Below are 144,179 nucleotides of genomic sequence, written 5' to 3'. Positions count from 1 at the left end.
TATTTTTCAATTATATTCTGATTATGTTTAGGCTAGCAGAGAAGGCCTTGCTTGCCCTGACGGAATGTCTCACCACTGGAATTTAGGTTGCGTGAACTGATCTCATTGTTTTTCGCTCGATTTACGAAAATCCTGCTAAAAATGTCCATACTTTTAAATGTAGATTTGTCTTGAATGTCGCTTATGATGTATTTATTTGAGTGTTGTTATATTATTCACAGGTCGCCCTTGTAAAAGAGGTCTCAATCTCAATGGGTTTCTTACCTGGTTAAATAAAGGTTAATAAAATAATAATAATAATATTCTTACAGGCGGAGAATAGTAAGCCCTGTGCCACCATGAGTACTACGTGTACATCATTTCACGACATTTTACTGTCTTGATGTGTTCTTAGTTGACTTCTGATCTGTGGATGTTTGATGCATCACTTTGTGACTTCACACACTCTAAACTGAAGATGACCCATCAACATCAAAGTCTTAATCGGACCATAAAATCAGGAAGACATTTCATCACTAGACAAACTCACATCTGACACAAACACTGGTGTATTTGTGGACAGCACAGTGATTCATCTACAGTAGTGTGTCTCTTTTATGAGCAGCCGCGTGAGGGTCATCCCGGGATAACGCCAGATGTCAAAAAAGTCCTTTATATATTTTATTAATTTTGATAACGGATTTACTGTAATGTTATATTATGTAATAATTTGGGAGGAATTTGCACATCTTTCAAAGAATACACCACCTCTGTTATCAACAGAAGATAAGTCTTGTTAAATTGAACGATGCTTAGAGGCAGAGCATTGTGAATTAACTCATAGACATAAATGTGTTTCCAATGCCAGGATTGCACCACTTGAGGCTATTGGCAGTGTCCTCAAAGTCTGGGGGGAATTCACTTGACAATAATGGACATGGTGTTACATAATAGAACATCGAGTTGCGTTTCAGGCCACATGCTGCTCGTGTACTGCATGGCCCTGGGCTGGACATGACCAATGGACTATTTCAAATAAGCACAGATACATGCTTAATATCATAAAAATAGTTACATTTATCTGACTAATTGAAGAATATTTCAAGTTTCTTCTTTTCTGCAGTGTTCTTCCACGCAGCGGCTGTGTTTCACCTATCTTCATTTTGTTATTGTTTATGGATTTACGTGATTGCTTTGGCTCTACATTAATGGACAAAGAAGGAAAATGTTGGTATTTTGTTGTTTCTGGCCCCGATCCTCACTTTTTAGACATGAAAGGTTTTTGTAGCTGAGGAGCTGGTCTGAAAAACTTGAATTGATATTTCTCTGAGCTGACTCACCCTGCCACCTCAACAACCGGACCTCTAGACATGGAAACTGGCTCTGGGGACATGGAAGGTCAGTTCACTGGTGTGGGTTTACTCATGGCCCCACAGCCACATGTTGGCCTCAGCTTCAGGAGGGACAGTGTGGTTTTGGTTCCGATCGTGGAACACTGGACCAGCTCTTCACTCTCCATCAGGTGCCCGAAGCTTTGTGGGGTTTTGCTTCACCGGTTCACATGTGTTTTGTGGATCTGGACAAGACTTTTGACCATGTCCCTCGTAGTGTCATAGCAGGAGCTTCAGACATGTATGACTTAGCACATTTCCTGCAGTAAGTCACCAGCTGTTCCCAGTGCATGTTGGACTCTGCCAGGGATGCCCTTTGTCACCGGCACTGTTCAATTTCCAGACACAGTCGGGGGCCGAGGGGTGTCCGGTTTAGGGACAACAGGATCTCACGAGTGTGAAGCAGCTGGGATGAAAATCAACACCTCTAGTCTATGGGTCTTGACTGAAAAAAGGTGGCTTGCCCCCTCCAGGTGAGTGGGGTGTCCTTGCCCCAAATGGAGGAGTTCAAGTATCTCGGTGTCTTGTTCACGAGTGAGGGAAGAAGAGTGTGAGATTGACAGGCGGATGGGTGCAGCATCTGAAGTGATGCGGTCGTTGTATCAGACTGTGAAAAGAGTGAAAAGGCAAAGCCCTCGTTTCACTTGTCAATCTACGATCCTTCCATAGATGTATTAAAATAACTAGATATGGCACGCTCCCTCTGCCTGCGATCCAAATTGAGTAGTGGCCGCGCTGACCGAAAGGAAAGGATTACGGATTCAAGTGGTCGAAATTTGTTTTCTATGCATTGTGGCTGGGCGCTCCCTCGGAGATGAGGAGCTGAGGAGCTCAGTCACATGAGAGGAGCCGCTGCTCCAGAGCTGAGGTGGCTCGAGCATCCATTCCGGATGCCTCCTGGATGCCTCCCTGGGGACGTGATACAGACATGTTCCACTGGGAAGAGGCCCCAGGAAAGACCCCGGTCAGCTGAGTGACAAACAAGATCATTCTTTCCTTACTTTGTCCCTTAAAGACATCTGTTATACAAAATTGACTTTTGGAAAATGCTAATGCGACATTGAGTAATTTTTGAGATGCCAAAGTGCATGTTCAAATGCAGCCCATAACAATACTACAAATGCACCAGTAGAGGCAATTTATAGGTAATAAGAACTTTCTTTCTGTTTTGTTTTTTTGCCATATCACCCACATTTCGCTGTTTGACGCGTTACGTCGATGTGTAAGGAAATACTCCAGAAGAATACAAAGTCTGAAGGGAAAATCGCTTTATTTGTCATCATACACACAAGTTGTACAATAACATTGTTTTGACTAACATCAGACAGAATGCTGCAGTAACCGTGGGCGACACCATGTTTTTAGTGGTTTAATGACAAAGAGAGAACGTGCAAACTCCACAATAAATTTGATTCAGGAAATTCTGCCTGGAATGCTCTTTACCTTTTCTATATGTTTCTATAGATGATGTATCTACGTATCGTTTGTATGAGTTCAATGTTTTTTACTAAATACTTTTTTTTTTTACAAAGTAGTGCTGATACGAAATGCCTGTAAAGTAAACAATCATTATATATTTTAATTTACCAACTCAAATGTCTTGGCTCCATTTGCGTTAATTAGTTCTGACTAGTTTAAATAAATCAGATGCGTGTTTAGAGTGGCAGATGGGGTCAAACTGCTGGTCACATGATGTTTACGTGGTTGTCGTGATGATGGGTTAATCCAAACAGGATGTAGAGATGAGCGCTGATCACGCACAGATTACAGATTTCAGAGGTTTCATTTCAGACTGATGCACTTAGGTAACAGTGGGTTTTTTTTCTCATGGGCTGCAAAGTTTTCTTCATATGGTCTCGCACTCTATGTTCTCAATGTTTGCTGCTCCATAGGCTCCAGTCGAGCGGTAGAAAATGAATGATGGTAAATAATGGACATCATCCAAGTCATGCCTGAATCTGCATTTGTATGAAAAAAGAAACTTGGTAAATCAATTCTAATCATAATGCCTCGCAAAACCGAGCTAATCATGCTCACATATTCAAATGGGCAAGGTGGGTGAAGTGTCTCGGTCTAAGCCGGGTTTGAACGACAGACCCTTGAGTTGGTTGATGACTGCTCTAACCTCTAGACACAAAAATGAAAATGTTGACACCGTACATAAATGTAGGCCTAATGTGCACCCTTTTCTATTTAAATATGTCACACGAAAGAGGACAGTTTGACTCTCAGGCCAGACTGGGCCTCTCAGTGTGGAGTTTGTGTCTGGGTTTCCTCCGCGTGGTCCGGTTTCCCTTTTCAACCCAAAACATGCATTATAGGTAAAAACTGTAGTTCTGACCGAGATAATTGCCATTAAAACAAACCTGTGCAATACAACAAACACATAAAATGACGGCTGGTTTAGCTGTTCTGAACATCTCACTAAATGTTTCTACTGCTTTCAAACAACAACATGCCAGCTGCTGTAGGTAAGAAAAGCCAACTAGCTTTAAAGATGAAAATGGGATTTATTTAAGATCTGATGTTGGGTCCCTGGACACTGCAGCAACCACTGCTCCTGACATCAGTGACTCTGAAGTGGCATTGAAGCGTGCAGAGGAAAAGTTCCCTCCCGGAGACGATAAAGGCTAATCAAATCTAATCAATTGGCTCAATCGTCTCTGTGATGTGATTGACAGGTGAGAAAACAAGCAAACAGAATTGGGATGAGGCCTATGACCTCGCCCACACATCCAAGTGGAAAGAAAATTGCTGCTTTGCCCCATTCCAGGGTAAAAAGTCACAGTCTGGTACACACAGACTGAATCCGGCCAGTGGAGAGATTATTGTGATGTGTCAATGCTTAATTCCCTGCTTCGTCATTCGGGATGCCCCTCCGTCACTGTCCCGAGTGAACACATCCGCTCAGGCTTATGCTGCAGTGGGACGGGGCGAGAGGAGAGGCGGAGGAACAGGATGGGAGCGGATTATCAGATCTTTTTATCGGATAAAAACACCAGACGCATCAAGAGAGTGGTTTACACAGCATAAGAGAAGCTGTTTTACGTGTGTGTCTGTGCGTCTCCCATAGAGGACTTGTGGACAGGTCAACACGAAGAGACATACGTATAAAGATTCAGGATTTGTACTAAGAAAATTAGAATACATTTTTGCAAAACATTGACTATTGACATACAACCATAATTTGGCTCATGAAAGATTGATATGTGCAGCAATTTGAATGAAGTTCTGCACTTTATAAATGTGGAATGGCTCTCGCTGAAAGTAATTGGTGTGTACTTCCCATTGGTGGGATTCTATGAAGCGAGACTGAGCTAAAGCCAGGCTTATTCGGGCCATCCAGGCTCATCAAATCCACAGCTGCATTCATAAACAGATATATACGCTCTATGGTATAGTTGCCATAGTAAAAAGCACCAGGTATAAGTCTGGTCAGGAGCAGGTTAACGGTCAATATTCATTTAGCGTCGTCTCCAAGAACAAAAGGAACATTCACCAGGTTTAGCCCTTGCTCTTTAATTAGATTAAGAAATTCCACCTTCCCAATGAATGAAGGAAACACATAAAGTAGAAATGTATTACCGTCATCCTTTCATGTTAAATCATTTTTGCCCATAAAATCCTGGCTATCGGCGAGATTATCACGGCAGATTCAAAAGAAAAATGTCTACCGTTGTTTTCTTCAGGGCAGTTATTTCATATTAAACACAGAGCGGCTCTATTACATAATAAGTTGTGTTTTGGGGAATGTGCTTTGTGGTTGTCTGGGTTTGAATCGGCTGATGTTAAAGCTGTTTTTATCACTGACCTTTCCAGTGGGGAATATGTTCCTGCGGAAAAGAGTTGTAGCTCAAACCTCTCTTTGTTGAGACGGGGAATTCCACCTCGCCGCAATCACTGATCTGAGCTGGTGATGTGATTATGAGCAATTACAGCTGTAAGAAGTGTAGAAATTGAGTTTAAATAGTTATGACAGGCAGTTTAGAGCCCGAAACACTTCTTTAGTCATGATAAATTGACAGGTTTATATATTGTTTAATGTGTTAAGTTGTGTTTTTCTTCCTATATTTGGCTATAGTGGACAATGTGGGTGAGTATAAGTTACATTTACAATATACTAATATACTGGGGGGAATCAAACAATAAAATGCACTCTGAATTCAGCCTTTTCCAGTTTTTATTTCAAGATGTATAGATTTCAAGATGTAAGTTTATGTTGACAAAAACATTAAAACAATTAGTCTTGGCCTTGAAATTATTTTTCCCAGAATCCTTTGCTTCACCAGCCTAAACCATGGATCTTGGCCTAAACTCTTGATTTGTTTGCTCTGCTGTTTGTCCTGATGTGAACAAGTCAGCCTTCGACCTCTGACAAAACAAACAGAAGCTAATCAGAAAGCTGCAGGATTTTATGCAATACCGCCTATTTAAAGACCGTTGTTACTATTTAAAATATGGTTTACTGTAATAGTCTGTTACACGCTAAAATATTTACAAAATAAAAATAGTTCCTCCCAGAATTTCTTTGGAGGAGAATGAGAGCTGGAGGAGGGTCAAGGATCTGAAAAGTATAGGACCAAAGCACAGAGCAGCCGGTCCAAGTGTCATATGTACAAATAAAGAGGAAAAGATAATTGTTATATTAACGTGACAAAGATATATATTTCTGAAATCTTTGAAATGTACATTTTTCACTATACAGTACATTTCAAAGTTTGTGTTAAGTGTCTGGTGCCCTCTGCTGGACCGTGAAGTATGAATATTTTGTCAGGTTTAGTACTATTCCTGAACCGACACCTTAACGTGGTGGAGGGGTTTGAGTGCCCGAATGATCCCGGGAGCTATGTTGTCGGGGGCTTCATGCCCCTGGTAGGGTCTCCCAAGGCAAACAGGTCCTAGGTGACGGGTCAGACAAAGATCGGTTCAGAAGCCCCCTATGATGACAACACGAACAAGGCAGTTTACGTCGCCCGGATCGGCGTCACCGGGGCCCCATCCTGGAGCCAGGCCTGGGATGGGTGCTCCATGGCGAGCGCCTGGTGGCCGGGTCTTACCCCACGGGGCCCGGCCGGGCACAGCCCGAAAGAGCGACGTGGGGCCGCCCTCCCGTGGGCCCACCACCCGCAGGAGGATCCATAAGGGGCCGGTGCAGAGAGATCTGGGCGGCAGTCGACGGCAGGGGCCTCGGCGACCAGATCTCCAGACACAGAGACTAACTCTGGGGACATGGAATGTCACCTCGCTGGGGGGGAAAGAGCCTGAGCTTGTGCGGGAGGTTGAGCGATACCGACCAGATATAGTCGGCCTCACCTTCACGCACAGTTTGGGCTCTGGAACCCATCTCCTCGAGAGGGGTTGGACGCTCCACTTCTCTGGTGTGCCCGCGGGGAGAGGCGGCGGGCTGGTGTGGGCTTGCTGATAGCCCCTCAGCTCAGCCGCAACGTGTTGGAGTTTACCCCGGTGAACGAGAGGGTCGCGTCCCTCCGCCTTCGGGTGGGGGACAGGTCTCTCACTGTTGTGGCGGCCTACGGGCCGAACAGCAGTGCAGAGTACCCGGCCTTCTTGGAGTCCTTGGGAGGGGTACTGGACAGTGCACCGACCGGGGACTCCGTTGTTCTACTGGGGGACTTCAACGCCCACGTGGGCAATGACAGTGACACCTGGAGAGGGGTGATCGGGAAGAACGGCTTCAACGATCTGAACCCGAGCGGTGTTCAGTTATTGGACTTCTGTGCTAGCCACGGATTGTCCATAACGAACACCATGTTCAAGCACAAGGGTGTTCATCAGTGCACATGGCACCAGGACACCCTAGGCCGGAGGTCAATGATCGACTTTGTTGTCGTGTCATCTGACCTCCGGCCGCGTGTCTTGGACACTCGGGTGAAGAGAGGGGCAGAGTTGTCAACCAATCACCACCTGGTGGTGAGTTGGATCCGCTGGCGGAGGAGGAAGCCGGACAGACTTGGCAGACCCAAGCGCATTGTGAAGGTCTGTTGGGAACGTCTAGTGGAGCCCTCTGTCAGTAGGGTATTCAACTCGCACCTCCGGGAGAGCTTCTCCCATGTCCCGGGGGAGGCTGGGGACATTGAGTCCGAGTGGACCATGTTCTCCGCCTCCATTGTTGATGCGGCTGCTCGGAGCTGTGGTCGCAAGGTCTCCGGTGCCTGTCGTGGCGGCAACCCGCGAACCCGGTGGTGGACACCGGAAGTAAGGGATGCCGTCAGACTGAAGAAGGAGGCCTATCAGGCCACTCTGGCTTGTAGGTCTCCGGAGGTCATCGACGGGTATCGGCAGGCCAAGCGAGCCGCGGCTCGTGCTGTCGCAGAGGCAAAAACCCGGGCCTGGGAGGAGTTCGGGGAGGCCATGGAGGAGGACTATCGGTCGGCACCAAAGAAATTCTGGCAAACCGTCCGGCGCCTCAGGAGGGGGAAGCAGTGTCTCACCAACACCGTTTACGGTGCGGGTGGAGGCCTGCTGACCTCGACTGGGGATGTCGTCGGACGGTGGAAGGAATACTTTGAGGATCTCCTTAATCCCTCAGTCACGTCTTCCGAAGAGGAAGTAGAGACCGGGGACTCGGAGGCTGGCTCATCCATCACCCAAGCTGAAGTCACTGAGGTTGTTCGCAAACTCCTCGGTGGCAGGGCTCCGGGGGTGGATGAGATCCGCCCTGAGTACCTAAAGTATCTGGATGTTGTAGGACTGTGTTGGTTGACACGTCTCTGCAACATCGCGTGGCGTTCGGGGACCGTGCCTCTGGACTGGCAGACCGGGGTGGTGGTCCCTCTGTTCAAGAAGGGGGACCGGAGGGTGTGTTCCAACTACAGAGGGATCACACTCCTCAGCCTCCCGGGTAAGGTCTATTCCAAGGTACTGGAGAGGAGAATCCGACCGATAGTCGAACCTCGGATTCAGGAGGAGCAGAGTGGTTTTCGTCCCGGTCGTGGAACACTGGACCAGCTCTATACCCTCCATCGGGTGCTCGAGGGTTCATGTGAGTTTGCCCAACCGGTCCACATGTGCTTTGTGGATCTGGAGAAGGCTTTCGACCGTGTCCCTCGGGGTGTCCTTTGGGGGGTGCTCCGGGAGTACGGGGTCCGGGGCCCTTTGCTCAGGGCTGTCCGGTCCCTGTATGACCGGAGCAGGAGCTGTGTTCGCATTGCCGGCAGTAAGTCAGACCTGTTCCCAGTGCATGTTGGACTCCGCCAGGGCTGCCCTTTGTCACCGGTTCTGTTCATAATTTTTATGGACAGAATTTCTAGGCGCAGTCGGGGGTCGGAGGGTGTCCGGTTTGGGGACCACAGGATCTCATCTCTGCTGTTTGCAGACGATGTTGTCCTGATGGCTCCATCAAACCCGGACCTGCAACATGCACTGGGACGGTTTGCAGCCGAGTGTGAAGCGGCTAGGATGAGAATCAGCACCTCCAAATCCGAGGCCATGGTTCTCGACCGGAAAAAGGTGGCTTGCCCTCTCCAGGTGGGTGGGGTGTCCTTGCCCCAAGTGGAGGAGTTCAAGTATCTCGGGGTCTTGTTCACGAGTGAGGGAAGGATGGAGCGTGAGATCGACAGGCGGATCGGTGCAGCGGCTGCAGTGATGCAGTCGCTGCATCGGACTGTTGTGGTGAAGAGGGAGCTGAGCCGAAAGGCAAAGCTCTCGATTTACCGGTCGGTCTACGTTCCTACCCTCACCTATGGTCATGAGCTTTGGGTAGTGACCGAAAGAACAAGATCGCGGATACAAGCGGTCGAAATGAGTTTCCTCCGCCGTGTGGCTGGGCGCTCCCTTAGAGATAGGGTGAGGAGCTCGGCCACACGGGGGGAGCTCGGAGTAGAGCCGCTGCTCCTCCACGTCGAGAGGAGCCAGCTGAGGTGGCTCGGGCATCTGTTCCGGATGCCTCCTGGGCGCCTCCCTCGGGAGGTGTTTCAGGCATGTCCCACCGGGAAGAGGCCCCGGGGAAGACCCAGGACACGCTGGAGAGACTATGTCTCTCGGCTGGCCTGGGAACGCCTCGGGATCCCCCCGGAGGAGTTAGAGGAAGTGACTGGGGAGGAGGAAGTCTGGGAGTCCCTGCTCAGACTGCTGCCCCCGCGACCCGGCCCCGGATAAAGCGGCAGAAGATGGATGGATGGATGGAGTACTATTATTTTATTTGCAGGGATAGAACCTGTGGTAAATATTCATCACAGTTTTGTCAAGTGGCCGTTTGTGATTAAAAAATAAATACAAGTTGAAAATTACAGGAAGTAGTGATACAGAGACAATTTACACGCAACTGGCACATTTTTCTCACAATCTAAACAATAATTTAACAAAAGAAAAAAATATTGTTCGCCAAATCATGACTATTGTGTAATATATATGTGGATTTTGGTGCATTACAAAATGGTTGCAGGTGACATGGATTTACCTGTCACATCTGCTGCTCATGTCCAACCAAGTCACATTATAAACAGTTTTAAAATCATGAATGGAATAATGCTCACTATGTTTTAGTAAATGGGGTTAGAATATTTGCCCACCTCTAGACTCCCATCTGCACTTTAAAGATTGACTTTAAAACAATTCCTATTCACTTCCTTGGTTTCATTTTTTGCATACACAAGTATTTTCTCTGTTAAAAAACGCTTATTTCCTGCAGGGCCGGCCCAGCCTATAAGCGAACTAAGCAGCCGCGTAGGGCCCCGAGGCGTTAAGAGGGCCCCCTAATCTGGCAACCCGTCTTATGCGAAGTGCAAGCGCAGCGTGCGCCACTAGTGTAGTAGCGCTGCTGGCGCGGCAGCGCACACAGCGGTAACATATAACACACAAACCGCATTTATTTGTAATGACAATCTGGCAACCAAGACACCAAACCTGCGCTGATTGGTCAACTTCATTGTGCGCGAGGAGAACGAGAGCTAAACATAAACACAACACAACGTGGTCCCTGCGTGGCCCTCATGTCCAGAGGAATATATCTCCTGGTGCAGAAAAACAAAAGAAGAAACTTCTTGACGATGTAAAGAAACTGCAAACTCAACAACACTCTCCAGGTATTGAACTTCTCTTACAAAGAGACTGTTAATGCTGCTGTTTGAAACAACACGATTCTGGCACGTTAGTTCGCTCAGGCTGGAGGCGACGAGAGCTCTGCACCGCGCACAATGTGTCTGAATGAAAGATAATAAGCTTAACATTTACACCAGCCCGGTAGTGTTAGCTGCAGGTGAGGCCGGTGAGGGGCGTCTGTGCCCCGGGTCACTAAGAGGCGGAGATCCGGTCCGGACGAGCGCCGTCTCGTCCAGAACCTCTGATGTGAGACTTTGGAGTGAACAGTGTGCGGCCCCTGTCCCGGGCCCCTGTCCCGGGCCCCTGTCCCGGGCCCCTGTCCCGGGCCCCTGTCCCGGGCCCCTGTGCAGCCTCAGTCAGAGATGAGCGGGTTTGAGTTTGCGTCCCTCTCTCTCACATCACCATGTGTGAGATCAATCGTGACTCGTGATGTCTGTTTTACTTTGACTTCTTAACGTGCAATAAGAGGAACGTAAAGGTGCAGGAGTCCAGTGTGATGTTCTGATCAGAACAAACATTTATATTGTAATTAACTTTTGATAGAGCAATAAAACTTTTCAATTTATTTAAAAAGCATCATTAGACTATTTGTTATAAATTATAATAAATTGATAGTGAAAAATAACCAGACATATTATGATTACGTCTATTATAGAATAATACTATATATTTTTATACAAAAGTGGCAAAGCTGCAGAAACGCTGTCTCTTCACTATAGCTAGGTTTGGACCTTCACTTCCCGTTCTGTTCATTCTCTGGGAATAACATGTTTGCACTGTTTTATCAGTGTTAATTGTTAATCAAGCAATGCTTATGCCATTTGTTTAATTTAATATAACTTGTTTTGTCACTTTGGCAAGAAGGAACAGTTGGGAGCTGTAAAAGATAAATTAGTAAGGATAACTAATACTTTTACATTTTCAGTTAAAATGAATCAATTTGATCATAATTATTTTTCATAGCCAATATTGTATTGAGTAATTAAGTACACTAATGTATTAATAACTGGCTTTAGTCATTTTCTCCTGGCACAGTTTCATCACATCATAATTTTATAGCATTACAACCTCAACATTTTACTCTTACTTTATCTGGCTGGACCACATTAAAATGCAGCAGAAGACCCAAAAAAGGTCTGAAAATTTCTGGGGGAGGGCCCCCAGACCCCCCCCTGTTCATTCATTTAAACTAATGTGCTAATGTGGCTGTAGACCCTTAACGCCCCCAAATACACCCAAAAACATATCTGGGACGTGTGTTATTTGTACAGGGAGTAGAGGTGATGTCAGCGGAATACCAAGTTGCATTGTGGGATTTAAGTTATCAATATTTGAGCTTGTGAGGTGTTGAGAATAAACTAACTGGATGCCCTGGAGTTTTGGTGCGCTGTTTGCGTTGAAAAAAGTTCCCATATGTGAATTGTTTACTGACAATGGCAATAAAACTGATTCTGATGACGTGGTGAGGGGCCCCCAAAATTTTTTTCGCTTAGGGCCCCCTGAAGGCTTGGGCCGGCCCTGATTTCCTGAAATTGTCCCGAAACGTTCTGTTCAACAGTCTCATCCTGGCAATGCAATGTTACAAAATCTCCACTAGAGGGCGACAATGATGCTGCGCCTGTTCCTCCAGTGCATTTACAAACACTACCATTGTAATAAGTGAAAACCTTTTCAGTTGAAACAATGTTCAGCTTTGTAAAATAAATAAATAAATATAAATATAGTATTTGTTCCTGTTGACTTGACATATTTTTAAGTTTTTCAAGATTTTAAAGTTTTACATCTCAGGTGTTGAACGAATAGTAACACACTATTGATGCAGTTAAAACAAAATTATTGTAACTTGAGTTGTTTTTTTACGACGGAGTATAAGGGCCAACCCCCCAAAAAAAATGTGGGGCACTACAAGAATAAAGTCATTAATTAATGACTTTTTTCTCGTTAATTAACGAGAAAAATCTCATTAATTAATGACTTTATTCTTGTTGAATAACGAGAAAAATCTCATAATTTAAAGAGAATAAAGGCAGATACGCGGTTCACTTTCAGCACCATGTTACATGCTCCCCCCTCAGTGTTGCATAATGGTACAGTCCAGTAACAGCGCTGTGTTTTGTATGTTTAAATCTCTGAAGCTGATCTGCTCTGAGTCCAATCCATCTGTGGAGTCTTCATTACACAAACACACCACCGCCAGGACGCAAATGGCGCTTGGTTAAAAGTGAATACAAATGCCCACAATAGGTGTCGATCTTTATAATGCGGGTCTTTTAGACATCACAAACAATCATTTCCCCGGTGCAGTGTCACATGTCAGGTCCTGGACCTGTAACATGACGTACTCCGGATGTTGTATGGATGATGTATGGATGTTGTATGGATGATGTATGGATGATGTATGGATGTTGTATGGATGATGTATGGATGATGTATGGATGATGTATGGATGTTGTATGGATGATGTATGGATGATGTATGGATGATGTATGGATGTTGTATGGATGATGTATGGATGTTGTATGGATGATGTATGGATGATGTATGGATGATGTATGGATGTTGTATGGATGATGTATGGATGATGTATGGATGATGTATGGATGTTGTATGAATGTTGTATGGATGATGTATGGATGATGTATGGATGTTGTATGGATGATGTATGGATGTTGTATGACTTATGTATGGATGTTGTATGTATGATGTATGGATGTTGTATGGATGATGTATGGATGATGTATGGATGTTGTATGGATGATGTATGAATGATGTATGGATGTTGTATGGATGTTGTATGGATGATGTATGGATGATGTATGGATGATGTATGGATGATGTATGGATGTTGTATGGATGATGTATGGATGATGTATGGATGTTGTATGGATGATGTATGGATGTTGTATGGATGTTGTATGGATGTTGTATGGATGATGTATGGATGATGTATGGATGATGTATGGATGATGTATGGATGTTGTATGGATGATGTATGGATGGTGTATGGATGTTGTATGGATGATGTATGGATGTTGTATGGATGTTGTATGGATGATGTATGGATGTTGTATGGATGATGTATGGATGATGTATGGATGATGTATGGATGTTGTATGGATGATGTATGGATGTTGTATGGATGATGTATGGATGATGTATGGATGTTGTATGGATGATGTATGGATGATGTATGGATGTTGTATGGATGATGTATGGATGTTGTATGGATGATGTATGGATGATGTATGGATGATGTATGGATGATGTATGGATGATGCGTGTGCGTAAAACAAATCGCTTTTAGGCTGTGCCAAACACGATCCGAGCGTCAGGAGCTGAGAGGAAGCTCAGACAGATGTTTGTGTTCTGTGTGTTTTACTGAGTTTGTCCAAGGGATCACAAAAGGTTAGAATCCGGGCATAAAACTTAAGTGCACACAATGAGCGCGTGAGAAGAGTGACTGTGCTCAAAGTGCCCATGTAGAGAAACAACACTATAGAGGAGCAGAACATGTGTGAATATAACAGCGAGGCTGCTCCTCCTGTCTCCGGGCGGCTGTGGCGCGGAGCACGGCTGCTGTTTGAGCCCTTGATGCACTACAGTCTGTGAATGATGCGTAACAGGAAAGGTGCTGCTAAACTGCAGTGTCTTGTCTAGTAATTAACACACGTAAGACATCGTTTTAAAGGCCAGGAAACACTTAAACATCTATTTCAGGCTTTTATGTCGTTCTAAACTGTCAACTCATCCAAGCCCGTTCTTGTGCGTCCTGACCGTGGTGCTGAAAGTGAACTGCTCACGTCACTTTGAAACGGCGCCTAAACTACCACTTTTTCCCCAGACACCTCCTCTAACTCCTCCGGGGGGATCCCGAGGCGTTCCCAGCCAGCCGAGAGACATAGTCTCTCCAGCGTGTCCTGGGTCTTCCCCGGGGCCTCTTCCCGGTGGGACGTGCCTGGAACACCTCCCGAGGGAGGCGCCCAGGAGATGCCCGAGCCACCTCAGCTGGCTCCTCTCGACGTGGAGGAGCAGCGGCTCTACTCCGAGCTCCCCCCGCGGAGGAAACTCATTTCAACCGCTTGTATCCGCGATCTTGTTCTTTCGGTCACTACCCAAAGCTCATGACCATAGGTGAGGGCAGGAACGTAGACCGATCGGTAAATCGAGAGCTTTGCCTTTCGGCTCAGCTCCCTCTTCACCACAACGGTCCGATGCAGCGACTGCATCACTGCAGCCTCTGCATCGATCCGCCTGTCGATCTCACGCTCCATCCTTCCCTCACTCGTGAACAAGACCCCGAGATACTTGAACTCCTCCACTTGGGGCAAGGACTCCCCACCCACCTGAAGAGGGCAAGCCACCTTTTTCCGGTCGAGAACCATGGCCTCGGATTTGGAGGTGCTGATTCTCATCCCAGCCGCTTCACACTCGGCTGCAAACCGTCCCAGTGCATGTTGCAGGTCCGGGTTTGATGGAGCCATCAGGACAACATCGTCTGCAAACAGCAGAGTTGGAATCCTGTGGTCCCCAAACCGGACACCCTCCGACCCCTGACTGCGCCTAGAAATTCTGTCCATAAAAATTATGAACAGAACCGGTGACAAAGGGCAGCCCTGGCGGAGTCCAACATGCACTGGGAACAGGTCTGACTTACTGCCGGCAATGCGAACACAGCTCCTGCTCCGGTCATACAGGGACCGGACAGCCCTGAGCAAAGGGCCCCGGACCCCGTACTCCCGGAGCACCCCCCAAAGGACACCCCAAGGGACACGGTCGAAAGCCTTCTCCAGATCCACAAAGCACATGTGGACTGGTTGGGCAAACTCCCATGAACCCTCGAGCGGGACGACCGGGACGAAAACCACTCTGCTCCTCCTGAATCCGAGGTTCGACTATCGGTCGGATTCTCCTCTCCAGTACCTTGGAATAGACCTTACCCGGGAGGCTGAGGAGTGTGATCTCTCTGTAGTTGGAACACACCCTCTGGTCCCCCTTCTTGAACAGAGGGACCACCACCCCGGTCTGCCAGTCCAGAGGCACAGTCCCCGACCGTCACGCGATGTTGCAGAGACGTGTCAATCAAGACAGTCCTACAACATCCAGATACTTTAGGTACTCAGGGCGGATCTCATCCACCCCCGGAGCCCTGCCACCGAGGAGTTTGCGAACAACCTCAGTGACTTCAGCTTGGGTGATGGATGAGCCAGCCTCTGAGTCCCCGGTCTCTACTTCCTCTTCGGAAGACGCAACTGAGGGATTAAGGTGATCCTCAAAGTATTCCTTCCACCGTCCGACGACATCCCCAGTCGAGGTCAGCAGGCCTCCACCCGCACCGTAAACGGTGTTGGTGAGGCACTGCTTCCCTCTCCTGAGGCGCCGGACGGTTTGCCAGAATTTCTTTGGTGCAGACCGATAGTCCTCCTCCATGGCCTCCCCGAACTCCTCCCAGGCCCGGGTTTTTGCCTCTGCGACAGCACGAGCCGCGGCTCGCTTGGCCTGCTGATACCTGTCGATGACCTCTGGAGACCCACAAGGCAGAGTGGCCTGATAGGCCTCCTTCTTCAGTCTGACGGCATCCCTTACTTCCGGTGTCCACCACCGGGTTCGGGGATTGCCGCCAAGACAGGCACCGGAGACCTTGCGACCACAGCTCCGAGCAGCCGCATCAACAATGGAGGCGGAGAACATGGTCCACTCGGACTCAATGTCCCCAGCCTCCCCCGGGACATGGGAGAAGCTCTCCCGGAGGTAAGAGTTGAATACCCTACTGACAGAGGGCTCCACAAGACGTTCCCAACAGACCCTCACAATGCGCTTGGGTCTGCCAAGTCTGTCCGGCTTCCTCCTCCGCCAGCGGATCCAACTCACCACCAGGTGGTGATCGGTTGACAACTCTGCCCCTCTCTTCACCCGAGTGTCCAAGACACGCGGCCGGAGGTCAGATGACACGACAACAAAGTCGATCATTGACCTCCGGCCTAGGGTGTCCTGGCGCCATGTGCACTGATGGACACCCTTGTGCTTGAACATGGTGTTCGTTATGGACAATCCGTGGCTAGCACAGAAGTCCAATAACTGAACACCGCTCGGGTTCAGATCGGGGAAGCCGTTCTTCCCGATCACCCCTCCCCAGGTGTCACTGTCATTGCCCACGTGGGCGTTGAAGTCCCCCAGTAGAACAACGGCGTCCCCAGTCGGTGCGCTGGTATTTTGAGTTTCTTCTCGGAATTCAGTATTGAAAATAACAAAAATCAGATATATTTTGTTTCAATGTTCAAGTAGTTAATATAATTATTTCAAAAACAAATTTAGATTCAGATTTTTAGTCAACATACAGGAAAAGCAAAAACACACAGAGCCAGAAATGAAAAAAAGAGTTGTTTGATTTTCCGAAAGCGCCCCAATGCTCCATTGTCTCTATTATAGTGGTGTTTAGACCACTATAATAACTATAATAACTGTGCTGCAGTGTGGGGGGGTTTGGCCGGGGGGTTTGATCAGGAATGGTTCACTCAGGAGGATGAACTTGGACTGGTCCTCACACAGTTAAACGTCCACACACATTTCAGTGTGTTCAGACACATAATGTTAAGATACATATTTTACAGTTTTTTACGATTAAATAAACACAATTTTGACTAATTTATCAAAACCACATTTTTTTACCATATGAAACACACTCGTTGCACATGACTTAAAGGTGGTATGGACGATTTTTTTTTCAGCAATCTTTTTATCATATTTCCTCGTGGCGTGGATAAATCATTTGTCCTGCCACCAGGGCCGGCCCAGCCTATAAGCGAACTAAGCAGCTGCGTAGGGCCCCGAGGCGTTAATAGGGCCCCCAATCTGGCAACCCGTCTTGTGAGAAGTGCAAGCGCAGCGTGCGCCACTAGTGTAGTAGCGCTGCAGGCACGACAGCGCACACAGCGGTAACATATAAACACCAAACCTGCGCTGATTGGTCAACTTCATTGTGCGCGAGGAGCTCGAGAGCAAAACATAAACACAACAGAACGTGGTCCCTGCGTGGCCCTCATGTCCAGAGGAATATATCCCCCCGATGCCGAAAAACGAAAGAAGAAACTTCTTGACGATGTAAAGAAACTGCAAACTCAACAACACTTTCCAGGTATTGAACTTCTCTTACAAAGAGACGGTTAATGCTGCTGTTTGAAACAACATGATTCTGTCACGTTAGTTCGCTCAGGCTGGAGGCGACGAGAGCTCTGCCCCGCGCACAATGTGTCTGAATGAAAGATAATAAGCTTAACATTGACACCAGCCCGGTAGTGTTAGCTGCAGGTGAGGCCGGTGAGGGGCGTCTGTGCCCCAGGTCACTAAGAGGCGGAGATCCGGTCCGGACGAGCGCCGTCTCGTCCAGAACCTCTGACGTGAACAGTGTGCGGCCCCTGTCCCGGGCCCCTGTCCCGGGCCCCTGTGCAGCCTCAGTCAGAGATGAGCGGGTTTGAGTTTGCGTCCCTCTCTCTCACATCACCATGTGTGAGATCAATCGTGACTCGTGATGTCTGTTTTACTTTGACTTCTTAACGTGCAATAAGAGGAACGTAAAGGTGCAGGAGTCCAGTGTGATGTTCTGATCAGAACAAACATTTATATTGTAATTCACTTTTAATAGAGCAATAAAACATTTCAATTTTTTTAAAAAGCATCATTAGACTATTTGTTATAAATTATAATAAATTGATAGTGAAAAATAACCAGACATATTATGATTACGTCTGTTATAGAATAATACTATATATTTTTATATAAATGTGGCAAAGTTGCAGAAACACAGTCGCTTCACAATAGCTGGGTTTGGACCTTCACTTCTCGTTCTGTTCATTCTCTGGGAATAATATGTTTGCACTGTTTTATCAGTGTTAATTGTTAATCAAGCAATGCTTATGCCATTTGTTTAATTTAATATAACTTGTTTTGTCACTTTGGCAAGAAGGAACAGTTGGGAGCTGTAAAAGATAAATTAGTAAAGTAACTATTACTTTTACATTTTCAGTTAAAATGAATCAATTTGACCATAATTATTTTTCATAGCCAATATTGAATACTACTACTGAATATACTAATGTATTAATAACTGGCTTTAGTCATTTTCTCCTGGCACAGTTTCATCACATCATCATTTTATAGCATTACAACCTCAACATTTTACTCGTACTTTAGCGGCTGGACCACATTAAAATGCACCAGAAGACCCAAAAAAGTCTGAAAATCCCCCCCCCTGTTCATTAATTTAAACTGCTAATGTGGCTGTCGACCCTTAACGCCCACAAATACACCCAAAAACATATCTGGGACGTGTGTTATTTGTACAGGGAGTAGAGGTGATGTCAGCGGAATACCAAGTTGCATTGTGGGATTTAAGTTAGTTTATTCTCAACACCTCACAAGCTCAAATATTGCTAACTGGCAAACGGATGCCCTGGAGTTTTGGTGCGCTTTGTTTGCGTTGAAGAAAGTTCCCATATGTGAATTGTTTACTGACAATGGCAATAAAACTGATTCTGATGACGTGGTGAGGGGCCCCCAAAAATGTTTTCGCTTAGGGCCCCCTGAAGGCTTGGGCCGGCCCTGCCTGCCACGTATCACTCATAAAACGCACCTACCGCTCACCTGCAGCCGTGTGCGGTTCCTCCTCACGTTTCCGCGTGCCTAAGCGCATGGATCTATCATAATATAGTTCCCTCAGTGTACAGGGCCAAATGAAGACAGATAAAGACAGTTCGAGCTGACGCAGAAGTGGACAGAAATCTACGGGAGACGAGAGATGCGATGCGCTCCGTTGCGCTAATAAACAAACGCACGTGTGTGTTGTATCAGTCCACACGGGGGAGTGGCATGCACACTTCCGCCTGCGTTCTCAAATCGCCGAAAAATCGTCCATACCGCCTTTAACTATGTTTGCACCAGTTACACACCAGTTACACAATGTTGTTGAAAACCTTAAACACTTTTGGCTAATTCTGCTTCTAAGTGCATAGAGTCCAGGGCCGGCCCAGCCTATAAGCGAACTAAGCAGCCGCGTAGGGCCCCGAGGCGTTAATAGGGCCCCCAATCTGGCAACCCGTTTTATGCAAAGTGCAAGTGCAGCGTGCGCCACTAGTGTAGTAGCGCTGCTGGCGCAGCAGCGCACACAGCGGTAACATATAACACACAAACCGCATTTATTTGTAATGACAATCTGGCAACCGAGACACCAAACCTGCGCTGATTGGTCGCGAGCAGAACGAGAGCAAAACATAAACACAACAGAACGTGGTCCTCATGTCCAGAGGAATATATCCCCCCGATGCCGAAAAACGAAAGAAGAAACTTCTTGACGATGTAAAGAAACTGCAAACTCAACAACACTCTCCAGGTATTGAACTTCTCTTACAAAGAGACTGTTAATGCTGCTGTTTGAAACAACACGATTATGTCACGTTAGTTCGCTCAGGCTGGAGGAGACGAGAGCTCTGCCCCGCGCACAATGTGTCTGAATGAAAGATAATAAGCTTAACATTGACACCAGCCCGGGAGTGTTGGCTGCAGGTGAGGCCGGTGAGGGGCGTCTATGGCCCAGGTCACTAAGAGGCGGAGATCCGGTCTGGACGAGCGCCGTCTCGTCCAGAACCTCTGATGTGAGACTTTGGAGTGAACAGTGTGCGGCCCCTGTCCCGGGCCCCTGTCCCGGGCCCCTGTGCAGCCTCAGTCAGAGATGAGCGGTTTGAGTTTGCGTTCCTCTCTCTCACATCACCATGTGTGAGATCAAGCGTGACTCGTGATGTCTGTTTTACTTCTTAAAGTGCAATAAGAGGAACGTAAAGGTTTATGCGTGTAAGGTCCATCAGCCAATCACATCGCAGCATTGTTTCATGCAGGAGTGTGTGATGTTCTGATCAGAACAAACATTTATATTGTAATTCACTTTTAATAGAGCAATAAAACATTTCAATTTATTTAAAAAAGCATCATTAGACTATTTGTTATAAATTATAATAAACTGATAGTGAAAAATAACCAGACATATTATAATTACGTCTGTTAAAGAATAATACTATATATTTTTATATAAATGTGGCAAAGTTGCAGAAACACAGTCGCTTCACAATAGCTGGGTTTGGACCTTCACTTCTCGTTCTGTTCATTCTCTGGGAATAACATGTTTGCACTGTTTTATCAGTGTTAATTGTTAATCAAGCAATGCTTATGCCATTTGTTTAATTTAATATAACTCGTTTTGTCACTTTGGCAAGAAGGAACAGTTGGGAGCTGTAAAAGATAAATTAGTAAGGATAACTATTACTTTTACATTTTCAGTTAAAATGAATCAATTTGATCATAATTATTTTCATAGCCAATATTGTATTGAGTAATTAAGTACACTAATGTATTAATAACTGGCTTTAGTCATTTTCTCCTGGCACAGTTTCATCACATCATCATTTTATAGCATTACAACCTCAACATTTTACTCTTATTTTAGCCGGCTGGACCACATTAAAATGCAACAGAATACACGAAAAAGGTCTGAAAATCTCTGGGGGAGAGCCCCCAGACCCCCCTGTTCATTAATTTAAACTGCTAATGTGCTAATGTGGCTGTCGACCCTTAACGCCCACAAATACGCCCAAAAACATATCTGGGATGTGTGTTATTTGTACAGGGAGTAGAGGTGATGTCAGCGGAATACCAAGTTGCATTGTGGGATTTAAGTTAGCAATATTTGAGCTTGTGAGGTGCTGAGAATAAACTAACTGGCAAACAGATGCCCTGGAGTTTTGGTGCTTTGTTTGCGTTGAAGAAAGTTCCCATATGTGAATTGTTTACTGACAATGGCAATAAAACTGATTCTGATGACGTGGTGAGGGGCCCCCAAATTTTTTTTCGCTTAGGGCCCCCTGAAGGCCTGGGCCGGCCCTGATAGAGTCGTATGGGTGAAGTACACAGTGAATTTGCAAAACATGGCTCGGATTTGCGCAACTGTAAACACAATGTCTGTTCACACTTTGTGCACAACGATACACACAGTGAACACTACACACACTTGTATGTGTTACTGTAGACACCACACAGGACACAAGACTAATGCTCTTGACAGTGTCATTTATTTTTGTCCATATACTCAAGCCAACATGACGAAAAGAAAACATTTCCCCCCCCCCCCCCCCCCCCCCAAACTCCTCCCCCTCTTTCTCCTGCTTGAAGTCTTCCTCTACCTCCACCTCGACCTCTGGCACGGCCTCTGCCTCCTTCTCCTCCTCCTCCTCTTCCTCCTTCTCCTCCTCCTCTTCCTCCTTCTCCTCCTCCTCTTCCTCCTTCTCATCCTCACTCTTCCTCTTCCGTCCATTTTGGTTCAGTTTGGTGAACTCACCTGCTTCATTTTTATAGTGCTTAAACCTGATTGCTGTGTCTATAATTAAGATAAGATAAGATAATCCTTTATTGTCCCACATGGGGAAATTTCATTGGTGCAACGCAGGTAGATACAGAGGTAGATCCAGAAGAAAAGAACAGATCACTTATAGGAAGTTTGAAAAACTTATAGGAAGTTTGAAAAACACACCTGGTGAAAAACGATCTTGTGTTTGGTCACCTAATGATGGTGTTCAATGGATTGGCACATGGGTGTGGTCATTTGACAGTCAAATGCTTTAGAATTGCAAAGAAGTGACATCTTGATATACTTCTGTGTCTAAATACATACAAGTGTGTTCAGTGTTGTAAATCACTGTGTGTATTGTTTTGCACAAAGTATGAACTGACTTATTGTGTTTACAGTGGTGCAGATCTGAGGCCGAGTTTTGCTCCTTGAGTGTAAGGTTTTGATAATTGGGCAAAACTTTAGATTTTAGTGTTTATTCAATTGTAAAAAACTGTAAACAAACGCTAGAGTATGAAGGGCACTTATGCTCTTTTTTCTACCAACTCGGCTCTTCTCTACTCTACTAAAAGCACAAACACGGAATGCGACGATACATTGTTCTTGCTATGGTTTCTTATTATAGTTTTTCATGGTAAAATTTTGCCACAACTCGGGCATTTTTGACCCCCTGAACATTGATGAATGTCACACATGGGGACATAGGTCACACATGGGGACATAGGTCACACATGGGGACATAGGTCACACATGGGGACATAGGTCACACATGGGGACAAAGACGCGATCGGCTCGGCCCGAACTCCAATAAAATGGAGGTTGTGAGAACGCCCGTTGCAACAGTGGTGACTAGTTCAAAAAAGAAAAAACATGAAACGCTTAATCTTCTGCCTAGGCACATGAGACTTGGGAGAGTTTTGACGAGTAAAACGCACCTGGCAGCATCACTCTATGATAAACAGGAAGTCAGCCATGTCGAATCAAAGTGGCAACGCCACGTGGTTGCGCGGCAGGCGAGAGCCATCATCGCCGCTGCCACGGCTTTAATTAGGCCCGAGCGCCACAAGCTGGCGAGAGGCCTATTAATCTCGTAAGGCCGTGCGAAGCACGGCTGCAAAAGTGCGCACGTAGTGCGCACGAAATCGAGCGCGAAGCGCTCGCCCACTTCCAAACACTCACTAACGCACTCCTTCACTCACGCACGCCCCGTGCATACTAATTAGTAGTAGGAAAATGGAACATTACCGTTGTAAACGGGCGAAGCCCGTGCAAAAGTGCGCACTAAACGAGCACTTTACATTGGCGGTCGTCATCCCCATATAAAGCACTCATTTGCGCTAAGTAGCTCACGAATACGTTCCCCATCTCTTGCATGTTCCGTGCATATAAGCATGTAATGCAAAAATTGAACATTATCACTGTATAGAGGGCTGTTATGACCCCGAAGGGAGGTTTAACATATTTAAACGGACACGGAGACGAAGTCAAGTTTCAACATGTTTATTAGGTTTTTCACCAAAATAAATGCTAACTCCCGAACCCCCGTGCCCTAAAAATCACCCCAAAGTTATAAAAAGAAAGATGGACCTGGTGGGCCAGCCAAACAGAAATAAAATAGGAGCGACACCGGGCCAACCCCGGATAGGGCCGTCGAAGCCGGTGCCGACACCTCTAACTAGAGCACAAAAATAAGGACACACCAAACCCCCTATCTAGCCCCAAACGAAAGCGAAAATGGGACTACCGGTCCCACCAGGCCAAACAAAACAGACTAGTGCTATAGCTAGTGAGAGCCAGCTGGGAGCAGGCGAGCCGAGTGCGTCTACTAGCGGGACCGTAGCGGGATGGGCGGAGCCGAGCTGAGAGAGAGATGAGCCCATCCGGTCTCCATTTAAAGGCTCCAGGGCGCGCACCCGCGGCTGGGAGCCAATCTAATGAAAAAACTAAACAGATCATTAGACAAAAACTGAACAGACAAAATATTATTATAACAAATAGGGAGGAAAAGTGCCCAAACCTAACAAGGGCCAAAAACACAAAGTGGGCGGAGCCCACTCAAAATTAACGAAAGTACCCGTCAGTGACCAGGGACCCACACCATGAGGTAGGAAAGCGCGAGCGCTTTCCAAAAATGTATAGTTTATGATATTTGAAAAATGGGAAACATTGTTTTCGCATCGGAATATTTAGGCCCGAGCCCCAGCAGGGCGGAGGGCCTATTGCTCCCGCAACGCTGCCGAAGGCAGCGTTGAAACTGTCTGACCAAACATGCGGGCGCAGCCCGCATGTTTGGTGCCCCGTCGCCCCTGGCAAGTACAGTGAACTAGCCCATGCCGAAGGCATGGATCATGCATACTTACTCCTGCTATGACAGAAATAGTCAACAAGCGCTGCATTCCTCCAAAAACCCTCCTGGCATCGTCCTGAACGCGAGAATCCATGCCGCAGGCATGGGCCATGCTTGTATCTGCTCAAATCAATGGAAGTCTATGGGGAGTGGGCGGGGCATCCCGACGGAATGGGGAGTGACGAGCGCGTAAGCGCTCGTAATGATGATTCCACCCCATGGCGGCATGGGGAAGGCTTAGAGCTTTCAAACATATACGTCATAAGGCGCTGGTACAGCTGGCAGCCCGGTGTAAACGCTCTCTCTTCTTTCTCACACTTATTGTGCTTTATCTCCTATATTTTGTAAATATAGTTAGTATATTTTTTCTATTTTACTGTACGATAGGGACACGCGCTGGAATAGTTTTTTAATTCAACTGTTTTTGACTTTTTTCGGCTGGATTTGAGCGTTTTTCGTTGCGTTCGTTGTGTTGTTGTGACGTGAGCTAGCTCCGAGCGAGCCCACCAGCCCCCCCGCGCCCTCCGGCCGCGCTAAAGTACGGCGTGTCGTCGGTACACGTTTATATACACGTTTATATGAAAGAGGAACTTCACGAACGATCGGGACACGCACTGGAATCGCTTTGAATTAACTTGTTTTGACTTTATTCGGCTGGATTGAGTGTTTTCGTCGTGTCGTTGCGATGTGCCTTGGCTCTGAGTCCCCCGGCTCCGGCCCCGCCCCCCGGCTCCGGCCCCGCCCCCCGGCTCCGGCCCCGCCCCCCGTACCGCGTTTCCACAAAGGAGGAACTCATGAAACTGCGGAGAACAGTCGTCTTACCCGGAGATCGTCACGTTATCCCGTCGCAATACTGACCTAACCTAATACCGATGTGCAATTCTGTCATATGTGCAATTACTGTGAAATTCATGTGCAATTACTGTGAAATTCATGTGCAGTCTATGTGCTGTCGTGACACATATTCATGTGCAATTACTGTTGTGATCACATGCAATGGTATTTATTTATTTGTCTATGGGAGTTTTTATTTATTTATAGGAGATCTTCTACTGAAAGTGTTTTTCAGACTTCCTATAAGTGATCTGTTCTTCTGTATCTACCTCTGTATCTACCTGCGTTGCACCAATGAAATTTCCCCATGTGGGACAATAAAGGAATATCTTATCTTATCTTATCTTATCTTAACGATGTATAATTTGTTGTTATAGTGGAAACGGCTATATTGTTTTTGCTATAAATATTATTAGGCCCGAGCGCCACAAGCTGGCGAGAGGCCTATTAATCTCGTAAGGCCGTGCGAAGCACGGCTGCGAAAGTGCGCACGTAGTGCGCACGAAATCGAGCGCGAAGCGCTCGCCCACTTCCAAACACTCACTAACGCACTCCTTCACTCATGCACGCCCCGTGCATACTAATTAGTAGTAGGAAAATGGAACATTACCGTTGTAAACGGGCGAAGCCCGTGCAAAAGTGCGCACTAAACGAGCACTTTACATTGAGATGACGACCGCGAAGCGGTCGTCATCCCCATATAAAGCACTCAATTCAGAATCGGTGAAAAATTTTATTTTTTCTGGGCCATTTTTTTTTTCGTTAAAAAATGGCGCGACAGCGCCACCGACAAAAGTCAAAATACATTGCGCCTACGGGAGACGCCCCGAGGTCAACTTTGGCGTAAAGCTACGAAATTCGGGACACGCATTCCTCTCGTGAGGATAAACAAAAAAAAACATTGTGGCCACGCCCCCAAACTTACCCTATGGCCGCCATCTTCCTTTGAAAATGAAAACAAGCTGAGTACCTCACGAATACGTTCCCCATCTCTTGCATGTTCCGTGCATATAAGCATGTAATGCAAAAAATGAACATTATTACTGTATAGAGGGCCAAAAACACAAAGTGGGCGGAGCCCACTCAAAATTAACGAAAGTACCCGTCAGTGACCAGGGACCCACACCATGAGGTAGGAAAGCGCGAGCGCTTTCCGAAAATGTATAGTTTATGATATTTGGAAAATGGGAAACATTGTTTTCGCATCGGAATATTATTCTTTCTTTCTTTCTTCTTCTTCTCGGGACCAACACCCTATTTTTCACCCAGTGAACATTGACGAAAAGTCACAAAAATTTGCACACCTCTAAAAATCGTGCCTCTCTACATTCTGGCTATTTCCCTTTTCTAAAATAAAAAAAATTGGCCCGTCAGCGCCCCCAAATGTACCAAAAATGCATTGATGGGAAATGACCCAAAAAAAATCTGATCGTAGAATCATGAAATTTGGCGCAGAGGTAGATGGTGACAAGAGAAGTAAAAAATATTCTTACGGCAACGCCGTCCGCCCAACCAAATGTCGGCCATATTGCTTCAAAAATGGCTAAACATGACTTCGGAGTTTTTCCAAACGTCGTACTTTTACGAACTCCTCCCAGGGCGTTGGCCCTAAAAAGCTGAAATTTGGTGAAAATGCTACTGAGGAGTGGGACATAAAAAGTTATCCAAATTACATTGATACCTGTCACGGTCTCTGTGCGGCAAAGCCGCAAACTGTAGCAAGAATTTCAGAAATCTCCCAAATTTAACATTTCTGCCGTTTGCGCAGATAAAGTCCGAATTGCGTCAAATTAGAATCAGTTGTTAAACTCTTTGCCCTAAACCTACTTGAAGTGAAATAAATTAATTTGGAGCCACAGCGCCCCCTACAGATTTTATATGGAAGTTAAATATTTAGTTTTGCGAAATTATATGAAATTTGACACACAACTCAATTTTGGCATCCCCATCAGAAAAGTCAATGAGACCCATGTCATAATTGTTATGGCGTTGCCGTAATGATGACCGAAACCTTCCATGTTATTCCAATGGGGAAATCGCCAGAACATGTTTACACTTTAGACTTTCACAAACTCCTCTTAGGGCGTTAGACATATTAACCTGAAATTTGGTGAGACTCATCTTCAGGGGTGGACCATCAAAAGTTATCCACATTTTTATTCAAAGAGTCACGGTGTCTGTGCGGCAAAGCCGCACATTTTGCCAAGAATTCAAAATAAAATAGCTTTTTGATGGTAAAACAAAGGGGAGAAGATGTGACAGCGTCACAGATTCAGCAGTAGGCGTAATAAAAGGACAATTGGGGCGCGTTAGCGCCCCCTCCTCTTGCGGCGTGGCGGCGGCGTAGCGAGGGCCGATCATTGCCGCTTGCGGCTATATTTATTATTAGGCCCGAGCCCCAGCAGGGGGAGGGCCTATTGCTCCCGCAACGCTGCCGAAGGCAGCGTTGCAACTGTCTGACCAAACATGCGGGCGCAGCCCGCGTGTTTGGTACCCCGTCGCCCCTGGCAAGTACAGTGAACTAGCCCATGCCGAAGGCATGGATCATGCATACTTACTCCTGCTATGACAGAAATAGTCAACAATTAGTGAATGGGCGTAGCCCATTCACTAATTGTAGACAACAGCAGCTCGAAGCGCTGCATTCCTCCAAAAACCCTCCTGGCATCGTCCCGTATGCGAGAATCCATGCCGCAGGCATGGGCCATGCTTGTATCTGCTCAAATCAATGGAAGTCTATGGGGAGTGGGCGGGGCATCCCGACGGAATAGGGAGTGACGAGCGCGTAAGCGCTCGTAATGATAATTCCACCCCATGGCGGCATCGGGAAGGCTTAGAGCTTTCAAACGATGTATCATTTGTTGTTATAGTAAAAACGGCTATATTGTTTTTGCTAAAAATATTATTATTATTATTTTTCTTGTTCTTCTTCAGCGCTTTGATCTCTAATTTGACCCCCTGAACATGCTCAAAAACTCACCAAACTTTGCCCAAAATTCAGAATCGGTGAAAAATTTTATTTTTTCTGGGCCATTTTTTTTTTCGTTAAAAAATGGCGCGACAGCGCCACCGACAAAAGTCAAAATACATTGCGCCTACGGGAGACGCCCCGAGGTCAACTTTGGCGTAAAGCTACGAAATTCGGGACACGCATTCCTCTCGTGAGGATAAACAAAAAAAAACATTGTGGCCACGCCCCCAAACTTACCCTATGGCCGCCATCTTCCTTTGAAAATGAAAACAAGCTGAGTTAGCCATTTTGTTTACGTCAAACTTTGACGAACTCCTCCTAGGGCGTTTTGCCCACCGACTTCAAAATCGGCGTACGTCCTCTGGACAAGTGGGGCATCTAAAGTTATTCAATTTTTTGAGATACCTTTTACGGTCTGTGTGCGGCGCAGCCGCAAAGTTGGACAACTTATTTTGGAATATTGCAGGTCTAAAAATTGCTCCCATTTGATCAAAACCAGTCCGATTAGGACCAAATTTGAATCAGTTGTTAAACTTTCTAGTTTGGACCAGTTTAGGCTGACAAAATTGAAATGGCAGTGATAGCGCCCCCTACAGAGTGACCTTTAAATTAACATTGAAGGTCAAAAATTAGTTTTACCAAAATTGTCTAAACTTTACCCAAAATTCTATTTTGCCGTCCCGATCACAAAAGCCAATCACAAAAATGCCTAAATTTTTACGCCGTAGTCGTAGCGATGACAGAAACCTCCCATGTTATCCCTATGGGAAAACCACAAAATCTCTCAAATTACCACATTTTTATGTTTTACACTTTAACGAAGTCCTCCTAGTGCGTTTTGCCCACCAACCTCAAAATCGGTGTACGTCCTCTAGACAAGTGGGGCATCTAAAGTTATCCAAATTTTAAGGATAGCTTTTAAGGTCTCTGTGCGACGGAGCCTCAAACGTTTCCCAGAATTCTGACTATTTGGCCTTCAGAGTGGCCTATAAACAATAGAGTTTTTCCAAATGACATGATATTTTGCACAAAATTCTAATTTGCCATCCTGATCATAAAAGTATGAGAGCCAAAGTCATATTTTGTACGGCGTAACCGTAGCGTTGACAGAAACATCCCATGTTATCCTTATGGGAAAATCGTAGAATCGCTCAAATCACCACATTTTTACGCTTCACACTTTAATGAACTCCTCCTAGGGCGATTGTCCGATCAAGTTCATATTTGGAGAATATCATCTACACAAGCGGGGCATCAAAACTTACCCATATTTTGATTCTAAGTGCTACGGTCTCTGTGTGGCGGACCCGCAAATATATGTCAGAAATGGGAAAACAGCGAAATCTCTAAAATCACCACATTTTTACGCTTCACACTTTAACGAACTCCTCCTAGGCCGATTGCCCGATCAAGCTCATATTTGGGGAAAATCATCTACACAAACGGGGCATCAAAAGTTATCCATATTTTGATTTTAAGTGGTACGGTCTCTGTGCCGTGGAGCTGCAAATATACTGTCACAAATGGGAAAAACACCAAATCCTTGAAATGTTCACATTTACGCTTCACACTTTAACAAACTCCTCCGTGGGCAATAGCTCGATCAAGCTCATATTTGGGGAAAATCATCTACACAAGCGGAGCATCAAAAGTTATCCATATTTTTATTCCAAGTGTCACGGTCTCTGTGCGCTGGAGCTGCACATTTGACCGACATTTGTGTTCATTTGCACTGGTTAAGCACAGCATTGTACATGTCCAATGTGTCGCTGTCTTAGTTCTTAGACAATTGCGTTAGCGCCATCTCTGTAAAATGCAGAGAGCAGAGTCGGAAGGCCGGCGACCCGCGAGGGCCGTTGGATGCCGCTTGCGGCTTTAATTAGGCCCGAGCGCCACAAGCTGGCGAGAGGCCTATTAATCTCGTAAGGCCGTGCGAAGCACGGCTGCGAAAGTGCGCACGTAGTGCGCACAAAATCGAGCGCGAAGCGCTCGCCCACTTCCAAACACTCACTAACGCACTCCTCCACTCATGCACGCCCCGTGCATACTAATTAGTTGTAGGAAAATGGAACATTACCGTTGTAAACGGGCGAAGCCCGTGCAAAAGTTCGCACTAAACGAGCACTTTACATTGGGATGACGACCGCCCATATAAAGCACTCATTTGCGCTAAGTAGCTCACGAATACGTTCCCCATCTCTTGCATGTTCCGTGCATATAAGCGAAGCGGTCGTCATCCCCATATAAAGCACTCATTTGCGCTAAGTAGCTCACGAATACGTTCCCCATCTCTTGCATGTTCCGTGCATATAAGCATGTAAGGCAAAAATTGAACATTATTACTGTATAGAGGGCCAAAAACACAAAGTGGGCGGAGCCCACTCAAAATTATCGAAAGTACCCGTCAGTGACCAGGGACCCACACCATGAGGTAGGAAAGCGCGAGCGCTTTCCGAAAATGTATAGTTTATGATATTTGAAAAATGGGAAACATTGTTTTCGCATCGGAATATTATTCTTTCTTTCTTTCTTCTTCTTCTCGGGACCAACCCCCCTATTTTTCACCCAGTGAACATTGACGAAAAGTCACAAAAATTTGCACGCCTCTAAAAATCGTGCCTCTCTACATTCTGGCTATTTCCCTTTTCTAAAATTAAAAAAATTGGCGCGTCAGCGCCCCCAAATGTACCAAAAATGCATTGAGAGATGGGAAATGACCCAAAAAAAATCTGATCGTAGAATCATGAAATTTGGCGCAGAGGTAGATGGTGACAAGAGAAGTAAAAAATATTATTACGGCAACGCCGTCCGCCCAACCAAATGTCGGCCATATTGCTTCAAAAATGGCTAAACATGACTTCGGAGTTTTTCCAAACGTCGTACTTTTACGAACTCCTCCCAGGGCGTTGGCCCTAAAAAGCTGAAATTTGGTGAAAATGCTACTGAGGAGTGGGACATCAAAAGTTATCCAAATTACATTGATACCTCTCACGGTCTCTGTGCGGCGAAGCCGCAAACTGTAGCTCGAATTTCAGAAATCTCCCATATTTAAAATTTCTGCCGTTTGCGCAGATAAAGTCCGAATTGCGTCAAATTAGAATCAGTTGTTAAACTCTTTGCCCTAAACCTACTTGAAGTGAAATAAATTCATTTGGCGCCACAGCGCCCCCTACAGATTTTATATGGAGGTTAAATGTTTAGTTTTGCGAAATTATATGAAATTTGACACACAACTCAATTTTAGCATCCCCATCAAAAAAGTCAATGACTCATGTCATAATTGTTATGGCGTTGCCGTAACGATGACCGAAACCTTTCATGTTATTCCAATGGGGAAATCGCCAGAACATGTTTACACTTTAGACTTTCACAAACTCCTCCCAGGGCGTCAGCCCTATTAACCTGAAATTTGGTGAGACTCATCTTCAAGACCATCAAAAGTTATCCACATTTTCATTCAAAGAGTCACGGTGTCTGTGCGGCAAAGCCGCACATTTTGCCAAGAATTCAAAATAAAATTGCTTTTTGATGGTAAAACAAAGGGGAGAAGATGTGACAGCGTCACAGATTCAGCAGTAGGCGTAATAAAAGGACAATTGGGGCGCGTTAGCGCCCCCTCCTCTTGCGGCGTGGCGGCGGTGTGGCGGCGGCGTGGCGAGGGCCGATCATTGCCGCTAGCGGCTATATTTATTTTTATTAGGCCCGAGCGCCACAAGCTGGCGAGAGGCCTATTAATCTCGTAAGGCCATGCGAAGCACGGCTGCGAAAGTGCGCACGTAGTGCGCACGAAATCGAGCGCGAAGCGCTCGCCCACTTCCAAACACTCACTAACGCACTCCTCCACTCATGCACGCCCCGTGCATACTAATTAGTTGTAGGAAAATGGAACATTACCGTTGTAAACGGGCGAAGCCCGTGCAAAAGTTCGCACTAAACGAGCACTTTACATTGGGATGACGACCGCCCATATAAAGCACTCATTTGCGCTAAGTAGCTCACGAATACGTTCCCCATCTCTTGCATGTTCCGTGCATATAAGCGAAGCGGTCGTCATCCCCATATAAAGCACTCATTTGCGCTAAGTAGCTCACGAATACGTTCCCCATCTCTTGCATGTTCCGTGCATATAAGCATGTAATGCAAAAATTGAACATTATTACTGTATAGAGGGCCAAAAACACAAAGTGGGCGGAGCCCACTCAAAATTATCGAAAGTACCCGTCAGTGACCAGGGACCCACACCATGAGGTAGGAAAGCGCGAGCGCTTTCCGAAAATGTATAGTTTATGATATTTGAAAAATGGGAAACATTGTTTTCGCATCGGAATATTATTCTTTCTTTCTTTCTTTCTTTCTTCTTCTCGGGACCAACCCCCCTATTTTTCACCCAGTGAACATTGACGAAAAGTCACAAAAATTTGCACGCCTCTAAAAATCGTGCCTCTCTACATTCTGGCTATTTCCCTTTTCTAAAATAAAAAAAATTGGCGCGTCAGCGCCACCAAATGTACCAAAAATGCATTGAGAGATGGGAAATGACCCAAAAAAAATATGATCGTAGAATCATGAAATTTGGCGCAGAGGTAGATGGTGACAAGAGAAGTAAAAAATATTATTACGGCAACGCCGTCCGCCCAACCAAATGTCGGCCATATTGCTTCAAAAATGGCTAAACATGACTTCGGAGTTTTTCCAAACGTCGTACTTTTACGAACTCCTCCAAGGGCGTTGGCCCTAAAAAGCTGAAATTTGGTGAAAATGCTACTGAGGAGTGGGACATCAAAAGTTATCCAAATTACATTGATACCTCTCACGGTCTCGGTGCGGCGAAGCCGCAAACTGTAGCTAGAATTTCAGAAATCTCCCATATTTAAAATTTCTGCCGCTTGCGCAGATAAAGTCCGAATTGCGTCAAATTAGAATCAGTTGTTAAACTCTTTGCCCTAAACCTACTTGAAGTGAAATAAATTCATTTGGCGCCACAGCGCCCCCTACAGATTTTATATGGAGGTTAAATGTTTAGTTATGTTTAGCGTAATAAAAGGACAATTGGGGCGCGTTAGCGCCCCCTCCTCTTGCGGCGTGGCGGCGGTGTGGCGGCGGCGTGGCGAGGGCCGATCATTGCCGCTTGCGGCTATATTTTTTATTATTTTTCTTGTTCTTCTGCTTTTTGAGCTCTAATTTGACCCCCTGAACATGCTCAAAAACTCACCAAACTTTGCCCAAAATTCAGAATCGGCGAAAAATTTGATTTTTTCAGGGCCATTTTTTTTTTCGTTAAAAAATGGCGCGACAGCGCCACCGACAAAAGTCAAAATACATTGCGCCTATGGGAGACGCCCCGAGGTCAACTTTGGCGTAAAGCTACGAAATTCGGGACACGCATTCCTCTCATGAGGACAAAAAAAAAATATTATTGTGGCCACGCCCCCAGACTTACCCTATGGCCGCCATCTTCCTTTGAAAATGAAAACACGCTGTGTTAGCCATTTTGTTCACGTCAAACTTTGACGAACTCCTCCTAGGGCGTTTTGCCCACCGACTTCAAAATCGGCGTACGTCCTCTGGACAAGTGGGGCATCTAAAGTTATCCAATTTTTTGAGATACCTTTTACGGTCTGTGTGCGGCGCAGCCGCAAAGTTGGACAACTTATTTTGGAATATTGCCGATCTAAAAATTGCTCCCATTTGATTAAAACCAGTCCGATTAGGACCAAATTTGAATCAGTTGTTAAACTTTCTAGTTTGGACCAGTTTGGACTGACAAAATTGAAATGGGCGCGATAGCGCCCCCTACAGAGTAACCTTTAAATTAACATTGAAGGTCAAAAATTAGTTTTACCAAAATTGTCTAAACTTTACCCAAAATTCTATTTTGCCGTCCCGATCACAAAAGCCAATCACAAAAATGCCTAAATTTTTACGGCGTAGTCGTAGCGACGACAGAAACCTCCCATGTTATCCCTATGGGAAAACCACAAAATCTCTCAAATTACCACATTTTTATGTTTTACACTTTAACGAACTCCTCCTAGTGCGTTTTGCCCACCAACCTCAAAATCGGTGTACGTCCTCTAGACAAGTGGGGCATCTAAAGTTATCCAAATATTAAGGATAACTTTTACGGTCTCTGTGCGACGGAGCCGCAAACGTTTCTCTGAATTCTGACTATTTGGCCTTCAGAGTGGCCTATAAACAATAGAGTTTTTCCAAATGACATGACATTTTGCACTAAATTCTAATTTGCCATCCTGATCATACAAGTATGAGAGCCAAAGTCATATTTTGTACGGCGTAACCGTAGCGATGACAGAAACATCCCATGTTATCCTTATGGGAAAATCGCAAAATCGCTCAAATCACCACATTTTTACGCTTCACACTTTAACAAACTCCTCCTAGGGCGATTGTCCGATCAAACTCATATTTGGGGAAAATCATCTACACAAATGGGGCATCAAAAGTTATCCATATTTTGATTTTAAGTGGTACGGTCTCTGTGCCGTGGAGCTGCAAATATACTGTCACAAATGGGAAAAACGCCAAATCCTTGAAATGTTCACATTTACGCTTCACACTTTAACAAACTCCTCCTAGTGCGATTGGCCCACCGACCTCAAAATCGGTGTACCTCCTCTAGACAAGTGGGGCATCTAAAGTTATTCAAATTTTATGGATAACATTTACGGTCTCTGTGCAGCTGAGCCGCAAACTTTTCGCAGAATTTGGACTATTTGGCCTTCAGAGTGGCCTGTAAACAAGAGTTTTTCCAAATGACATGACATTTTGCACACAATTCTCATTTGCCATCCCCAAATTAAAACTATGGGAGCCAAAGTAATATTTGGTAAAGCGTAGCCGTAGCGATGACAGAAACATCCCATGTTATCCTTATGGGAAAATCGCAAAATCGCTCAAATCACCACATTTTTATGCTTCACACTTTAACAAACTCCTCCTAGGGCGATTGTCCGATCAAACTCATATTTGGGGGAAATCATCTCCACAAGCGGGGCATCAAAATTTATTCATATTTATATTCTAAGTGGTACAGTCTTTGTGTGGCGGACCCGCAAATAGATGTCACAAATGGGAAAACAGCGAAATCTCTAAAATGTTCAAATTTATGCTTCACACTTTAACAAACTCCTCCGTGGGCAATAGCTCGATCAAGTTTAACTTTTGGGAATATCATCTACACAAGCGGGGCATCAAAAGTTATCCATATTTTTATTCCAAGTGCTGCGGTCTCTGTGCGGCGGAGCAGCAAATTTGACTGACACTTGTGTTCATTTGTACTGGATTGGCCATGTCCAATGTGTCGCCGTCTGTCAAGTTCTTTTTTAATTCAACACACAATAAGGGCGCCATCTTTATCAAGTCGAAAGCGCAGAGTCGGAAGGCCGGCGGCCCGCGAGGGCCGTTGGATGCCGCTTGCGGCTTTAATATTCTTTCTTCTTTCTTTCTTCTCGGGACCAACCCGCCTATTTTTCACCCAGTGAACATTGACGAAAAGTCACAAAAATTTGCACACCTCTAAAAATCGTGCCTCTCTACATTCTGGCTATTTCCCTTTTCTAAAATAAAAGAAATTGGCGCGTCAGCGCCCCCAAATGCACCAAAAAATGCACTGAGAGATAGGAAATGACCCAAAAAAAATCTGATCGTAGAATCATGAAATTTGGCGCAGAGGTAGATGGTGACAAGAGAAGTAAAAAATATTATTACGGCAACGCCGTCCACCCAACCAAATGTCGGCCATATTGCTTCAAAAATGGCTAAGCATGACTCGGGAGTTTTTCCCATGTCATAATTGTTATGGTTTTGCCCTAGCGATGACCAAAACCTCCCATGTTATTCCAATGGGGAAATCGCCAGAACATGTTTACACTTTAGACTTTCACAAACTCCTCCCAGGGCGTCAGCCCTATTAACCTGAAATTTGTTGAGACTCATCTTCAGGGGTGGACCGTCAAAAGTTATTCACATTTTTATTCAAAGAGTCACGGTGTCATTTACCCAAGAATTCAAAATGAAATAGCTTTTTTGATGGTAAAACAAAGGGGAGAAGATGTGACAGCGTCACAGATTCAGCAGTAGGCGTAATAAAAGGACAATTGGGGCGCGTTAGCGCCCCCTCCTCTTGCGGCGTGGCGGCGGCGTGGCGAGGGCCGATCATTGCCGCTTGCGGCTATATTTGTTATTATTATTCACACACTCAAATATTTATTATTGTAAGAGTACTGACACAGGTGGGATTGATTAGGGCACAGGTGGGATTGATTACCACGCACCCACACATGCAGGAAAGGCAGAACCAGTGCCACGGTGAAGGCAGCACAAGCAATAGATAGCCCAGCCCAATGAACAAGGTAAGTTTTGTACGATAAATTGATGTGAATTTGTGTCATGCTAACTATATTTTGTCATAAACAGCATGAAATGCACTTACATGGTACTAGCACGTAAAAGACCTCCGCAGTGACAGGCGGCCACGAGGTAGCTGTTTTTGTATTATACTGTGTTTAACAATGATTGTGAGGAGTGTCTAAATGTACTGTATTTGTTCTGTCTGTAGTTTTCACGGTGTTTTACTAGCAAAAAGGCTAATAATTGTCAGTACTCGAGATCCGTGTGCAGCGTTGTTTCTGAGGAGCTACAAAGATATTTCAATCGAAAAAACAAAAATTAACCTTTTCTACCTCGTTATCCTTAATTCTGGTAGCGAAGGCGAGCGGGGGGAACAGCTGACATGGGCACCGCCATGTTTGTTGTGATTACGCTAAGAATGCTCGTATTTCCGTCCCAGAATGCAAATGGCAAAGTTAAAGTGCGCAGGTGGTATTTAATATGAAATCATCATCATCATGATGAACGACGTGAGTGGTGCTGAAACTAGTGGCGCCGATAATGACAAACCGATGAAAAGAATAAATACAGGTAGGTTGTATGAATGTATAATCAGATAAATTAAAATGTGTGTCTTTGTTCATTTTTATTTGTTTTTATCTCTTAATTCTAATTCAATTTGAAATCTCCCTCTTAGGGGGTCAATCTCCCGCTTTTTTATGTGTTTTCAACGCATAAAAACGCAAGTTGGGAAGTATGCACCAACTTACTCATGTTCAACAGTAGTGCGCCCCCACCGCGGTGAAGTTAGTTTCACGTTGGACGTTGGATATTCGCCTCCGCAACTAGAGCGGGAGCTTCCTCTGAGTGTGCCCCGCCTGCAGTAGCTCGACGCGGGGAGCTGCGTGCTGAAGTGCCGCTTGGTACGCCAGTTAGAGACCGACTCTAAAGTACCGTTTGTTTAAAAATGTGTTATCTTAAAAAATATCAAACGTATTTATATTTTTTAAAAAAAACAATATTGAGCATGAATCCAAGTTGCTAATATTAGATGCGATAGTCCTTTTGGGCTGAAAAATTAACCCTTAAGAATATTTTTCGTCAAAAATCAAGGATTCTTATCAATAGCTCCTAAGTCAGCTAGCCTAGATAGTAAATGCTAAGTGATTATAGTAGTTGTGGTCTCCAGGTATCACGCACACCTTTTACTTTTTCAATTTAACCCTTTGTTGATTTTTAAGGAATATTTTTCGTCAAAAAACAAGGATTCTTTTCAATAGCTCCTAAGTTAGCAAACCTAGATAGTAAATGCTAAGTCATTATAGTAGTTGTGGTCTCCAGGTATCACGCACACCTTTTACTTTTTCAAATTAATCCTTTGTAGATTTTTAAGGAATATTTTTCGTCAAAAAACAAGGATTCTTTTCAATAGCTCTTAAATCAGCTGACCTAGAAAGTCAAACCCAAGTTATTATAATAGTAGGTGAAATAAGAACAAAACAGGAACAAAACGGGACGGCAAAATAGGCACAATACAGGATCAGAACAGAGCAGGAACAAAACAAAAAGAAGCCAAGAAGGAACTAAACAGCAGAGGGGGGCGTGCCCAAGCCGCTGCGGACCACCACAGGAGACCTGCAATATTACCAGTGGAATTACTACATTCAATCGAAACTGATCTAAATAAATTCTCGGCACATACTGGGCATGGTTGACGGAGTAGCACACGATACTTCCTTAGCTGCTCAATGGGATTGCTCCACACCACAGGCTGCATCCAAACTGAGTGGACCAGCGCACGCAACGTTGGCCAGCTGTTGCCGCACAACAGCGCCTTCGCCGCAATCTGCGGCGCGTGGTCATGGACAAGGCGTTAAAAGCCAAACGGGTGTACTTGACCGGTGTATCTGGGGCAAACCGGGATTTAGGAGCGTTGAAACTGAATGACTGAGGAGAATTGGGAGTTCATTACCTGCTAGGTGATTTGCCAGAGCCCCGGACTGGATTATGGGTGCCTGTGGCACTGCAGCGGCACTACCGGAAGAATTAAATTCATGAATTTGTGAAATGAATGAATCGAAGCCGCGGGATTGTCATTACCTGGAATGGAGGACGGAGTGGCCAACAACCAAGGCCCGGAAGAGCGTGTGGGCGAAACGAGAGGCGGATGAGGAGGGCGCGCTTAAATTGTCTGCCAGCTGAGCGCCATGGAGCGGCAGGTAAGTGTACCCTCAGCACAGGCCTCTACAGCCCATATTGCCACATTCCACCCCCCTCGAAATGCATCGTCGCCCCGATGATGAAACACAACTTAACACCAAGGCCTGAAAAATGCTAGTGTCAGCCTGGAGGATGACACAGGAGCACCTTGGCCGGATGGTTGTTCAACTAGGGACCTTGGAATACGGTGGGGATTTAGGTATTGGCCAGCGGTCGTGCGAGTGGACCGGCGTACAGATGCCTCGCTGAAGCCAGGATTGACCACAGGGTCAATTGCTGGCGGAGCCTGGTCAGTGACCACGGTGGGGAGAGCAACTAATGGTTCTTGAGCACTCGGCACGTGTAATGGGACGTGGGAGGAGTTTTGGGGCACAACTGTTGGCTGCCGCACCGGCGGCTCTAAAAACAAATCATCCTCAAATGACTGTTCATCTTCTACGATTGGTGCTACAGGTGCATCCGGAGGATTCACACCAGGGACAGTGGCAGGGGAGTCACTACAAAGCAGGGCCTTCAACAGGGATCGGTGGACCCTTTTTACCTAGGTTTGTTGATCCCCAGGAGCCACCGTGTACACCACACCATCTTCCCTTGGGGCTTGCAGGACAACATAGGTTGAGGACCCCACAGGCCTTGGGTCTTCCGACAACCCCTAGCACTGTAATCGCGAAGTAGCACCAGCTGGCCTTCCTTAAATGGCACATCTCTGACCCGTTGGTCATGATTTGCCTTTCTGCGTGAGGCCGCCAGACGCAATCTCTCTCTTGCCCCGTTGAAAGCCACCTGAAGACGCGTCTGGTGCTCTTTTCACCCACTGTTACGAACCTAGGGATGCTGTAGGGGTGTCAGCTCCCTGGGCAGTGGGAGTCAGCACCCTCTCCTGGTTGCCAGGTGATTCTCTCCACTGCAGGTCCCTCCTAACACACCTTAGGATCGTTTGGCTTGAGTGGAGCCAGCCTTGATATAAGGGAGGCTGGTGGGAGCAGTCTCTCTCTCTCTCGCCACGCCCCAAGACTGGTTGCTGTACTGTGTGGCAGCACAGTTAAATTCTGTTTATTTTTGCACATTTTCATTGCAACGATACATATCACACTACACAGTTAGTTGCCATCTACACAGATACACTAGTTTCTTTTGTCAGGGCCTGATTATTTATAATAAAAACATACTATTAATTATTGTGATTGCCGTGTGGACTCCCCTCTTTGTTTGGCTGCCGTTGAGCCAGGTGGTCGTAACACCCACTCATGCACACTTCCTCCCCCCCCCCACGGGGTCTTGCACCTTACCCAACAAGAAATCAATGGGCAGATGTGGTTCTTGCCCAAACATCAGGAAGAATGGAGACTCACCAGTGGACTGGTGGAGAGTGGTGTTATATGCATAGAGCACCTGGGGTAAGCAACCACTCCAGTCCCTCTTACGGGATGCAGGAAGAGCACGCAACATATTGTGAAGTGTTCGATTGAACCGCTCACACTGCCCATTTCCTGCTGGGTGGTACGGAGTAAGATAAGACAAGATAAGATATTCCTTTATTGTCCCACATGGGGAAATTTCATGCAACGCAGGTAGATACAGAGGTAGATACAGAAGAAAAGAACAGATCACTTATAGGAAGTTTGAAAAACACTTTCAGTAGAAGATCTCTTATAAACAAAAACTCCCATTACCCAACAAGGGATGGAGGGGAAAAATAATAAAGATAAAAATAAATAAATACATAAATACCATTGCATGTGATCACGACAGTAATTGCACATGAATATGTGTCACGACGGCACATATGACGGAATTGCACATTGTTAAGTCAGTATTGCGAGTGTTCAGGACTAACAGTGTTTGTTATAAAGTCTGATAGCAGCAGGAAGGAAAGACCTGCGAAACCTTTCCTTCACACCGCGAGGTTGGATCAGTCTCTCACTGAAGCTGCTCTCCAGAGCGGACTGCAGGGGGTGGCACTCATGGTCAAGCATAGATGTGAATCCAGCCAGGACCCTTCTGTCCCCCACCTCCTGCACCCAGTCCAGAGCGCAGACCAGGACGGAGCTGGACTTCTTGAAGACTTTGTCCAGCCTCCTCCTCTCCCTCTCTGCGATGCTGCTGTTCCAGCAGGCCACACCGTACAGGAGGGCTGATGCCACCACAGAGTCATAGAAGGTCTTCAGGAGTGGCCCTGTCACTCCAAAAGACCTGAGTCTCCTCAGGAGGTAGAGCCGACTCTGGCTCTTCCTGTACAGTGCGTCTGTGTTATGAGTCCAGTCCAGTTTGTGGTTCAGATGAACACCCAGGTACTTGTATGAGTCCACTCTCTCAATTCCCTTCCCTGGATGTTCACTGGTAAGGGGGCAGTGGGGTGGCGTCTGCGGAAATCCACCACCATCTCCTTGGTCTTCCGATGAGGAGGTGGTTCCGCTGACAGCAGTCCACAAAGTACTGCGCCAGTCCCCTGTACTCTGCATCATCGTCGTCCGTGATGAGTCCGATGATGGCAGAGTCATCAGAGAACTTCTGCAGTGTCGTGTCTGAAGTCTGCAGTGTAAAGGGTGAAGAGAAAGGGCGCGAGGACAGTGCCCTGGGGCGCCCCCACACTGCAGGTCAGAGTGTCAGACACACAGTCCCGTGCTCTCACAAACTGGGGTTGGTCCATGAGGTAGTCCAGGATCCACTCAGCCAGGTCATACTCCACACCAGCAGTCTCCAGCTTGTCCCTCAGGAGCTGATGGTGTTGAAGGGGCTGGAAAGATCGAAGAACAGGATCCTCACAGAGCTGCCAGGCTTTTCCAGGTGAGAGAGAAGGCGGTGCAGCAGGGAGATGATGGCGTCCTCCACTCCAATGCCAGGCCGGTATGCAAACTGCAGCGGGTCCATGACTGAGCTCACGGTGGAGCGGAGGTGGTCCAGGACCAGCCACTCCAGTGTCTTCATCAGATGGGACGTGATAGCCACCGGCCTGAAGCTGGTGAGGTCATTGGCGCGCGGTGTCTTGGGCACAGGTACCAGACAGGAGGTCTTCCAGACCTGTGTTACCACCCTCAGCTTCAGGCTCATGTTGAAGACATGCTCCATAACTCCACACAGTTCATCTGCACAGGACTTAAGGAGCCTGGGGCTGATGCTGTCAGGTCCTGCTGCCTTCCTCACTTTAATCCTCTTCAGCTCACTCCTCACCTGTGCTGCTGTGACAGTCAGTGGTTGGCAGGGGGACTGTGTGCTGGGGGGATGGGTGAGTCCAGGCGAAGTGGGGAGCTGATGGTCCGGGGCAGAGAAATGAAGAGGAACGGATGCAGGGCATTGTCCAGCTGTGGAAGAGGGAGCATGCAGCTGTGCAGGGGGAGGGGCGGGTGACCAATCAAATCTCAAGAAGTGAGCATTTAAATCATTCACCCACTGTAGATCCCCCTCTGTCTGGGCAGGGGGGATTTTGAAGCCCGAGATGGTTTTCAGGCTTCTCCACACTCCCTGAATGTTCTTCTGCTGCAGCTGCTCCTCCATCCTCCTCTTGTAGCCGGCTTCAGCCTGCCTGATCTTCCTCCTCAGCTTTTTCTGCACAGTCCTCAGCTCCTCCTTGTTCCCTGACCTGAAGGCTCTCTTCTTCTCCTTCAGCAGAGCCTTCAGTTCACGGGTAATCCATGGCTTGTTGTTTGGAAAACACTGCACCGTCCGGAAGGGAACAATGTTCTCAAAACAGAAGTTGATGTAGTCCGTGATGCGCTCTCTGATGGTGTTGATGTCCTCTCCATGGCCGTAAAGCTCAGTCCAGACAGTGGTGCTGAAGCAGTCCCTCGGAGCCTCCTCGCTCTCAGCAGACCACATCCTCACCACACGGGACACCACAGGCTGCCTGCGCATGATGGGTTCATACACAGGCCTCAGATGTACAAGGTTGTGGTCCGAGCTGCCCAGGGGAGGGAGGGAGGAAGAAGAATAAGCCTCTTTGGTGTTGGCAAAAAACAAGTCCAATGTTCTATTGTTTCTGGTGGGGCAGGTGACATACTGGGTGTATGTTGGTAGAACAGAAGAGGGAGAAGCGTGGTTAAAGTCACCAGAGATGAGGAAGAGAGCCTGTGGATGCTGTGTTTGCAGCCTACAAGTGCAGGAGAGCAGTGCTTCACAAGCATATTCAGCATTGGCAGACGGGGCCACATTGACTACGATCAAAATCACATGCAAGAACTCCCGGGGCAGATAATATGGCCTCATGCCAATAGCCAATAGTTCAATAGCCGAGACTTTGCAATCTCATACAGCTTACACAACTGCTGGATGAGAGTGCTCTCAAAGTTTCGTCCCTGGTTCGAGTGTATGCGTGCCGGCACACCAAACTTTGCAAACCACTCTGTGACCAGGACTTGCGCCACAGTGGAAGCATGCTTGTTGCGGGTTGGAACTACAAGTGTGTTTTTGCTAAAAACGTCAGTCATGACCAGCACGTTTTCCAGACCAGTGGAGGTCTGCTCTAACAGGGTAAAGTTGATAGCAAGGATCTCGTTTGGCTGTGAAGCCAGTAAGTGGCCCATGAAGGCGTGAGGAACCGATTGGTTGTCCTTTGCATGCTGACATCTCTCGCAAGCCTGGCACCATTGGGCTACCTCCCGTGACATACCTGGCCAATAGCACAGGGAACACAGCAAGGCCAGAGACCTCTCTATTCCTTGGTGTCCATGCTCCTGATGGACCTGGTGAGGACATTCTGGACCAAGGCTTTAGGCAGAAGGAGTTGATACACCGCCCCACCACCGTCAGGACGAAACACCTGCCAATACAGCAGCCCCTCTAACTCTACCAGGCGGTCCCACTGGGCCAGCACTAAGAGGGCAGTCGAAGAGAGGGCTCGTTGCTCTTGTGGGCTGTCGATTTTGTTGCCAAAAGGTCAGGATCTCCTGTATGGCGGGGTCAGACTGCTGAAGCTCGCGGAGGTCAGCAGGGGCAACTTGCGGTAGAAAAGTCACAAGGGACTGTGTTGCCTGTGTAACCATTCCTTGTAGGGCTTGTTTTAACTGCCCAGGCAGACATGTGCCCCAAGTTCCCGGTGCCACTTCCTGTAAGGAAGTGCCAGGCTGGCGAGACAGTGTCAGCATTTTGGTTACCTGAACGATATTTTAATTCAAAATCAAAAGAGGCCAACTGGCAGGGGATTGTTGTCCATATAGATCACGCATTTGTGTCCTAGCAGTTACTCCCTGAATTTCTCAGTCAGGGCCCACTTAAGGGCCAACAACTCTAGCTTCATGGAGCTGTAGTTGGACATGTTGCGCTCAGTCGGGCGCAGGCCTCGACTGGCGTACGCAAGAGGTCGCACCTTCCGTTCCTGGTCCTGGGAGAGCACTGCCCCCAATCCAGCATGACTTGCACCAACCTCCAGAATGAATGGGAGGGAGAAGTCAGCGTAGGCAAAGTACCGGGGCCGTGGTGAGCTTGGCTTTTAAGGCCTCAAAGCTCTGCTGACATTCTGTGGTCCAGGGTCCAGTAGCACAGGCCGTTTCTTTGACCGTTTATCAGTCAGTTCAGCAACTCTACGGTGTTTGCTAACTGCTAAAATAATCCTTGATTTTTGGCGGAAAACATTCCTTAAAATTCAAAAAGGGTTAAATTGAAAAAGTAAAAGGTGTGTGCGTGTTACCTGGAGACTCAATCTACTATAATAACTTGGGTTTGACTTTCTAGGTCAGCTGACTTAGGAGCTATTGAAAAGAATCCTTATCTTTTGACAAAAAATATTCCTTAAAAATCAACAAAGGGTTAATTTGAAAAAGTAAAAGGTGTGCGTGATACCTGGAGACTCAAACTACTATAATCACTTGGGTTTGACTTTCTAGGTCAGCTGACTTAGGAGCTATTGAAAAGAATCCTTGTTTTTTGACGAAAAATATTCTTTAAAAATCAACAAAGGATCAATTTGAAAAAGTAAAAGGTGTGCGTGATACCTGGAGACCACAACTACTATAATCACTTAGCATTTACTATCTAGGTTTGCTAACTTAGGAGCTATTGAAAAGAATCCTTGTTTTTTGACGAAAAATATTCTTTAAAAATCAACAAAGGATCAATTTGAAAAAGTAAAAGGTGTGCGTGATACCTGGACACTCAATCTACTATAATAACTTGGGGTTGACTTTCTAGGTCAGCTGACTTAGGAGCTATTGAAAATAATCTTTGTTTTTTGACTAAAAATATTCTTTAAAAATCTACAAAGGGTTAATTTTTTAGCCCAAAAGGACTATGACATCTAGGATTAGCAACTTGGATTCATGGTCAATGTTGTTGTTTTTTTTTATAAATATGTTTATATTTTTTTAAGATAACAAACGGTACTTTAGAGACGGTCCCTAACTGGCGTACCAAGTGGCACTTCAGCGCGCAGCTCCCTGTGTCAAGCTACTGCAGGCGGGGCACACTCAGAGGAAGCTCCCGCTCTTGTTGCGGAGGCGAATATCCAACGTCCAACGTGAAACTAACTTCACCGCGGTTGCGCCCCCAAGCATCCAGAACATGCACACACATCAAAACTTCTTTTAAATGAAACACAAATGAGTTATTATTACAAACATTAAATTAATAATATAAAATATCAACCACATAAAATGGCGCATATATATATATATATATATAAACGTGCATGTGTTGCTCCACAAACTTGCCAACATCACAATAACTTTATTTGTTTTTGTTGAATTTGGAATGTGTCTTTTTTTTTTTTAAAGAAAAAAGTTTAAAAAGGCAAATTAGACAAAAGGTTCCTGTAATAGTCCTGTGTTTACCTGATGCTGTGTAGAACGTGCTGAAGGTGGGTTGCACTGGCAGAGGATTGTCAACAGGGGGCAGCGTTTGTTCAGTTACACTTGGAACAATAAGGTGAAAATAATTAAAAGGGATGAAACGAAGGCAAAAGCAAACAGTAAAATCATGTGTGATTTTGAGACAAATTCTACATGTTATCTTTATTCAAGTTAATTTGTGTGAAGGGTTTAAAGGGTTTAAAAGGTTTAAAGGGTTTAAAGGGTTTGAAAATAAATAACTTGTCAAATGACTTTAATTCAGAATATTGTGGACATTTCAGAATAATGAGAAGCCTAACGTTTGAATTAACCTGAACTCGGGATTCAAATTGAATCAGTGAATCCATAATCATGATAATATTGTGATTGAAAATAATAATCGTGACCATTTTAGAAGCAAAAGATAGTTATTTTGATTAAATCTATATATTTTAAAGAAGCAAAAGCAAAGGGCCGTTTTATCACTTTGAAGTTCCTTCATTTGATAATTGAATAAACCTGGTCACGCTAAAGCAAGGGTCATTTATCCAATTATTTGACTGTTTTTAAAATTTTGTTTCGGTCAAAAATCACGTATCGTCGTTTAATCATGACATTTCTTTTCGCACTAGTCGTGAAAACCATGAACCATCTCAGACTCTGAGGACCTCAGGGACCGGCCTCCTGCTGGTGCCAGAGTCAGGACTAAACATGTACCGGCCTCCTGCTGGTGCCAGAGTCAGGACTAAACATGGACCGGCCTCCTGCTGGTGCCAGAGTCAGGACTAAACATGGACCGGCCTCCTGCTGGTGCCAGAGTCAGGACTAAACATGGACCGGCCTCCTGCTGGTGCCCATAGTCAGGACTAAACATGGACCGGCCTCCTGCTGGTGCCAGAGTCAGGACTAAACATGGGCCTGCCTCCTGCTGGTGCTCAGAGTCAGGACTAAACATGGACCGGCCTCCTGCTGGTGCCAGAGTCAGGACTAAACATGGACCGGCCTCCTGCTGGTGCCAGAGTCGGAACTAAACATGGACCGGCCTCCTGCTGGTGCCAGAGTCAGGACTAAACATGGACCGGCCTCCTGCTGGTGCCCAGAGTCAGGACTAAACATGAACCGGCCTCCTGCTGGTGCCCAGAGTCAGGACTAAACATGGACTGGCCTCCTGCTGGTGCCAGAGTCAGGACTAAACATGGACCGGCCTCCTGCTGGTGTCAGAGTCAGGACTAAACATGGACCGGCCTCCTGCTGGTGCCACATGTGACTGAAAGGATTTTCTTTGCACTCTTTTCTTTTATGTCTTAAACTGTTTAGTGATTTCTGTCATTTCTTTGATTTTAATGCATTTTGTTCCTGTTGTGAAGCACTTTGAATCGCTTTGTGTTTGAAATGTGCTTTACAAATAAACTTGCCTTGAAGGAACAGAATACTGAAATGCCATTTTACCAGCCTCTGAGCGTGCAAACATTAATTGTATTCAGTTGTAATATATGAGACACCTAAACAATATTAGTACAGCCTTTGACACTGTCGACCATCAGATCCTGTTAAACAGACTGAGGGACCTGATTAGACTATCAGGGTCAGTTCTTTATTGGTTTTCCTCATATTTATCCGGTCGGAGCTTTAGTGTTGCTGCAAACCAAATAATGTCTGATTCAGCTGATCTGTTGTGTGGAGTTCCTCAGGGCTCCGTTTTGGGTCCCGTCCTATTTCTGCTTTATATAATTCCCCTGGGAATGATCATTAAAGAGTTTAGTGATGTGTCCTATCACCTGTTCGCTGACGATATTCAGCTATATTGCTCTTTTAAACCTTCTGAGATCCAGAAGCTGAAATCATTGGTCAGTTGTTTAGTGCAAATAAAACAATGGCTGAGTCAAAACTCCTTGCAGCTAAATGCTGACAAAACAGAAACTCTGATTATTGCCCCTGATGATGTCATTCCAGGGATAAACCAGTACTTGGGTGTTTTAGGCCAGACTGCTAAACCAAGTCTTAGAAACTTGGGTGTTGTCTTTGACAAAGACATGTCTTTAGAGCACCACTCCAAGCTGTTGACGAGGAACTGTTTCTTTCAGTTGAGGAAAATCTCTAAGCTCAGGAAAATGGTGTCTCAAAATGACCTGGAAGTTATAATTCATGCATTTGTGTCTTCAAGTTTAGACTATTGTAACAGTTTGTTTTCCTGTCTTAACAAGAAGGAACTCTCTCGTCTGCAGCTGGTCCAGAACTCTGCAGCGAGGATCTTGACCCGCACAAATAGAAGGGCCCACATTTCACCCATTCTCAAAGCCCTTCACTGGCTGCCGGTCTCCTACCGGATACAGTTTAAAATTCTTGTTTTAACTTTTAGAGCTTTAAATGGTCAGGTCCCATCGTACATCAGCGATCTGATCAAACCATACACTCCCTCTCGCTCACTAAGGTCCTTGGATCTGAAACTGTAGTTGGTTCCTCGCACCCGTTTTCGGACCAGAGGAGACTGATCCTTCCAGGCAGTTGCCCCCAGACTCTGGAACGATCTTCCGCTCCCCCTGCGGTCACAGGACTCAGTTATTGCTTTTAAGGGTCAGCTCAAAACCTTTTTATTTAGTCAAGCCTTTTAAATGCACTTGTTTTACGGACTGATTTTACTGTATATTGTTGTATATGTATTGTTCAGCTGAGGTGGCTCGGGCATCTGTTCCGGATGCCTCCTGGGCGCCTCCCTCGGGAGGTGTTTCAGGCATGTCCCACCGGGAAGAGGCCCCGGGGAAGACCCAGGACACGCTGGAGAGACTATGTCTCTCGGCTGGCCTGGGAACGCCTCGGGATCCCCCCGGAGGAGTTAGAGGAAGTGTCTGGGGAGAAGGAAGTCTGGGAGTCCCTGCTCAGACTGCTGCCCCCGCGACCCGGCCCCGGATAAAGCGGCAGAAGATGGATGGATGGATGTATTGTTCACTGTAAGTTTTTTGTGTTTTTATTATTTTATTCTGTGTTTTGTGAAGCACTTTGTGACTTCTGTCTGTGAAAGGTGCTATATAAATAAAATGTACTTACTTACATATAATTTTAAATAGCAATATTGATCCAAAATGACTTAATAATAAAAAACTGTTTTATTGACTTACAGTTCAAAGCTGGTTTCTGCAGCACCTCCAATCCACTTTCCACTCTAGTAGTTGGATCAGAATCAGAATCAGAAAAAGGTTTATTGTCATTATCAATGAACAAAATTCACAAACATAGGAACTTGTCTCGGTGATCGATGCAGCACAAAACAATGAATAAGTCACAACAATAAGCGACCAGATATAAAAAATGGGATTGATATGTACATAAATTTACAGTTGTACAGATTTACATATGTAGTGCAGAAAGTGAGCAGTGAGTGATTAAATTATGGTTAAAGTGAAAGTGTTTAGGAAGTGTTCATGAGTCCAACGGCAGAGGGAAAGAAACTGTGAAGAACTGATGAGGGAGCTGATGGTGGGCTCCCATTTGAGGTCCTGGGTGATTGTGGGCTCCCATTTGAGGTCCTGGGTGATTGTGGGCTCCCATTTGAGGTCCTGGGTGATGGTGGGCTCCCACTTGAGGTCCTGGGTGATGGTGGGCTCCCATTTGAGGTCCTGGGTGATTGTGGGCTCCCATTTGAGGTCCTGGGTGATTGTGGGCTCCCACTTGAGGTCCGGTTGATGGTGGGCTCCCACTTCAGGTCCTGGGTGATGGTGGGCTCCCATTTGAGGTCCTGGGTGATGGTGGGCTCCCACTTGAGGTCCGGTTGATGGTGGGCTCCCACTTCAGGTCCTAGTTGATGGTGGGCTCCCACTTGAGGTCCTGGTTGATGGTGGGCTCCCACTTGAGGTCCTGGTTGATGGTGGGCTCCCACTTCAGGTCCTGGGTGATGGTGGGCTCCCACTTCAGGTCTTGTGTGATGGTGGGCTCCCACTTCAGGTCCTGTGTGATGATGATGCCGAGAAAGCGGAGGGAGTCCACAGTCGTGATAGGACACCATCCGCTCCACCTCCTGTAGACTGGGTGTTCATCTGAACCAAAAACTGGACTGGACTCATAACACAGACGCACTGTACAGGAAGAGCCAGAGTCTTCTCTACTCAGGTCTTTTGGAGTGACAGGGCCACTCCTGAAGACCTTCTACGACTCTGTGGTGCATCAGCCCTCTTGTATGGTGTGGTCTGCTGGAGCAGCAGCATCACAGAGAGGGAGAGGAAGAGGCTGGACAAAGTCATCAAGAAGTCCAGCTCCGTCCTGGGCTGTGCTCTGGACTCGGTGCAGGAGGTGGGGGACAGGAGGGTCCTGGCTAGATTCACGTCTATGCTGGACCATGAGTGTTGCCCCCTGCAGGACACTCTGTCCCCTGCAGGACACTCTGTCCGCTCCGGAGAGTTTTTGTTTATAGGAGATCTTCTACTGAGAGTGTTTTTCAAACTTCCTATAAGTGATCTGTTCTTTTCTTCTGGATCTACCTCTGTATCTGCCTGCGTTGCAACAATGAAATTTCCCCATGTGTGGACAATAAAGGATTATCTTATCTTATCTTATCTTAGACGGACTCATCCCTGTCCAAGATGAGCCGGATGAGGAGCTGGTGTCGTCCGCAAACTTAATTAGGTTTATGGAGTAGTGGCTTGAGGTGCAGCAGTTTATTGCTTGTGGCATAATTATTTCATTTGTATTGACACACGTACTCTCTGTGCCAGTTAATAAGTAAATTAATTAGTAAAGACCTGTTTCGTCAGATGTTCTCAAATATTCTATACAAACAATATTACAGAGCATGACTCACCTTTCTCGTGTCAATCTTGGAGGAAGTCTATTTATTGTATTATTAAATTGCCTGTACAAATGCAGAATATAAACAAAATTGCCTGGATTATTCCATTCAGAGGATTACTTAGTTTTTCCATGTTTCCACTGGGCTTTTGGGTTCTGACAAATCATGTACGTTCATGGTACGAGCGTTTGGTGGAGACACAGAGATAGAAGTCTGCAAATGAGTTTATACATGATGAAGACAAGTGGTCCAAGGACCCACCCTTGCGGCACACAGTTCCCAGTTCTCTCATACACTGCATAACTGTTGTAACTGTAGTCGGATTAGGTTCAAAAGGTCTTCATGTTTTATAATAAGTTTAGGATTTCTTAAGAACCTATCAGACCTGTGTTTTAGTGTCGTACTTTGACATGTTTCGCCTTAATCCATCTTACTACTATAAAACAGTATGAATTATCTTATACAAACTGTGCTCTAAAAAAACATGTCGTGACATACAAAAAAAATATATGAGAGCGACTTTATTTTGTTGAATTCATGTTTAGAGAGTTAAAAAAAAGAGTTGTTTCTTTGTGTAAATTCTGCATAAACCTATTTTTTTTTAACTTAACTGCAATTAGTGTCCCTGGTGTGATGAGCCATTCCATTCCATGGAATTCGACGAGTCTTTGTTCTTATCTGGTTTATTATTATTAGGCCCGAGCGCCACAAGCTGGCGAGAGGCCTATTAGTCCCGTAAGGCCGTGCGAAGCACGGCTGCGAAAGTGCACACGTAGTGCGCACGAAATCGATCGCAAAGCGCTCGCCCACTTCCAAACACTCACTAACGCACTCCTCCACTCATGCACGCCCCGTACATGAGTTATTACTGTATAGAGGGCCAAAAACACAAAGTGGGCGGAGCCCACTTAAAATTAACGAAAGTACCCTTCATTGACCAGGGACCCACACCATGAGCTTCTTCTTCTTCTTCTTCTTCAAAAATCGTGCCTCTCTACGTTCTGGCTATCTCCCTTTTCTAAAATTTTAAAAATTGGCGTGTCAGCGCCCCCAAATGTACCAAAAAAGTTATTGAGAGACAGGAAATGACCCAAAAAAAATCTGATCGTCGAATCATAAAATTTGGCGCAGAGGTAGATGGTGACAAGAGAAGTTAAAAATATTATTACGGCAACGCCGTCCGCCCAACCAAATGTCGGCCATATTGCTTCAAAAATGGCTAAGCATGACCCGGGAGTTTTTCCAAACGTCGTACTTTTACAAACTCCTCCCAGGCCGTTGGCCCTAAAAAACTGAAATTTGGTGAAAATGGTACTGAGGAGTGGGACATCAAAAGTTATCCAAATTACATTGATACCTGTCACGGTCTCTGTGCGGCGAAGCCGCAAACTGTAGCTAGAATTGCAGAAATCTCCCAAATTTAACATTTCTGCCGTTTGCGCAGATAAAGTCCGAATTGCGTCAAATTAGAATCAGTTGTTAAACTCTTTGCCCTAAACCTACTTGAAGTGAAATAAATTAATTTGGCGCCACAGCGCCCCCTACAGATTTTATATGGAGGTTAAATGTTTAGTTTTGCGAAATTATATGAAATTTGACACACAACTCAATTTTGGCATCTTTATCAGAAAAGTCAGCCAGACCCATGTCATAATTGTTACGGCTTTGTCAACAATGACCGAAAACTCCCATGTTATTCCGTTGGGGAAATTGCCAGAACATGCTTATACTTCATACTTTCACAAACTCCTCCTAGGGCGTTAGCCCTATTAACCTGAAATCTGGTGAGACTCAACTTCAGGGGTAAAAGTTATACACATTTTTATTCAAAGAGTCACAGTCTCTCACAGAATTCAAAATAAAATTGCTTTTTGAATGGTAAAACAAAGGGTGGAAGATGTGACAGCGTCACAGATTCAGCAGTAGATGTAATAAAAGGGCAATTCGGGCGCGTTAGCTCCCCCTCCTCTTGCGTGGCGGCGGCGTGGCGAGGGCCGATCATTGCCGCTTGCGGCTATATTTAGGCCCGAGCGCCACAAGCTGGCGAGAGGCCTATTAATCTCGTAAGGCCGTGCGAAGCACGGCTGCGAAAGTGCGCACGTAGTGCGCACGAAATCGAGCGCGAAGCGCTCGCCCACTTCCAAACACTCACTAACGCACTCCTTCACTCATGCACGCCCCGTGCATACTAATTAGTAGTAGGAAAATGGAACATTACCGTTGTAAACGGGCGAAGCCCGTGCAAAAGTGCGCACTAAACGAGCACTTTACATTGAGATGACGACCGCGAAGCGGTCGTCATCCCCATATAAAGCACTCATTTGCGCTAAGTACCTCACGAATACGTTCCCCATCTCTTGCATGTTCCGTGCATATAAGCATGTAATGCAAAAAATGAACATTATTACTGTATAGAGGGCCAAAAACACAAAGTGGGCGGAGCCCACTCAAAATTAACGAAAGTACCCGTCAGTGACCAGGGACCCACACCATGAGGTAGGAAAGCGCGAGCGCTTTCCGAAAATGTATAGTTTATGATATTTGGAAAATGGGAAACATTGTTTTCGCATCGGAATATTATTCTTTCTTTCTTTCTTCTTCTTCTCGGGACCAACCCGCCTATTTTTCACCCAGTGAACATTGACGAAAAGTCACAAAAATTTGCACACCTCTAAAAATCGTGCCTCTCTACATTCTGGCTATTTCCCTTTTCTAAAATAAAAAAAATTGGCGCGTCAGCGCCCCCAAATGTACCAAAAATGCATTGAGAGATGGGAAATGACCCAAAAAAAATCTGATCGTAGAATCATGAAATTTGGCGCAGAGGTAGATGGTGACAAGAGAAGTAAAAAATATTATTACGGCAACGCCGTCCGCCCAACCAAATGTCGGCCATATTGCTTCAAAAATGGCTAAACATGACTTCGGAGTTTTTCCAAACGTCGTACTTTTACGAACTCCTCCCAGGGCGTTGGCCCTAAAAAGCTGAAATTTGGTGAAAATGCTACTGAGGAGTGGGACATCAAAAGTTATCCAAATTGCATTGATACCTGTCACGGTCTCTGTGCGGCAAAGCCGCAAACTGTAGCAAGAATTTCAGAAATCTCCCAAATTTAACATTTCTGCCGTTTGCGCAGATAAAGTCCGAATTGCGTCAAATTAGAATCAGTTGTTAAACTCTTTGCCCTAAACCTACTTGAAGTGAAATAAATTAATTTGGAGCCACAGCGCCCCCTACAGATTTTATATGGAGGTTAAATATTTAGTTTTGCGAAATTATATGAAATTTGACACACAACTCAATTTTGGCATCCCCATCAGAAAAGTCAATGAGACCCATGTCATAATTGTTATGGCGTTGCCGTAATGATGACCGAAACCTTCCATGTTATTCCAATGGGGAAATCGCCAGAACATGTTTACACTTTAGACTTTCACAAACTCCTCTTAGGGCGTTAGACATATTAACCTGAAATTTGGTGAGACTCATCTTCAGGGGTGGACCATCAAAAGTTATCCACATTTTTATTCAAAGAGTCACGGTGTCTGTGCGGCAAAGCCGCACATTTTGCCAAGAATTCAAAATAAAATAGCTTTTTGATGGTAAAACAAAGGGGAGAAGATGTGACAGCGTCACAGATTCAGCAGTAGGCGTAATAAAAGGACAATTGGGGCGCGTTAGCGCCCCCTCCTCTTGCGGCGTGGCGGCGGCGTAGCGAGGGCCGATCATTTCCGCTTGCGGCTATATTTCTATGTTGTTATTGTCCGTAGTTTTGAATTTTTGTTGGCCCTCCGGGCAAATTCACGCATTTTGATGTTATACCGACCTAATATAAATGTTCCAAATCTTATTAAAGGTGTGGAGGTGCATCAAAACGAAGCCAAATTCAAAATTCTGAGTTCCAAGTTTCAAAAGTGGCCCTGGGTGAAAAAAGTTTGGACCCCCCTGGTCTACAGATAATATGGTCCCTGATGAAGATGGATCCGTCTCTTTTGGAGCAGATTTTATTGTGATGATGTATGATGTCACTGCCTTTAAAAGGATGTGTATTGTCATGATCGATACCTTTGTTAACACAGAAATATTTACTGTGCAGAACAAACAGAAACGCTCTGACACTGGAGGACAGGTGCAGCGGGTACAAAGAGAGAGACTTGGATGGCCTGTGTCTGGTCCATCCGTCAAAAGTTGCAATTTTATCTTCTTTTTGGTGCTTATATTTTTAACTTTCCTTCCCTTGTCTCTGTCTCGCTGTGTTTTTGCTTATTTTATATAATATAGATAAAAGTAAATTGCATTTGTTTGTTTTTTTAAATTAAACATTGATTTACTCGAACAATAAAACTAAAATGTCTGGGATTTCACTGTTCTCTGTATTTTGAAACAAGAATCAAATAACAACTGACTATTGGTTTTTCAAAACTGAATTCTGAAAAGAATGACCCACTGACACTACGCTGACAATATTCTTCATTTAGTTACCATGGGCTGCCATGAATTGTATGGTTTAATTTTATAAGCAAGCTGTGTTTTGAGCGCTGAAAAGTATACTCAATATGGCCCCTATAAACATGAAGCTAAAACGCATTTTTAATATTTCCAGACAACAAAAGAAAACAAAACAACAAAATGTTGGATGTGCACAGACCAGTGACACTTCTGAAGACGGCTCGCAGATAACAGCCCAAAAATAATACATCTCACTAACACTAGGTGTCTCTAGTGTAGTACTTAGTGTACTAGTTCTGTAATATTCAGAAACAATATAATTCTTATTATCGAATAGTATTTGATTTTCGATACTTTTGACAAGCTTAAAAGTGGTATGGACGATTTTTTTCAGCAAATTTTGTATCATATTTCCTCGTGGCGTGGATAAATCATTTGTCCTGCCACGTATCAATCATAAAACGCACCTATCGCTCACCTGCAGCCGCGTCAGGTTCGTCCCCACGTTTCCGCGTGCCTAAGCGCATGGATCTATCATAATATAGTTCCCTCAGTGTACGGGGCAAAATGAAGACAGAGAAAGACAGTTCGAGCTGACGTAGAAGTGGACAGAAATCTACGGGAGACGAGCGATGCGATGCGCTCCGTTGCGCTAATAAACAAACGCACGTGTGTGTTGTATCGGTCCGCACGGGGGAGTGGCATGCGCACTTCCGCCTGCGTTCTCAAATCGCCGAAAAATCGTCCATACCGCCTTTAATTACTATATTTCATAATGTATAGCTGAAAGTAGGGCATAACTTTTTTACTGCTATTTTTCAATCCATCTCCAAAGTACGACAGTGTCACTTATTGTACCTTTACAACACTTTTGACTCCCCCTGTTTACTCAGCTGAATCTTTGAATATAAACACGGCCCGCGGCTGAGAGGAGGAGCTTTGGCTCCAGTCAGAGCAAAGATCCACAGCTGTGTAATGCACTGACGTTTGACAAGGTAAGAGTAATATTCATTTCAACTTTATTGCTGACTCAAAATACACACATTGTAAAAAAACGTAGATATTCAGATTTAGTTTTTCTTTTCTCGTATTCTACATTCGAAATATTTGTTATAACTGGGATTTTTTTTTAATTTGTTGCTTCCTTCAGTACAAGATTGTCATGAACATGGACACACATTACACATATTTGTATGTTTCACTCAATTGGAAATAAGTCTTACATTGTCTGTGGCGATTTTAATGTTGACTTGCTTAACCCAGGTGGACACAAGAAAACCACAGACTTTATCAATACTTTTTATAACAGTACATTATTTCCAGTAATAGTAAAACCAACTAGAATTAAAGCCGCAAGCGGCATCCAACGGCCCTCGCGGGCCGCCGGCCTTCCGACTCTGCGCTTTCGACTTGATAAAGATGGGGCCCTTATTGTGTGTTGAATTAAAAAAGAAGTTGACAGACGGCGACACTTTGGACATGGCCAATCCAGTGCAAATGAACACAAGTGTCAGTCAAATTTGCTGCTCCGCCGCACAGAGACCGTAGCACTTAGAATATAAATATGGATAACTTTTGATGCCCCGCTTGTGTAGATGATATTTCCCAAAGTAAAGCTTGATCGGGCTATTGCCCACGGAGGAGTTTGTTAAAGTGTGAAGCGTAAATGTGAACATTTCAAAGATTTGGCGTTTTCCCATTTGTGACAGTATGTTTGCAGCTCCACGGCACAGAGACCGTAGCACTTAAAATCAAAATATGACTGACTTCTGATGCCCCGCTTGTGTAGATGATTCTCCCCAAATATGAGATTGATCGGGCAATTGCCCTAGGAGGAGTTCGTTAAAGTGTGAAGCGTAAAAATGTGGTCATTTTAGAGATTTCGCTGTTTTCCCATTTGTGACATATATTTGCGGGTCCGCCACACAAAGACCGTAGCACTTAGAATGAAAATATGGATAAGTTTTGATGCCCCGCTTGTGTAGATGATTTTCCCCAAATATGAGTTTGATAGGACAATCGCCCTAGGAGGAGTTTGTTAAAGTGTGAAGCGTAAAAATGTGGTGATTTGAGCGATTTTGCGATTTTCCCATAAGGATAACATGGGATGTTTCTGTCATCGCTACGGTTACGCCGTACAAAATATGACTTTGGCTCTCATACTTGTATGATCAGGATGGCAAATTAGAATTTTGTGCAAAATATCATGTCATTTGGAAAAACTCTATTGTTTATAGGCCACTCTGAAGGCCAAATAGTCAGAATTCTGGGAAACGTTTGCGGCTCCGTCGCACAGAGACCGTAAAAGCTATCCTTAAAATTTGGATAACTTTAGATGCCCCACTTGTCTAGAGGACGTACACCAATTTTGAGGTTGGTGGGCAAAACGCACTAGGAGGAGTTTGTTAAAGTGTAAAACATAAAAATTTTGTAATTTGAGAGATTTTGTGGTTTTCCCATAGGAATAACATGGGAGGTTTCTGTCATCGCTACGACTACGCCATAAAAATTTAGGCATTTTTGTGATTGGCTTTTGTGATCGGGACGGCAAAATAGAATTTTGGGTAAAGTTTAGACAATTTTGGTAGAACTAATTTTTGACCTTCAATGTTAATTTAAAGGTCACTCTGTAGGGGGCGCTATCGCGGCCATTTCAATTTTGTCAGCCTAAACTGGTCCAAACTAGAAAGTTGAACAACTGATTCAAATTTGGTCATAATCGGACTGGTTTTGATCAAATGGGAGCAATTTTTAGATCTGCAATATTCCAAAATAAGTTGTCCAACTTTGCGGCTGCGCCGCACACTGACCGTAGAAGGTATCTCAAAAAATTGGATAACTTTAGATGCCCCACTTGTCCAGAGGACGTACGCCGATTTTGAAGTTGGTGGGCAAAACGCCCTAGGAGGAGTTCGTCAAAGTTTGATGTGAACAAAATGGCTAACACAGCGTGTTTTCATTTTCAAAGGAAGATGGCGGCCATAGGGTAAGTCTGGGGGCGTGGCCACAATGATTTTTTTTTGTTTGTCCTCACGAGAGGAATGCGTGTCCCGAATTTCGTAGCTTTACGCCAAAGTTGACCTCGGGGCGTCTCCCATAGGCTCAATGTATTTTGACTTTTGTCGGTGGCGCTGTCGCGCCATTTTTTAATGGAAAAAAAATGGCCCAGAAAAGATAAAATTTTTCGCCGATTCAGAATTTTGGGCAAAGTTTGGTGAGTTTTTGAGCATGTTCAGGGGGTCAAATTAGAGATCAAAGCGATGAAGAACAAGAAAAATAATAATAAATATAGCCGCAAGCGGCAATGATCGGCCCTCGCTACGCCGCCGCCACGCCGCAAGAGGAGGGGGCGCTAACGCGCCCCAATTGTCCTTTTATTACGCCTACTGCTGAATCTGTGACGCTGTCACATCTTCTCCCCTTTGTTTTACCATCAAAAAGCTATTTTATTTTGAATTCTTGGCAAAATGTGCGGCTTTGCCGCACAGACACCGTGACTCTTTGAATAAAAATGTGGATAACTTTTGATGGTCCACCCCTGAAGATGAGTCTCACCAAATTTCAGGTTAATATGTCTAACGCCCTAAGAGGAGTTTGTGAAAGTCTAAAGTGTAAACATGTTCTGGCGATTTCCCCATTGGAATAACATGGAAGGTTTCGGTCATCATTACGGCAACGCCATAACAATTATGACATGGGTCTCATTGACTTTTCTGATGGGGATGCCAAAATTGAGTTGTGTGTCAAATTTCATATAATTTCGCAAAACTAAATATTTAACCTCCATATAAAATCTGTAGGGGGCGCTGTGGCTCCAAATTAATTTATTTCACTTCAAGTAGGTTTAGGGCAAAGAGTTTAACAACTGATTCTAATTTGACGCAATTCGGACTTTATCTGCGCAAACGGCAGAAATGTTAAATTTGGGAGATTTCTGAAATTCTTGCTACAGTTTGCGGCTTTGCCGCACAGAGACCGTGACAGGTATCAATGTAATTTGGATAACTTTTGATGTCCCACTCCTCAGTAGCATTTTCACCAAATTTCAGCTTTTTAGGGCCAACGCCCTGGGAGGAGTTCGTAAAAGTACGACGTTTGGAAAAACTCCGAAGTCATGTTTAGCCATTTTTGAAGCAATATGGCCGACATTTGGTTGGGCGGACGGCGTTGCCGTAATAATATTTTTTACTTCTCTTGTCACCATCTACCTCTGCGCCAAATTTCATGATTCTACGATCAGATTTTTTTTGGGTCATTTCCCATCTCTCAATGCATTTTTGGTACATTTGGGGGCGCTGACGCGCCAATTTTTTTTATTTTAGAAAAGGGAAATAGCCAGAATGTAGAGAGGCACGATTTTTAGAGGTGTGCAAATTTTTGTGACTTTTCGTCAATGTTCACTGGGTGAAAAATAGGGGGGTTGGTCCCGAGAAGAAGAAGAAAGAAAGAAAGAATAATATTCCGATGCGAAAACAATGTTTCCCATTTTCCAAATATCATAAACTATACATTTTCGGAAAGCGCTCGCGCTTTCCTACCTCATGGTGTGGGTCCCTGGTCACTGACGGGTACTTTCGTTAATTTTGAGTGGGCTCCGCCCACTTTGTGTTTTTGGCCCTCTATACAGTAATAATGTTCATTTTTTGCATTACATGCTTATATGCACGGAACATGCAAGAGATGGGGAACGTATTCGTGAGGTACTTAGCGCAAATGAGTGCTTTATATGGGGATGACGACCGCTTCGCGGTCGTCATCTCAATGTAAAGTGCTCGTTTAGTGCGCACTTTTGCACGGGCTTCGCCCGTTTACAACGGTAATGTTCCATTTTCCTACTACTAATTAGTATGCACGGGGCGTGCATGAGTGAAGGAGTGCCTTAGTGAGTGTTTGGAAGTGGGCGAGCGCTTCGCGCTCGATTTCGTGCGCACTACGTGCGCACTTTTGCAGCCGTGCTTCGCACGGCCTTACGAGATTAATAGGCCTCTCGCCAGCTTGTGGCGCTCGGGCCTAATAATAATATTTTTAGCAAAAACAATATAGCCGTTTCCACTATAACAACAAATTATACATCGTTTGAAAGCTCTAAGCCTTCCCGATGCCGCCATGGGGTGGAATCATCATTACGAGCGCTTACGCGCTCGTCACTCCCTATTCCGTCGGGATGCCCCGCCCACTCCCCATAGACTTCCATTGATTTGAGCAGATACAAGCATGGCCCATGCCTGCGGCATGGATTCTCGCGTACGGGACAATGCCAGGAGGGTTTTTGGAGGAATGCAGCGCTTCGCGCTGCTGTCGTCAACAATGAGTGAATGGGCTACGCCCATTCACTAATTGTTGACTATTTCTGTCATAGCAGGAGTAAGTATGCATGATCCATGCCTTCGGCATGGGCTAGTTCACTGTACTTGCCAGGGGCGACAGGGTACCAAACATGCGGGCTGCGCCCGCATGTTTGGTCAGACAGTTGCAACGCTGCCTTCGGCAGCGTTGCGGGAGCAATAGGCCCTCCGCCCTGCTGGGGCTCGGGCCTAATAACAACAGAATCAGCAACATTAATTGATAACATATTTACAAATGAAATTGGTAAAATTGATGCAGGTCTTTTAATGACTGATATTAGTGACCATCTTCCTGTTTTTGCAATTCTTCAAAATGTATTTAAAACGCCTTGTAATCAGACTAGCGACATAAGAACAGTGAGACATAGAACACCTGAAGCAATTGAGACTTTGAAAATGGAATTAAGTAAACAAAATTGGGATGAAATTTATAGGTAAGAAAATCCTAATGAATGATATGAACTCTTATTAGCAAAATTACTTGAAATTTATAATAATTGTTGTCCACTTAAGACAATAATTTGTAAAAAACAGATGCTGAAACCCTGGTTTACTAAAGGAATAATTAAGGCTTGCAGAAAGAAAAATCAACTATATAGGAAATTCCTAAAATCCAGAACGCAGGTTTCTGAAAATAAATATAAAGCATACAAGAATAAATTAGTTAATATAATCAGAAATTGTAAGAATATTATACAAAATTATTAATGCAACATAGACAAAATATCCAGGGAACATGGAAAATAATGAATGATTTAATACACAAGAGACATAATAATAAATATAGCCGCAAGCGGCAATGATCGGCCCTCGCCACGCCGCCGCCACGCCGCCGCCACGCCGCCGCCACACCGCCGCCACGCCGCAAGAGGAGGGGGCGCTAACGCGCCCCAATTGTCCTTTTATTACGCCTACTGCTGAATCTGTGACGCTGTCACATCTTCTCCCCTTTGTTTTACCATCAAAAAGCAATTTTATTTTGAATTCTTGGCAAAATGTGCGGCTTTGCCGCACAGACACCGTGACTCTTTGAATGAAAATGTGGATAACTTTTGATGGTCTTGAAGATGAGTCTCACCAAATTTCAGGTTAATAGGGCTGACGCCCTGGGAGGAGTTTGTGAAAGTCTAAAGTGTAAACATGTTCTGGCGATTTCCCCATTGGAATAACATGAAAGGTTTCGGTCATCGTTACGGCAACGCCATAACAATTATGACATGAGTCATTGACTTTTTTGATGGGGATGCTAAAATAGAGTTGTGTGTCAAATTTCATATAATTTCGCAAAACTAAACATTTAACCTCCATATAAAATCTGTAGGGGGCGCTGTGGCGCCAAATGAATTTATTTCACTTCAAGTAGGTTTAGGGCAAAGAGTTTAACAACTGATTCTAATTTGACGCAATTCGGACTTTATCTGCGCAAACGGCAGAAATTTTAAATATGGGAGATTTCTGAAATTCTAGCTACAGTTTGCGGCTTCGCCGCACAGAGACCGTGAGAGGTATCAATGTAATTTGGATAACTTTTGATGTCCCACTCCTCAGTAGCATTTTCACCAAATTTCAGCTTTTTAGGGCCAACGCCCTGGGAGGAGTTCGTAAAAGTACGACGTTTGGAAAAACTCCGAAGTCATGTTTAGCCATTTTTGAAGCAATATGGCCGACATTTGGTTGGGCGGACGGCGTTGCCGTAATAATATTTTTTACTTCTCTTGTCACCATCTACCTCTGCGCCAAATTTCATGATTCTACGATCAGATTTTTTTTGGGTCATTTCCCATCTCTCAATGCATTTTTGGTACATTTGGGGGCGCTGACGCGCCAATTTTTTTAATTTTAGAAAAGGGAAATAGCCAGAATGTAGAGAGGCACGATTTTTAGAGGCGTGCAAATTTTTGTGACTTTTCGTCAATGTTCACTGGGTGAAAAATAGGGGGGTTGGTCCCGAGAAGAAGAAGAAAGAAAGAAAGAAAGAATAATATTCCGATGCGAAAACAATGTTTCCCATTTTTCAAATATCATAAACTATACATTTTCGGAAAGCGCTCGCGCTTTCCTACCTCATGGTGTGGGTCCCTGGTCACTGACGGGTACTTTCGATAATTTTGAGTGGGCTCCGCCCACTTTGTGTTTTTGGCCCTCTATACAGTAATAATGTTCAATTTTTGCCTTACATGCTTATATGCACGGAACATGCAAGAGATGGGGAACGTATTCGTGAGCTACTTAGCGCAAATGAGTGCTTTATATGGGGATGACGACCGCTTCGCTTATATGCACGGAACATGCAAGAGATGGGGAACGTATTCGTGAGCTACTTAGCGCAAATGAGTGCTTTATATGGGGATGACGACCGCTTCGCGGTCGTCATCCCAATGTAAAGTGCTCGTTTAGTGCGACCTTTTGCACGGGCTTCGCCCGTTTACAACGGTAATGTTCCATTTTCCTACAACTAATTAGTATGCACGGGGCGTGCATGAGTGGAGGAGTGCGTTAGTGAGTGTTTGGAAGTGGGCGAGCGCTTCGCGCTCGATTTTGTGCGCACTACGTGCGCACTTTCGCAGCCGTGCTTTGCACGGCCTTACGAGATTAATAGGCCTCTCGCCAGCTTGTGGCGCTCGGGCCTAATAATAATAATTATCCTAATTATTTGAACAAAGACAATGACAAAATAAGTCATATTAAGGGAATTGTTCATGAGTTTAATGATTACTTTGTAAACATTGGCCATAAATTGGCAACAAAAAATGTGCCCCCTCAAAACAATGACATGGAGACTGGGGTCACGTATGAGGGTGTAAATTATTTTTTTCTAAACCCAACAAATGAAAATGAAATATTGAAAATTGTGAAGAGCTGTAAAAACAAAAAATCAACAGATAATAATGGGTTCGATATGTTTTTAGTCAAAAATATCATGGAACATATTGTCAATCCATTTACTCACATCTGTAACCAATCTTTTAAAACAGGAATTGTTCCTAATCAAATGAAAGTAGCATTATTTTCAGGTTATTCCCTTGTACAAAGGCGGTGACAAACATTTGTTTTTGACCAAACCACAATAAATAAATGAAAAATAAATATTGCATTGTGTTATGTAGTCAGATTGTCAATTTAGCATTGTGCTTTTACCAAACAAATTTGAACAAGAATCATTTTGTCATGAATAAATTATGTACAATTATTCATCTAATGTTCATTCCTCAAAAAGGCTTGATCAGTATTCATATCCTTATTTGCCCTTGTGGGGAACTTTCTCTATTTGTAGTACGTTGAATAGTTTACCAAGCTGTGAAGGGTCAAGGCTCACGTGTTGAGTAAGATCGGAGGTTTTAAAGGTGCCATAACATGCTTTTTTTCACGTTTCGTAGTCTATCCTAAGTGTATAATTGATAATAATAAGTGTTGTGCAACACCCTTAACATAATAGTTAAGAAATATCACCCAGACCTTGGACCCCCTCACCAACCCGGAAATGCAGACGGCTTGGTTTGATATTCGCCCCCACCCTTACGAAGAGCGATCTGGCTCCCCCGCCCAACCCGTGACGTAGTCTCAGAGCGTGTGTCCCCCACAGCTGTGTGCTGTAGCGCCGCAGTGCGCCGCTCCGCGCGAGTGAGTGAGAAAGAGTCTACTTTGAGACTAAATAAATCTGGTGTTACAGTTTTTTACGATTGAATAAACACTAAAATCTAAAGTTTAGCCCAATTATCAAAAACTTACACTCAAGGAGCAAAACTCGGCCTCAGATCTGCACCACTGTAAACACAATAAGTCAGTTCACACTTTGTGCAAAACAATACACACAGTGATTTACAACACTGAACACACTTGTATTGATCGGACAATCGCCCTAGGAGGAGTTTGTTAAAGTGTGAAGCATAAAAATGTTGTGATTTGAGCGATTTTGCGATTTTCCCATAAGGATAACATGGGATGTTTCTGTCATCGCTACGGTTACGCCGTAGAAAATATGACTTTGGCTCTCATACTTTAATGATCAGGATGGCAAATTAGAATTTTGTGCGTAATATCATGTAATTTGGAAAAACTCTATTGTTTATAGGCCACTCTGAAGGCCAAATAGTCCAAATTGTCCCGAATTTCGTAGCTCTACGACAAAGTTGACTTCGGGGCGTCTCCCATAGGCGCAATGTATTTTGACTTTTGTCGGTGGCGCTGTCGCGCCATTTTTTGACGAAAAAAAAAATGGCCCAGAAAAAACAAAATTTTTCGCCGATTCTGAATTTTGGGCAAAGTTTGGTGAGTTTTTGAGCATGTTCAGGGGGTCAAATTAGAGTTCAAAGCACAGAAGAAGAACAATAAAAAAATATATAGCCGCAAGCGGCAATGATCGGCCCTCGCCACGCCGCCGCCACACCGCCGCCACGCCGCAAGAGGAGGGGGCGCTAACGCGCCCCAAATGTCCTTTTATTACGCTAAACATAACTAAACATTTAACCTCCATATAAAATCTGTAGGGGGCGCTGTGGCGCCAAATGAATTTATTTCACTTCAAGTAGGTTTAGGGCAAATAGTTTAACAACTGATTCTAATTTGACGCAATTCAGATCTGCGCAAACGGCCGAAATTTTAAATATGGGAGATTTCTGAAATTCTAGCTACAGTTTGCGGCTTCGCCGCACAGAGACCGTGAGAGGTATCAATGTAATTTGGATAACTTTTGATGTCCCACTCCTCAGTAGCATTTTCACCAAATTTCAGCTTTTTAGGGCCAACGCCCTGGGAGGAGTTCGTAAAAGTACGACGTTTGGAAAAACTCCGAAGTCATGTTTAGCCATTTTTGAAGCAATATGGCCGACATTTGGTTGGGCAGACGGCGTTGCCGTAATAATATTTTTTACTTCTCTTGTCACCATCTACCTCTGCGCCAAATTTCATGATTCTACGATCATATTTTTTTTGGGTCATTTCCCATCTCTCAATGCATTTTTGGTACATTTGGGGGCGCTGACGCGCCAATTTTTTTTATTTTAGAAAAGGGAAATAGCCAGAATGTAGAGAGGCACGATTTTTAGAGGTGTGAACATTTTTGTGACTTTTCGTCAATGTTCACTGGGTGAAAAATAGGGGGGTTGGTCCCGAGAAGAAGAAAGAAGAAAGAAGAAAGAATGAGTGAATGGGCTACGCCCATTCACTCATTGTTGACTTTTTCTGTCATAGCAGGAGTAAGTATGCATGATCCATGCCTTCGGCATGGGCTAGTTCACTGTACTTGCCAGGGGCGATGGGGTACCAAACATGCGGGCTGCGCCCGCATGTTTGGTCAGACAGTTGCAACGCTGCCTTCGGCAGCGTTGCGGGAGCAATAGGCCCTCCGCCCTGCTGGGGCTCGGGCCTAAAAATAATAATAATATTTTTAGCAAAACAATATAGCCGTTTCCACTATAACAACAAATTATACATCGTTTGAAAGCTCTAAGCCTTCCCCATGCCGCCATGGGGTGGAATCATCATTACGAGCGCTTATGCGCTCGTCACTCCCTATTCCGTCGGGATTCCCCGCCCACTCCCCATAGACTTCCATTGATTTGAGCAGATACAAGCATGGCCCATGCCTGCGGCATGGATTCTCGTGTACGGGACGATGCCAGGAGGGTTTTTGGAGGAATGCAGCGCTTCGCGCTGCTGTTGTCAACAATGAGTGAATGGGCTACGCCCATTCACTCATTGTTGACTATTTCTGTCATAGCAGGAGTAAGTATGCATGATCCATGCCTTCGGCATGGGCTAGTTCACTGTACTTGCCAGGGGCGACGGGGTACCAAACATGCGGGCACAGCCCGCATGTTTGGTCAGACAGTTGCAACGCTGCCTTCGGCAGCGTTGCGGGAGCAATAGGCCCTCCGCCCTGCTGGGGCTCGGGCCTAAATATTAGAGCCGGATCAGGCCCCCTCAAGTTTTATAGTTAAGAAGCTCTGTTTTAGTGTGTTGGCCTAAGAACTGACTAACTGAAATAAATGTATCACCCGGCAGGTACTGAAGGATCAAAATGGAGCTGAGAAAATTTGCTAGATGCAAAATGACAGAAATTTTCTTCCTACTGTTGCTCACGGCATCTGTCATCCTTCTGCTCAGTTTCAAGGTGATTATGACGGGTGATTATGACGGGTGATTATGACGGGTGATTATGACGGGTGATTATGACGCGTGATTATGACGCGTGATTGTGAGAAGCCCCCGTCCATCTGTTCATCTGAGGAGAAGGAGAGAGTCTGTACTCTCGCTAAACACTGCAGGAATCGATCAAAAAACAACTTTGAGCACATATATGAGGCGCCAATAGCACTGTAAGAAGGTTAAAAGCTCTGAAAAGTCAATTTTGCATGATACGGGACCTTTAAAAATCAGACTCTCTCAGATGACCCATCTGAGATTGATCAGACCCTGCATCCCAGCAGCACCACTCCATTGGCTAGCCCTCTTAAATTAAAGGGACCAACCTGGTAGCTTTTTCCGCTGCTTCTGTGTTTAGGCATATCGCTTTCCTCTTAGCTGCTTCAGAGATTCCAAGCCCCATAAAAGCTTTACTCATGGAATGTTCAGCCAATCCTCTGTAACCGATTTAAATTGGCTCCCACTATGCACACCAACCCTCAATTTCTGCTCTGCTCCTCCTCAGTGAAGCTCGTCCATGTTCTCCTCCCACATAATGACTTGTAGAAAAATGTAATTGTATTTTCTTTAGAAAAACAAAACAATTTCGACTCTCAGTCAAGAGTAATTCTCAATCTGTGAATCGAGTCTGGGAACTCAGGTTTTATATCCTACTCTGTCAAAACCGAGTCGAACCGTTTTGTTTTTCCAGAGTCCAGATGATAAAAGTGATTTTCTTTCTACAATGGAACACTCCTGGACTAAACCGACTCACATCATTACTTGTTTGGTGGAGTCGTTAAAGATCCCCAGGTCCAGTTGAAGATTAGTTTCCATGTGACTCGGAAAGTTAATTTGCTTGCCAAGGTCATTCACAGAGTTGTTCTATAGTCACTCCTTCATTATCGTGGCTGTGTGCTTTGGAGCATTGACTGCAGTAACCATAAAATCCCGAGAACCAAAATTCTTATGTGGTTTATTTATCAGATGGTCAAATCAGCAGTGTTAAAACAGCATAATACCCAACAAGTCAAGTTAATGAGTTCCAGCACATTAAACTTTAACATCATTTGTTTAAACATATGAGGAAAGTAGACGAGGGGCTGTGACGACAAGATACACAATGAGGGAAGATTGAGCTTGTAAAACCTGCCACTCTGCATTTTAAGGTCACGAGCTGAGCTCGGTTAATTGTGAGTTGATAGCTCTTTTCTCTGGGTGATGAATCCGTAGAACCAATCGGCTTTAGAAAAACTCAGTAAGTCCGTCAAAAACAGACTCTGATTTGTTTGTTTCCCAGCAGATCTTTCACATGTTACTGTTGAATCCTCGATCCCCTCCTCCCCAAGCAATGAAAGGGGGTTTGCTTGTGATGTGGTACATTGCAGCAGGCTCTATGATATGATGTGGATGATGATGTTTCTTTCTGTCTTTAGGGCTACAACTCCAACCATTGTTACAAAACACTCACTTGCTTCCCACCTGAGAACTTTACTGGATTCACAAAACAGTCTAAACCTGAGGTCCAGAAGTGCACTTATAACTACCTCTCTCCAGAAAACACAGTGGAAGGCCGCAGACTTCTTGACTCTATAACCTGGCCTGAAACTCTGCCTCTGCCCAAACCATTTTCACTGGATTTGACAACTAGTGCTTCCAAAAGCACGTTCAGCACTGTGCCTCGAAGGGGAGGCTGGCGTGTGGGAGATAAGCTGACTGTGACGATCCAGGTGAACGATTACCATGGAAACCCAAAGAAGGGTGGAGGTGACTTTCTTATTGCCAGGCTCCAAAGCCGGGAGCTCGGGGCAGGTGTAGTGGGACAGGTGAAGGATCACCTCAATGGAACGTTTACAGCACTGTTTCCTCTACTTTGGAAAGGGACAGCAGATGTAGAGGTAAGAATTTCATGATTGTACCCATGTTGAAGGTTCATGAAAAGCAAGATAATAAATATGTTTTATGATCGTCACATCCTCAGGAGTTTGTGCAACTTCTTCACACTGACTCCACAATACGAAACGCACGTGCAACACACTATTACGTTGGTACAGTGGTTAGCGTTCAGGACTTACAGACGTGAACTTCAGAGTTTGAGACCCGTTTGGTGTGGGAGCAGTCTGCGTGTTAAGAACTGCCCTGTCCTAAGGTTTTGGTGCTTTTCCATAGTAAGAGAATAAAAGCATACAGGAGGCAGATTTTTAAATAAAACAAAAAATCCTCATTTTATCCATTTATTTTTATATTCATATAAGTCTGGAATAAAAAATCATAAAAATACACCCTATGCCACACATGCTGAAACAAGAGGGGAAAAGGGAACACAAACTGAACCATAACAGTTGCAGCATTAACTTGAACATGATCATAAACTGTGTCATAAAACAAAATGTATACGCAAACAGAAGCAAAAAAACACAAAATTGGTCAATAGCCTACAGGTTTACTGACATGAGAAACTGTTGAGTCCAGTGGCTACTTTATTTCACCAGTAAAGCTGTGGTACCCAAAATATACCAATGCCTATTTTAAATTGAATGCCTCGCTATACATTCTACCAATGTGAAGACAGAACGTGGAAGGTCAAGTGGCTTTACATGAACTACAATATCATTCATCTTCCCTGATACACAAAACAATAAAACGTTTAACAACGCCACCTGGACTATAATGGACCCAGGACCATGTCATAAAGGAAAGGTGCACATGCCCACGGGCAATGCTTAGGTCATAGGCACAGATGTAACACTTGGATACCAACCGCCATAAAACACCAAAGTAGAAGAAGAAGAAGAGCACACTGTAAATCAGGAAGATTACCAACTTTCTCATATCTGGATAAGTTGGACGACAGATTGTGCTTTTTTCCTACTGATCGAAGTAGGAAAAAAGCGCCAAAATCTGTTTGAATCAGCTGACAAAATACATCACAGTGACACCAGTGACACTTCTAGGTAAGTGTCTATAAGAAATCGTAATATTATTAAAACGTGAAGACCTAAAGAATGTAATCGGAATAATTTACCGTAATTATAATTATATGTAGTAACAAGCTATTTACAGAGGAACACCAGAAAAAGTCCAGACATTCTGACCTGACCACCCCAGATCATCCCTTACACACCACATTCATACTAGGCAGGGAGGGTGAAGTATCTTGCCAAAGGACACAACCACAGTATTTATTGGTTAGAGCTGGCATTGGACCAGGGACCATTAGGGTCGTGGGTATCATACTCAGAACTTGTCACTGGTGTTGGTCCTTTGCAGGTGAGGCTGGTGCAAAGCAGTGAGTCCATCACTGTCTTAAAGCGTCTGACAGAAGAGCAGCCTGACAGGCTCTACTTCGGCAGTGACTTTAAGTCTAGAGGGCTCAAGGAAACGACCACATGTAACGTGTGTCTGGATCCACACAAAGCTCCACTGTGTAACTTTACCGACCTCAAAACTGGGGAGCCATGGTTCTGCTACAAACCCAAAAAACTGGACTGTGACACACGGGTCAACCACTTCAAAAGAGGATTCAGCCAGAGAATCAGCAAGGAAGAAGAAGGCCTGTTCCAAAAGTACAAATGATATTTTGATTAGTTAAATTAAATCATATCTGCATACTTTGGGATAAAACAATTATCCATGCACTGCCAATTTTAAATGCATGTAAAATTTACAACATCTATGTTTGTGTTCTAGGGGAATCAACATGAATGTCCCTCTTATGGCCTTAGGAAATTACACAATCACAATTTTGCCAAAAGCAGGTATTGTGTTAAAATGTGCTTTTAAACCCAAGTTAGATAAGCTAAGATAAAGTAGAGAACCTAAACTCATAACTAATTAATTAAGAAGCATTGTAAACGTCAAAACACACATACAATTGATTGCAAATCCATTAATTTTCCATTGTTTAGGTGAGTCAAATGAGGCGAGTCCAGGACCTTCTGGATATTATTTCAACAACCAATGGCGACCGATAGGTGGCCGTGCAGTGCGCCAGTTCAACAAGGCTTCAGTCATCACTTCCTGTCTCAAAGGGAAACAACTTTATCTGTTTGGAGACTCCACCATCAGGCAGTACTACCTTCACATCACAAAAACACTCCCAAGTAAGTATCATGGGGAGTTACACCCTTCTACCAAGTAACATTGTCCTAGTGAGGACGTTTATGTCGGCCTACATGATTTTAATGACGTTTGAACCCCAGCACCTGGAGGAAAGCTTGCTTTTCTAGAGTTGTCCTCTGCCCGACTCTAGCCCAGCCCCTTGTTTTACTCTCACCCTTTCTCTTTCAGATCTACAGACGTTTGACAAGCACAGTTCACCTCAAGGTGGCCCTTTCTTGGCAGTCGACCACACCAACGACATCGTGGTGAATTACCGCTGCCACGGGCCTCCCATTCGCTTTGGCTCTGTCCCTGTGTCCCAGCTGCGATACGTGGCTAATGAACTGGACATGGTGACTGGCGGACCCGGCACTGTCGTCGTGGTCGGCGTGTGGTCCCACTTTAGCACTTTCCCCATGGAGGTCTACTCTCAGCGGCTATTGACCATTCGCAGAGCAGCGCAACGTTTGCTTGACAGAGCTCCGGGCACCAAAGTGATCGTCCGAACTTCCAACATGAAAGACCCGATCCTGTTGGAGAGCCTGTCCAACAGTGACTGGTACTCCCTGCAGCGGGACAAGGTGCTCCGGGCTGTGTTCAAAGACACTGGGCTTTTCCTGTTGGATGCTTGGGAGATGGGACAGGCTCATTACCTCCCCAATAGCCTCCACCCACAACCAGAAATCATCAAACTTATGATCGATGGAGTGCTGTCCCACACTTGTCCTGGAATGGGAGAGTGATTGCACAAGCACAAGGAAGGAAACGAGAGCTGTTCTGCTATTTTTGTGATTTTAACCTCTTTCAAAACACTCACGACTAAGCTACTTCACTCTATGTAAAGTTTTGATTGTTCTTTTTTTTTGTAGAATACCGTGTACTATTACCAACAATGTGTCTTAGAAATAACTCTCAGCTGAAGTTCCTATGCAGTTTGTCTATATACAGAACTGAAGAGCCATTTGACTTGTATAACTTGTATGTGAAGAACTATTGATGTGACGATCTTGGTTTTACAGTTTTTTACGATTGCATAAACACTAAAATCTAAAGTTTTGCCCAATTATCAAAACCTTACACTCAAGGCAAAACTCGGCCTCAGATCTGCACCACTGTAAACACAATAAGTCAGTTCATACTTTGTGCAAAACAATACACACAGTGATTTACAACACTGAACACACTTGTATGTATTTAGACACAGAAGTATATCAAGTCACTTCCTTGCAATTCTAAAGCATTTGACTGTCAAATGACACCCATGTGCCAAATGACCACACCCATGTGCCAATCCATTGAACACTGTCATTAGGTGACCAAACACAAGATCAGGTTTAAGCACTATAAAAATGCAGCAGGTGAGTTCACCAAACTGAACCAAAATGGAAGGAAGAGGAAGAGTGAGGATGAGAAGGAGGAAGAGGCCGTGCCTGAGGTGGAGGTCGAGGTGGAGGTAGATGTGGAGGTAGGGGTGGAGGTGGAGGTAGAAGAAGAGGAAGAATTCAAGCAGGAGGAAGAGGGGGAGGAGTTTGGGAGGGTTCTTTTTTGTACTGGATAAAATGTAATGTTCATGAAAACTGGGAAAAGTTTTCTTTTCGTCATGTTGGCTTGAGTTTATGGACAAAAATAAATGACACTGTCAACAGCATTAGTCTTGTGTCCTGTGTGGTGTCCACAGTAACACAAGTGTGTGTAGTGTTCACTGTGTGTATCGTTGTGCACAAAGTGTGAACAGACATTGTGTTTCCAGTTGTGCAAATCCGAGCGATGTTTTTCAAATTCACTGTGTACTTCACCCATACGACTCTATGCACTTAGAAGCAGAATTAGCCAAAAGTGTTGAAGGTTTTCCACAGCAGTGTGTAACTGGTGTGTAACTGGTGTAAACATAGTTAAGTCATATGCAACGTGTGTGTTTCATGTGGTAAAAAAATGTGGTTTTGATAAGTTAGTGTATAGTATTTACAAGAGTGTTTCATTTTGCAAAGGAGCTAAGGTGTTGATAATTGGGTTTGTGGTTGTGCTAATTGTGTGTAGGGTTTTGCTAAATAAAACAAAACCATCAAAATTGTGTTTATTCAATCGTAAAAAACTGTAGTATTTGGGAAGTTCCACTAGTAAAAAACATTATGTGGACCACGTGCTTTGGTTTTTACCTTATGTTCGGTGCACTTCAAACCGCTCACGACTAATCTACATCAAACTATATAAACTTTTGATTATTCTTTTTTTGTAGAATCTAGAATGTAGAATAATTATGGTGCAGAAAAAAAGGTTTAGAATACAGGAATAAAGCAAACTTTACGCATATCATCATTACTCTTAGGAGTAATTGTACTTTTTTTTTTTACTTTGTGAGGTGTCAGTTATAACCGCATCCGCCCTTCAACTTCCTCCGTGATGCAGTGTCAGACCACATTTGCTGCACAAGTTCATAGTTCACACAGTTGACAGTTGCAACACTTTGACCTCACTATATTTGCAGGGCCACGGGTCAAATAACATAGTATAATTTCCATGTTTTGCAAAGACATGGTTTTCAATTTTAGAAACATAAAAACATAGTACATTTTTAAATAAAATAAAACTATATGAATCAACACATTATTGAACTAGAGAACATTAGGAGTACCAGTATGTTTAGTTGGATAACATTCTTGCAATGATTAATCAGAGAACAAACATTTTAAAAGCAAACTGAGTGTGGTTAAGTAACCTACTGTTAACTAGGTTTATTTACTTGGGATATGTACCGTTCTGACCCCAATGGCAGATCATTAAGGTGGAAATGAGAAGCGATGCATTGGAAAAGAAATGCAGAAATAGCTATCTGGTTATTTTATAGGAGTGGGCAACCATTTTTGGCTTAAGATTTACTTTTTGGGTCAGCAAGACCTGGAGATCTACCAATAGTGTTAGTATTATTTAGTCTTATGCTAGCTACTTTATTTTATTATTATTTACCTTATTTTATTTTACCTTTACTTTTATTTATTTAATTTTTTATTTTTTTTCCATTTCCTATTAAGATATTAGAGGAGTTTTGTTAATAATAGTTTTTTGGGTTTGTTCAATAGAGTTCTTCTATTAAGAAGTTATCTGTCCTTCCCCCTGTATCTACTGCGTTGTAACACCAAAATGTCCCCATGTGTGGACAATAAAGGATTATCTTATGGAGAGACTTATCCATGCGTTTGTCTCCAGTAGATTAGACTACTCTAACGGCCTGCTCACTGGTCTCTCCAAACGAGCTGTAAAACAGCTGCAGTACATCCAGAACGCTGCTGCTCGGGTCCTGACTAGAACCAGGAAGTATGATCACATTAGTCCTGTTCTCAGGTCTCTGCACTGGCTCCTGTGGCTCAGAGAATAGACTTTAAAGCAGCTCTGCTTGTGTACAAGTCTCTCCATGGCCTAGCACAAAAGTACATCTCGGACATGTTAGTGCCATATGAACCATCTTGGACTCTGAGGACCTCAGGGACCTCCTGCTGGTGCCAGAGTCAGGACTAAACATGCACCGGCCTCCTGCTGGTGCCAGAGTCAGGACTAAACATGGACCGGCCTCCTGCTGGTGCCAGAGTCAGGACTAAACATGGACCGGCCTCCTGCTGGTGCCAGAGTCAGGACTAAACATGGACCGGCCTCCTGCTGGTGCCAGAGTCAGGACTAAACATGGGGAATCTGCGTTTCAGTTTTATGCAGCTAAGATCTGGAACAGTCTTCCTGAAGATGTGAGACAGGCTTCTACTCTGACGATGTTCAAATCTAAGCTAAAAACAGTTGTTTAGCTGCATATGACTGAAAGGATTTCTCTTTTCTCTTTATTTTTGACATTTTAAATACTAAAAGATGTATCTGGGACTATTTTGAGGTAGTACCCTACACCTTTAAATTTTAGCTTAAAAATAGCACCTTTTTAAATTTATTCAATTTCTTTAGAGAAATTCTCTACAATTCTAAAACTACTATTTAGATACGATTTGCATTTGAACATGTAAATAATTTAGCTGGACACAATAGCCCATTGTGCTGGTGTCCAAGCGCAGCTCATGGCAGGTGCCTGGGGACAGGGTCCGAACACACGCTGGTCAGATGTCAGTCAGCACTAAGCCTACTGTAAAGCCCAGGAAGTGCCACTGACCAATAGCCAAGTTTTAACACTAAAGCTTTGGTTGAGTTTTGTCTGAGACAATTAGTTTAGCTAAAGCTAAATCTAGGGCGGGGCAGACAAGACTAGGTCCGTCGGTAAAGAAACAAAACGCCACACATCAGGTGGAAGTGTCGACGAGAGAGTCGTCGTGAAAGAAACATGCGCTCGGCACAGACGTGTGCAGTTTGCAGAGAGCGCTTAGATATGGGAACAAATCAATCTAAAAGTGATGTGTCCATCCCGGAGACGCCTGTCATGCTGCAGTGTCAAATAAATATGGGAAAGAGTGTCTGGAATGCCTGCCAATGTGGTCCGATAAATTTGGATTTGGCTAGGTGTTTTTTATTTAGTTAATTTTATTGTATTTCTGTTTCTGTCATTTCTTTGTGATTTGAATGCATTTTTCCTGCTGTGTGAAGCACTTTGAATTGCCTTGTGTATGAAATGTGCTCTACAAATAAACTTGCCTTGCCTTGTATTATGGCTGTAAAGGCTGGTGTGTATCAGGGTCATACATATTACATACATACATATTCATTTATTTAAAAAAAAAAACAGATTTCTCATTGGCTTTATTTTTGCAGTGAAACGTTTTGTGCACCATTTTAAAATGTTACACTCTGCTGCCCTCCCCTGGTCTCGTGAAGCATTTAATGAATTCGTTTTTATTTGTTAAGTTTCATGCAGACGTTGTTGTATAATGTGCAATGCTGTTCAAACAATATATAGCAACTAGTACAACGTGAATCTACAACGCTACATCGAACTGCACAACCCAACAACACAAAGCTGAGCAATGTTTGAAATAATCTCCTCTACTCCATTGGTTTGATCATCATCCTTGTGGCCTTCAGAGAGTACGGAGCACTGCTTTTCCAGCTGTCCCAGTGCAGACCCGACGCCCAGCCCGTGTGGTCCCCCGCTGGGTGATAGTCGCCGTGAAGACTGGCCGACCCACAGCGACTGAACCACCAGCCGCCTCCCTCTGAAGTGGCACACTCCCCCAGGGCTATGTCCCCAAAAATACAGGGGTCGCATCCATCATTGTCCCTGTCTATGGTGCTAAAGCCGAAGCCATTCTGGTCAATCCCTCTGTACACGCCACGAATGGCATCACCTAAAGAAATGAGTACAGTTAGAATGAACTGGGCATGTGAAAATGTGAAACTGGGACTTCCAGGATCGAGACTATTAAACCTGTCATGAAAATATATATATATATAAATATATATATATATATATATATATATATATATATATATATATATATATATATATATATATATATATATAATATACACACACACACACAGGTAAATATAAAGGCAGGATAGAAAATATTTAGTTTTACTGTTACGCTGATACTCGATTATGCATCAGTAACAAGTTAAAGAAGACATAGTGTTTATTTATATTACTTACGAATAAACTATAACTTAATTAGCCAATTAGTTTCCCTTTTATTCACAATAAATTGCAGAATGTATCAACAAATTAGTAATATTTATAGAAATTAGAAATATAAATGGGACTACCTGCCTTTAGCTGCATTTGACCTTAACAAGCAGCAGATTTTCATTGACCTGGTTTTATTGTCACGTGTATGTACCCAGGGTCTACCTTTTTTTAATGAACGCATGTTAGTATAGAGAAGAGGGCGGGGATAGGGGGTAGGTGAAAACAGACACTTTCTGAGCACTCAAATGCAGAACAATACAACGTGCATGAATCAACCTTTAAATACAACTCTGAGCACACTAATGATAAGAAGACACCATCAGTATGACATGATGAAACTCATAAAGGTTGGTTTTGCATGATGGAATGTCCCTTTAAAACTAATTTAAACTAATTTTCTGGCCAAGCACAGAAATTGAGAATTGCTTCAAACCGATACAAGCTTTTGTTCATTTTCTACTAAACTTTACTGCTTAATTCATTGATTAAAATAAACATATGGGAAGAGGGGTGAAAACGCATGCGGTTCAATTTGCAGTTTTGCCACTAGATGCCACCAAAGTGAACGCTCTACACCATTATTACAGTTGAACAATCGTCGCAGTCATCAGTACCTGCAGTCCCTTTGTACTTCTTGACGTGCAGTTTGAAGCCTGACTTGTCGTTTCCCAGTCTAAAATGGTTGTACTCTGCGAACACCGAGTTTCCTTCGTGGTCCCAGAGATCCACCCTCAAAGTCCACTTCCTGGTCTTGGCTTTGGTCAGAGCAAAAGTCTTCCTAAGTCCGAGCCAGTGGTCCTCTGCAAAGAAGCATAAAGTTACATGATGTTTTCTATATTTAAGGATCTCTGAATGTAAAAAGTGCAGAGGAGGAGAAACAAAGGATCTAATTTTAAGTGATAACAGTTGATGAAATCCAGATTACTGACCAGGGTTACAGTATTATAGCCATATTTGGACATATACATTCCTTTCTGTTATGTGTGCTGGGTCAAGAGCACTAGGATCGTTCTCCAGGTGATAATTTATTTAATTATTTTAAATCCATCCTTTCACTTATTCAGGGCCGGGTCGCGGGGGCAGCAGTATGAGCAGGGAGTCCCAGACTTCCTCCTCCCCAGACACTTCCTCTAACTCCTCCGGGGGGATCCCGAGGCGTTCCCAGGCCAGTCAAGAGACATAGTCTCTCCAGCGTGTCCTGGGTCTTCCCCGGGGCCTCTTCCCGGTGGGACATGCCTGAAACACCTCCCGAGGGAGGCGCCCAGGAGGCATCCGGAACAGATGCCCGAGCCACCTCAGCCGGCTCCTCTCGACGTGGAGGAGCAGCGGCTCTACTCCGAGCTCCCCCCGTGTGGCCGAGCTCCTCACCTTATCTCTAAGGGAGTGCCCAGCCACACGGCGGAGGAAACTCATTTCGACCTTCTGTCCTTTCAGTCATTACCCAAAGCTCATGATCATAGGTGAAGGCAGGAACGTAGATTGACCGGTAAATTGAGAGCTTTGCCTTTCGGCTCCTTCTTCACCATAACAGTCCGATGCAGCATCAATCTCATGTTCCATCCTTCCCTCACTCGTTTTTTTTCCCTCAACACATTTTATTGAGAGGAACGTCATTCAAAATTCCAGATAGAGAGCTGTGTTTGAATGTGCCAGTGTGCAATAGGATATTTATCACAGCAGCTCCACCAAGTACCATGGTACAAGTTGTACTTACGGGTGAGGCTCCCAAATCCGTTTTTGTAGGCGGCCCAAACTCTGTCAAACTTCACCTGGGGCCCACTGCGTCTTTGGAAAACGGTCCATCCTCCATCAGAGCGCATCTCACAGTAGACCTACAGAAGGGCATTAAGATAAGATAAGATAAGATAAACCTTTAATATCCACACAAGGGGAAATTTCGTTGTTACAACGCAGTAGAAACAGGAGGCAAGGACAGATTATAGGAAGTTTCAAAACACACTCTTAATAGAACTCTTATGAACAAAAACAAAAAACTCTTATTAACAAAACTCCTCTCCTATCTTAATAGGGAATGGAGGGGGGAAATAAAAAAATAAAAATAAAAAAAAAGATAAAGATAAAAATAAGATAATAATAAAATAATCATAATAAAATAAAATAAAGTAAAGTATGTAATAAAGTCATATGTTCCAAAAGGACATGAAGTTTAATTCCCTCCATATTCTGTAATAATTCTGACCTGTAAAACTGTGAATTGAATTAATTTAATGCATAGTAATTTGATTTATTCGAGCCATTGTGATATTACATTACAAGTTAAATTCAGGACAATACAGACTGCTCATGACAGTCAAATACAGAGAACATTTACTTATTTAAAAGGTTCTAAAATAAGACGTTCACTTGTTTTTGCTCATTCTCATCTGGGTTAAAGTGGAAGCTGAACTGAACCCTCTGATTATTAGGCCTCCTGCACCACATAAAGTCAAACAAATCCTTGCTATCGAGGCAATGTATGGCTTGTGGATTGTTTTCATTTAAACAGTTTATTTGTAACTATGACAACAAAAGAGTTTAAGTTACCTCATTAACACGACTTTACCTTAAAAGGCGCTTTGGCTCCATTTAGCTGAATCCAGTAAACTCCACTGGACGCCAAAGGGTTTTTACTCTTAACGTCGCTGCAGTCAGTTCCTATGAAACAAACACAAATGTAAGATTATTGAAATATTGGCTTCATATTGATAATTGAGTAGGTGCATTTGTTATGAATTTGTTTGTGTTATTATTTGTACCTTGAGAGATTGTCTGCTTCTTTAACAACTACAAAAGAAATTTTGTAAGTTGTAATGGAAAAGTCCCGGTTCAAATAGGTTATTATCTGTTACACCGTGTTATTTAGGGCTGTATTTGAAATGTTAAAAAATTACTCCACATCTGAGCTCATACAACTGTAACAATGGACAAGCAAAGACTACTATTGCTATTACTACTACATATACTACTACTGCTGCTACTGCTATATCAATTTACCAAAGAATGAGAACACAAGTTGGATTTTCTATCTAAAAAAAATCATCTTTAATATAATAATATAAAATGTGTAATATTTAAGATAACTGATAACTCTTCTGTTAAAGGAGTCACATTATTATTTGTCTTGTGTTCATTCAGTTACAGGTGTTTATTCCTTCAAAATCTCTTGAGAAATGTGCATTCTTCTTACTGTGATTATGTCAAAACAGTGCATCTAAAACCTGGTCAAATTGAGCTTAGTCTTTTGAAATTTTTGCAATTCTGATCATTTATATGTTCATTTTAGATCCTTTCTTGAGAGTATCTCCCTATTTAGATATTCTCAACAAGCTTTGTCCTACTTTATTGGTACTATTTTGTTCTTTTTCATGTTTAACTCAATGGACAAAGGTATTCACAACAACAACAGAGTAAATAACAACAAAGCTGCGTTTACTCCACCTTAGACTGCTCACTGTAGCTGAAGAGAATGAGCAGAATGAGTCCACACAATCCCACTTTGCGTCTCATGTTGAACTACAGACAAAACCTGCACAATTTAACCAGTTTGACAGACAAAACCCACACAATTTTACCAGTTTGACAGACAAAACCCACACAATTTAACCAGTTTGACAGACAAAACCCACACAATTTAACCAGTTTGACAGACAAAACCCACACAATTTAACCAGTTTGACAGACAAAACCCACACAATTTTACCAGTTTGACAGACAAAACCCACACAATTTAACCAGTTTGACAGACAAAACCCACACAATTTAACCAGTTTGACAGACAAAACCCACACAATTTTACCAGTTTGACAGACAAAACCCACACAATTTAACCAGTTTGACAGACAAAACCCACACAATTTAACCAGTTTGACAGACAAAACCCACACAATTTTACCAGTTTGACAGACAAAACCCACACAATTTAACCAGTTTGACAGACAAAACCCACACAATTTAACCAGTTTGACAGACAAAACCCACACAATTTAACCAGTTTGACAAAGTGTTACTGACTAACTCGTGAGACACAGACTTACCCTTCCCAGCTTTCCTTCCGACCTTTGAGATCAGGAGCTGTGGAAGTGTTTACGCAGTATCATTACCTCTTCCCCGCACACGAGGTCACTTGTTCTGAGTCACAAATCGCACAGGAAAGTCAGCCAATCATCACGAGGCCTTGGTGTGGAGGAATTTCGACATGTCTGGGCTGAAATATGCTCATTTCAGTGTTCAGAGCCCAGATAGCGTGTGTTTTAACCTCATCGCTCTCGACAGACATAACTGTGTGGATAAATACTGATAATACACGTGGGAAGTGAGAAAAGTAGAGCAGAGAAAGTGGGAAAATGTGAGAGTTGTATTTGCTTAGTAAGCTAGTTTATTATAGTTTTCTTCTATGAAATCATAAAATAATGAACCGTGAACAACAAACGAATAATGAATATGATGTTATTATGGTATCGTCAAATGCAGTCATCTGGATATTATTAGATTTGTCAGACGGTTATTTTACCCGGTAACAACAGGTGCCATGATCGAGTTCTTTCACCTGTCGTCACAGAGACATAAACAGACAGACACACCTCCTAAACAAATGGTTAGGAGGCGTGTCCCCCAGGAGACACTAACACTCATATTAAACCAGCAGAACCTTAGCTACAGATACAACCAAACCATTTTGAGGAAATATAAATGTACTTTAAACAACAGGGATCTTTCACAAAAGTCACTGCCCTGCAAATGCAAACAAAGAAATTTATCAAGCTAAAAATACACAAACGATGCACAAGCTGAAAGCTAAAAAATAATGTGATAAATGTAACCGTACTAAACTTGCACCAAAACTTATTAAACAGGGAGGCAAAAAAAATGCAGAATTTATTTTACAGCGGCTGTTTTCTCATCAAAAATAGCTTCCCAGGGAAAACACAGTTTTGAGTTCATCCTGTCATATAAATACATTTTAAACCATCTGGGATGAGCTGCTATAGTTTTCACAGTAACAGTTGAGATGTTTTTTTACAGTGGAAATTCTCTACAAAAAGAGTTCACACACTTAAAGTGTAAACAAGAGCTAGTGATCACAGGAGTTTATGCTCATAGAGCTAAATGTACACATTTTTATAATTTTCATCTCACTATTTGCACAAATATGTGAATAAATAGCACATAAATTGTGTGGACATCTTAAATTATTGCTTAATTCTGTCCTTACATGTCAGAATGTAAATGTTTACCTGAATCAATATGTTGAAAAGCTGTTGATGCCACACAATGCCAATTTGCACAGAATGGCATAAAATTGGCACAGAACCCAACTTTTTTTAGTTCGTCAACTAAAAGTAGTGTAGTTATTTTACAAAATGACGATCAGATGTTTTTGCTATATCTGGTGTTAAATGGCTTGTTAATAGAGGTAATTTTACACAATTTTCATGTATTTTTGTCAGGCAGAATTGTGAAGGTTGTTTGACCTTCCCAGTGGTTTATACGTCCACGTGACACATGAAAGAGCTTCTACAAGACATTCACAGGACGAATGAAAATGGATTTTACATTTATATGTAACTTTTACCTGAGGATCCGTCAAAACCCCCAGGGGGGCTGAAAGTCCTAGTGAGCAATGTTACACACTTATAAACATTCAACTGAATTTGGCCTCAATCCATCCAGTGGAATCTTGAGCTGGTTTAAGTAAAGTCATTAGAAATAGTAAGGAAAGAATGACCTAACAAAGACTATCACAAAGCTTAAAGGTGCATGGAGATGTTACTGCTCTGACTGAAATGTTCAATAGTGCACTTATCTACAGTGTCTCCATGGAAACAAGCCTGAGACGACAGCAGCTGATCTAACAACAGTCAGATCTGTGGAGAGGTGAGTCCCTCACAGTAATGCATGATTTTCAAGGTCCTGTTGAGCAATACCTGTAACTGAATAAAAGCAGTACAGAAAGCACCTTTAATAAACCAAAGGGCGCAACTAAACCTGGATCAAAGTAGACCTAAACCTGGATCAAACCAGACCTAAACCTGGATCAAACCAGACCTAAACCTGGATCAAACCAGACCTAAACCTGGATCAAACCAGACCTAAACCTGGATCAACCCAGACCTAAACCTGGATCAAAGTAGACCTAAACCTGGATCAAAGTAGACCTAAACCTGGATCAAACCAGACCTAAACCTGGATCAAACCAGACCTAAACCTGGATCAAACCAGACCTAAACCTGGATCAAACCAGACCTAAACCAGGACTGAACCATAACTAAACCAAGGCAGAAATTAACCAAACATAACTAAACCTGGACTAGCTGTTCATAACTATTGAACAGACTAAAAACAAGCTCAAATTATTTGAAATAAGTACCACAGTTGTATATGACTCTACATTAGTTTATTCAAAACAAAACACACATCAATAGAGAAATGCTTTTTTTTTCAGTGTGGTTCTCTATAATTGATAGTTAAAGCCAAGTACTTAAAACACATCAATTCTACTAAAGCTGCCAAAAACAAAAATAATTACATAGTGTTTTTACATTCATCTGTCAGTGCTTTATCTTATTAATATCTACATATTTTCTTTGTTCTTTAAAATTAATACAAACAGTTAGAAAGAGTTTGTTCAGACACGATTAAGGGTTCTTTGCTGATTGGACATTTAGTCTCCCCAAGTATTCAAAGTTGAACACAATATTTGTATTATATTGCATTTCTTTTAAGTTCAAATATTTCAATATAGTTTATTCAAATAAATGTCATTAAATTTTATTATTTTTTATTTTTGGGGGCCGGGCCTGAAATCACAGTGACAGTCAATCGGAGTCTTCTGAACAAAGTGCAACCACTAAATGTTGATGCTCTTTGTGACGTCGCTAAAGTTCATTTATCCAAGTTCAGTCTCGCGTAGAGTTCACCGTCTTCGTTGTTCGTGAGTTGATAAAATCAGCTTTTCTGAATCCGCACTGTTTAAGGAAAACAAACCATGCATTACACACAAATTCTATTATAAAAGGCTGAAAATGTGTGGGAAATGAAGATGCACATTAAGCTCAAAATTGCGATCTGACTCTGTGGCGATTTAACAAATTAGCTTTTTCCCCTGTGATCAATGACTAGATCCTCGGGAGGGACGGACGTGCTGACGACTCTGCTCCGACACAAAACTCCGACCCTTTTCCCTTTTCCCCAAACTATAACCCGTTTCCTAACCTTAATCCTGAGTCATGCCATGCGCCTAAACTTCATCCCTTATAACGACTAATCACAGCAGACCGTCCCTCCGGAGTATACTACCCGGCACCAACCAAACTGATTTTCTTATACGTCAATGTAAAGTTAATTTGTGACACTAATTTGTGACACTAATTTGTGCCATATTGTACACCTAAATCTAATACTTACCTTTTTGTAGAGGCTGTGCAGATCCGTGTGCTTCCACATGGAGTGTAATAGAACGCATGCCGCCTGGCCAGCTCGACTCGGACCAGAACTAGAAACAAATAAGCCAAAAACAGAACAATACAGTTAATAAAATATGTGTATTCAATTGTGACTTTAAATCATTCTAAAGCTGTGTTTCTCAGAATACTTGGAAATTGTGTTAAGTTTATTTACAATCCTGTGTCTTTACATCAAACTGAAAATGAATGTGAAACTAAATACCCTGTAATTATATGCTGCAATAAAGGCTTTTTCATCATTTTTTCATTGAGTGCCTTGGGTTTTTCTCGTCTTTGGGAATACTCAACATTAATTTTTAGAACTATTTTGCTACAATTTCACACCAAATTGACATCCGTTTTTGTTTGTCACCCTTTAATTTGAACATTGAAGGAATTACGTGGGATATTTTTGCAGTGTTATTTGACCTTGGTTTGACCTTCATAGTTTAACATAAGCATTTGATCAAGAATGAGTAAACAATCTCAAATATGAGCAGTATGTTGGGCGCCGTGAGCGTCTGGTTTTGGCTTCAATCCCCTGAAAAGGAGGTTTTACGCACGCACGCACGCAATTCATACCCATTGTCCTTGTTGCTGATGTTGATGATTTTGGGCAGTGCTCCGAGGTTGACCACGGCCCTCACGCTCTCCGTCTGGTTCTGACTCAGGTTCCGGAGGACGTGGCAGAGGCAGGCGGTCACCTCTGAGGGCTGGTCCGTCCCACGGTCGTTATTGGGCAGCATGGACACCATCTCCGGCAACACGTGGGTAACTAGAGGTGTACAGGTAACATGCAATTTACTTACGGTTACATTCGATTAATACGATGTGACACACGCTTAAGAGTGGGGCTGCAGCAAGAACTGAAATATCATATATTGTGAAAAAGTCTCACAATAATATTGTGGGACGTCACAATCGATTTACAAGTTACTTTGCTTAAATGCATTGTTTTGTTGTAGTAACAGATAAAACAAAACAGGAAACAAGAGGTGGGAGTTGTATAGGAAATTGTAAAATATCACAATTGTTGTTTTGTATAGTATATTGTGAAATAAAGAGTAAAAGAAGTATTATTGTCTATAATATAAACTTCAAAAAGAGACAGAAACCTCTAGTGTAAACTCCTGCGTATGAAGTGATATTTCTGCACATTTGTGGTTAATTTGATGGTCCATTCACATTTTGCAATACTTGAACCTCAACTAATAATACATTTTTGTCCATATCCCCCTCCTCTGGAGGGAGCTACTCAGACCATGATCCTTTGCTTCATTCCAGTCCAGACAACATGAAGAAATAACTGTTATTTAGCTCATTTATATCTTCCAGTGCACCAAAAATTTAGTTTTTCTATAATTCTGGTCATCTCTCCACAATATTGTAACAAATATCGTACCCTGAGATTAAAAGTCTGATCATATCATAATGTGAGATTTGTATTTTGTCACATCTCTTTGAAATACTACAAGATTCAGCTCACGGAGGCACATTTTTAACATGTCCAGGACCATTTAAAATACAGACGGATAAACTAATACAACAGACACAGGTATTAGAAAATATTTATAAATGTGTTATAGACAGCCTTATATGACATTATTGGAGGCAGGATATTGTATGGCTTGCTAGTATACTATAGTTTTCTGGATGCAAAGTAATCCCTGATCAATAAACCTAGACCAGCACAACACATCCAATAAAGTGACACTATAATAAAATGACACATTAAAGGTGGTATGGACGATTTTTTTCAGCAATTTTTTTATCATAAATCCTTGTGGCGTGGATAAATCATTTGTCCTGCCACGTATCAATCATAAAACGCACCTACCGCTCAACTGCAGCCGCGTGCGGTTCGTCCCCACGTTTCCGCGTGCCTAAGCGCATGGATCTATCATAATATAGTTCCCTCAGTGTACGGGGCCAAATGAAGACGGAGAAAGACAGTTCGAGCTGACGGAGAAGTGGACAGAAATCTACGGGAGACGAGAGATGCGATGCGCTCCGTTGCGCTAATAAACAAACACACGTGTGTGTTGTATCAGTCCACACGGGGGAGTGCGCATGCGCACTTCCGCCTGCGTTCTCAAATCGCCGAAAAATCGTCCATTGCGCCTTTAACTTGCAAATCCTTTCCGGCTTGTGTTTTTTGTTTGTTTGTTGCTAATGTTAATAACCCTTGTCGCTGCCTCATTTGCCATATTAAAACAATAGTCTTACTGATTTCCGGGTGCAGTTCTCTGTGTCTGGAGAGGTTTCGTATGAGAGACACCACGCTCCGCCTCACTTCACTATCCCCCTCCTCTAACGGCCTCTTGATGTGCTGAAGGCCGTTCTCTCGTTGGACAATCGTGAAACAAATGGCTTCCGTCACCTGGAGCCAAAAGCAATGTGAGGATCTGTGCTGTGTTGTGTTTGTTGATCGACTCAATTCAGTCGATCAAGTAAAAAGCAATACAAATCACGGTAAATGTTTTAGCGCAGTACATTGTTGATAACTATACATATACTACACACCTACTGGTTATATGTTATGGTAGTTTTAGATTTGCTGATGAAAACTAATCAGAAACGAAAAAAAAGAATGAATATAGACTAAAACTACAAATAAAGTGTTTTAGCCAATTAATAAAATACATTTAAAAAAAGATTGGATTCAGAGTATTCCTTTTATTTAACAGAAGACTGAACCAGGAATACGATGTTTTTCACAAGATTTATCAAAGTAGTTTTGCTGTGGGTCCAAATGTGAGCCTCACAGCAAATGTATTATCCTTAAGACCAAAATAACCCTTGAAATGAAAAATGTTGTATTGTGAAAAGCAGCGGAAACACAAGAGTGTCTTTGTAGATGTCTTACGAGCCCGTGCCCGGCTGTGATGTTTTGCAGCGCGCCCAGTGCCGCCTCCTGAGTGTGGTGACGCACACTGCGGGCGATGAGAGACAGATACATGCGCACAGTGATGGAGCTCCACAGCCACTCCACACCGCAGGGGTTAGCCTTCTCCTCCAGCAGGGGGCAGTGTCGCTCCATTTCCTGAAACACATGGAGCACTCTCATAAGTTCAGTGGGTCCATATCGATATCAGAGGCAATTATGACGCAGCCGATCGATTCGCTCTCTTATACAAATCCTCTATAGAGTTTATCATATATTTCATGTTTGAAGAGGAAAAAATAATAATAGAATGGAGACATAGCAGTATCACTTTAAAAGGGCTTATATAAACTGATGCTGGTGCAATGCAGTGTGTGCTGGAGTCAAACTGTGAAGGGGCTGTACAATATATTAGATCTAAACAGCTCTGACATTTTATAATGGCAAAGAGCAAAGTAAGCAAAAGCCAAATATGTGTCTACTTACATTTTATATTATATTATATATTACATTATTGTTCCATTGTTTTAACTATTATTGTACAACATTGTAATATTAATAAAACTATATATAGCGAGCGGCAATGATCGGCCCTCGCCACGCCAACGCAAGAGGAGGGGGCGCTAAAGCGCACCAATTTCCCTCATTTTATTACACCTGCTGCTAAATCTGCAGCGTTATTGCGCCTTCTCCCCTTTGCTTTACAAATAGGGGCATTATTGTGTACTGAAAATGTCAATAATTTGGGAAAGGTTTGAAGTTGTGCTGCACAAAGAAAATGAATGAAAGAAAAATTTAAAGAAATAATTTGATAACTTTTGATGGTCCACTCCCTGAGAGTCTCACTAAATTTCAGGTTAATCGGGCTAATGCCCTGGGAGGAGTTTATGAAAATATAAGTGTCAACATCAAATTTCAGAGATTTGGCAATTTTCCCATTGGAATAACATGAGAAGTTTCTGTCGTCGCTATGGCTACGCTGTAACAAATATGGCACAAATATGACACTGTGAATGATATCAAAATAATTTGGGTAACTTTTCAACACCATTTTCATCAAATTTCTGCTTTTTCGGGCCAACGCCCTGGGAGGAGTTTATAAAAGTACAGCATGTCATGCTTAGCAAATTTTGATCCAATATGGCCGACATTTGGCCGTTCGCCACATTTTCGCACTTTCGCAGTCTCACCAAACTATTAGGCCTCTCGCCAGCTTGTGGCGGATACTGTTGTCAGAAAAATGTTAAGGGACTTTGAGCGGCTAAAAAGTATGAATTAAAGCTAATGAGTTGTTACTACCATTATGAGATTTAAAATATATGTTGAATAATATACACCAGGAAAGCTTGTACCGCCACTAGAATATTCTAAATACCTCTTCTGTTATCACCACAGTGAAGATGAGTAGTTTTACCTCAGTGATCTTGGAGCTGCGAGGGGGGAAGCAGCCCACAGGTTTGGTTTTGGGGGCCACGCTGAGCCTGGACTGGTGCAGCTCCTCCATGTACTTCCGGGGCAGTTCCTCCTCGATCTGATAGGACAAGTTATGAAGGACGCACACACAGTTCTCTGTCGTCTGGAGAGGGACAGAGAGACGGAGAGAGATAAGCAACTTTGTAACTTACAGTTATTACAGTGATCGGTAATTTGCTATTTCTTTTTATGTCACTGAGGCGGACAAAATACTGTATTTTCCTGACTAAGTCGCACCTTTTTTCATAGTTTTGGTGCGACTTATACTTATATTTATACTTATATACTTATATTCCAGAGCGACTTATATGTGACATTATTTGTTATTTTCACACTTGCAACCACATTTCATACTCCAGTGCAACTTATACGTTTTTTTCTTCTCTCTTATGCATTTTTTGGCTGGTGTGACTTATACTTAGACTTACAGTCCGGAAAATACAGTAACCTGTCTGGCCTGTAGTGGTTCACTTTGGCATTGCTTTTATACCAGATGCCCTCCCCGAAACCACCCTTTTCATCAGTCAGTAGTTTGTGATCGTAAATCAGAGGACGATTTCTTGATGTGAATCGCTTGGAGTGACAAGGGAGAGGTAGAAGTTGAGAGCGCGTTAAAATAAACCTCATCGTTTTACCTTGTCGTCCGTTTTGTAGTCGGCGATGGAGCCTCTGATGTAGTAAACCAGCGAGTCGATGAGGTTCTCACACTCCCTCATGGCCTTCCTCCCGTTCGGTCCGGCAGAGCTCAGATTTCTGCGCGCACAATAAACCCGGCAGCCAGAGTCAGTGACAACGCCAGTGAGGGACCCGTACGACAAGTAATTTCACAGAATCTCTAAGGTATTAAAAAAAAAAGAAAAGAAGTGACCTCAGCAGTTGGCGTTGCCCGGTAAAGTGAGGCTTATTGTGCGGCGGTGAAACATGAGGTTTGGCTAATGTGGAGTAATCACAGTTTTGAAAGGACACTATTGACAAATCACAAAGACTGCACTTATTTGTAATATGTAATATGAACCCCTCTGCAGAGAACTAAGAGTCCCCTCTCCATGCGTTATCAGAACTAACAGTTACATCTGGGTTTCGATACCAAGAAAAATACCAAACTGTGATACTAACAATAATTAGAATAAATAAAAAATCATCATCATGTGCAATACCGTCATATTCATGTGCAATTACTGTCGTACTCACAAGCAATTAAGGCCATATTCATGTGCATATAACCAATGTAAATAAGAGTGTTTTGTTTACTTACCATTAGTATTAGTACTATTTAGTCTTATGCTAGCTATCTTTACTTTACTATTATTATCTTAATTTATTATTATTTTATTTTTATTTTTACCTTTATCTTTTATTTTATTAAATTTTTTTCCTCCATATTAAGATATGAGAGGAGTTTTGTTAATACGAGTTTTTTGGTTTGTTTATACGAGTTCTTCTATTAAGAGTGTTTTTTCTGTAATCTGTCCTTTTCCTCTGTATCTACTGTGTTATAATAACGAAAATATCTTATCTTATCTCATCATCATCATTATCATCATCATCATCATCATCATCATCATGGTCATAAAAAAGATTATTGAATATGTTTTAAAATAACAGTAATTTTTTTATTTATTTTTTCTCCAAAAATCAAGATCACTAAAAATAATTCTGGTCCAATTTTGTCAGTATTGAGAGTCGAATGCTTTGTTTACATTTGTTTTATCTCCCTGAGCTCGCATTGTGTAAAATTACCATATTTTCCAGACTAAAAGTTGCACCTTTTTTCATAGTTTTGGCCGGGGTGCGACTAATACTTATATTCATACTTCTACTTCTACTCCGGAGCGACTTACATGTGATATTATTTGTTATTTTCACACTTGCAACCGCATTTCATACTCCAGTGCGACTTATACATGTTTTTTTCTTCTCTATTATGCATTTTTTGGCCAGTGCGACTTATAGTCCGGAAAATACGGTAAGTAAATAAACTGCGAAGCCTTCAGTTTAGACTTTGCCAAATGTCAGTTTTCTCCCAAATGCTATTGCTCCTGAATATGCTTGAATTGAACGTGAACTGAATATTGAAATTATTTAACAAACGTAATAACAATACATCTAGATTATGATATGGTTAAGCCCCTGTTTTCACTGTGGCGTGAACATGAGAAGGAGAGCTCCGTGACACTGAGGCTAAGGCTGAGCGATTTTAACCCGCAGAGGCACAGAGAGGAGAGAGAGAGGAGCATGAATAATTCAGCCCTCCACGGTTTTCATGCGGATACAGTTGCCGGGCGAGCGCAGACTCTGACCGCTGTGGCTTTGTAAACAGAGGAGATACGTATGACCAGACAGGAGCAGATTCCACAATAAGAGGCTTAATCCTGCACAAGATGGACACGATGAACTGGGATTTCCTCCGGCAGTGAGACGCTGTCTCATAATTATGTAACTGTCCCAGGAGGACTTTCCAGCTTCTTTTTGGGAGCGTCTAAATAAAGCAAGGTCTTATATAATAATTGGCTCCAAGTTATGCTTGATATTCAGAAGTCTTTTAGCAGACTTCCCCCGCATTTATAAGAACTATGCTCTTATTCTTTATCGATTCAGGTTTTTACATGTCTTGCATGTTTTATTGTAGTTTGTATAGGCTTTTTACAGCATTTTTGGGTGTTTTTAAATGTGCTTTAAAGATAAATTTGACCTGGCTAGGTTAAATAGTAGTAGGCAAATAAGACATTATAAAATTAGGAATAATGATTGAGGCAATTTATGGTTAAGATTAGGGCAGCAACAAGTTAATCGCAACTAAGTGATTATTGTATTAATTATTTTGACTAATTTAGAAATCGAATAATGAATTACCGGTATAAACATGGGTTCCAAAACATGCCATTAGCTGAGAAAATAAGTTGTATGACTCAAATTGAGCCGTAGTTGCCTGAAAATGACACAGAACATTTTTAAATGTAGTTTATTTGATGAAAACACTCTTTTGTCCATAAATGTGCTCCACCCAGACCCTCAAACGGCATAACAGGTTAATCTGGGTCAAATGCAGTCAAAAAGGGTTTTCAACACATGGCATTCTAAACAACTAATTAATTCATCAGAAGAGTAATCGATAAAGAAAATGGTCGTTAGTTAACATATCGGTTAGATAATAAATCAGATTCTCAATTCTTGGTCATTGCAGTGGTATGTGAGTGAATAATGGCAGTCAGAGAAGCTGTGGGGTCAATGTGAAGCCGCAGTGAGAGTCCAAAACAGCGTTAAAACTGATGCTCTCACAGTCTTCATTGCACAACAGCGTTTATTGATTTGGAAGTAACTTTTTGCAACCATTGAGGGGCAGCAGAGGTGGCTTTTCTTTAGAGATTTGCTTGTTTCCAGGTACTTTGTATTTGAACTCTAAAATAAGTAGACTGTAATTTTACATTTTGTTCACTGTGAACTGCAATATTGAACTAAAACGGCTTGATATTAGAAACGAGCCCATTGACTTCCTGTTTGTGTTTTCTGAAATGTGGAAAGTAACAATTTAGAACCCCAGGTGTTTGTGATTCTATTTGTTGTATTATTTTTGAATGTATGCGAGTACAGTGAAATGGGCGGGGATAGGGGGAAAGTGAAAAACGACATTTTCTGAGCACTGCAGGACAATACGGGATTACTCAAACATGCGTGAATCAAACAACATACGACTCTATAAGCTAATAATGAGAAAATGAGTTAAAAGCTCACGGAAGTTGAGTTTGCCTTAAATGCTGTGTAAAAGTCTTAAAAACCAACACGAGCAGCGCAGTCTGAAGTAGGACCATATTGTATAATCTAAACATTTACCTGTTGAAGTGCCTCTGACAGTTTGGACGACTCATTGAATTAAAACACAGTTAAAATTAATATATATTTCAATGTTGCTAAAAAGAATATAAAATGTTATCACACACATTTTTCAGGTTTATAATTTCACTTCCTGTTTGTAATTGATGAGGAAATTACCCCCTAACACTGGGCAAAAACTAAGTTAATGTCACAATCTATTTAATTTAATAAAAATATATGAGGGCATTTTGTTGAATTCATGTTTAGAGAGTCAAAAATGTTGTTCGTTTGTGTAAATTATGCATAAACTGTAAGTGGAACGAGTGTCCCTAGTGTGATGTCATTCTCCACAGATTTTTCAACATTTTCTCCACATTTTCTCCACAAATACCTACTCGACAGGGGTAAAACTATAATTTATATGGATACAGCAGGTATAAATTCACCAAATAAAGTAAAATCCTGTCATACGCACTTTAGGATCTCATAAAACGATCAACGCTGCACAGTTACGCGCTGCAATAAATGTCTGACCGTAAACACGTGGCATTGAGTTAAATATCTGACCGTAAACATCCCGTGGCGTTGTGAAACACATCGGCGTCGGCCAGCAGCTCGTGTTTGGGGTTCTCTCCCTCAGACAGACCCGAGCTCGGCACCAGGACGTACTGGGTCAGCACCGGGAGAGCGTGGACCGACAGGTGCTCCTTCAGGAGGTCGTGAGAGGACAGGTTCCACAGCAGACCTGAAACCACACGAGAAGAAACTAGTCTGAGCTGGAGATGTCACGATTATTTGTTTAATCTATAATCATGATCATTCAGGTCATTGTATAATTGCAAAGTACTTTTTATCTGGTTGTTTATGTGACAACAGCTCAGAAAGTTTGATATCATAAAGCTTGCAAAGAATGATGAGTTACAAGACTTCTTTTCACAGTAATCGTAACATTAAATTTGATATTGTGTCATCCCTAGTTTGAATAGGATAGAAAAAACGTGCTATCGAGTCATAGATCCAATTAATTAATTTGCTTATATTCTAAAATGCATTCAAATACTTTCTTCTATACAATGGGTGTAATTTGAATATCGTACATGCCTGTGGAATGTGGTTATCATTGTCCTTTTTGGTATCGGATAAACAAAAGCCAGTATTCAAAGGCACAAAACTCAAATACTTTATAAAACCTTTATGACCTTTATAAAAAACAATGCCACTGTGTCTCAAACTAGGGTCCTGGTACCTCTGGCTGTTCAAACTTTCATCATAACAAAGTCAAACAAACATATTTCCCGGTTGTTCAGGCGTGATTTAGTCCCAGTTTTCATTTAGTTGAAAGGTAAACTCGTTCTGGCTCTCTTGCTTGGATTGATTCTGATAATTGTTTCCAAAGAAATACGAAAGTCAAATCTGATCTGAAGTGTTTCAAACCGTTGCGCATGCACTTTTCCTGCTGCGGACCCACCGGTGAGCTGCCTCCGGGTCTCCACGTCCCTGCTGCTCTTCAGCGTCCGCAGTATCATGGACAAACCGTTGTTCTCCTTCACCTCCATCTTGTTCTCGTTGCTTTGATACGCCAGGTTCCTCAGAGCGCCGGCCGCCACGTGCTGCACCTCCTCGCTGTCGTGGTCCAGCAGCTGCATGAGCTTCCCGATGCCGCGCAGGTAGTAAACCTGCGTGAGACGCGGTTTACGTTTGTCGTGGTGAAACAAGGATATCAAGGGAACTAAACGAAACCTGCACTTCATTTCTAACATTCTTCTTCATCGCTTTCGTTTACCAGGATGTGACAATAACGCGAGGCAAAGGCTACATTCCCAGGTTGATAAGAAACACTTGGCCAGCTGGATTTCTTGCATGCATGTGGGGCTCGCCAATAAGACAAAAAAAATCATCATCATCATCATCACCATGCCAACGGCCACTAATGGGAACAAGCCGTAGAAAATGAATGAATGAATAGTCTTCAAACAAATCGGTTTTATATTAATTTCATAAACATAAACAAAACAGACTTTATATTACCGTATCTTTCCGGACTATAAGACGCACTTAACAGCCTTTAATTTCCCCAAAAAACGACAGTGCGCCTTTTACATATGGATTAATTATTATCTCGCAGCACCTGTCAAAAGATTATGAAGAAAAGATGGACACTTTCCGCGCATACTGCATTAATAAAGTTCAGCTGACTGACTTATCCGACCGTTTTGTTTATCTTGATCCACCTTATAGTCTGGTGCGCTTTACATATTAAAAATTATCAAAAATAGACCATTCATTGACAGTGCGCCTTGTAATCCGGTGTGTCTTATAGTACGGAAACTACGGTACCTTTGAACGCCAAAAAAAGGTCAAATGTCTTCCTCCAAAGTCTGACCTCACTTCAAATCACAAGCTTTTACAGACTCTCGATTAAAAAGAGTCCGTAGCTGATCATTAACAATTAGAAAGTTTCAGGAGCCACGGCACGAAATAGCCTAGCAGTTTCGCCGCGACTCTGTAGACACTCCCTTGTTTTTATACAACACTTTTATCACATTTAAGGTGGAAAAACAAAACACGTTTATCCAACATCAATTACCGGTACGTCCTCCTGACCTATTTCCTTGTGCGTGTCAAACCGGGGCATGACTTGTCGTAATCTGCAGGCTCACTCCCTAAAAGCCTGGAAAGACAGGTTTCAAGCATATTTCTTACATTTAATTAGTTTGTTTGGTTTAGTGTGTACAGCATACTGTTTATGCAACTGTACATTATATACTGCTCACCAAAAAATGTCAATCCATTCTTGATAGATTTGACAGAGTTGTTGTAAAAAGCTGCAAAACAAGCTCCTGAATGGCATAATTGTGCACCTGTGCTGCAGTTTACTCCTAAATATTTGATGAGCTGCTCCTCTCAAAAGCAGAAACATGCCGTTCCTCTCAGTCTTCAGCACTCGACAGACAAGGGAAGGCGTTTTAATTTAGTCAAAAAATCAAAACCGCAACTTGAGAGAGTGTCACAAGTAGAATATCACAAAAGCTTCATTAATTTTAGTCAAATAACATCCTCTCCAGGGAACTCTTATCATGTCGGTTAACTCTGGAGTAAAGAGCTCAATGTGCAGTTCATATTTCAGTGTTCTCTCAGACCAAACATTGAAAAGCGATCACAATACTTTTCAGAAATGTAATATATTCCCAATAATTGCTCAGCTTTGTCAAACATGTAACGCGCACACTTTGTTGATTCGACCTACCATTTTCTTTGCGTCCGGGCTCTTGAAGCACTGGTTCTGGATGAAGCTGGCGGCGGACACCAGGGTCTCCTCATTGTCCAGGGAGAGAAGGCCCACAGCCCTCTCGACGGTCATCTCCGGTGCCTTGTTCTCAGACTTACTGTGGAGGGGAAAAACAAACGGCATTCAATATCCTGAGTTCACACGACATAACTTCACAACGTCCATGTCTCAGACGCAGAGGCCTGTGTTTCTCTATTGGTGATTCACTATTTGTGAAAGAAATATTTAAACTGAAAATGTACAACCGTGGAAATCTTTTAATTAACGCAATAATTTTTTTTGTCATCTGGGATTAGATATATACCATATTTTCTGGACTATAAGTCGCACCTTTTTTCATAGTTTTGGCCGGGATGCGACTTATACTTATATACTTATACTCCAGAGCGAATTATATGTGATATAATTTGTTATTTTCACACTTCATTTCATACTCCAGTGCAACTTATATATGTTTTTTTCTTTTTTGGGTGGTGCGACTTGTACTCCTGTGCGACTTATAGTGCGGAAAATACGGTACATTTTGTCAGTGCAGACCCTCAATCGCCCAGGTAGGTTCCATATTTATCATAATCGTTTATCAAAGATCATCCCATTCTTATTAGCATACAAAGATCAACATTGTTTTTGGAAAGATGGAAGTGTAAATGGGTTGTAACTTACACCACAATATTCATTTTGTGGCTAATTGTCCTTCCATCTGCCAACCATCTCACCAGTACATAAAATAGCGCCACAACTTTTTGACACTAAACAGTAAAAATATATTGGGCTGACCTTTGCATTGCATTAACTTTTATCTTTCCTCTTCGTAATGTTTGTTTAGTTACAAATAAATACTGTATATCTTGTATGTTGTAACCTGCTTTTAAGGGTAGTGTTCATGTATTTATTGTATTGTTGACCTACTGTGACCTACTGTGACCAAGTAAAGTTTGTCTAAGCAATAAAAGATCCAGCAAAAATAAACAAAGTGCAGAGTAGTAACTCATTCGATCTTACAGTGCCGTGACATTGCCCGTCCTTATGGTCAGCTCTCCGTCCAGCCTGGTTGTGTCCACCTCCATACTCGTGGCAGAGGGCGGGTAGGAGTTGAGCCTGCGCAGGGCATGGGTGCTCCCCCTGACTCGGGACAGCCAGGCCGACCCGGTCTCCGCAGCGACCGTCCCGTTCAGTCCGTGCCCGTGCTCCCGTTTGCTCGAACTCTGTTTCTGGGACCACCTCGAACCGTTGCTCGGCTCCAGGTTTGGGTGGAGAACCTCGTCATCGAACACGGGCTGGGGCAGAGCGGCATGCCTGAAGGACCTCTGCCTGTGACTGGCGCTGGACTTGTGCGGCCTCAAGAATCTGGGCCCGTCCGAAAAGGCGTAGCGGTGGTGGAAGTCCGAGGAGAGCGAGCGGTCCAGCATGATTCGGTTGAGCTGGGCCGGTCCCGGGACGGTGTACATGCCTATCCGGTGAGTCCCGAACATGAGCCGGTGATGGTGGGCTTCGGGGCTTGGGGGCGGGGTCACCTCCACCCTTCTGCACGGTTTGGTGGAGAGGGAGCGGTTACTCAGACCAAGTCCGTTAACCTGGGGGGGGTCAAATAGAAGACAGGGATTGTTTAAAGCAGGGGTGGGCAAAGTAGGCCCGCGTTTGTCTTCATAATCCGGCCCGCCATAATATGATTGCGGGCCGGCCCTCCGCTACTTGCCTGGATTTGAATTTGGCCCTTGGAGGAAAATAATTGCCCACCCCTAGTTTAAAGGGTGCAACATGTAACTTTCCCGGTGAACTGACCTGCTTGTTGTCCATGTCAAGCCCTCTCACAGTGAGAGGGCGTGTTTTTCAATGTATTTTCAAGAATTGTAATCGAGTAAGTGCAAGATCTAAGTCTAATACTGTGGGGCATTCCAGGAGATAACCAGGAGAGTTAAATGTTACAAAGTGCTGCAGTTGAATAATTTGTTGAATTATATTGCTTTATGAATGAATGACATGAATAAGCTTAAAAAAGCTGATTTAATACAGTGTAATTTTAAAATGACATCTTTACATCAGTTAACAGTATGATTTAGTGCTAACTACTAAGAGAATATGTAAATAAACCTAATATTAAAAAGTTTAATTATCAGGTTAAATTAAGAATCGTTTATTTAATTTTACTGCGAGCATTTCAAGTCAGTTGCATGATTATTGAGGGGCTCTTCTCTGAAAAGTTTGGGAACACTTGCTTTATTTATTGGACCAAAATATACAAAATGAATAGTTTCTGTGGTGGAATGGCACATGCAAAATAACTGGCGATGATACCTTTCCACACAAATCATTTCCCTATATTCAAATAGCAATGTGAGCGTACAATGCGTGAAGAATTAATGTTGTCTTGAGTTGCAATTTCAGCATACGAGCAATAAATGATGTATTATTAAAATGAGTTAGGCCCAGGGCAAAGCAAACAGCAAAGAAGCGAAAGCAAAAAGTGCTACCTTCATGACTGGTGGGTGTACGTCTGAATGGTCGAAGCTACTGCCCGTGCTCCTCTGTAAATGCACACTGCCTGAAACAAGGACGAGAGATTCACAGAGGAATTATACAAATGCGTTACAATATTTGCACAGCGTCACTGACACTGCCCCATCCACGTTCACTGTGGGCGGGTGTACGAGCATGTGCCCCGACTGTTTTTGAAAGGACAGGACAAGGAAAGGGATTGTCAATGATGATGTTTTTAATAGAGATATCTGTAGCCAATCGCCTTTCAGTAAAATAATGTTGCTTGGGTTTTGTTTGTTCATTATAAATCAGTGAAACATTTGAAACTAATATAGTGGTGAATTGTTTTGTCATTACATTCAGCCCAACACAGCCATTTTATGTTGCAATCAGTTTTATATGAACTCAACATGCACTTGTCCCAATGCTCCAGAGTCCTGACAGGAAGCTCCAGTGACACTGAAGGATTGGTCAAATGCAGAAGACCATTTCCCTTTTGGAGATCAATAAAATAAGATAAGATAATCCTTTATTGTCCCACATGGGGGAATTTACAGGGTTTTATAACAAATGCTACTCCTTATATCCATATTTTTGGCCTTGCACATGAGGCTTGATTGCATGAGTATTTTTAACAACATACTTTTAAAGTGATAGTCAGATTATAGACAGATATGTCCACAGCCTGAGGCAATGGCATGGGGAAAACCAATACAAAGGGCATTCATGACAATGTAACTGATGTTCAGAATGATAAATCATGTACCCACGAGCTTATAATAACATAAATGTCAATAATAAGATAAATGTCAATGTATTTTTACCAACAGCTTTGTAAATAATAACCTTCTACCAATAAGCTACTTAATTATTATTATATATAGTCTATAAATCATCCTGTGTTGTTGATATCGACGCTTTTATTGCTTTGTAAATTCTTCGAAGGCTGAACCAATTGCAGTGCTTGGATCAATATAGATATTTTGTAGACTAATTATAGTTGTTGTTAAGTATAGTAATTATACGACACATGATACAACTTAATTAATCTTTGATAAACTGCTGAAAGACAATTGGGGCCCACAGGCGCCCCCAGGTGGACAGATGAGGCCCCTAAACCCGTCAGACCAGAGACCAGCGCATTCACTACACCTTCTGTTCAGATGACGGGGCAAAGCAGACACTGTAGGCTATTATATCGTGTTTAAATGAGACTGTGAATGCTTAAAGTCACTCTGCGTGCACATAATCTGAATAATCACGTTACCGTTTGGCAGAGCCTTCCTGCCCTTCCGTGCCAGTGTGAGCTGAACCTGCTGCTGGACGCGCAGGCTCCTGTCGTTTGAATTCTCTTTTCCGCCACCGGGCAAAGCAAGAGTCGTGTCGTCCGCCACAAACGAGTCCTGGCTCAGCAACGCGGACTTTAAAAACGCCTCGTCCATCCTCAACATGTCCACAGTCCCGGGAATTTCCTAATGTTGCGGGTTTAGTCAAATGAGCCTTGTTTCTGAGATGAAGTTAGCCCGGCTTTGTTGTGAGTGCTGACAGTGCGCGCGGGGCGGGGCCAACAGGCGCACCTGGTGTCAGGTGTCACGTGTCTGTCCCCTGGTGAAGGCGCGGGTGAAGGTGCAGATGGAGGTGCAGGTGTATGCGCAGATGGAGGTGGAGATGTAGGTGAAGGCGCAGGTGAAGGAGGGTGAAGGTGCAGATGAAGGCGCAGGTGAAGGCGGGTGAAGGTGCAGATGGAGGTGCAGGTGAAGGCGGGGTGAAGGTGCAGGTGAAGGCGGGTGAAGGTGCAGGTGAAGGCGGGTGAAGGTGCAGGTGAAGGCGGGTGAAAGTGCAGGTGAAGGCGGGTGAAGGTGCAGGTGAAGGCGGGTGAAGGTGCAGGTGAAGGCGGGTGAAGGTGCAGGTGAAGGTGCAGATGGAGGTGCAGGTGAAGGTGAAGGCGGGTGAAGGCGCAGGTGAAGGTGCAGGTGTATGCGCAGATGGAGGTGCAGGTGAAGGCGGGTGAAGGCGCAGGTATTGGCTTGTTTGGGCGGGTGTAGGCTGTCGTCCTCAGTCTCTCTCCTGCTGAGTTGTTTAGGGTCAATTAAGGTCATGTAACTTATCCAACTCTATGGGGGCGTGGCCATGACAACAGACCAGTGTCTCTGTTGCAGGTTTAGTCCTATTTCTTAGGAGAGTTATGATGCTAGATCAACATTAATGAGCTTTTAACCTTTTCCTCATCATTATCTTACGCACAGTTGTATTTTTTATTGATTCATTTGTGTTGGAGTTATCATTTATTATCCCGTAACCGAGACTTGAGTGTTCACAAAATTCCTGTTTTCCCCTACCCCCTATGCCTACTTAGTTGCAATTGTTTGAGAAACTAATAGTGAAACATGTAGTGTTCTGAAATGCCACTTTTCAAAAACATGTAAATGAAATGTCACTTTGAAGATCTGCAGTTTTAATCAGGAATTCTACTACTAAGCTGTTCTGAACAATATTGCACTTTACAGTGAATAAAATATAAAATGATGATCTACTCATGTCATAGTTCAATACTAAGTAAAAAAGCATATCATGTCTCCTTTTAGGCTGCTTTACAACTGTCTATTACTAATTTTGTTTTGAACCTCCAGGCCTGATTCTTATCTTCGAGGCCACGCCCATCTTGCCAAATTTGCCAGATTTAATTGTACAATCACACAGCCCTACTAACGATGCGTAGGTCACTTTAACATGTCCCTGTGCTTGTCTTACAGACTGAAGACTACTCAGAACGTTCCCTGGAGAACCAGGGGCAGTTCCACGTGGGCAATAATGAATGAATGTTTTATACAAGCCTCCCCAGCACTGCCAAAGTTTTATTGATGATTTTACTGAGATGCTTTCAGTCATATGCACAGACTTTGATGGTTTGGTCATTACAGGTGATTTCAATGTGCATGTTGATAATATTTGTGACAGAAACGCTAAAGAGCTTGATGCTGTCCTTGAAACCTTCAGTCTTACTCAGCATGTGAGAGGCCCCACCCACAGCAAAGGACACACTCTAGATCTCATAATTACAAAGGGGGTAAATATTTCAAATGTTAATGTGATCGATGTTGCTCTGTCTGATCATTTCTGTGTCTTCTTTGACCTGTCTGTTTCTCCCAAACCTCCGGTTGGTCCTGCAGTTGTTCAGAGGAGACACATAAGTGATGGCACAGGTGCACTGTTTATGGAAATGATAAACTTTGAAAATGTCTCATGTTCTAATGTAAATGATTTGTTGAACTCTGTTACATCTAGTGTTTTGAATGTTCTGGACACCATCGCCCCTATAAAGGCTAAAATGGTTAAAAATAAGCAGAAGGCGCCGTGGAGAAATGATGATTCAGTCAGGGCACAGAAAAGGGAGTGCCGCAGGGCCGAACGGAAATGGCGCAAGTCAAAGCTCCAGGTTCAAAAAGAGATTTACAAAGAAAAGCTGAACATGTACAACCTAATCTTATGTAGAACTAGGGAAAGATATTTTTCTGAAATAATTGGAAGCTGCAGTAACAACTCGCGTGTCCTGTTTGCCACAGTAAACAGATTAACAAACCCTCCAGCTCAGCTGCCGTTAGAACTCATTTCCACATCCAAGTGTAATGAGTTTGCATTATTCTTTAATGACAAAGTTCAGGGCATTAAAAATGCTATAAATCCCACAATGCAAAAAAATACCCTAAAACCACCAAGACACTTAGAGCTAACTCACTTTGCACCAGTAACTGACAAAACTGTCCATGAGATCATCACCAGTCTGAGTTCATCTACATGCTGCCTTGATGTGTTACCCACCAAATTTCTAAAGTCTGTGCTGAACAGTTTGTTAGCACCACTCACTCACATAGTTAACATGTCGCTTCAATCTGGAACATTCCCAATGTCTTTGAAAACTGCGGTCATAAAGCCTCTCCTAAAGAAGAGCAGTCTTGATGCTGCAGTACTGAGTAATTACCGGCCCATCTCTAATCTGCCATTTTGGGGCAAAGTCCTTGAAAAGGTTGTTTACCAACAGCTCACCGATTTCCTCTTAATAAACAACTCATTTGATGTTTTTCAGTCAGGTTTTAGACCTCATCACAGCACTGAGACTGCTCTTGTCAAGGTGACAAATGACATCCGCCTGAACACTGACACGGGCAAAGCCTCAGTCTTAATTCTGTTAGATCTGAGTGCTGCTTTTGACACTGTCGATCATGGGATCCTCTTACAGAGACTAGAGGACTGGGTGGGCATCACTGGCACTGCCCTAAACTGGTTAAGGTCCTATCTGGAAGACAGGAAGTACTTTGTTGAAATTGGTAGCTGTGTCTCAGACCACATGACCCTGACCTGTGGAGTGCCCCAAGGGTCAGTCCTGGGTCCCCTTCTGTTCAACCTCTACATGCTGCCGTTGGGTCAGTTGATACGCAGTGAAAATGTGTCCTATCACAATTATGCAGACGACACTCAAATCTATGTTTCACTATCGGCAGGTGACTATGGACCAGTAGATTCACTCTGTCACTGCATCCAACAGATCAGTTTGTGGATGCAAAACAACTTTCTCCAGCTGAACTCAGACAAGACTGAAATAATCGTTTTTGGCCCACAGAAACAAAGAGAAAGTGTTAGCGGTCACCTCCAGAGTCTCGCTCTAAAACCTACAAACCAAATTAGAAATCTGGGGGTAATAATGGACTCAGACTTGATCTTTAATAGCCATGTCAAATCAATAACATCAGCAGCTTTTTACCATCTAAAAAACATTGCCAAAATCAAAAATATACTGTCAAAACCAGATTTAGAGAGACTTATCCACGCGTTTGTCTCCAGTAGATTAGGCTACTGTAACGGCCTGCTCACGGGTCTCTCCAAACAAGCTGTAAAACAGCTGCAGTACATCCAGAACGCTGCTGCTCGGGTCCTGACTAGAACCAGGAAGTATGAGCACATTAGTCCTGTTCTCAGGTCTCTGCACTGGCTCCTGTGGCTCAGAGAATAGACTTTAAAGCAGCTCTGCTTGTGTACAAGTCTCTCCATGGCCTAGCACAAAAGTACATCTTGGACATGTTAGTGCCATATGAACCATCTCGGACTCTGAGGACCTCAGGGACCGGCCTCCTGCTGGTGCCAGAGTTAGGACTAAACATGGGCCGGCCTCCTGCTGGTGCCAGAGTCAGGACTAAACATGGACCGGCCTCCTGCTGGTGCCAGAGTTAGGACTAAACATGGGGAATCTGCGTTTCAGTTTTATGCAGCTAAAATCTGGAACAGTCTTCCTGAAGATGTGAGACAGGCTTCTACTCTGACAATGTTCAAATCTAAGCTAAAAACAGTTTTGTTTAGCTGCGCATATGACTGAAAGGATTTTTTCTTTGCACTCTTCTCTTTTGTTTGTGATTTTATTAGTTTAGAAAATCAGTTGGATTGATCATTTTTAATTTAGTTAATTTTATTGTATTTCTGTAATTTCTTTGTGATTTGAATGCATTTTTCCTGCTGTGTGAAGCACTTTGAATTGCCTTGTGTATGAAATGTGCTCTACAAATAAACTTGCCTTGCCTTGAACAAATTAACCTTGATTTAAGTTTGACAAGATTTATACGACCTTGATTGTTAGTTTCTTTTGGTCTATTGGCATTTTTTGAAATAACGGCACTCCACTTAAATAAGAAACATAAACCGTGTTCCGTTATTAAGCATTGTATTAGAACAAAAAACATTAAGGCCACCAGTCAGATTCATCAAGTTACACAAACAAATGTACCGTAAAACACCTATAAATGTCATTTTACTGTCGATGCTGTGTTATTTTGAGCTTCCGGGTGTCATGACTCAGTCGCACGGCCTGTGTGAGCAAAGAACAAATCTACTCAACCAAAACTAACCCTATATTTTGCTTCACTTTGTAACTTGTCAAACTCGTAAACTTTGCCACTTTTCGCAATAAGGTGACACGCAGCGTTTTCCCGTGCGAGCAGCCATTTTGGTTTGTTTTAAAGCGGAACATGCTTCAATCTATAAGCTTGGAGTGTGCAGGATCAAAGATGTATTTTTGAATTGTTTTATTGTAAATCTTTGCTGTAAAAATAATTCTATAGGGATTTATGAAGCAGCAATATCTGTTAAATAATCTGAAAGCACAATTCATAATTTCAATCAAATCCATTGTAATCTATTTAACTGTAGATAAAAGGAACAGTTCATTCACATATTTATTTATGTGTTTGTTTGTTTTGTTTTTAATAGAGTCAATGCTAAGGATGTCACAATATCATATTTTAGTGTTTCAAATATTGTAAACTCTTTCATTTTCTTTCATTTCCAGTGTCTGACATGTTACTGCTCCTCAGGTTTGTGACCGGCTTTATGAAATATGCACGAAAAACAAAGTAAACGTGACAAAAACAGCCAGATTGAAAAAGCTTTTCACATTGTAGGCCTGTTTTTTGGACGATAGATGGAACTAAAAAGAGCTCATTTTGGTTCTAAAATTGTCACGATTATTATTTTGTTGTTCTTACGATTATATTGCGACCTGACAAATCACAATTATCGATTAAGCTAACGATCGCACAACAATCACACGAAATAATGCACGAAAGAGCTGCATCAACACATATACTGTACATCACTTGTACTTACCGTATTTTCTGCACTATAAGGCGCACTGGATTATAAGGCGCATTACAGTTTTTTACGATTGAATAAACACAATTTTGATGGTTTTGTAAAACAAAACCCTACACACAATTAGCACAACCACAAACCCAATTATCAAAACCCCTTAGCTCCTTTGCAAAATGAACCACTCTTGGTAAAAACTCTACACTAATTGATCAAAACCATATTTTTTTACCATATGAAACACACACGTTGCATATGACTTAACTATGTTTGCACAAGTTACACACCAGTTACACACTGCTGTGCAAAACCTTAAACACTTTTGGCTAATTCTGCTTCTAAGTGCATAGAGTCGTATGGGTGAGGTACACAGTGAATTTGCAAAACATCGCTCGGATTTGCACAACTGGAAACACAATATCTGTTCACACTTTGTGCACAACGATACACACAGTGAACACTGCACACACTTGTATGTGTTACTGTGGACACCACACAGGACACAAGACTAATGCTGTTTTCCACATACTCAAGCCAACATGGCAAAAAAGAAAATATTTCCCAGTTTTCATGAACATAACATTTTATCCAGTACAAAAAAGAACCCTCCCCCAAACTCCTCCCCCTCCTCCTCCTGCTTGAAGTCTTCCTCTTCCTTGACCTCCACCTCGACCTCCACCTCAGGCACGGCCTCTGCCTCCTTCTCCTCCTCCTCTTCCTCCTTCTCCTCCTCCTCTTCCTCCTCCTCCTCCTCTTCCTCCTTCTCATCCTCACTCTTCCTCTTCCTTCCATTTTGGTTCAGTTTGGTGAACTCACTTGCTGTATTTTTACAGTGCTTAAACCTGATCGCTGTGTCTATAATTAAGCGATCTTGTGTTTGGTCACCTACTGACAGTGTTCAATGGATTGGCACATGGGTGTGGTCATTTGGCACATGGGTGCGGTCATTTGACAGTCAAATGCTTTAGAATTGCAAAGAAGTGACATCTTGATAAACTTCTGTGTCTAAATACATACAAGTGTGTTCAGTGTTGTAAATCACTGTGTGTATTGTTTTGCACAAAGTGTGAACTGACTTATTGTGTTTACAGTGGTGCAGATCTGAGGCCGAGTTTTGCTCCTTCAATGTAAGGTTTTGATAATTGGGCTAAACTTTAGATTTTAGTGTTTATGCAATTGTAAAAAACTGTAAGCAAAACAAAACATGTACCACACAAAATCGATTCGTGGTCAGAAAGCACAACCAGAATTCATCCATATATAAAGCGCACTCGATTACTGTTGTTTTTTGAGAAAATGAAAGGCTTATAGTGAGGAAAATACGATAAATAAGAAGCGTCCTGATCAGCGGATACTTTTAAAGCTTGCTTTTAGTGGCGGGAAAAAGACAGAGGGAAAAAAATACATTCAGACTTAATTTGGAAATGGACAAATTTGACAGATTTTGGACTAAATGCGACTCTTATTTTAAATTAAATGTGCCGTGATTTTGTTTGTGTTCATGTCTGGCTGATGACTGCTCGTGTGTTCATTTAATTGACTCTCTCTGGTCGTTTTGCTTATTAAAACTGGAAAAAAATCCTGCTCAAAAAGCTTCAAACTTAAACCAACACTGTGATCGTAGCTTTATAATAACCATTTGTCCCATGGCATACATTTACAGAAGTGTCATATTAATCTTATCTCCAGAAATGACCGTGTGTGGTTTGCGTTATTCGACCCGGGGTTTGATTACTTGAAACGTTGCCTAGAAACGGTGTAGGATTACAGGCGATAATCCCGAGAGAAAGAGAGAGCGCAGGGATGACAGGTTTTACCCAGGGCCATAAAACAGGTTTTCATTCAAGGCGCAGTGTTTAAGACTTTTGAAACCAGTAGCTACAGGTGCATGTGTCAGTGAAAACATAACTGAGATGGTAAATCAAAATGTGGAAGACATATGGTAAACATAAACAGGGGGAAGGTTTGGGAGCGTGTTTCCTGTTTTATTGTGAAAATGATTGAATTCAGAGAGTAGAAAGTGCATCACAGTGCAATCTTTGTTTTTCTGTTTTTTATTATATGTATTTTTATTTTATTTTATTAGAACAACAAAGCTAAGCAACAACATAACAACAACAGAAGAAACAGAAGGGAAAAAAACACGGGGAAAAACACAGACATCCAACCGTTTTTTCCGGACTATAAGTCGAAGTATGAGTATAAGTCGCACCGGCCAAAAAATGCATAATGAAGAAGAAAAAACATATATAAGTTGCACTGGAGTATGAAATGCGGTTGCAAGTGTGAAAATATAATATCACATATAAGTCGCTCCGCAGTATAAGTATAAGTATATAAGTATAAGTCGCACCCCGGCCAAAACTATAAAAAAGGTGCGACTTAAAGTCCATTGTCTAACAAGCTGGTCCCAGGCGTGTAAAATCTCTCTAAAAAAAAAAAAATGTGAAAGGGCACAAAAAAATCCATGATAAAAAATCTCATCTGTAGCATCACGGTCCTGTTCTTACCAAATATAAAATACTACATTTTAAATCAAATCTCAAATTCATAGTTCAAGTTCTTCTTCTTCTTTCTCTTCTTTTTCTTATTCTTTTTCTTCTTACTTTTCTTTTTCTTCTTCTTACTCTTCTTTTTCATTTTCTTGTTACTCTTCTTTTTCTTCTTCTTACTCGTCTTCTAACTCTTCTTCTTCTTCTTACTCTTCTTAATTTTCTTGTTACTCTTCTTCTTTTTTTTCTTCTTCTTCATACTCTTCTTCTTCCTCTCTCTTCATACTCTTCTTCTTCCTGTAGTTGTACGTCTTGTGTTTGTTGCGCTCACTTCCGAGTCGAGCGGTCGGAGCTCCAGAGAATAGTGCAGTGTCCAGAAATCACTCTCCTCTAGAGCCACAACCCTCTGGAACAGCTTCTGGAGCAGCCTCTGGAGCAGCCTCTGGAGCAGCCTCTGGAGCAGCCTCTGGAGCAGCCTCTAGAACAGCCTCTGGAGCAGCCTCTGGAGCAGCCTCTGGAGCAGCCTCTGGAACAGCCTCTGGAGCAGCCTCTGGAACAGCCTCTGGAACAGCCTCTGGAGCAGCCTCTGGAACAGCCTCTGGAGCAGCCTCTGGAACAGCCTCTGGAGCAGCCTCTGGAACAGCCTCTGGAACAGCCTCTGGAGCAGCCTCTGGAGCAGCCTCTGGAACAGCCTCTGGAGCAGCCTCTGGAGCAGCCTCTGGAGCAGCCTCTGGAGCAGCCTCTGGAACAGCCTCTGGAGCAGCCTCTGGAACAGCCTCTGGAACAGCCTCTGGAACAGCCTCTGGAGCAGCCTCTGGAGCAGCCTCTGGAACAGCCTCTGGAGCAGCCTCTGGAACAGCCTCTGGAGCAGCCTCTGGAACAGCCTCTGGAGCAGCCTCTGGAACAGCCTCTGGAGCAGCCTCTGGAGCAGCCTCTGGAACAGCCTCTGGAGCAGCCTCTGGAACAGCCTCTGGAGCAGCCTCTGGAACAGCCTCTGGAACGGCCTCTGGAGCAGCCTCTGGAACAGCCTCTGGAGCAGCCTCTGGAACAGCCTCTGGAACAGCCTCTGGAGCAGCCTCTGGAACAGCCTCTGGAGCAGCCTCTGGAACAGCCTCTGGAACACACACAACTGAGATGGAGCCGTTCACACGCCCGACGACACAACGGCTTCTAACTACACACACATGTACACATCGTAAATATGTAAATACTGTACGGACGCGTGTGTGATATTGGATCAGGACTGGTTTTATTAATTGAAATGTATATCGTATAACGCCATTTTTGACTGTCCCTGATAAATAGACTAATATAGACTAATAAACTAAACTTAAAAAAACAGAAAAGTAACACACATTAAGAATTAGACTTTTTAATGAATCTTTTTCCTCATAAAAACAATAGTTCCAGTTCAGATATTCAAACCACTTTCAAAATAGTCGAGCAGTTTCTTTTTCTCCACAAACCAACATTGTGACTAAATTGGTTTGAGACGTTTCACCTCGCTCAGAAAACATTCAAAACTGTCCAACAATCCTTTGGGCACGTACATTTTTTACAATACTCATTGTCTGGCGTTTTGCTTTTCAAATCATTTCCATGACGACCTGTTTTTACAGCTACAAAAAGGTATACAAAGTTATTTTTTTTCTGCAGATACTTTAGATATAAAAGAGCCTAATTTCTATATATTTTCAACACTTCAATGGTTATTATAACGATCTGCAAAGAGATATCTTGTGAAGAGCAAGTCCAAACATTAGCTTAACTCCTCCCACACTTTTGGCACGTTTATTTTCAGATGCAAAAAGGCCTTGAGTCATTTCCTCTTTAATTACAAATACAAATGTTTGACAACTTTAAACGTCAAAGCATATTTATCGTCTTTTTTTGCGTTCGATCGATTTGACGGCAACATATATACACAGAGTTCTTTTTTGCGCCATAAACCGACATAATACAGTCGCCAAACGGACCCATCGAATCCAACATTTCACACCAGAACTATGACATCACGCGTCGTTTTTATCAATCTTAAATACTCGGCACATCCGGCCTTCAAATCATAAACTTATGGCACGTCATTTCAAAACAAAACTCCTGTACATCACTTGCGATAGTTTGATCAAATTGTACATTGTTTTTTAAAAAATTATAAAATATTTTCATACATTTTTTACATATTCATTCAAGGTTAAAAACATTTCCCCGTCTTCTAAAACTATATACAGATGCATTCTTTACTTCTCGTTATCAGAGGGGCAAAAACAAAGAAAGAAAAAAAGTTAATTCAGCATTAACTCAAAACGCAATGTAAACCCTTTTTTTTTAGCGTTTTTAGGGGATTTATGGAAACATTTCCAGCAGCATAGAGATAAAGAGACAATATGAACAAAATAAAACAACATTTAATCATTATTTTTGTGGTATTATTATAATATTAGGTAGTGTTCAACATTCTATGGGTCTCGTAGTTGAAATGAAATGACTTTTTGGACGCTGTACCGCCACATTAAAAGACCTGTGGATTATTATTTGCTATATGATTATAGTTAATGTAAAGGTTTAAGTAGCTTGTTCCCTACATCTGGCATTTTGATATGAGATTCCAGTTAAACAACCGCAACCAATTCAGACGAAGACAAGATTCACAGCGCCGGGCCCGAGAGTCAAGTGAAGACGTTCGAAAATCCCGCTGTACTTCGCGGCGTTAAGTACATCGCTGTTGGCGACAGGGGACACCACGATGACAGGTATGCGCTCGTAAACGGACAAACACGCGCGGGTCGCCATGTCAAGGTTAGTTTACTCTCAATGCTTAAGCTCGGGCTGATTTTTAACCGTGTCGCAGCCGCGCCGAGACCAGAACAGCAGCAGCAGAACGTTTTCCAGTTTTCAAGTTTGTGAGGTAGCCGAACAGCCCGACACCCATACGTGCCTTCTCCCCGCACAAAACATGAAGCACAAATACATGTCTGAAACCATTATTTTACTGCGCAAGACCTGCAATAACAATTTAAGATGAGAGACATAAGTTTGCAGCATGAAACTCCAATGTGGCTGCTGAAAATTGAAAATAAATATGCTGAAAATTAAACTATGGTCAGGGCGTCTTCAGTAGCATAAATCAAGCCCCGAATGATGATAAACCTCATTTTAAAACTGGTTTATGGAAGTGGATCAGTCTCCAATAAGATCGGTAGAGTTAAAGCATTTTTGTTCCGCTTTAAACGTTTTATATGTCGTCCAGTTTTAATTCTAATCTAGTCCAGGTTAAATCTTAACATTTGGATAATTTTAGTTCATGATACTTTACAGTAAACGACTCAAATGATGATTGTAGTGGGACCTACTTTGAACTATAGATTAAGAATGACTGAAATTGCGTATAATACTGTTGAGTTTCTATTACTTTTGATATTTATTGTGTTTTAATTTGCGAGTAAGACACAAAACATGAACACATTCTTGGGTCAGTACCCTCTTTGAGTCATCTCCGCTTGAGCCAAACATTTCAAAAGTCAAACATAACATTCACGCGCGTTTTCTGTAAGGCATTCCTTCAAGTTTGTCTCGAAAACAGCAGATAATTCATCCCCGAAACATCCGCTCGACAGTGTCCAGCAAAAGCAAAACGTGTGAGAAGAGGAAGCAGCAGCAGCGAAACCGCCCGCATTCTTGTACAAAGTGAGGGAGAATGACTTTGGTCTGTCCAGAAAAATAATCTACAACTTTACAAGCGTCTCGTCGGAGTCTTTGCTTCATGCAGGTGGCTGTACAGATGGAGGTTTGCGCACGATCCATTGACCCTCTCCTCCCCCTCATCGCTTCAGTCCTATCTGCGCGAGGAGGCCAGGACGCCCCCCGAGGAGGCGGTGGTGGTGGCGCTGAAGTGGGGGTAGTTGTCGTTGGCCTGGGGGCTGGGCAGGATGGAGTTCCCGTTGGTGGAGGAACAGTTGAGCTGCAGCCGGCGCAGGTACTCAGCGTGCACCGGCTTGTGGTTCTGCAGCACTTTGATGGCCTCGTCCACGGTGAACCACTCCCGCTTACGGCCTGCAGGGGGAGACAGAGGACACCCGATGAGCTTGCGAGACCTCAGGGTCATTCATGAATATGCAATAACCAAGGCAGAGTGAATAAATATGGACATGCTTTTAACCTCAAATGTGTTTTTCTCTCTCAATTGCAATTCCGTGTGTTTATTCCAAGTCGTAGAAAATATTTAGCTGGAAAATTAAATGCTTAAACCAGCAGAATTTTAAACCATTAACATGGACTAAACCAAGACAACAACAGTTAAACTATATCATTTGTATTCCATGTATTATATTAAATGTGTGTTTTGTGCGAGCTGCCAGGGCAAGCAAATACCTCCATTTTAAGATCAATAAAATTCACCCTTATCTTTATGTGGGTTAATGCACTCGCGCAACAAACACATTTTGCTGAACGTTATTACAATGACAGAACAAGACATTCTACTCCATTTTAACCATCTTAACTACAACAAAAACAAGCGTAAAACCGAGGAGAACCCTGTAACTGATCCCTGTAACCCACTGAAACCAGGACTGAAATTAGACCGAGCAAAGTCTAAACTAGGTCTAAATGTGGCCTAGTCCCATGTGTGGGGGGGGCAAAATACTAAACTAGTATTCCTTACAGACAACTGACGGGACCACCACAAGAAGCCAGGATGCATACCGGGACCCCAGCGATGGAACAAGTGGCCGTTTAAGAGTGGTTATAGAGACATTTACAAGATATAGTGCCGTGTGCGTAAACAAATAATACAGGAATCCCACTCTAATAAAAGAGGGGGCTCTAGATGAATTTGCCTGGATACTGGAGTCTCGCCCTGACAGCTTTAATAAACGGCTGCTCTGGAGTGGGGAGACTGCGGCTGCGAGATCGCTGGCCCAGATTTATGTTGGCCTGTTCTCACTGCATAGCGCTCCGTCTGTACACTCTGTATGTGCACAGCCTCTTACAGGAATAGAAAGATGTGTGATTTTGCTGAAAAAGGTGACCCAAAAGCAACAATGCAAAGAGACGGCGGCGTACCTATGTTGACGCTGTCCTCCCAGGCCTCTAGCGTCTCCGTGACGGTCAACACGTACACGTACGTCCGGTGTTTGCGATCCTGGTTTTGCTGCGGGTAAAGCGGAGTTTGAATGAAGTTTTGCGACGATAACGAGGACGTTTTAATAATGATATGTTCATATGTGCAAAATGTTGGCTCACCTCAAATACACCGAGCAAACGCCCCAGTTTTCCCCTTACTCCAGCCTGAAACAGACAAATATTCAGATTTATTTAATTAAATGTTTGTTAAAAAGTAAAAAATAAACAAGATTTGAAATGGCTTCGACTTATTGTGCAATATATGAGATGAAACAAGAAATTTTGGATGTATATATTTGAGCTGTAGAACGTTGACTAAGTAACATTTATAGATAGTAACTAAGTATTCAAGTGTCAAATCATATACATCACTCCACTGTTGCAACCTCTGACAACAGAAGGAGGCCAAAATCAAATAAAACTAAATACTAAACAGTCTGATGCAGATTTGTCTAGTGACTCCCATAATGTAAGCTACTTCTGCCCATAGACTGACCACAGAGGTTACTCCTACTGCCCACGGAGGCAGAACTCATACAGGTAATCTGGGTCAAGTGTCTTGCCCAGGGACAAGACAACACCAATGCATTGCTAGTTCGTCGATCGTAAAACTGACATCTTGTCATGGTTAAAGTGCTAACATCTCGACTGTCCTAGTCCCATTCGATACTATTGCATAATACTTAAGTCGCGAACATCTTGGCGTGAATCCCCGGCACATGTTTTTGACCCCCGGCAACTCAAACGCTCTCCCAGAGTTTCGTTACGGTCAAGACGTATGACATTTGTGCTATCACTTTCCATGTCGCCTCAGCATACTTCACAGGTGTCAGTCGCCCTGATGTGGAGCCAAGTTTAGCCCCTATGACGTGCCCCCGGGACCCTGTGTCCCGGGGCAGAGGGGGGGGCGTGAATACCAGCGCCATGCCCTCTCCTCTCCGGTCACTCCAGCCCCTGCTCAAAGTGGCCGTGCGCCCTTTAAACGTCTCACCTCGCGGGGCGCATGTTTCAAGTGGGGCGAGAAGCATGCGGCTAACCACCCCGAGTACCTGATTAGCATCTAAATGTCCTGGTCCTGGTCCTCTACCTTTCCAGGGGTTCAGTATACCATTATAGATACCAGGAAGATTGAATCTGAGCCCTCCATTTCTGTTTAAAGAAGGTCTTTCTTTTTTTTAACAAAAATAGCTTCCTTGACTCCTCTTTCAAACCATCTTTTCTCCCTGCTTAAAACCTTCACCTCACCGTCTTCAAACGAGTGATTAGAGGCTTCAAGATGGAGATGCACGGCACTCTGTGGTCCTGAACTTGTATTTCTTCTGTGCTGATAAAGCCTCTTGTGTAGAGGCCGTTTTGTCTCACCTATGTACCGTTCTTTACAGCTTTCTTCACTGCATTGGATCGAATAAACTACATTGCTCTGTTTTTGAGTCGGCAACTTGACCTTAGGATGAACCAGTTTTTGTCTTAAAGTGTTACCTGGTTTAAAATAAACAGGGACTTCGTGTTCTCTGCAGTTTTTCCGACAGGCCAGACACATAAGGGATAGAAACACCCTTCCTTCTCTGTTCAGTTTCACTTTTGTCCTGCTTCTTGGTTCTCTTCACTCTGTTGAGAGCCCAAGCGGGGTAACCACAGGCTGAGAGGGCATTTCGGACATGTTTTTCCTCTTTCATATTGGTAGTATGACAATAACAAATGTACTAAAAAAGCAGTAAATTAAATGGTTCAAGTATCGAACGATAAAATGAATATAATAACTATATAATTAACCACAAGAGTGCAGCTATATGACAAGTTTCTCTTTTCTTTTTAATCTTCTTTTTAATCCGCCATTTTGGCAGCCTTTTATACTCAAGATACATTTTTGCATATCTGCAAAACTCAATAATATCAATTTGATACATGTCCAACATACTGCAATAATGATAATATGGAAACTATAGCTTAAGATGCAAATTCTACTATTCAAAATAAAAAGACCAAGTTATCATTTAGTTTGATGAAAGAAATGAAATTAAGTCATTGAAGAACATGGAAAGCTTTGTGGAGGGACAGAAAGGACACCTCGCACTCTTAACACTATGTAAGCTCGTCTCGTAAGCGCTCCTATAACGATTTTAGTGGCACACGGTACTTAAAATAGCTCTAGTACATTCATACGCTGAAGCCCTCTGACCACAAGCATTTGGGACATGTTCATGTAATACAGCGAAAGGAAATAGTGTGCAATGTTGTCAATAACTGTTTGTGAAGAAGGAAATGTCACGCAAGTTTCCGTAGTTGTGTGTGTGTGTGTTTGGTGAAAGGGGAAAGCGGAGTACACAGAGGAAACCTATTGGAGGAAACAATGTGAGTTATTCATAATTAATGTAAAGTTTGTCACCTCCTCGAACACTTCTCGGACAGCAGCGCCGCACGGCTCTTCCTCCGGTTCCATTCCTCCCCCGGGGACGATCCACTGCTCCGGGTGTCGACTGCTGCTCACCAGTAACACCTGCGGGGCACAAGAAGATCGTCGTCAAGGTTATTTAGTAGTTAATCGCAGTGAAAATCTAAGTTTTAATGGTCACAATTAGCCAATTCTGAGGCTTAAAAGCTGGGGCACAGAATTTTTACGCCGCAAAAGTAGTTTAAGTCTGTCTAACTTGTCCCACGATCTCACAAAACCTTTGGCGTATTGTTAATAATCGCATGCATTGTCGGGTATCCCAGCTTTAACCTACAAGCTTTTTCTAAAATATATGACTGATCTCTTGTATTCGTTCATTTTTGTGTCTTCTCTCAAACGTTACCGCAGCGGATGTGTTCAAAATGTGCACAGGGAATTTAGATTTGAAACGAGCAGCGTGACTAATGTCATTATTCGTCATTTATTTGGCCTTAATCCGCAGGTTTTCAGCTGGTGTCCCCATCAATTCTCGTAATTAATCGTTTGTTTGTTTTTACGCCAGCTAATCTGGACGCGGCCAAACAAAGCTGGTGAATCTGACGGGACTCAAATTCCGTCTCTGCTTAGAAACCCGCGGGGCTTGAATTACCCCCATGTAGCAGTGCGCTCGGATCACATACTCCTGCGTACGCGCTTTTCTGGATGTGTCCAACAGGCCTCCAAAACAAACTGCAAGAACATCACCCGCTCGAAACGTTTTACGCAACCCAATCCTCATTAAGGCGACATGCTACACGTGTTTGAATCACGCCAGCAGCCGATACAACGGAACGAATTAAAACAAATGTGTGCGTGCAGTTTGATGACGTTTACAGACACGTTCAGGTTTAGCGCATCAACAAAAACCTTTGTAACGACGCTGTGGAAGTGTAGAGGAAATTAGACCTTGTGGTATTTCCTGGTTCCTGATTCTGGTAACAACTTTACCAGAATAATATTTTGATACTATTGAATAATGCTCAATACTGCACAATTATACTGACACAATGACACACACATAGAAGATCAGATCGTTCTAAAAACTATTCAGGAAAGATCCAGCTTCAATAGGAATAAGGTACATTTTATTGTTCCCGTAAAAGCAAATTGGCCCTCTGCATTTGACCCATCCCTCATTGCCACCGTCAGATCTTGAGCTCAGCTTGTTCAGGACCTTTGCTGGAGGATTTATAATGATGTGCATGTTTAAGGTTGATGGGGGAAACCGGAGTGCGCAGAAGAAACCTAAAACACTAAACAAAGTAACGGTAAACTCAACACAGAAAAGCACAGGCGGCTCGGGACTCAACCTTTGAACCTTCTTGCTGTGAGGTGCAATTTGATCATTTTTATGCTTTATTTATTTTAGTATCAATACTGGTTTTAGTATAATTTAGTCTGGTATCGGTATGTTAACAAAATATGCCGGTATTGATAAGGTTGACATGATTGACAAGGCAGAAGAAGCAAACAGAAATGCTCTAATGCCATTTTAGCTTGATATATTTTTCCGTTACGTCTCCCATGGCCCTCCAAACAGAAATCGTGTAGTTGAATAAAAAAGCCTTACGTCTAAATTACTTTGTCTATTTTGATTTTATGCTCAAAGCCAACTTCGTGTTAATCATTTCAAGCCAAAATGATATGAAGTGACAATGTAAACAAAGTGTGCGTGGCAAAGCAAAGTATGAAACGTCCAGCGCAGCAGATGGCAACAGTCACCTCTGTCTCTCCATCCCACACACATAATCTGTGTGCCGCTGTGGGCCACTCCTAATCTGGACTCATCTCTCACTTTGCCTCACTCTAACGGGACGTGTCCCACTGTGGGCTGCTCCTAATCTGGACTCATCTCTCACTTTGCCTCACTCTAACGGAACGTGTCCCGCTCTCACTTTGCCTCACTCTAACGGGACGTGTCCCACTGTGGGCTGCTCCTAATCTGGACTCATCTCTCACTTTGCCTCACTCTAACGGAACGTGTCCCGCTCTCACTTTGCCTCACTCTAACGGGACGTGTCCCACTGTGGGCCGCTCCTAATCTGGACTCATCTCTCACTTTGCCTCACTCTAACGGGACACTGAAAAATGATATAACAACCTATATACAATCAAAAAGAAAAACTGTTTAAATCTGCGATAGGATAAAAAAAATAAAAATAGGCTATAAGACAAAAGATACAAATAAAAATAGGCTCACCATGTACACAAATGTAGATAAATGATTAAGAATATGCAGCATCTGGTTCACACTGGGATAATAAATTAATGTACACCTTTAATACCATTTCTTATATTATTTATTTGTAATTTGAGGTGTAAATCCAGCTCAAATTCATAAGGAGTGATTAGACTAGCACGAGCGCAACCTTTTAGACTTTCCTCTCCCTCTCATGCCAGACTAAGCCCCTGTTGGTTAGGATCAACACAGAGGGCGGCTGCAGATGCTACGAGTACTTTAGCCTGAGGCCATGTGACTATGATACTGCTCATGTAGCCGCGGGGGCGTGGCATTTTCAAGAGATGACGGAAACATTATAGGGTCAAATGCAACTTACAGAAAACGCATACATTTACAAGTGTGAAGAAATATTTAAAAAGTACTTAGCTCGTCAATTAAGTGCCATTGAATTCCATTTGAGGAAATTAAAGCCCCGCCCTGTACACATAAACGCAATTACGGTACATGTCTTTCGAGTTTAACTGGAAAGACATGTACTCTGACAGTGAAGGGACATGTTTCTTCGAAAAACTTGACTTTTCTGGAGATCTGCCACCTGCTCGTCTCCATGGAGATGGTCTAACTTTACCTCTAACATTCCAAAGAGCCGCTAAAATCCCGATCTGTCTCCATGGAGTTGAATGAATGAATGTTCTGAAGTTTGTTTTGAACCCTCCATCACCATGGGAGTGATGCTGGAGGCGAGCTGCTACCACAACGCCGCTTTAATCGCTGCAAAGGGCACACAGAATTAAAAGATGCACTGTATATGTAAGAGAGAGTCCACTGCTTGGATAATATTGTTTAGCCTGGATTATTATACGTAACCATCTCCATGGAGACTAGCAGGCGATGCCACCAGGCCAAATTGGCAGCACTGCTCACAGAATGTTTTCAAAGGTATTCTTTACCCATGAACAAATCCAAACTATCTACATTTAATGCTATACTGTGAAACATTCTAGAGAAACAATAATATCTTCATGGAAACAAGCCATAGCAGACCCCCGCATCAGAATGTTATAATGCACCTGAATACTGACTATATAGAAAGCACTTCAAAAGACAAATACATGGTCGTTTGTTTGTTTTTTGGTTCAGCTCATCCATTTACATCAGCCATTTTCATCATTAAAACATTTCAGTAGCCTACGTGCAGACTTAGTATAAATGTATTCTTACTGCTATATTACACTTTAGAGAAAATAACTTGGTTAGTGGTCTTTTGACTAGTGTCATCTCAGTTCTCTGTATCTCTGAACAGTTTATCCATCAGCTTTGTCACATTCTCAGAATTGACTCCTCTGTGGGAGATAATGCGTCATATTCATTTAATCTGCTACTCCGAGTACTGTGATACAGCTGGGTTTGAATAATATAAGATGTAAAATGTGAAGAGATTCTACTGACTTACAGGCTTTTGCCATTTACTAGAGCATTTATCACAGCCGGATGTAAACACAAAACCGGTCACTCAGTACAAAGTTCATTTCACTTCATTTGGATCATTACGTGTTTGACCCCAGATGAACTTCGCTCTTCCACTTATCTCATCTCTTCTCTAACTATAGCAACAGTGTAGTAAGTCGGGTCCACTATAGAGCGGTCACGATACTAAAATGTCAAACTCGATTTCAAAACTAGAAAAATGATACTAATTTCTTTAATCACAATGATAATCAAAACACTTTGAGAAATGTATTTATGAAGTGTATTTTTTAAGACAGATAAGTTTCATTATATACACATTCCGATATTGATCCATACCATTCTAAAACGACTTATGTTATTTAGTCAATTATAAACATACAGTGGAAAAAAGGAACAAATGTTTTACACCAAATGGGTCACTCACACCAAAGAGAAACTGGACACGGACTCAATTTGGATCAAACCAAGTCTGAAAGGTAGATAAACCCAGGACAAGGCTAAAATATAAAGAAGATGGTGAAGAGAGGAAAAGCAAAACTTTTCACTTTTCACGTTCTCCTACAAAACACAATCTCTAAATTGAGTGGTCAGATGATGGCTAAACTTCTGGACTTGAAAAACAAACAAAACAAAGGGGAAACCGCCGAGGGCATAAACAGTTACCGAAATTGGACTGTTTTGCAATTCCGGCAGGGCCCCACTGTGGACGGGCCAGCGGTCGAATCGAAGGCCGTACGGTAAATCTCCTCGGGACGCTTCAACAATGCGGACAAATGTTTACTTCTCCCGGTGGCCACTCTGAAGCAAACAGAAGCGCAAAACCACCACGAGGAGCCTCTTGAGCTGTAGAAGAGCTGGCGTGGTCGCGATACCTAGCCGTAAAGACTTACGGTGAAACGGAGAGGCCGGGTCCGTATTTAGCAAAAGTCAAACGTGTGGGGCGACGGTCGAGACACGGGACGAAAACACCACGTAAACACCTCGTATTTCTGAAGGAGAAAGCTTTTTTTTAAATCCTCAGGCAGTAAAAACAACATAACTCTTGACCAACAGTTTGAACTAAGACACTCGGGGCCGTCCAATACTCCTAAATTATTGGACTATAGGAATTGAGTATAGTCATTAAGTATATACACCATATAATACTGTCTTTTATTAATCAAAAGGTATGTTTAATCACATTTTTAGTGAGACTACACAAATATCTCCAAAAATTAAAAAAACAAACATACAAGTTTCTGTTAATATTGCCTACGCCTAATACCAATGAATAAAAACAAACTAATAGAAAAGGACATGGGGGTATTTCATCGAAGTCGCCCAACAAGTCCAGGCTTTTCCTGAAATTCTGGGCTGAATCTAGCTCCATCTCCAGCTTAAGCCTCAAGTCGCTCTGTGATACTTCAGGCCTGAGGTTTAAACCGCTCGCTCCCGGTGAATCCGACTAACAGAGCGACAAAACCACTGAGAACGAGCTGAAAAGAGACATCGGTCGTGAAATTTTTAACGATCCGACAGAAGAAGAGGAGCCGCAGTGTTGTGATGTCCTCAGCAAAGCGCAAAAGGGTCTCCACGAGGTCTTTGTGTGTACGCAAAGTCTTGGGAGTCATGGAGACAGTTTATCGGTTTATCAGTTCTTCTTTGCTCAAATGCTAATCATCCTGGACACATTTCCAGAAGAATCCTGCCTAAAAGTGATGCCGAAAAACTTATCCATGCATTTGTAACGACTAGATTAGACTACTGTAACTCCCTGCTTGCAGCGTGTCCTAAAAGCTCCATAAAAAGCTTTCAACTGGTTCAAAATGCAGCAGCAAGATTACTAACAGGAACAAAAAGAAGAGAGCACATTACGCCAGTGCTGAAGTCTCTTCACTGGCTCCCCGTCGAGTCTAGAATCAAATTCAAAATTCTACTCTTGACCTACAAAGCCATAAATGACATGGCCCCATCCTACCTCAAAGATGCTATAGAACCATATCATCCAAACAGAGCTCTTCGCTCTCAGAATGCTGGCCTTCTGGTGGTGCCAAGAGTCTCTAAAAGTACTGTAGGAGGTAGAGCGTTTAGCTACCAAGCTCCTGTGTTATGGAATCAGCTCCCGACCCATGTTAAATATGCTGACACAGTCTCTTCATTTAAGTCCAGGCTTAAAACGTTCCTCTTCGAAATCGCTTATGGTCAGAGTAGTTAGGAACAGAAAGATAAACCCACAGCTTCAGCTACGCTGCCCTAGGAGTAACTATGCTGGGGGAAGTATGACAGCTTGAGCACTATCCTCTTCTTCTTCTGACTACTTATGCTATCAAACAATATTTATTTTTTGATTCCACTTGCAAACTGTTCACCGCCTTCTTTTCTTTCTCTCACTCCTGAGGACCTGTGGACCCAGATGCCCCTCCCCTGGTGAAGTGGTCCCTGCCCTGTGTGGACGGTCCCTCATCTGCCTGAAGAGTGGGTCCAGTTCGCCTCAGTCGGTCCCTCATCTGCCTGAAGAGTGGGTCCAGCTCGCCTCCGACGGTCCTTCATCTGCCTGAAGAGTGGGTCCAGCTCGCCTCCGACGGTCCCTCTTCTGCCTGAAGAGTGGGTCCAGCTCGACTCAGACGGTCCCTCTTCTGCCTGAAGAGTGGGTCCAGCTCGCCTCAGACGGTCCCTCTTCTGCCTGAAGAGTGGGTCCAGCTCGACTCAGACGGTCCCTCTTCTGCCTGAAGAGTGGGTCCAGCTCGACTCAGACGGTCCCTCTTCTGCCTGAAGAATGGGTCCAGCTCCAGTCTCCTCGTGTCCGTCTGTCCGTCTGTGAGAGTCGGATCTCTCCTTCACTGGAACTCCTCCAGGTTTCTACGCTTTTTTCCCAAAGAGGTTTTTTTGTAGTTTTTCCTGGCCGAGAAGGAGAGTCTAAGGACAGAGGACCCTGGGACATCGTCCCTCGCCACCACAGACATTGTTGATTCATTTCTCCCTGTGGCCCTCAGAGGCAACTGTTGTTGTGATTTTGGGCCTTACAAAAATAAATTGATTTGATTTGATTTAAAAGTGCACCGAGTGAACCGCATCTCGATTTTGAATTATTTACCGTTGCGTGTCCAAAACAAATGCGTGAGTGAAGAGATCTATTTACAACAACTCTCTCCCTTATATCCCTCCGGGCACAGGCAGTTGTACCGGGATTAGTGCAGGTACAAGAGGACACATGGGGGACGTGATGTTTACAGGACCATTTTGAAGACAGTATGAAAAAGTACAAGGGTTTTTCCAAAAAGTAGTGATGATACAATTCAAGTTAACTTTAAAGTGATAATTCCGAACTGCCTTTTCTACTTTAAGAATGCATAAACTCAATAAATCAATTTGTTGGCCACGTCCCAAAACCTTACAGGCTGGTTCTTAGCAGAATAACAGCAGTGATTCAGGTGGAACATTTTCCTCCACTTAGTCAGAAGATTCACTGAGAAATAGTTCAACGCTAGTAGTGACTTGCCAATCAAACGTAGAGCAGACAACAGTAGTTGTAGTAGGAGTAGATTCAACTATAGACAATAAACAAACATTTGCCGGGGTTAAAATGCGTTTCAAACATGGCAACTGCACATCACTCAATTCTTGCGTTAAACTTGTTTAACTATGACTACAAAGCATGTTGGTGCAGTATTGTTGAGGAAAAAAGATGCATTTCAGTTTTCAAATCAAGAAAACAATCTGTTTTTTTATATATAGCATTAGGTAATAACTTGAAATAAAAGACAAAAACTGAAGAAGATGCTGAGCTTTTTTTGTTTGTCTAAATGTTTCTTCGGTAATGTTCATCTCACTGCTTGTATGTTATTCTTTGTTACGTAATAAATAACATAATAATGAAAAAAAACAACATCAAGATAGAGGAAGATATTACTGGAACACAACAAGAAGTTCAAGAAATTGGGAAGATTTCCTAAAAGTAATAAATAGTCTTTTTGACAAGTTACAGATTAAGTGCGTAAACAACATTCATAAGCTCAGAACTTGGTCAAACAAGTAGTAATTTAGTTTTAACCACACAATTTAATTCAGCTCGACATCGTGGCTCTTTTAATTTAGAAGAAACATAAACATTTGTCTAGACAGTACCAAGAAGCCCATTTGTAAACTTTTGTTGACAATGTGGTACACAATGTTTGCTTCTACTTCTTTCAGTTCTTTGCCATTTATTTTATTCATCAAAAGCAGGTCCAAGTATACAAATATATTTAGCTCTCAACTCAGTGCATTATTTAACAGTTCTGTTCAGTCACCAGATTGAGCGTGACAGCGGAAGTGCGTTTCTGGGCAGCCAAAAAAAAAAAAGAAATGGCAAAGCTTTTAGGAGCCACTCAGCCTCTTTAATGATGTCCAGGCACAACATTGTCTAACCTTTTGGACATAATACAACACAGAACGTGAATGATACATGAAGTCCTAGAGGAGAGGTTTGGTTTAAACATGAATCTGGAGGTGAGATAATGGCCGGACATGAGGACAAACTAGCCCCAGTCAGTTTTGTTTCATTTGAAAAGGGTATAATGCTGCTCAGGCCCGGCATTGTTTGCTTTTTGTTGTTGTTTTGGCCTGTTTAAGCTTTATTGAACAGGACAGTGTGTGAAAAAGGGAATGAGAATGAATGAGTTTGTTATTAGTTAAAGTTATCGTGAGAAAAAAACAGCACTATTTAACAATTATTCACTATTACTGAGAACATGACCTAAACATTTTGTCCAGTTGACAGATTTTTATTATTTTTTTTTGCTATAACTAAACAACAGTGACATCTTTGTCCATGTCCAACTTTATGAAATAGAAATTTCAGAAAAAAACTATTAATTTTTATTTTTATGATTATTATTGTTACAAAACCAGCCAGATCTAAAACAGTTCACATTTAAGTGTATTTTTGGACAGTATTGACGTACAATTACTTAATTTTCCTCCTAAAATAGTCGTGATGATTATGTTTTAGTTAAATTATACTGTGAGCTGAATAACCAAATCATCTTCACATGCCTAGTTTGATTTTGCATGTATTTGATTACGTGTAGGCTACATTAATATTACAGTAGCAGACTTAATGGCGACAAAAAGACAAAGCTTCATCAAAACACAAACAAATAAGCTTGAACTGATTTAATTAATAAAAATGAAGAAAGAACACATCAAATATACAATGCTACTGCTCCTTGCGACCCTCAATTAGTTAATTTCTTACAGAGACAATGGTCCGTGTTGTACATTCTGTCACGATGCGTCATTCAAAAGAACTTACGTCAAAAACACAGTACATTTGTGCTTAGAATACGACTTAAAAGAAAACGTGCAACAGAGTGCCTCGCCCCCTTCTCGCTGTCAAAAAGAGGAAGATCCGAGGGGAAACGGGTCGACGTCGCCTTCAAAATAAGAGCGTCGCCAATACGCCGTCAATGTCTAGTGCGCGCGCATTTTACGCAGTCACTTTATATTGGAAATCCTCGTCCCCTCTGCTATTTGTTGACACTTGACAACAGCCTTTTTTTTGTCCCCCTTTTCCTCCACACGCGCCCCAAACTAGCCCAAACTGGTTAGCTCAAGGCGCATCGGCGGCACCACGACTCCACGTTCGCCCCCCGTTCAACACGAAAACACACACGATCCCCGACACCGCGGTACAGGTGAAACCCATTTTTACGCGCGCGGAGGATATACGCATCGACAATGCCCCCCCAAAATCAACCCCGCACTTCATTCACAATTTCCCGGTCCCGCGCGCGCCTGTGACGGGACGCGAACCGGGGAGACGGGAGGCCACGTTGATGTTGATTGATGCGGGTTTATTTATTTTTTTACCTCTTCCTCGCGTTCGTTTTTGAAGCACAGACACGCCGCTCTCTTCCTGAACCCCTCGCCGTCGTACGTCCTCGTCTGATTGGGTTTTAGCTTCATGGTGGACGTTGCAAAAATAAAAATAAAAATTATAATAATAAACCTCCGGGGGAAAAAAGAACCGGTAAGAACGGAGGAGGAGGAGGGAGTCTTTTCGGTCTCAACGTCGCCGCATAGTCGTCGTAAATGCGGCTCGCGCTCGCTGCATCCGAAGACAACCGGAGCAGACTCGGGGAAACCTCAAGGAAGGAAGGATAACCCGCGGGCGAGGGAGGAGGAGGGCTCCGCGCAGCTGCCCGTGCGTGCGTCTCCGGTGCGTTCTCCCGGTCCGAATGCGCGCCGCCGTCCGTCCGTACCGTCGCCGGTTCGGTGCGTTGTCCGGCTGGGCTGGTACAATGAGCGGACACACTGGAGGTTCAGATATGACGATCACTCCTCTCCGGCACCGGCGATCCGATTGGCTGGGATCGCTTCGGTGGGCGGGGCTTGTGCCGTGTCACGAGCGGTAACAATAAACAAACTCAACGTGTGATCTCTATTCAAGCTTTTCTGTGTTCTGTGGACGCGTTTGGACAGCAAGACAATCCACATTAAGATTGTAAAAGAAAGAAGATTATGATCTGTTGATAATAGATTTTTTTATTTACTTTTTAATGTCATGTTCATGTGCAATACTCCTACGCAATAATGTCATATTCATGCGCATATAACTGCTGTAAATAAGAGTGTTTACTTTTGCCACTATTATTATTTTTGTCTTATGTTATTTTTTTATTTCTATTCCTTATCAAGAATACGAGAGGTTTTGTCTGTAAGAGTTTTGTTTATAAGAGTTTTTCTATTAAGAGTGTTTTTTTAAAGCTTCCTATAAGTTATCTGTTCTTTTACTTCTGTATCTACTTGCGTGCAACACCGAAATTTCCCCATTGTGTGGACAAATAAAGGCTTATCTTATCTTATTCTCCATAAACTGTAACTGTGGTTTATTAGGCCCAATTATTTAGGCTACTTATTTAGTTGAATTGTTTCTATTTCGCTAACAACATTCATTATTCTGTCTTCTTTTGTGCTTTTTCTCCTGAATCAATGTGCAAGTTATGAAAATGGCCAGTACTTAGGTGCCTGAAACATGTCAACAATCAGTCAGAATCAGAAAAGGTTTATTGCCATTGCTAATGAACAGAATTCACAAACATAGGAACTTGCTTTGGTGATACGGTGTAACATAAAACGATGAACAGTGATAAAACAACCTATATGAAATCAAAAAGAAAAACAATTCATATAGGATCAAAATTTAAAAAAAGCCTTGCTATGTACACAAAATTTACAGTTGAATTTACAGATGTAGTGCAGAAAGTGAACAGTGCAGTGAGTGATTGATTAAATTATAGTTAAAAAAGGAAATAACACTTCATCATCACTTATTTCCTGCATTGAATTGTCACATATTTGCCCTGTAGACTACTTAATTCAATTGCAAGAAAACGCACAGTATACTTAGTGATCAATATAAGGTTTTTAAGAGGTATTTCAGCCAATTTCCTCACAGTAATGGAACATTTTGGACGTGCGTTTCATCTTTATTTCTATTACTTGCATGACAACATCTCCAGACATACCATTGCGATGAATTTCAGACGTCTTCAAAAGTATTTCATAATCCGCGTCTGTGCTGGCGGTCATTGGGAGGTCATGTTATTGCTGTACACGCGGCGTAGCAGTGCTCTGGGTGTGTGTGTGTGTGTGTGTGTGTGTGTGTGTGAACAAGTCGTTTCTGTTCCGCTCTTGACCAAACATTGTAAAGTCTGTTATGTCATGTATATGATGGCGCTCCCCTGTAGTCACTAGGAGGAGGTCGCAGCCTTTTTTCACTGCATTGTAAATGTTTGAGTCGGGCGTTAAGATTGAGATAACGTTGACCAGTAACATCTACAACTGAACAAAAAAGCACAATACCTGTCCAAAGACCGATTCGTTTTCAGCTTGTCTTTTGCATCTTTAACATTGAATGGTGAAACACAACTCGATGCCTTCATTCAGTGCACTATTTGTGAATACAAGGAAGGGCATCCAGCTTAAAGAGGACATATCGTGCCTTTTTGGGGGTATTTAGTATTTGACTATGACATACATAGATCATTATTTTTGCATTATTATCCGCAATATTGAGCTTATAACCATATTATAATGAGCTAATAGAAATTGGACTAATGACTTCCTGTTCAAAACTGCAGAACGGCGAGGCCCCGCCCCCTCATGTTGGCGTTTAATCATAGCAAGCAGCAGATTTTCATTTACACGGTTTTACTGTTGAAAAATAGCCATGTGACATTTTTTTATATATCGCAAGTAAGTACAGGGAAGTGGGCGGAGATAGAGGGTAGGTGAAAACAGACATGAGAGCACTCGAGACATGTGAGCACTCGAGTCTAATGCAAAACTACAACGTTGAGTGAGTTAATGATGAGGGAGCAGAGCACTGTTTTAACCCACGTTTAAAACCTGATAAAAGTTTATTTTAGGTTGCAGATTATATATTACTATAATGTAATCTTCTGGTGGTATTAATTCATATATTGAAACAAATACATACAATTTAACCTTTTTATACTTTGAAGTTTGATAACATTTTTGCTTTTTTTAGTCCTTGAGGCTTTTGGTTCACTATCCAGTATATTCCTGTCTAGACCAGACCAGGTGGAACTTGGAAAGTAGGTTAGGAGGTTGATGAGTTTGTGAATGGAGCAGACCGACCAGTTTTGAGGAATAATTACGTTTCTTTTATGGCAAAATTACTTTTTTTATTCTTAGTTTAAATGTTGATGTCAAAAGCCATTTAAAGCCACACAATTTCAGCGTGTCCCGCTTGTTGTACCTGGCTTTCAAAACAGGCTCACATAGTTTGCCTATTTTTATTTTGATCCTACTATAAATGTAAGTTGTTTTTCTTTATTTCATGCCCTTTTTCGATTTCATATGTGTCATTGGCAATGGTTGGCAATCCGACTGTGTACCACTGCAGCGCCCTTACACCCCGCGCAATAAGAAGAAGCTCCGTGTTTAACATCTCAGACAAGAGCCGGGGTCAGACTGATCAAAGGCCTGCGCGCGATTGAAGTGCTTACAACAGACTGACGCAATTAACTCTCACAACAACACTATCTGTAGTAATAGTATTGTAACATATATAATGCAATCAAGATATCGCCAAACGTACCTAATGGTTTCAAACAGTTTGACGACAATTAATCTGAGAAACGAAGGCAGATTATGCATTGTAGGATGTTGTACTCTAATAAAAACGGGTCCATCATGGGCAAGTAAGGCTTTGTAATTCTCTCAATAAAATGACTCATTGCTTTATTTAGAAATGCGCTGCCCACACACGCATAAGCTCCTAAAAGTAACGAGCGAATCTGTCTGTATAATAATCTTCTGACCTCACAGGCAGCAACTGCACGGCCTCTCGCAGGAGGTCAAGGAGAGGAAAGTTGGTCCACACGTTACCCACCACGTTACTCGCACAAATACAATGCTTCGACTTCAGCTCATCTGGTTACCTCGCGATACAGTTTACTGATTGCCCTGTGGATGTTTCTGTTCCACTGTTTAATCAGAGGTCACGTTATCGGGTCGCCGTGTTGTGCTGAGAAACGTAATCGTGTCACGAGAAGAGATTAAGACATGTTCGTGCATTTTTTTGGTTAAAAAGCGATCGTGTGAATCCAATATTATTTTCATTTTGCTTTTCATTTTCATCACTTTAGGTTAGTAGTTCATGGGAATTTAACTGTCAAGAACTGGACACATGTTTGATGGTTGGTTTTGTGAACAACTGACTCTAATTCACTGCCATTTTTGTGTATATGTTTTAATTATAACTTAATGAGGTGAAGAAAGTATCCGAAAAACACGTCCACCAGCTCATGACGGTTCAATTCTGTTAATGAGCTTTATAAAACTTACATTTACACTTTCGGTATCGTTGCGGTGCCAAAATAGCAAAGTGAAAAGTATTAAACAACTTCACATTTGTACGGCAGCAGCATTTAAACCTGTACATGTACTTCATGTGTACACAGTATTGTTATTTCTCTGTCAAGTACGTAACAGTAAGTGTGGTTTAAGCAAGAATATGAAGGTCTATATTTGACATGTTAATATACTTGGGGATGAGCTAGGAAAGTAACTTGCGCAAGCCAAAAACAAATATAACATCTACCACTTAGTCGTGTTACCGTTGGGTGGCCAGCAGTCATGTTTGGGGGAATAAATCATGTCATCGTAGCGCTGCTAAGTGGTTTATCATAATCTGGGCTTGCGTAGGATGACAATTTGGACGTCCAATTTTAGCTGAGGCTGTGAGAGGAATAGAGGGGTCCCGTTACGTTTGGCCCCCAATGTAACACATGAGGAAACAGAGGAGCTATGACCGGCCGAGGGACAAGCGCGGATCGGGTGTACGCTTCCAGAAACACAGAGAGATTTTTATGGAAAGGGTCATGTTCACGATTTGGAGACATGTCATTGCTGCTGGCACAAGTAGCATCGATGATAAAGAGGGTTATTTTTCGTTTGATTTGTTTGGCAATAAACAGGAAATGCCTAATTATTATTATTATTTATTTAGATTCAGAAACATTACAAGTAGGCATATGATATTTAGATCAACTTTCCAATTTTAACTGGTTATTTTAGATTTACTCTTTCCAGTTAAAGGCACAGTACGTATCGTTTTACCCCCAAAAATCTCAAACAAAAGCATGTTTTTTTTTTTCATTTTGGATGGTTTTGTTGTACTAAAATGCATAGAATAGTGTGTCCTTACTGAGAGGGGGCTTGCATCTCCACAAACCTGACTCGTATTTGGCCTGGAAGAGCTTGTTTCTATGGAAATGTTGGGTTAGGTTTAGTTCCACAGCAGATATAACACATATTTTTGAATGGAGAAGGTTCTGACGGTATGGATTTAACTTTGTTTTTCCATGGAATTATGCAGGTGACTTTCCACCTACAGAAAGTTACATAATGTGCCTTTAAGGGGGTATTTTTCAAAAAGATCACTTTGAAGTAGAAGATTGCGTCAGTCCGTGCCTCAGCAGAGTCCATCCTGACCAAGTCCTTTTACGTGTAATATCGTTTTCTTTGTTGATATCACTTTGTTTTTCATAATCAGCTGTAAACTAAGATTGCTGTTGTACGTTTTTGTCAGCTCAAATGAACTCCAACTGTGCTGGTCCGATTTAGCCTCTGCTCTTTGACCTTCTCGTGTGAGGATTTTGCCCCGTGCCAGACACTTCAAGTTTAAGTGACGCGTCCGAGTTTGATGGTTTAAGCCCGAAACCGTCAAACCCGGATCAATCAAATATATAAATGAACGTATGTGTTTTGTAACTGACTGTTTAAACCGTGCACAACCCACTTTGACGAGATAATTGTGCCTCATTTCAAACGTTTTCATGACCCAGAGCATTTCTCGTTCTGAAAATGGATTCTTGACAAGCCGCCAAGGCTAAAGAGATAGACAATATAAAGCTTGTGACAGCTCAGAAGACGGGAACTGTCAAAGCAAATCATTCATATAAAAGGCAGATGCCCTTCCTCTACATTCCTTCAGGCTTTTACAAGTAGTTTCTGTGACTGGATTGAAAACTATAGAAAATGAATTGTATGAAATTGTGAGTAAAAGTGGTGGAATCTCACAATTGGAGAAACACTGCACACTGATCAAAAATTGCGATGTTCATTTAAAATATACAGCTACACTTTTGTATATTCAAAAGAAGAACGTTTTGAATTGTTTTGACCGAAGAGACAGACAATGGCGTCTTTTTGCTTTTGTTTTGGCGTTCTCTCATCAGTGTTTTGGGCCCGGGACAATGCCTCGGTTGAGAAGCAGCAGGATAATGGGTGCTTGTTATAAAACCCGTCATTACGATAGCGGAGCATAAAATACCCATCACGGTAAACAACACTTAGCACTGAATTACCGACTGCAATCACCGTGAGAGACACAAGGTGCAGTTAAGAGTGGCTTTCCTTTGGTCTTTATAGACTTTCTGTTTATCAGTGGCACTTGAATGGTTTGCCTTGGGAACTTCACCTGACTGTGACCCAGTTCCATTTGTGCAGTTATATTTCAGTCATGATTCATTAGTCCAAGCGCCAAACATTATAAGCTTGAACTAGTTTTAGTATCGATCGGTGTCTAGGTACAGTTATTTGACAACAACAATGCTCGACAGCAAAAAGGATGGGTTCAATTCTCAAGAGAACAAAGAATTGGAAACTAAGATTTATCTGACGTTGTTGGTTATCAAAATGTCAGCAAAAAAATCTAGTTTCTGCTACACTTAAGCCAAAAAAAAAAGGAACTGCATGTGTGTAGTGAAAACCATTGGAGGGCATATTTTATTAGAATGATTACCGTATTTTCCGGATTATAAATCGCACTGTAATATAAATCGCATTTTTGGGGGAAACATATTTGATAAAGTCCAAGACCAAGAACAGACATTTAATCTTGAAATGCAATTTAAAATAAAGAACATGGTGAACCTACGCTAACGCTAACACCTTCAGCTACATGACGCACAGACAACGAACTGTCGTAACATATTAACAGTTATTCAGATAACTATAGCATAAAGAACATGCTAACAAGTTTACCAAAGCATCAGTTTTACCCCAAATCACTAAATCCATTCAATTCTTCTTCCTCTGTGTCACTTCTAAACAACTCCACAAACTCACGAGGTAGAGGAAGTGCAGATTCTTCTTCTGCGTCGCTTAGAGCCTAGAGCGTCCTCTTGTGGTTGCCAGTGTGAAAATAACGAATAATATCACATATAAGGAGTATAAATCACACACCGGCCAAAACTATTGACTTGTAATCCGGAAAATACGGTATGCAGTGTCTGGACAGACTTAACCTGCATGAGTTGCTGGCCCTTTTGCCTCACAGCTAGAAGGTTCCGGGTACGACACATTGGCCGCTTGGGGCTTTTCAAACAAACTTTGTATGTTTCTGGGTTGGTTTCCTCCGGGGACTCTAGTTTCCCCCATCAACATGCACGATTGGTAAATTCTTCCCGCTGAGGTGATCCTGACAAGACCTGGAGATGGATCACCACCTCTCCGGACAGGTGGCCTCCAGCGGCATTGACGGATGGGTCAAATGCAGAGGACAAATTTCCCTATGGGGACATTAAAGTCTTCCATAACCTTCAGTAAAAAGACAAATAAATAATCTGTTGTGAAATCTACAGGGCTTTTAAGTTAGCTGCAAAGTTGAATTGGTTTAGCCCATTGTAGTTGTGTAAAGAACAGGCATAAGAGGAGGATATTTACATTATTGACTTGGTAGAAAATATTTCAACGTTATCTAGACACTACGTACATTTAAATCAATTCAAAAACTGTGTCCAGATCCCAACCTTTGAATAAGTTTCTATCATGGACCATTCTTGGATAAATGAGAGATTACACCAACTCAAACTATCTTTTCCCTCCATTTAGAACCGTTTATCATGACAAATAAAAGCACTTTTCTTTTATTTAAATTGTGAATGAATCTTCTATTCCAAGCCAACACAAACTTTGCACATGTCGAAGTTCATTAACCTTTCTCGGTGTTTATGCCCCATATAAAATGACAGTAACTCTGACCTGACTTGTTTTTAAGTCGAATGGTCATTATTGCTCCTCTCTCTTTGAGGTACAGCGCCAAAACACAGACACTCTCGACACTCTGTAATCACAAGAAGATTAGTTTTAAAAAGACACAAACAGAAGCAGACGGCGACAGCCTCACGGCGACGTGATGATGACACACCGGCCAAAAGTGAGATCTGAATAAGCAGGAGACTTCAAAATGACAGGAAAAGTCATAGCAATTGTAGTGTGTCAAAGAGTTTAATAAACATAACCTATTTTTGTACTTGTCCACGTTTCCCCCGACATTAACTAAAATGTCCAAATTGCAGTCATAGTTTCACTGTTGTACATCCCGGGCAAAGCAGTAACATCTCCATGGAGACAAACAGGTGGCAAACGCTCCACTAGAAAAAGTTAGAAAAGCACCTTTACTAATTAAGAATAATTTAACTTTTTAAACTCACATTATAAAATGATTATTGCTTTAGTTTGAGGGTTGTTTTTTTTACATTCTATGGCCAAATCCAGCATGTCTTGGAGCCTTACATGACTTCTTCAGTAAATGTTTTTGCTAATCATTGAATTAAGCATTATTTATGTACGTTATGTGTCTTGATTTATCAATTTTATAGTCGTTGAACTTAAACAAAAATGGCAGACTAAGTGAATCTTTTCTCGGTTGCCCTGGGTGATCCAAAATGGCGTCGGTTTCATCACAAACTCATTTAGTCTGCAGTAAACCACTCAGACGTGTTGACACACAGAGCCTTGTCCTGGGGCTGTTTCCACTGGGACAGAAACAGCAGGCTCTGATTAAAAGGCTGCTATGGGCGATTGACAACAAATGGTTATGACTTCGAACGGACTGGGAGGAAATGGAGAATTTTATATCTTAGCACGTAGAACTTTACGGGATGATCTCAGGGCAATATGTGGCTGTTGTACTCTGTAAATAATCCTGTTTCCTCTTCGCGTTGGTCTTAAACTCAAAGAAAAGAGAACAGATGACCTTCACTGTATATACTATTCCAGATGACATTGACAACTACGGTATTTGTTCGTAGTAGGTCTGAAAATACACACTCACGTCCCTTTGTATGTGCAGAAGAAGTTTTTATTGGTGTGTTACCGTAAGTCCCAGTGTAGAGAGGCATGACGCTGCAGATTCACACTGCTGCAGAAATTGTCATGTAATCGTCTTTACATCTCCAACCGCCGGCTGCGCGGAGTAAAAGGCTCGGTGCTGATTTATGAATGAGCTGTTACGCAACGCAAAGTGACTTGAATACTGACGGAGAGAAGGAGGGAGGGAGAGAGGGAGGAGAAGAGAGGGAGGAGAAGAGAGAGGGAATGAATGAGGGAGAGAGGGAGGAGAAGAGAGAGAGAGAGAGGGAGGAGAAGAGAGGGAGGAGAAGAGAGAGGGAATGAATGAGGGAGAGAGGGAGGAGAAGAGAGAGAGAGAGGGAGGAGAAGAGAGGGAGGAGAAGAGAGAGGGAATGAATGAGGGAGAGAGGGAGGAGAAGAGAAGGAGAGAATGAAAGAGGGAGAGAGGGAGGAGAAGAGAGAGAATGAAAGAGGGAGAGAGGGAGGAGAAGAGAGGGAGAGAGGGAGGAGAAGAGAGGGAGAGAGGGAGGAGAAGAGAGGGAGGAGAAGAGAGGGGGAATGAATGAGGGAGAGAGGGAGGAGAAGAGAAGGAGAGAATGAAAGAGGGAGAGAGGGAGGAGAAGAGAGAGAATGAAAGAGGGAGAGAGGGAGGAGAAGAGAGGGGGAGAATGAAAGAGGGAGAGAGGGAGGAGAAGAGATGGAGAGAGGGAGGAGAAGAGAGAGAGAATGAACAAGTGAGAGAGGGAGGAGAAGAGAGAAGAGAGAGAAAATGAAAGAGGGAGAGAGGGAGGAGAAGAGAGGGTGAGAGGGAGAGAAGAGAGAGAGAATGAAAGAGGGACAGAGGGAGGAGAAGAGAGGGAGGAGAAGAGAGGGAGAGAGGGAGAGAAGAGAGGGAGAGAGGGAGAGAAGAGAGAGAGAATGAAAGAGGGAGAGAGGGAGAGAATGAAAGAGGGAGAGAGGGAGAGAATGAAAGAGGGAGAGAGGGAGGAGAAGAGACAGAATGAAAGAGGGAGAGAAGAGAGAGAGAATGAAAGAGGGAGAGAGGGAGGGAGGAGAAGAGAGGGAGATAATGAAAGAGGGAGAGAGGGAGGAGAAGAGACAGAATGAAAGAGGGAGAGAAGAGAGAGAGAATGAAAGAGGGAGAGAGGGAGGAGAAGAGAGGGAGAGAGGGAGAGAAGAGAGGGAGAATGAACAAGTGAGAGTTTGAAATTTGTTTAGATATTGTTGTTGTAACTTGGATAATACCTTCAATACATTAAAAAGTCAAATACATTTTTTACTCTTGTTAAGTATGGCTGATATTGTCTTACTCATATGGCTTTAGTTCCAAGATTCATGTAACTTGGAGATGTGTATTCACCAAATACATTTTAACTGACAAAAGTACTTGAAAAACTCATTCCACTTATTCCCACGTCTGATAGAAACTACAGGAGATTTTCGACCGTGTCCCTTGGGGTGTCCTTTGGGGGGTGCTCCGGGAGTCCGGGGCCCTTTGCTCAGGGCTGTCCGGTCCCTGTATGACCGGAGCAGGAGCTGTGTTCGCATTGCCGGCAGTAAGTCAGACCTGTTCCCAGTGCATGTTGGACTCCGCCAGGGCTGCCCTTTGTCACCGGTTCTGTTCATAATTTTTATGGACAGAATTTCTAGGCGCAGTCAGGGGTCGGAGGGTGTCCGGTTTGGGGACCACAGGATCTCATCTCTGCTGTTTGCAGACGATGTTGTCCTGATGTCTCCATCAAACCCGGACCTGCAACATGCACTGGGACGGTTTGCAGCCGAGTGTGAAGCGGCTGAGATGAGAATCAGCACCTCCAAATCCGAGGCCATGGTTCTCGACCGGAAAAAGGTGGCTTGCCCTCTTCAGGTGGGTGGGGTGTCCTTGCCCCAAGTGGAGGAGTTCAAGTATCTTGGGGTCTTGTTCACGAGTGAGGGAAGGATGGAGCGTGAGATCGACAGGCGGATCGGTGCAGCGGCTGCAGTGATGCAGTCGCTGCATCGGACTGTTGTGGTGAAGAGGGAGCTGAGCCGAAAGGCAAAGCTCTCTATTTACCGGTCGGTCTACGTTCCTACCCTCACCTATGGTCATGAGCTTTGGGTAGTGACCGAAAGAACAAGATCGCAGATACAAGCGGTCGAAATGAGTTTCCTCCGCCGTGTGGCTGGGCGCTCCCTTAGAGATAGGGTGAGGAGCTCGGCCACACGGGGGGAGCTCGGAGTAGAGCCGCTGCTCCTCCACGTCGAGAGGAGCCAGCTGAGGTGGCTCGGACATCTGTTCCGGATGCCTCCTGGGCGCCTCCCTGGGGAGGTGTTTCAGGCATGTCCCACCGGGAAGAGGCCCCGGGGAAGACCCAGGACACGCTGGAGAGACTATGTCTCTCGGCTGGCCTGGGAACGCCTCGGGATCCCCCCGGAGGAGTTAGAGGAAGTGTCTGGGGAGAGGGAAGTCTGGGAGTCCCTGCTCAGACTGCTGCCCCCGCGACCCGGCCCCGGATAAAGCGGCAGAAGATGGATGGATAATTGTCAATAGAACTATATAAATACATTGTAAATAAAAAAACACTCATATATTAAAAGTATTGATTGTTATATTTGTATACAGTTTAATGGGTTCTTAATGGGTAGTTTCTGAACTAAAATTACAGAAAGTAGAGCAAAGTTTTAAAAGGGAACGCCTCCATCTATGTTACAAATACACACAAAACACAGTTAACGTGCACATGGGGAGGGAGCACATTTGTATGATGGTTTAATTATGTATTTAACAAAATAAAGGTGTTGTTTTATTTGTCAAATATGGCTTTTGTGCAGTGTTTCTCAAAGTGTGGTGCACGTACCACATTTTTGTAGTTTGAGTATCTTTAGAGAAAAATCTTTTTGGCATAGTTTCTGTTACTCGATATTTAGAACTAACTTATTCATGTTTAGCCCTAATTTAGGCCTGATAAAGTTCAATTATTAGGGCTAAATGGATTTGAAAACATGAACTGGCTCACGGCAGATTCATTCTCGAGATATTTGTTTCACAAACTCTTGAGAATCCATCCGGTCACACAACATTGTGTTTTTCTGGATTTAACACAATGTTAAATGTTGGCTTGTTCCTGTTGTTGTGACGCTTTGACCAATCAGATATTAAAATATTCAACATGACCTCAAACCTTTTCCTGACTGCTTTCGCCGAGAGCCGGTCCAGACTGATATTGTGTAGAACTCAATTCAGAGTGATAAACAAACAGTCTGACAAAGCCAAAAAACACTGCTTTAGTGTAAATCAGAGAACGAGAGAGAGAACAAAAACTTAAAAAGATAAAAAGTACATTTGAGTGAAATGAGTCTGACCTGTCACATGTATTTGACATAGACAGCCTGAATGGACACATGTAAATGCATGAAATCCCCCGACACAGTGACCTCTCTGTCCTGTTTAGTCCGGTCTTTATCAGTGTTTGTGTTTAAGGTCTTCTTTGCAATGTTTACATCACTGCATGCCACTGTCTGTACAGCACAGAAAAACAAATGATCATATCAGTGGTTGTAAATAAATCATTTTCAAGGCTACATCCAATGATTTTTTTCCCCCCAACAGATTTGAACGTATGTAATAGTGAGGTGAATAAACTACTGGTAAACTAAAGCATTTTGCATTATTCCTTCACTCAACACTCACTCATAGAAGTTTCATGGATTACAATTTAAAGCAAAACACCACATTTCCCACATTTGTAAATTATTTAAAATATACTAAACACCAATAATTAACAGTTACCCACTAAACATATACGCTCAAAGATTCCAGACTCATCTTCTGTCATATTTTCCTGTCACCTGTGGTCGTCAAAAGTTCAAAGGTCATTGTTGAATTGACCTGGCACATCTTTGTCTGCACTGCTGGGAAAGAACCAGTTTAAGAGCCCAGACGTATCAGCGCACATCGATCAACATTGTCCCTAACATGCACGCTAACATACCATTAGCTAACACGGGCGGGTCGCTTAAAACACATAGTTTGAACGAATACGGTTAATTATTTACGTTGAACACGCCCTGGCGAGGCGAGCACACACAGACGAGAGAATAAGGACAAATGTATTACTCCTATTATTCAAATCAAATAAGGAGCAACAAAAAGTGAAGTGTAAAATTAAAACATGGTGTTGTAAAAAAAATAATAAAAAAGTGTAGGTTTACGACAATAAAGTTTTTTCCACACTGAGGTCGAGGTTTCGCTGTCGGTATGGACTCTTTGCCGAATGTCTCTACACTCTCTTTCCCCATTTCCCTCTTCAGCTGTTCCGTCCTATAAAGAGTTTGGGATCGAAAAATCTTAAAGGACACATATTATGCAAACATTTAGAGCTTTTAAACAACATCCTCATCAAAAACATACCTGGAGTGTCATTTAGCTTCTTTCACGCTCGTTTGATAAGTCCTCTCCCCTCCGAGCGACAAAACACTCCAATCTGTATTTCGCCCATATGTGATCATCTGTTTTTAAGTCCATAGATCAGGCTATTTCTGAGCATTAAAAACCTTTGATGACCTTTGAAAACACCTGGTCCCCTTTTCTATCATTTCTAAACAACCCAACAAAAACATAATCAACCCCCCCCCTTTCCTGCCCCCCCTTTCTGTTTTATTTATTTACTTAGGTTATTTACTTACTTAAGTTAACTAATTTTTTATTTTTTTTTATTTTCCTTTACCCCCTACATTTACCATTCTACATAAACACACACACACACACACATACATGTTCTCTTATGCTTATATTAGAATAATAAATAATACAAATAAATAAAACAAATAATAAGAAAAATTAATTAAAAAAAAAAGAAAACTAAAGAGAGAAATTTTCAACACAAGATCATTGTATTTAATCTGATATCACCATGTGTGGTTTTGACAACCCTCAAAGGACACAGCCAAAAGTAAGTGCTGTATTGCATATGAATCGGTCAATAAACAGAATTCACAAACACAGGAACCTGCTTTGGTGATTCAGTGCAACATAAAACAACCTATATAAAGTCAAAAAGAAAAACAATTCAAATCTGTTATAGGGTAGAAAATAAAAATAGGCTATGTATTTTTTTTGTTGCTGTGTGTTTCAAAAACAATACATATATAAAAAAAAAGAAGAAAAAAAAAGAAAGAAAATTACTGTCTCTTGGCTCAAGAAAGAGTGTTTTGTATTGTGGTTGTATCAGAGTATCCACATTGAGCATTACATTTTAGTATCAATACAAACTAGTGTATCTCAGCCTTTAATGGGCTGTTTTTGTACCAGTTGGGATGCCAATAAATATACACAGAGGAATAAAACCACAATAATGAAGAACATATTGTAGTTTTCCAGTTACACAACATAACTAAAGGGACTATGTTGCTACCCACCTCTCGTTCCATATCACTAATAGACGTCCAGGCAGGAACCTCGCTTGTATCTGTTTCCAGTAAAGTGAGTGGCAGTCCCTCCCTTTAAGTGGTGTTACCTTCAAGGGCCTCTGTGATTTCCCACTCTGCCTGTGTTTCCATGCAGCCTCTGTTAAATATAGAGAGAGGAGAGGAGCAGTCAGTTTCTACCACGGGACAAGAGGAACGGGCAAATCACCGCTGATACAAATATGTCAGAGCAAATACGCAAAGGACAAATAAAACAACATTGCACTGGTCTAAGTGAGTGTTGTATTATTGTGTTGATGCATAGTTTGTGGTGCGGTTGGATAAATGTGGATCATGTGATTGAGATGATTGATGGATGTTTGTCAATTGAAAAGTCAGTTCAAGGTTATTGCAACTTCACGTCAACCCTAGTTTCAACTATTTTCAGTTGTGACATGTTTTTTGTACATTAACACACGTGACACGAGATCTATGGTGGGATTTTAACATTTTGAACCCTTGTAGCTTAATTATGATCATTATGTGACACGTGTTTGTCCCTGATGTTATCATAAGGTTAGTGTCTTTGGCTGTGTTGTTACATGTTGTAGAAGTGTCACTGTAACACATGTTTATTAGTGTCGTCCTGTTTGAGGTTTGATGGCTTTTCTCTGTGGCATTTGTCTCACAACTGTTGATATTTAAACATACTAAACACTGACACAAACAGTCCTTTTGGCGAGAGGATTCGATGGATAAAAAATAAGGTAAAGTCCTAGCTGCATGAACTGATTTAACAAACTACTAAACTTTGTGAAGACATAAAGAAGGGAAAGTTGTTGAAGAATCCTCCTCATTATGCAGAAAGTTGGCGTTCATTTCATGGCGTGTTATTTATTGTTTTTTTTAATATATTTTTTCAAATAAAGTTTTTTAGAATATGAACACAGAAAAACAAAACACAGAAAACAAAACACAGAAAAACAAAACACAGAGAGCAAAATAAAACAAAAGCATGGCGTTAATTTAACAAAATGTAACAGAAATTATGACACAAAAAGTCCCATCTTGTCCAAAGTCTTTCAAAAAGTATTTATCCTCATTCTATTGAACACTGAGAACACATTTGTGATGCAGAAAAAAGCAAACTGAATAATTAAAACACAGCTAAACTAAATCAGTGCAACACTTAGGCCTATTCTTAACATTTACCAATGATTAAACATTTTTGGAACTACTGTGTCCAAGTTCTTTGACTTGTGGATCTAAAAAGTTGCTCTGGAACATATTTCCCAAGAAATGCAGTGTTGTACATGTACTTGTGTCGCCAAAAGTTTCATTGTCGGACTGGAAAGTACTTGTCCCAGAACAGGAGCTTAATCTGCCGCCCCAGTCCCTACCACACCTTTCTTGGTAATAAAAAATACAGAGAACTGAAATAAATTCCTCCTGTGCGAAAACCCCTGGAGGACATTGCTGCTTGAGGAAAGGCTTCCAGCTCAAGAAGAGAATATTATGAGAATAAATGAGCATTCCTGACAGATGGCACAAACATGAAGACAACAAGGATTCATTATTTCACAAACAGCTTCAGTATTTCTTGTAGTGCCAAAAAAGGTATGTAGGTATCTTTGGTTAAATTAGTTTGTAATGATTAAGAGACATCAAACATAGGCAAGGCAAGTTTATTTGTAGAGCACATTTCATACATGAGGCAATTCAAAGTGCTTCACAGCAGGAAAAATGCATTCAAATCGCAAAGAAATTACAGAAACAGAAATATAATAAAATTAAGTGAATAAAAACAATTTAAGTGCAAAGAAAAATCCTTTCATACATGCACACAAACAGTATTCAAAAAAACACAGACATACTGGATACATTAAAAAAAGTACAAATCAAAGATACAAGTATTTTCCTTTGGGTGCAAATGTGTGTGACCTCTGCATAAATCTGTGCTGAGTCACTTCTCACGCACTTCTTTTGAAACAAGACATTCTGATTGTTCCTGGGACAAAAAGGTCGACTTGTTCACATGCACCTGCCTGTGGATCAGTCAATGTGACGTCAGAAGAACGCCCGGAGAACGCCTGATCTTAATTGTTAAGCGTAGTGGGGCCTGGTTTGTACTGGAATGGGAGAAGATCGTTTCAAAGTAACGTTGAGAGGCAGCAGTGGCTAGAGCGTTTGCTGTTGTGTCTTTAGGCCTGGCACTCACTGTTCCAGGGAAGAGTGCGGAGTGAATAAATGACACATTCAATTGTAAAATGATTGTCTGGAAAGGCGCACTGTAAAGGCTCTTATTCTTGTCAGGCTATTTAGATGAGCAAATGTACTTTTTTGTACCGTTGAGTTTGATAAATTGTGGTTTTACTTTAATTTATACATTAACTACATTTGGTAGTTTCTCTTTCTCATTACCTGCCCTTCGTTGCTTAAGAGTTTAAGTAAATTTCTCCACTGCTGAGATTAATGTTATGCCCTGTTTTATATTGTGCTTTTTTTCTCGAGCTCAAAGATTGTAATATTCTAAATAAAAGGCTTGGCTACAGCAGAAATTTGGCATTAGTAGCCGGTGCTTTCTAAATTATGCCCAGAGCCTAAGCCAAATCAATATTAAATTAAATTCACACTGGGAGGTTCGTTATGCAGCATTGCAATAAAAAAGAGGCAAAGGAGAGAGACAAAGAACTGTTTTGAATAAACAAATCATAAATAAAAGAGCATTCGCTTCATAATAAGTTTTCAAGGTCAAACGAATACTCGTCAAATAATAATAAATGCTTTTAATTATAGAAAAAGACAAAACTGAAGCATCAAATGAAGCTATGAAAATTAATTCATTTGTATTCAATGTCACTGAGCCTCCTCAAGTATTCTGCTGCAGAGTTGTATAACAAATCCTGTGAAACAGTCCGTCCCTTTACCTCATGTCGCTGAAGGAGGCAGTGGTGGGATTCTCTTTAGCCTGACGGAGGTTTGCTGCGGATGAGAGAGCAGAGAGGCTGTTTACATAAGGAGCCGAGGAGGGGCAGGTGAAGGTGCTGCAGCTTCTATAAACAACAGATGGAGAAGGAGAAAGGAACAGAACTTAGTTTAGGTGCACTACAGAACTTTTTCTGGTAGAGGCTCTGCTTGTTTTCATATCTTCAACGAATAAGGCAAGTCCTAAGAAGCCAGCTCAATGGCAAGAACAGGTTCTGGGCAATAAACAGCTACGCCCTGCCAGGGATCAGACCCTGCAGGAATAAAAAGGTGGCCAAAGGAAGAGAGACAGACCACAGATGTTAAGATACAGAAGCTCTTCTCGGTGCATGGAGGGTTTTATCCCAAATCCAGCACGCTGAGACTGTACACTAGCCGTAAGGAAGGAGGCCAAGAACTAGTGAGAGCCACTATCCAGGACGAAACGTCCATAAGTACATCAAGGACAAGGCTCCTACAGATGACATGCTCAGTGAATGTCTCAGACCCTGGGGAACAGAAGATGATGAGGTGCTGGAGGGACCATCATGAGAGGACAAGCCCCTACATGGAATGTACCACCTCTGGGTTCAGGACCTGGAGAGAGAGATGTGCTCACCTGCAGTCAGCCATCATTCACAGCAGGAGAGACGATCCACGCTGTCACTGACAGCGCTATCTTTAGGGCGCAGGGCTTTATCTGTGGGAATGTAAAGCTTGGACGTCGTCCAGAGTGGGGAAAGGAAATATGTAAATGCAGATGACAAATATACAAGATGAGAGATGAACGATTGGGGATTTTGTTCAAGGCACTGGAGGGTTATCTTGTAATGCAAAATGATCGTGTTCAGAGCTAGTTATAAGCTTGAAATCCTGTAGTTTGTAGGTTTTAAATGCTCTACATGTCAAAGGTAAATAATCTGATAAAATGTGTAAAATGTGTTGTTTTGGGTGAGAGTTTTGTTGTTGTTCATTAAAGTGCAAATGACAAATGAGACGGCACACCTCACTTATTCTAAGATTTTACTACATATTTTCACAAATCCCCAGTTTGACAATTTTGGTTTATCGTTATACTTCCTGGTTACCGTACTTCCTGTTACCGAGCAACCATATTGTAAACAAGGGGCAAAGTCCATAGAAATAACACAATAATTATGCTTTAAGGAGCAATAGTACATAACAATACAAATATGTTATACGTGTCAGTTGTGCGTAAACTGTTCAGTTCAGATGGAATGACGCTCAGAGGGATTCAGGTTTTGGAATTCAGCTCAACTTCCTGTACATTTTCTTCCTCAATTTTTTTTATGAAATATAGCCACTTAACTAATATATGTTACATATTTACCACATGTATTCTATCCCACCAAACTTTGTAATAATCATGTCACTGCACTTTGGCCGTATCAAGGCCACTTCCATTTGATGCTGCTACTACTACTACTACTACTACTACAGCTACTACTGCTACTATTACTACTACTACTACTACTACTACTACTACTACTACTACTGCTACTATTACTACTACTACTACTACTACTACTACTACTACCACTACAACAACTACTACTACTACAACTACTACTACTACTACCACTACAACAATTACTACTACCACTACAACAACTACTACTACTACTACCACTACAACAACTACTACTACTACTACAACAACTACTACTACCACTACAACAACTACTACTACAACTACAACAACAACTACTACTACTACCACTACAACAACTACTACTACTACTACCACTACAACAACTACTACTACTACTACAACAACTACTACTACCGCTACAACAACTACTACTACCACTACAACAATTACTACTACTACTACAACAACTACTACCACTACTACTACTACTACTAGTACTTCTTCTACTACTACTACTGCTACTACTACAACAACTACTACTACTACTACTACTACTACTACAACTAACTACTACTTCTACTACAACAACAACTACTACTACTACTACTACTAGTTCTTCTACTACTTCTTCTTCTACTACTACTACTACTACTACTACTACTACTACTACTACTACTACTTCTTCTACTACTACTACTGCTACTACTACAACTACTACTACTATTACTACTACAACAACTACTACTACTACTACTACTACTACTACTACTACTACTACTACTACTACTACTACTACTACAATAACTACTACTACTGCTACTACTACAACTACAACTACTACTCCTACTACTACTATTACTACTACAACTACTACTACTACTACTACTACTACTACTACTACTACTATTACTACTACTACTACTATTACTACTACAACAACTACTACTACTACTACTACTACTACTACTACTACTACTATTACTACTACAACAACTACTACTACTACTGCTACTACTACTACTACTACTACTACAACTAACTACTACTTCTACTACAACAACTACTACTACTACTACTCCTAATACTACACCTCCTTCTACTACTCCTACTCCTACTACTACCGTACTTCTACTACTACAATACCACATGTAATACCTCTTCACGTTGTGCATTCCCTCAACAGAAGAATGTAAAAGCTTCCTTCTTCAATCTCTGGTGTGGATTCTTTGCATGTAGAACATTGTTATACAGATAATGATTCACATTTGATTGTTTCAGACTCGTGGATGACCCTGCTGCTATAAATAGCTCTTAAAATGTGTGACAGACTATTATCCATTAACTTACATTTGTACCTGTGTCAACAGATTGTAAATGCGGCGGATTAACCACAGCCATGTCTGGTACTAAACCACTCCAGGCAAATGAGCTCTGCTTTGTCTTTAAAAACAGGTTCTTCTTATTGGGTTATGTATAAAACATCCATGGTTATGGTGCAGTATTACTAGACTGGCATTTGTCCATGTCCAGACAATGGAAAATGGAAGAACAGCTAATGCCAGTGAATGGAACATGACTACATCTCTCTACAGTAGTTTTCAATGCAGTTTATTTTCGTAACACCCTAAATCACAACAGCAGTTTCTCTCTGGAGAGAGGGTGGCTCATCTAGTGTAGAGAGAGTTCATCCAGGTGGATGAGGAGCCTCTTGGTCCACAGGTCGAGGTCGAGCAGCAGTGTCTGAATCAGCACCACTCCCCAAGGGGGTGGAAAAGGAGAACATGACAACAGCAATAAACAGACAATAAGTGAACTAAAGTATTAAATATTGTTGCTGGGGTAAGTAGGAAGAAGCAGAGGATAGAGCTCGAGCTGCCACACTTCCCCCTGCAGGGGTGCTCCAAGGGCAGCGCAGTTAAAACTGTGGGTCTTACAGTATTTCTGTTCCTAACAGGCCATAAGACCATAATTAATTTCAAAGAGGAACATTTTGAGCCTGATCTTAAAGAAGAGACGTGTCGGCCTCTTTAACATGGACAGGAGCTTTGCAGCATGTATAAGGATCACCAAGAGAACATGAGACGACAGCAGCTTAGTTTAGATTTATTACAAGAGTTTTTAAAACATTTGTTAAAGGGGTCTTGTTGAACAGGAGGGCGGAGTAATCAAATGTGGGTGTTATCCAGGTTTTTCCAGGGGTCTAGGAAATGCCCGGGCTGAGCTGGCTCTGGGGCGTGCTGTTAGCAGCTGGCACTGCTGTGATGGTGTGGAGTCCCCAGTGCCCCCCAGTTCCTCCCACAGAGCGGCCGACTGGTCTGTAGGCTGCCTGGACACATCCCACTGGAGACTGGAGACACAAGAGCTGAGAGCAAATCAACACCAAGTCATATTCCACT

General features: G+C 42.7%; 4 protein-coding genes across 4 annotated transcripts; 1 reads left to right on the top strand and 3 right to left on the bottom strand.

Moving 5' to 3' along the window:
- The first annotated feature begins 43,548 nt into the window (after positions 1-43,548).
- LOC140367157 (NXPE family member 3-like) lies at positions 43,549-70,834 on the top strand. Its single transcript, XM_072453508.1, has 7 exons — positions 43,549-43,607; positions 43,797-43,932; positions 67,427-67,888; positions 69,261-69,556; positions 69,681-69,748; positions 69,899-70,093; positions 70,281-70,834. The coding sequence occupies exons 1-7, from the start codon at positions 43,549-43,551 to the stop codon at positions 70,832-70,834; spliced, it is 1,770 nt and encodes a 589-aa protein (XP_072309609.1).
- A 4,209-nt stretch (positions 70,835-75,043) lies between these two features.
- LOC140368067 (angiopoietin-1-like) lies at positions 75,044-78,418 on the bottom strand. Its single transcript, XM_072454932.1, has 4 exons — positions 78,266-78,418; positions 77,417-77,534; positions 76,317-76,502; positions 75,044-75,361 (listed from the first exon to the last, which is right to left on the bottom strand). The coding sequence occupies exons 2-4, from the start codon at positions 77,520-77,522 to the stop codon at positions 75,060-75,062; spliced, it is 594 nt and encodes a 197-aa protein (XP_072311033.1). The 5' UTR covers positions 77,523-77,534; positions 78,266-78,418; the 3' UTR covers positions 75,044-75,059.
- A 4,155-nt stretch (positions 78,419-82,573) lies between these two features.
- On the bottom strand, positions 82,574-98,641 carry pkp2 (plakophilin 2). Its single transcript, XM_072454931.1, has 13 exons — positions 98,349-98,641; positions 97,075-97,145; positions 95,606-96,177; positions 94,562-94,700; positions 92,783-92,990; positions 91,882-92,059; positions 88,137-88,254; positions 87,443-87,604; positions 86,011-86,187; positions 85,371-85,524; positions 83,727-83,919; positions 83,107-83,194; positions 82,574-82,667 (listed from the first exon to the last, which is right to left on the bottom strand). Exons 1-13 carry the CDS (start codon positions 98,530-98,532, stop codon positions 82,599-82,601), a joined length of 2,313 nt encoding a protein of 770 aa, XP_072311032.1. The 5' UTR covers positions 98,533-98,641; the 3' UTR covers positions 82,574-82,598.
- Positions 98,642-107,562: 8,921 nt separating this feature from the next.
- nudt4b (nudix (nucleoside diphosphate linked moiety X)-type motif 4b) lies at positions 107,563-123,650 on the bottom strand. Its single transcript, XM_072454934.1, has 5 exons — positions 123,243-123,650; positions 113,717-113,827; positions 111,451-111,495; positions 111,271-111,358; positions 107,563-110,259 (listed from the first exon to the last, which is right to left on the bottom strand). Exons 1-5 carry the CDS (start codon positions 123,336-123,338, stop codon positions 110,042-110,044), a joined length of 558 nt encoding a protein of 185 aa, XP_072311035.1. The 5' UTR covers positions 123,339-123,650; the 3' UTR covers positions 107,563-110,041.
- Positions 123,651-144,179: the final 20,529 nt, after the last annotated feature.

The sequence above is a fragment of the Eucyclogobius newberryi genome, unplaced genomic scaffold (genome assembly GCF_026437365.1).
Source record: "Eucyclogobius newberryi isolate DKJ021-1_F unplaced genomic scaffold, fEucNew1.0.hap1 SCAF_2, whole genome shotgun sequence".
Taxonomy (NCBI): domain Eukaryota; kingdom Metazoa; phylum Chordata; class Actinopteri; order Gobiiformes; family Gobiidae; genus Eucyclogobius; species Eucyclogobius newberryi.
Note: the sequence above shows the minus strand (reverse complement) of the source record. Positions and strands in the feature narration are given on the sequence as shown.

Coding starts and splice junctions, on each gene's coding strand:
- LOC140367157 (XM_072453508.1), top strand. CDS start 43,549: ATGTGCCCCAAGTTCCCGGTGCCACTTCCTGTAAGGAAGTGCCAGGCT. Junction 69,557..69,680: donor GAAGAAGGCCTGTTCCAAAA/GTACAAATGATA, acceptor TTTGTGTTCTAG/GGGAATCAACATGAATGTCC. Junction 69,749..69,898: donor CACAATTTTGCCAAAAGCAG/GTATTGTGTTAA, acceptor TCCATTGTTTAG/GTGAGTCAAATGAGGCGAGT.
- LOC140368067 (XM_072454932.1), bottom strand. CDS start 77,522: ATGCGCTCTGATGGAGGATGGACCGTTTTCCAAAGACGCAGTGGGCCC. Junction 76,503..77,416: donor CGGATTTGGGAGCCTCACCC/GTAAGTACAACT, acceptor GCTTCTTTGCAG/AGGACCACTGGCTCGGACTT. Junction 75,362..76,316: donor GAAGTACAAAGGGACTGCAG/GTACTGATGACT, acceptor TCATTTCTTTAG/GTGATGCCATTCGTGGCGTG.
- pkp2 (XM_072454931.1), bottom strand. CDS start 98,532: ATGTTGAGGATGGACGAGGCGTTTTTAAAGTCCGCGTTGCTGAGCCAG. Junction 92,060..92,782: donor GACCCGGAGGCAGCTCACCG/GTGGGTCCGCAG, acceptor GTGTGGTTTCAG/GTCTGCTGTGGAACCTGTCC. Junction 86,188..87,442: donor GCAGCTCCAAGATCACTGAG/GTAAAACTACTC, acceptor CATGTGTTTCAG/GAAATGGAGCGACACTGCCC.
- nudt4b (XM_072454934.1), bottom strand. CDS start 123,338: ATGAAGCTAAAACCCAATCAGACGAGGACGTACGACGGCGAGGGGTTC. Junction 111,359..111,450: donor GTTTGCTCGGTGTATTTGAG/GTGAGCCAACAT, acceptor CTTTACCCGCAG/CAAAACCAGGATCGCAAACA. Junction 110,260..111,270: donor GGAGGACAGCGTCAACATAG/GTACGCCGCCGT, acceptor CTCCCCCTGCAG/GCCGTAAGCGGGAGTGGTTC.